This window comes from Heterodontus francisci, chromosome 29 (assembly GCF_036365525.1).
Source record: "Heterodontus francisci isolate sHetFra1 chromosome 29, sHetFra1.hap1, whole genome shotgun sequence".
Taxonomy (NCBI): domain Eukaryota; kingdom Metazoa; phylum Chordata; class Chondrichthyes; order Heterodontiformes; family Heterodontidae; genus Heterodontus; species Heterodontus francisci.
In genome coordinates, this window is record NC_090399.1 from 30,882,959 (window position 1) to 31,027,137 (window position 144,179).

General features: G+C 43.3%; 2 protein-coding genes across 10 annotated transcripts in view; one reads left to right on the plus strand and one right to left on the minus strand.

The window, feature by feature from the left end:
• Positions 1–6,430: 6,430 nt before the first annotated feature.
• On the minus strand, positions 6,431–89,687 carry LOC137346236 (complement C4-like). The gene is made up of 41 exons (XM_068009668.1): positions 89,553–89,687; positions 84,308–84,500; positions 79,019–79,199; positions 72,252–72,322; positions 71,783–71,868; positions 68,335–68,417; positions 65,954–66,041; positions 63,409–63,514; positions 62,467–62,596; positions 60,659–60,774; positions 58,267–58,410; positions 50,642–50,839; positions 46,158–46,352; positions 44,174–44,326; positions 42,743–42,869; positions 41,358–41,429; positions 40,105–40,296; positions 38,119–38,233; positions 37,308–37,378; positions 36,483–36,622; positions 34,714–34,923; positions 33,923–33,974; positions 33,710–33,793; positions 30,849–31,052; positions 30,215–30,290; positions 28,826–28,982; positions 28,194–28,304; positions 25,740–25,908; positions 23,729–23,943; positions 22,275–22,433; positions 21,009–21,068; positions 16,597–16,690; positions 15,176–15,332; positions 13,799–13,901; positions 11,730–11,804; positions 10,625–10,727; positions 10,201–10,290; positions 9,229–9,321; positions 8,301–8,384; positions 7,457–7,589; positions 6,431–6,756 (listed from the first exon to the last, which is right to left on the minus strand). Exons 1-41 carry the CDS (start codon positions 89,615–89,617, stop codon positions 6,615–6,617), a joined length of 5,097 nt encoding a protein of 1,698 aa, XP_067865769.1. The 5' UTR covers positions 89,618–89,687; the 3' UTR covers positions 6,431–6,614.
• Positions 89,688–125,234: 35,547 nt separating this feature from the next.
• LOC137345989 (natural cytotoxicity triggering receptor 3-like) overlaps positions 125,235–144,179 on the plus strand; it is a 23,258-nt gene continuing 4,313 nt past the window's right edge. The window contains exons 1-14 of one of the 9 annotated variants that reach the window (XM_068009260.1): positions 128,983–129,105; positions 130,267–130,608; positions 131,443–131,571; positions 131,733–131,754; positions 131,843–131,880; positions 132,300–132,324; positions 132,427–132,461; positions 132,689–132,710; positions 132,792–132,847; positions 133,388–133,409; positions 133,518–133,552; positions 135,766–135,787; positions 135,893–135,927; positions 136,607–136,656. In XM_068009260.1, the coding sequence (XP_067865361.1) occupies positions 129,063–129,105; positions 130,267–130,608; positions 131,443–131,571; positions 131,733–131,754; positions 131,843–131,880; positions 132,300–132,324; positions 132,427–132,461; positions 132,689–132,710; positions 132,792–132,847; positions 133,388–133,409; positions 133,518–133,552; positions 135,766–135,787; positions 135,893–135,927; positions 136,607–136,656 (876 nt within the window). In that variant the 5' untranslated portion in view covers positions 128,983–129,062. Of the gene's footprint in view, positions 125,349–128,982; positions 129,106–130,266; positions 130,609–131,442; positions 131,572–131,732; positions 131,755–131,842; positions 131,881–132,296; positions 132,325–132,426; positions 132,462–132,688; positions 132,711–132,791; positions 132,848–133,387; positions 133,410–133,517; positions 133,553–135,765; positions 135,788–135,892; positions 135,928–136,606; positions 136,657–144,179 lie in introns of those variants that run through there. The other 8 variants (XM_068009262.1, XM_068009259.1, XM_068009263.1 and 5 more) reach the window with 8 other exon arrangements.

Sequence of the window (144,179 nt, forward strand, 5' to 3'; positions counted from 1 at the left end):
GAACTTAGAACAATCATCATCACTAGGGAAAAATACTGAGCCAACTATTGGGGTTGAAGGCAGACAAGTCCCCAGGGCCTGATGGCCTACACCCTAGGGTCTTAAAGGAAGTATCAGTCGAGATAGTGGATCCATTGGTTATAATATTCCAAAATTTCCTGAATGCGGGAAAGGTTCCAGTGGATTGGAAAAAAAGCTAAGATAACACCCTTATTCAAAAAGGGAGGGAGGCAGAAAGTAGGAAACTATAGACCAGTTAGTTTAACATCTGTCATTGGGAAATTGTTCGAATCCATTATTAAGGAAGTAATAACAGGACATTTAGAAAGTCAAAACGCAATCCGTCAGAGTCAGCATGGTTTTATGAAGGGTAAATCGTTTAGCTAATTTGCTAGAGTTCTATGAAGCTGTAACAAGCAGAGTGGACAATGGGGATCCTGTAGACGTAGTATATCTGGACTTCCAGAGGCATTTGATAAGGTGCCGCACAAAAGATTAATACACAAAGTAAGATCACATGGGATTAGGGCAATTTATTAGCTTGGATAGAGGATTGGCGAACCAACAGAAAACAGAGAGTTGGGAAAAATGGGTCTTTTTCTGGTTGGCAAGATGCAACTAGTGGGGTGCCACAGGTTTTGGTCCTCGGGCCCCAACTATTTACAATCTATATTAATGACTTGGATGCAGGGATAGAAGGTACTATAGTCAAATTTGCAGATGACACGAAAATAGGTGGGATAGTAAGTTGCAATAAAGAAATAAGAAATTTACAAATGGATATGGATAGGTTAGGTGAATGAGCCAAAATTTGGCAGATGGAGTTAAATGTGAAGAAGCGTGAGGTTATCCATTTTGGTTGGAAGAATAGAAAGGCAGATTATTATCTAAATGGAGAGAAACCTCAGAGTGCTTTGGTGCAAAGGGATCTGGGAGTCCTCATTCATGAATTGCAGGAAACTAGTATGCAGGTACAGCAGGTAATAAGGAAGGCAAATTGAATTTTGGCATTTATTGCCAAAGGAATAGAGTATAAAAGTAGGGAAGTGTTGCTGTAACTGTACAAGTGAGACTGCACCTGGAATATTGCGTACAGTTTTGGTCTCCTTACTTGAGGAGGGATGTCGTTGCATTGGAGGCAGTTCAGAGGAGGTTCACTAGATTGATTCCAGAGATGGGGAGCTTGTCTTATGAAGAGAAATTGAGCAGTTTAGACCTTTACTCTCTAGGGTTTAGAAGAATGAGAGGATATCTAATTGAGGTATATAACATGATTAAGGGGACTGACAAAGTAGACATAGAGAGGATGTTTCCTCTGGTGGGGCAATCTAGAACGGGAGGTCATAGGATAAGGGGTAGCAGATTTAAAACAGAGATGAGGAGAAATTACTTCTCTCAAAGGGTCATGAATCTGTGGACTTCACTACCCCAGAGTGCGGTGGATGCCATGACATTGAGTAAATTTAAGGAGGAGGTAGACAGATTTTTAATTAGTAATGGGTTGAAGGGTTATGGAGACCAGGCAGGAAAGTGGAGTTGAGGCCGAGATGAGATCAGCCATGATCGTATTGAATGACGGAGCAGGCTTGAGGGGCTGAATTGCCTACTCCTGCTCCTAGTTCTTATGACAAGTTACGTGAGTGGGCTACAAGGTAGCAGATGGAGTATATGTGGGGAAGTGTGTAGTTATTCACATTGGCTTAAGAATATTTTTAAAAGGCGTGAAACTTGTAAATGTTGATGTACAGATAGCCTTGTACGTGCTCATACAAGGAACACATAAAATTAGCATGCAGGTACAGCAAGCAATTAGGAAGGCAAATGGCATGTTGGCCTTTATTGCAAAGGGATCAGACTACATGAATAAAGAAGTCTTGTTATAATTGTACAAGACTTTGGTGAGACCACACCCGGAGTACCCAGGATAAAGATCCCAATATTTAGGACAGAGATAAGTAGAAATTTATTCACTCAAAGTGCTGTGAATATTTGGAATTCTCTACCCCAGAGGGTAATAGACGCTCCATTGTTGAATATGGTTAACGCTGAGATAGACAGATTTTTGGTCTCTCAGGGAAGTAAGGCATATGGGGAGCGGGCAAGAAAGTGGAGTTGAAGCCCGAGATCAGCCATGGCCATCTGAATGGTGGAGTGGGCTCAATGGGCTATATGGTTTACTCCTGCTCCTATATCTTATGTTTATATGATAACTGTTCCATCCCGACAAAACTGCCAGATTTCTGGCATCCTTTAATTCTGACCTTTTGCCCCATGATGAGTGGAGTTGTCTTCAACTGTTGAGGCCCAACAATCTGTTTCAATTATTACTGCACTGGATCATACCTCTATTTATAAAACGCTAGACACTGCCTCAGTTATTACTGCACTAGACAATGACTAAGTTTGTTACACTCAGCCATGTCTCTGCTTATGCTGCACTTCACCTGGTCTCACTCAGTTTGTTCTTCCCAAGACCATTTCCCTGTTTATAATACAATAAGCCCTTTCTTTACTTGATATCTAACCCCATGCTGACCCTGCCCTGGGAGTGTTTGATGGGACATTGTAGAGGGAAATTTAAACTGTATCTAACCTCTGATTGTATTTGGCTTGGAAGAGTTTAATGAGATAGTGTAGATGGAGCTTTACTCTGTATCCCTGGAATTCAGAAGGTGAAGATGTGATCTGATAGAGAGAAACTATTCCCTCTGGTTGGCTGGGCAGCCTAGGAATTGGGGACATAGTGTAAAAACCTAAACATAGTCCAAACAATTTTCAGGAGTGTATTAAGAAACAGTTCAACACACCAGGCATGGTATTAGATTGAAAGTCACTTCCACAAATGGAAATTCATGCTCAGCCACTTGTTAATTTTAAAATCTGAGATTGATAGATTTTTGTGAGCCAAAGGTATTAAGAGATATGGGGCAAAGGTGGGTAAATGGAGTTTGATTACAGAGCAACCATCATCTCATTGAATGATTAACAGGGTTGAGGGGTCAAATGGCATCCTCCTTTTCCTATGTCCAATGAAAAATATCCATCTTTCACTCTCTGGATGTCGGTCACCCTCTTTGTCTGTGTCTCCCTCTTTGTCTCTCTTTCTGTCTGTCTGTCTGTCTCTCTCTTGCCTCCCTCAAAGCATATGTTGAAATTCACAAGCATCAGTCAGTCATTTAAGGCTTGTTTACGGTGGTCATTTTATGTTACCACAGCACTGGGGCATTTATTTCAGAGACTGACTCCTCACTAATGTATCGTTAGTGCTTTAAACATGACAAAAACACAGATGTGGAGACACTGAGACACATGGTACCAGACAGAAGTACATTATCGCCTTGTACCCATTGTGTACTGTACATGTACAAGAGCTGACACTGTATTAAATTCATTTACGGGAATTTAAATTTCCTCCCATGCTTCTGTGAACAGCCATGGATACATTTCATTCAGGCCTGGTGATTTATCACTTTCAAAGATACTAAACCCCTTAATATTTCCTCTCTCACTATATTTATCCCATCCAGTATTTCACACTCCTCCTCCCTAACTGCAATGTCTGTGCCATCGCTCTTGTGTATTCCTATTGTGTGAAGGCAGACGCAAAATATTCATTAACAAATCAACCCCACATCATCCACCTCCATTACTATGAAGAATGAGGAGAGGCAATATAAACTAAAGGATACAATTCTAAAGCAGGCAAAAAATTAGAGACGCTGCGCTGTTTTCCTTGGAGGAAAAGTTTGAGGAGATTTGATAAAGGTGTTTAAAATCATGAGGGGGTCGGGACAGAGTAGATAGGGAAACACCATTGCCATTGGCAGGAGGGCCGAGAACCAGAGGACACTGATTTAAGGAGATTGGCAAAAGAACCAGAGGCGACATGAGTGTTTCCAATCTGGAAAGCACTGCCTGGAAAGGTGGTGGACGTAGATTCAATCATGACTTTCAAAAGGGAATTGGAGAAGAACCTGAAGAGGAAAATTTTGTAGGGCGATGGGGAAAGGGTGGAGGAATGGGACTAGCTGAGATACTCTTACAGAGAGCCTGCGCAGTCAAGATGGGCCGAATGGCCTACTTCATGCTGTAACCATTCTGTGACTCTATGATTTAAACAAAAATTGTATTTCTTTTCTTCCTATACCCTCTCATTTCTCCACAGTATATTCCATCAGACACTTGTCTTCTCACTGTTGTCCATTCGCTCCCAGTTCAACAACACCGAGATTTTAAAAATCTCCATATTTGTGTTCAAGTCCCTCCCTGGCTTCACCCTTCCATATCCGTTTAAACTGTCCATCCCGCCAACACTGCCAGATTTATGACTTTAGGATTTCTGATATCCTGAACTGACGCATACCACAAACTGACCCATCACCCCAAACTGGCTCATCACCCCAAACTGACCCATCACCCCAAACTGACTCATCACTGCAAACTGACTCATCACCCCAAACTGACTCATCACCCCCAAAACCACGAGATGTTAAAGAGCAGAGATAGAGAGAAACTGAAACTGAGAGATGGAGAGCGAGAAAGTCTCATCCCACACTGTTAATGTTACTGGCATCAGATATACGTTGCTCTTCTTGTGACAAGTTACAAAAAAAACCATGGATACGATGCATCAGCGACAAGGTGAACACTGCAGGGAGATTCCCACCTCTGAACTCTTTGCAGCAATTTCAAATATGTTCTGAAGTAAACACGCGGATCATTTCGTTACAAACTCCACCGGATACCGTGGGGACAGGAGTCAAACATATGTATCAAATATGGCAATTTCCTGGACTTTCTCACCAATTCTAGTGGAAGGGAATCCCCCTTTTGCACATTATTTAGAGACACTGTATCCAGCTGGGAAGGAATTACAATAAATTACACTCTAATGACAGCGGCGATGGCGGCCCTGCCTTCCCACAAAGCAGCGCGGTGGAGAAAAGGCCCCATCGGTGGACAGCTGCATTCTGACCCCCAAACAGGAGCGGGAGGGGCCCAGATGAGCTGGTGGCATGGTGAGGTCACATCCAGGCATGGACAAGATGGCAGTGAGGCGGGGACAGGGCAACGGCAGCCATGTTGGATTTCAGTCTGCACAGTGAGATCACTTCTGGTGAGATGCATAGGCCCCGCCCAATCTACTTAAAACCTTTAATATCCTTTTTAATAATCATTTTAGACCCCATTTAAATCCTTTAAAACCAATTTTAATGCCTTTTGTACATCCTTAAGCTTCCTTTAAAACCACTCCAAACCACATATAATCCTGACTTGGAACTATATCGCCGTTCCTTCACTGTTGTTGGGTTAAAAACCTTGAACTTCCTTCCTAAAAGCATTGTTCGTGTTGCTACACCCAAGGACTGCAGTGGTTCAAGAAGTGGTTCACTACCACCTTCTCAAAGGCAATTAAGGATGGACAATAAATGTTGGCCTAGCCAGTAATGCCCATATCCCACGAACGAATATAAAAAGCATTCTTTGCAGTTTTTAAAGCCTTGACACCCGTTATCAACACCTCTTTTTAAACCTCTTTTGACCCCCTCACTCCTGTTTTGTTCTGTATGGGCCGTGTGCGTTTCAGTATCAGCTCCTGCACATGTAGAGTACCCAGCGGGTAAATGGGGATGATTCATTCCAAAATGTTAATAATAGAAGTGAGCAGATGGTGCCTACGTCTCACCGGAGGCTGAGGATCAGATTCAGAGCTGCTACAAGGCAGGGAAGTCCGAGACGTAGGTTGATGAAATGGAAGGGGGAGGAGTGCTGTGCAACTGGGAGAGCTGCATATGCTTCACCACTTATTCAGCGACCATCAGGGTCCCAGTAAGAAACCAGCGGCAGCACTGGAGAAACTAGTCGGAGTTTGCACGGCTGATGCTCCATTAAGTTTGCTGACATTTGCAGAAGCCCCAAAATAGATGCAGGGGCCTTCTTTCCATATTTAAATTGAGCATAGAATCTTACAGCACAAATAATGCAATTCAGCCCATCATGCTGCTGCCAGCTCTTTGAAAGTGCAATCCAATTAGCCCCACTCCTCAGTTTCGAGTTCAGGAAATAGCCTGTCGATCAGTCTGGGGAAGCTGTGACACCCAACACTCTGGCCCTGGAAAACCACCGTTTGTGGAAAGATTGTATTTTAAGGTGGTCATGGGCTGTACACTGGGGAAAGTTGACAGGCAGTGTGACGGAATGATTGTTGTAAGTCATGGCAGATTGCCTCAACGTAACAGAGAAAGAGGCTATTTATTAACTATTTCTAGTGTTTTTTTAAGCACGATTTTCATTATATAAAGTGAAAATTAAGACCGCTTCCTTGTAGATTTTACAGCATCTTTAGTTCAAACTCCTCAGAGACGTCCCCCTGCAACATGAGCAACAAATTTACTGACGCTACTAAAATAACACACGGGTTGCATTAGAGTTCAAGGTTTATGACAAGGGATGTATTGAGGCAATTGTATGCTGCAAATATCGATCAAACATTTCTTCTATATATGAGTTGTAATTGAATGTTATTTTTCATTTGAACAGGCTATTTACGCGGAACGTACACCTTACAGTGGTGAAGCAGCTTAGAAGATGAGCAACAAAATGTCCAAATGCCCTTATATTTGACATCCCTCTATTCCAAGGTCGGAAATAAACCGAACCAATTTCTCACAGCCGCTTCTGAATTTCGAGCCTTTGCATTTTTCTGCAGACGGCATCTCTTCAATCCAAGACTCGGAGTCAAGAATGTACTGCATTCTGTTGGGGGCAGAGTGGGGGTGGGGTGTGGGGGAAGACAGAGAAGGAGAGAACAATGAGAATAATTCGGGTGACGATTACCTTCTGATACTCATAATGTACATCAGGAATTATTCAAAGGAAAAAATAAAACTTGCTTTTAAGCAGTGTCTTTCATGACCTCGGGACATACCAAAGTAGTTTACTGTCAATGAGGTACTTTGAAGTGTATTCATACAGGAAACTCACAGCCAATTTGCGCTAAGAAAACTCCCACAAACAGCAGTGACCAGGTAATCTGTTTTTCTGATGTTGAGTGAGGGACAAATATTGGCCCCGGGGAGAGCTCCCCTGCTCATCTTCAAATTAGGGATCATTTAATGCCTCGACCAAAGGATAACATATCCAACAGTGCAGCACTCCCTTGGTACTGCAGTGGGAGTAGCCCACTGGATTCTGTGCTCATATTCCTGGAGTGGGAGACTTGATCCTTCACTCTTCTCACTCAGAGTTGAGAGTGTTTTATCCGCTGAGCCATGGCCGCCATTGGTGCTCGGTGATAATTCTCGGGTAATTGTAGCTCAAAAGAAGGGGAGTAGGGATGGGCATTGGAGTGGGGGGGGGGGGGGGGGGGATGTGGGGGGGAGCTGCTTTCCTGTAAAGATGCCTTAATGCTTCCCAGTATCTTACCACTTAGCAAGGACACAACAATCTGACTTACTTTCTGTTTGAATCCTGGGTCTTGCCATCCTTCCCCATTAAGAGGTATGATTTCTCAATCTGCAGTTCAATCGGGCAGGATTTCCGTTTCAGTAAATGCCGGATATCATTCGCCGTAATGTCTTCGTCTTTCGCTATTTTAAAGACAAGGAGAGAATGTGGGATGCTTGTTATCTTCATTTTATGGAGCCACCGAGCAAAACGTTGGCATTTATTGTTCCAGCGAAGCGCAGTTTATCCATTTCTCTGAGCAGGTGACTCCTCACCAACCTTCTCCTATCTGACTTCAACATTAGCAGCCAGAAATAATAATTGATTTTTTTTTTCATAAAAAAGAGCTATCGCTGAAAAAAAAACTAGTCTGAAACTTTCTTTGACGCCAGCGTTTCCGCTTCTCCAGCCTGTAATTTTCTGCTCTTTAAGGGGACAGACTAAGGGCCAGAATGTCGTCTCGGGCAGTGGTACAAATATCTGATTGTCCGCCTGTTCTACACAGCACCTGATATTCAGTTGCTTTGCAGTCAGTGGGATTAAATACCAAGCACTGCGTAGAGCGGGAAGCCGATGTGATAGCATTGTTTTAACTACCCACTGAGACGAATTCCTACCCCAAGATATCAGACTGGCGAGAGAGGGAGAGAGAAATACCACAAAACTCCAGGTTGTGATTCAATGCTAAGCAATAATTGGACGATTGTTGTGATTGTTCAGAACAATTGTTTGAGTAGACGATGAGATGGAAAGGCCATAGTTTAGGCTTGTTCAAAGTCTGATATGAATCAGTCACCCCATGGTCCGAATCGAGAAATCTATAGGGAGGAAATGTTTGTGTTAAATTTACTTACAACGTTTGATGGGTTTCATGATGGAGACTGTGTAGACCGCGAAGCTTCCTGTTGTATTTACACTGGATACCATGACTATATAGGCTGTAAAAAAATGTAACAAATCAATCATTCGCAAACTAGTTGTAAACGATTGACTTTTATAAAGGAGAGATTTAAATCACAGAATGGTAAAAAAAAAAATACTGCACAGAAGGAGTCCATTCAGCCCAACGTGTCGGTGCTGGCCGTAAAAGTTATTCAGCCTAACCCCACTATCCAGTTCTTGGTCCATAGCCCTGTAAGTTATAGAACTTCAAGTGCATATCCAAGAGATTTTATAAAGGCGATGAAGGTTTGTGCTTCTACCATCCTTTCACACAGTGAGTTCCAGACCCCCACCACCCTCTGGGTGAAAGAATTACTCCTCAACTTCTCTCTAATTCTCCCATCAATTACATTAAGTCTGTGATCCCCGGTTATTGACCTCCCTGCTAAGGGGAATAGGCCCCTCCTATCCACACTCTCTAGGTTCCACATAATTTTATCCACATTGTATATTATGTATAATATAATTAGTTTTTTCTTTGCTATCAGTTTAACAAATAATCGTTAATCACCAAGATCAGCAAGAAAATTAATTTCTTTGGGATGTGCTTTGTTTATATTTGGTCCAAAATGAATTGGGTGCCTGGGCTTTTAGTGAGAAGAGTCAGACTGTGATAGGTAGTAGAGCCTCTCTTTCACTGACATGAATCAGATTAATTAAACTCCCCCTCAGAGCCTATGTATTAGTTATTAATGGGTCTCCATACAATGCTATTGGCAAATCTAACATTTTATAGCAAAGTGCTGAGAATTAAGACACATACGCCAGTTCATAAGCTACTGCAGCATAATTTGTGTCTCATCTCAACGTTCCCAAATTGAGGAATTCTGCAGCATTTACCATATTCTACAATCGGACTGTAGCAGGCAAAATCCAGCCGTGCGTCTCCGGCAACATCTGGGGAAAAAGTTCTCTTGATGCGAGGGCAGCGGCCTGAGAGAGAGAGAGAGAGAGAGAAAAGAGATCCATGGATACAACCAAGGGCCGATTGTGCGATGGGAGAGATGTTTCAGCAAAGGTCATTCTAGTGCTTTCAAATGTACAGAGTGTGGCAAGAGATCTGAATAGAAATGAATAGGTCGATATTGCAAAATAGAGCACTCGTCAGCTGGACAGTTACTGGCCAGTACTATCCATGGTAAAATGTATCCCCTTTTTGAACAGATATCTAGGTTCCATCTCTGGATACCAGAGTGTGGTGACTGATGTTGCTGATGAAACAATCCCCAAGGTTGTAGCCATTAAAAGTTAACATCACCTCGAATAATTATTTATATCTAATGCTTATGTTTCCATAGACTCATAGAATGATAAAGCATAGAATGAGGCCTTTCAGCCCATCATGTCAGTACTGGCTCTTTGAAAGCGTTATCCAATTAGGCCTACTCCCCTGCTCTTTCCCCATAGCTCTGCAGTCTTCCCCTACCAGTATTTATCCAATTCCCTTTTGAAAGATATTATTAACTGTAATGCCACCGCATTCCAGATTGCAACAAATTGCTGCTTAAAAAGAATTCTCCTCATCTCGCCTCTGGTTCTGTTGCCAAACACCTTAAACCTGTGTCCTTCCTGCCACTGGAAATGGTTTGTCTTTATTTACTCTGTCAAAGCCATTCATAATTGTGAACACCTCTATGAAATGTCCTCTAACCTTCTTTGCTTTGTGGAGAATAACACCAGCTTCTCTGGTCTCATTTTCAGAACACCCCCCCAACAATGCTGAAACTATAAAAGCCTCTGACAGCACAGATCAGACTTAACACTGCAGATAGTTGGCTTTTTACTTTCTAATATACACTGATCGAAACGTACCTTCAGCGCATTCACAAACCTCATTTTGGCAGAGCTTTGATACCATGGTGCTCTGTTCTGGAGCATTATAAAACACGGTGCATTTAGTACCTGCGACCCAAGAAACAAACCATCAGAATAGTTTGACATGCACGACTGCTATTACTGTTAGGTACTGTGATTGGACATTCTGAATGCTAATATCTGTCAACAATCAATAAACAGACAAAGAATCAGGAAAGAATCTCATTGCGTTAAAATTATTCTCGATAGAATTTTTGGTATGTGGTCCTTGAGTGACTCAGTGTCAGCTCCTGTACACGTAGATCACACAGCGGGTAATAGTGAAAGATTCACTTCTTGAACCATCAACCTGGGGAAACGCCTGGTTCATTGCACATTCAAATCAGACCAGCAACTACATTGAGGCAGTGTCTCTACTCACTTGGGTTGTAATAGTCATAGAGTGTCGCACTTGCTGGCTGTATTAATCCAATGGGAATAATTTGCCTGGCACCAAATACCACACATTCTCTGTGTTCAGTAACCTACAGGGAAAACAATCAGCAAAGTAGCTTTAGAAACAGACACACATAAAATGCATCCTTCATGATTTCAGATATTCCTTCTAGAATCATAAGAACAGGAGGAGGTGCTGACTTCTTCAGCCTTCTCCCCATTCAATCAGACCATGGCTGATTGATATTTTAGCCCTAATTCTCCACCTTTGCTCCACACCCCTTGACATCCTTACCCAATGAAAACCTATACATTATCTTTAAATCTCCAGTTGTCCCCCAGTATCCACAGTTTTTAGGGCGAGATATTCAGTTAACTACCACACAGTGTGTGACAAAGTGCTTCCTGATTTCACACCGGAAAGCTTTAGCTCTAAACTCAATATAAGATGTTGCATTTTTCTTGACTTCCCGACTACAGAAAATGGTATCTCCCTTTCTGCTATTGCTGTAACATACAAAACATACAAATATGATTTATGTTGCAACAATAAGGAGTAATTCCTTCAACGTAATGCACTCTTCTGAGCGATCATCCTAACACTGCTGATATATTAACTGTTTGATAATTAACACAGCTTCCATAGTCTTCTGATTTCACTCATTTGAAATATGGCGGTGGGAGGATGCTCCAATTGGTTTCAGGGAGCGACTGAGGAGACACGGCTTGGGATGGGGGGCGGGGGGCAGGGTGGGGTGGGAGGAGGGGTGGGGCGAGGGAGTATTTTCTTTCAGGTGACTATCCAGTTAAACTTCCTGAGAAACGTGTGTGTGTGTGGGCATAGGGCGAAAGACCCATAAGCAATCCTGGGCTTGCCTCCAACTTCTCAAGTCAGATAATTTGACAAGACTCTGCTTAGGCTCATACCACCTGATTATCCAGCTACTCAGGGCTCGTGAAGCTGTACCAGAAAAGACGGGTGGGGGAGGGGGTGGGGGGGGGGGGGGTGGGCGGCGGTGGTGGGGGGTGTGGAAACAAGCATACACAAAGTGATTTGCAAAGTGAAACGCACATGCGAACAGTGGCATTACCGTCTCAAGATACAGCAGCACTCTCCCGTCTTTAAACTCGTACGAATCGATGTATCTATCGGCAAGATTTTTTAACTGGAAAATAAAATGTATTTCCAATTAGCATCATTATCATCACATCCACTCTTTATTGCTATAGACACATTTCCAGGGTATCTTACAGCATATGGACACTTAAAAGATCTCCATTATATGGGACCTCAGAATTCAAGAGCATTTAAACATTCTGATCACAATCTCACCTTCCTTATATCTGGAAATGTCCCTCACCCACAGGTTAACTAAAGTAGTATTGATTGAACACATTTTGAAACCAAATACACCAGAGACTTTTTGGGATGCATACCTTGAATTACAAGATAATCTATCTTCAGACACTACTATTTGCACCAATCCTATTCTTTTCATTGTTGAGGAAGTCTTTTTTAAAACTAAAGATCACTGCTCTCAGGTCCGAAACATTCCATTGCTAGTAATATCTTTTTCGGTAACTGAGTTCACTTCTGGGCACCAATAACCTGCTCACCAGTGCTTCATTTGGGTCCGACCTGAACCACTCAGCTCATACCTCAATACAGACTTGATCGAAACGTGAACAAAAGAGTTAAATTGAAGAGGTGAGACTGACTGCCCTGCAACATCAAGAAGACTTGTGAAATTGTAGTCAACGGGAATCAGGAGGAAACTCTCCACTGGCGTGTGTCATACCTAGCATAAAGCAAAATGGCTGTGGTTGCTGGAGCCAAACATCTCAGCCCCAGGACATCACTGCAGGAGTTCCTAAGGGCGATGTCCTTGGCCCAGCCATCTTCAGCTGCTTCATCAATTACCTTCTCGCCATCACAAGGTTAGAAGTGGGGATGTTTGCTGATCACTGCAGAGTATTCAGTACCATTTACAACTCGTCAGATACTGAAGCAGTCTGCGCCCGCATGTAACAAGACCTGGACAACAATCAGGCTTGGACTGATAAGTGGCAAGTAACATTTACACCACACAAGTGTCAGACAATGACCATCTCCAACGGGATAAAGTCTACCCAATTCCCCATGATATTCAATGGCATTACGGTTGCCGAATCTCCCACCATCAACATTACTAGGGGGTTTGGGTGAGGTAGGTCACCATTGACCAGAAACAACTGGACAAACTGCATAAATATTGTGGCTATCAAGAGCAGCTCAGAAGCTGGGTATTCTGCAGTATTCTGGGTATTCTACTCACCTCCTGACTTTCCAAAGCCTGTCCACCACCTAGAAGGTACAAGTCAGGAGTGTGATGGAGTATTCTCCAGTGGCCTGGATGAGCGCAGTTCCAAAAATATTCAAGAGGCTTGACACTATCTCGGGCAAAGCAGCTGCTCAATCAGCACCCATTCACCATCTTAAACATTCACTCCCTCCATCATCGGCGCACAGTGGCAGCAGTGTATATGATCTACAGGATGCACTGCAGCAACTCACCAAGGTTTCCTGAACTGCATTGCCCAAAACCGCAACCTCGATCAACTAGATGGACAAAGGCAACAGACGCTTAGGAACAGCACCATCTGCAAGTTGCCCTTCAAGTCACAAGTCACCTTGACTTGGAAATATATCACCTCTCCTTTGTCATTACAGGGTCAAAATCCTAGAACGTCCTCCTTAGCAGCACTATGGCTGTACCTACACCACATGGAGCATGGTGGTTCAAGAAGGCGGCTCACCACCATCTTCACAAGGGCAATCGGGGGGGTGGGGGAAGCAATAAATACCATCAGCCTTGCCAGTTAATTCCCGTGAAAAGATAAAAATAACTTTTTAGGTTATTCTTATTCCACCTATTACGGGTCCACTTTGGCATAAGAACTACCCTGGTCTCTATACAGAGCCATATCTTCAACGTATTTGTGAAGCTTTATTCTGTTTATTATTTCTAACATGTTCCTACATAAGACAAAAAACAGATACTTTTCAATGCACAGAAAACCTTCATCAGGAATGCACTTTTCATGAACAAGTTTATAATTCAGATGAGTCCCCAATAAAGACACTTGCGAACATTGCCCTCAGGAGGAAGGACAGTCTGACCTTATCCAAATCTGCATTGTCTGGCTCAAATCCACTGAGAAGAGAGACGTCCACAATGGCCATTCCAGAGACTCTCTGAATCTTGTCGCCATCAGGCTCATGCCTTTGTGAAATGGATAAATACATTTCAAATCAATTCATTACCAAAGTGTATCGGTTGGTGTGTATTGCAATCAGAGTGGGCTGGGTGTTGTGGGCACGAAGGAAAGCTAATTCCAAGTTCAAATTTAGACTGGGCAAAATGTGAGCATTCTTAATGGAGTGATAAGAAATTGTTTGATGAGCTATTTGAATGGAAATGCTCCTTTGTTCCTACAATAAGGGTAGCAAATCCTTAAAACTCGGGGCAGAAACAATTTCTTACCGAGGCTTCTGGATAATCATATCAATAATAATGTTTCAGTCTTTATGATATGGTTTCGGTGCCTACCCTAATCCAACTTCAGCGTTGAATCACATATATGGGAGGAAAGCAGGAAGGAAGAAAATATATCCAACTATTAATGTAATATTACAAAATAAGATCTGCAAAATGTGTAATCCTTTTACAGAAATGCACCATGGTTACAGTCAGGGCCAATTAGTATACATCGTGTCATTTTTCGCATAATGGACCGGATCTCGAGGTCAGCTGCGAAGCAGTAGCGTTCACCGCTCACCTGGATGAAATCTGCCCACAAAGATCTGGCGATCTCTGTGGCGTGGGCTTTCCCCTTTCCTAGTGACAGTTTAAAACCTGGCACTGAGCCAGGGGGATGTCTTGGTGTGCAGCAGCTGTGGTGCCAGTCATCAGGTAAGCAGCCAATCACATTGGAGGATTCTCACAAAGCCAACCGGGAAGTGAAAAGCACTTAATATCTTTCAATTTTAATTTAATTTTCAGATAATGAAATAAATGATTATGATTGGGTTTAGATAAAAGCGAAACTATCACTATAAACAAACTATTAGTTTAAAAATATGTGAATTATCTTTCATTATGATGGAACATTTGTCATTTGACAACTATAATGTTAGCTTTTCAGCACCAGTAAGATAGTTTCACATTAAGTATGAAGTTAGTATGCGGTTAAAAACCCAGTTAGACCTCATTCAACAAGGTGCAACTTTTTCAATGGTTTTTACAGCAAGTCTAACAGCTGAAGAGTGGAAGTTCTCATCACTCCCATTGCAGTCTTGGGATGCCTCAACAGCGCACCCTTTGGAGATGTGTAGAATCACTGACAGCAACTTCTTGGATTTCTGCATTATTCCGCGCATGTGTGGACTTCAGAAGTTGCTGTCAATTTCAGGGGAGTAAAGAGAGCAAAGGTTGGCAGTTTCTCCCTCATCACTGCTGCAAAAATGTTTTCTGTGGAAGAAGTTATTGACACTGACCACACACAGACTTCATAATAAATGGTTGTGTCTTTATCAGCACTTGGGACATCTCTCCTTCTCCGGGATCGAAGATCGAACCAATCAATCCCACCGACCGGTTGGTCTGCTGCTAAAGGTTGGTCGTAATCTCCATAGTTTAAGTAATCTAGACGTTCTGCAAGAATGCAACATCTCATTATCATTCAATTCCTTTAATGTGAATGCAGTAGTATCCGACTGTTCCTGTTCAATGGGCAATTTTCGAAGCAGAAATGACGCTTGCCATGTTATCAGTTGATCAATTCCACCCTCTTTGTTTCTGATTTGTAGCTTGTGCCAGGTTGGTGATTAATTTGGGATAATTCATTATTTCGTGAGTTGAAAACGGTATCTGAATAGTTGGACTAATTAAATAATGCTTTCTCTTAGACCGACATAGAAACATGGACACCCATCTGTCCCAGAAACAGTGTTTTAAATTATCAGTACAGTATGATATTGTTAGACAATTGATAAGCTTCAAATATGCATTTGAGACAAATGGGCGTCACCTCTTCTATACCTTAATCGAATTTATGGTATCATCCCAGAGTTTTAGTTTTGAATCTTGTCAACGTAAGACAGTGATGAGGATAGTTGTAGATTTCAGCATGATAGGGACAGGATGGTGAAATGGGCAAAAGAGTGGCAGATGGAGTGAGATGTGAAGTGGGGCACCTTCGGAGGGCTATTATGGAAAGACAGTAAACCATAAATACATGAATGCGGGAAGCGTTAGATGAGCAAAGGGGCCTTGGTGTCCATATGCACAAATCCTGATAGGCGGCAGGGACAGTTGATCAGGTGGTAAGTAAAAGCATATGGGTTACTTGGGTTTATAAATAGAGGAATAGAATGTAAAAGCAAAGAGATCAGGCTAGACCTTTATAAATCACTGGTTAGGTCTCAGCTGGAGTATGTGGATGATTCTGGGCACCACACTTCAGGAAGGATGTAAAGGTCTTAGACAGGGTACAGAGGAGGTTTACCAAGATGTTTCTGGAATGGGGGACAGCTAAGAAGTTAACTAATAGCTTTTCAAGATGATGAAAGGTTTTGATCGCGCAGAGACAGAAAAACCATTCCGTGGGGTGTGGGTCAATAACCAAATGATTTAAAATCATTGCCAAAAGATCTCGAGGGGAGATGAAGAGATATTTTTTCACTGAGAGATTGGTCGGGATCTGGAACACTTCCTGAAAAGGTAACGGAAGCTGATTCCATATATAATTTTCAAAGGGATTTGGATAGGCAGAAGACAGAAGATGGGAACTGCGAATAAACCTGACTGGCCTTTCGAAGAGCCAGTAGAGGGAGGATGGGCTGAATGACGACCTTCAGTCCTATGGGTTTCTATGATTCTATGATTCAATGACAATGTGGAAACTACCGATACTTACCCACATATTCCACCTTGCCTTTGACTGTAACTTCAAGTCGGTAATAATCACAGGTGTTCTTGGGTTCCGCCAGAATGTGGTACGTTTTCAGAACCTACAATTTTTACAAAACAATCCTGGTGAAAATGAAGAGCCACAAGATCGGAGTCTTGCAATGGACGTGTGCAATAGTGATGTTTGTAGGCATGTGTGTGCGAAATAAGGAGTGTTTTCCTCATGCACGAAGGAAGGAATCGCTCTGGTCGCAATGGGTTAAAAACCTTGCAAAACAGTAAGAAAATTGGCCCGATTGCTATTGCAGCAAAGTGGTCGGCATGTTCTTTTAGAACAAATGAACGGTTAGAACATAGAACAGAGAACAGTACAGCACAGTACAGGCCCTTCGGCCCACGATGTTGTGCCGAACCTTTAACCTACTCTAAGTTCAAACTAACTACTTACCCTTCATTCTACTATCATCCATGTACCTATCCAAGAGTCGCTTAAATGCCCCTAATGTATCTGCTTCTACTACAACCGCTGGCAGTGCATTCCACACACCCACCACTCTCTGTGGAAAGAATCTACCTCTGACATCTCCCCGAAACCTTCCTCCAATCACCTTAAAGTTATGCCCTCTGGTGATAGCCCTTTCCACCCTGGGAAAAAGTCTCTGACTATCCACTCTATCTATGCCTCTCATCATCCTGTACCCCTCTATCAAGTCACCTCTCATCCTTATTCGCTCCAATGAGAAAAGCCCTAGCTCCCTCAATCTTTCTTCGGAGGACATGCCCTCCAGTCCAGGCAGCATCCTGGTAAATCTCCTCTGCACCCTCTCTAAAGCTTCCACATCCTTCCTATAATGAGGCGACCAGAACTGAACACAATATTCCAAGTGTGGTCGAACCAGGGCCTTATTGAGCTGCAGCATAACCTCACGGCTCGTAAACTCAATCCCCCTGTTAATGAAAGCCAACACACCATACACCTTCTTAACAACCCTATCAACTTGGGTGGCAACTTTGAGCGAGCTATGGACGTGGACACCAAGATCCCTCTGTTCCTCCACACTACCAAGAATCCTGTCTTTAAGCCTGTATTCCGCATTCAAATTCGACCTTCCAAAATGAATTACTTCACACTTTTCCGGTTGAACTCCATCTGCCACTTCTCAGCCCAGCTCTGCATCCTGTCAATGTCCTGTTGCAACCTACAACAGCCTGCCACACTATCCACAACTCCAGCAACCTTCGTGCCATCGGCAAACTTGCTAACCCAGCCTTCCACTTCCTCATCCAAGTCATTTATAAAAATCACAAAGAGCAGAGGTCCCAGAACAGATCCTTGTGGAACACCACTGGTCACTGAGCTCCAGACTGAATACTTTCCATCTACTACCACCCTCTGACCTCTGTGGGCCAGCAAATTTTGTATCCAGACAGCCAACTTTCCCTGAATCCCATGCCTCCTTACTTTCTGAATGAGCCTACCATGGGGAACCTTATCAAACGCCTTGCTAAAATCCATATACACCACATCCACTGCTCTTCCTTCACCAATGTGTTTTGTCACATCTTCAAAGAATTCAATAAGGCTTGTGAGGCATGACCTGCCCCTTACAAAGCCATGCTCACTCTCTCTAATCAAACCATGCTTTTCCAAATAATCATAAATCCTGTCTCTCAGAATCCTCTCCAATAATTTGCCCACTACCGACGTAAGACTGACTGGTCTATAATTCCCAGGGTTATCCCTATTCCCTTTCTTGAACAAGGGAACAACATTTGCCACCCTCCAATCATCCAGCACTACTCCAGTGGATAGTGAAGACGCAAAGATCATCGCCAAAGGCACAGCAATCTCTTCCCTCGCTTCCCATAATATCCTTGGGTATATTCCGTCTGGCCCAGGGGACCTATCTGTCCTCATATCATTCAACATTTCCAGCACATCCTCCCTCTTAACCTCAACCTTTTCGAGCATATCAGCCTGTTCCACGCTGTCCTCACAAACGACCAGATCCCTCTCACTAGTGAATACTGAAGCAAAGTATTCATTTAGGACCTCCCCTACCTCCTCCGACTCCAGGCACAAGTTCCCTCCACTGTCCCTGATCGGCCCTACCCTCACTCTGGCCATCCTCTTGTTCCTCACATAAGTGTAGAACGCCTTGGGATTTTCCTTAATCCTACCCGCCAAGACTTTTTCATGTCCCCTTCTAGCTCTCCTAAGTCCATTCTTCAGTTCCTTCCTGGCTACCTTGTAACCCTCTAGAGCCCTGTCTGATCCTTGCATCCCCAACCTTAAGTAAGCTTCCTTCTTCCTCTTGACTAGCTGTTCCACATCTCTTGTCATCCAAGGTTCCTTCACCCAATCATCCCTTCCCTGCCTCATTGGGACAAACCTATCCAGCAGTCGCAGCAAGTGCTCCCTAAACAACCTCCACATTTCTGTCGTGCATTTCCCGGAGAACATCTGTTCCCAATTTATACTCCCCAGTTCCTGCCTAATAGCATTGTAATTCCCCCTCCCCCAATTAAATATTTTTCCATCCCGTCTGCTCCTGTCCCTCTCCATGACTATAGTAAAGGTCAGGGAGTTGTGATCACTATCACCGAAATGCTCTCCCACCGAGAGATCTGCCACCTGGCCTGGTTCGTTGCCAAGCACCAAGTCCAACATAGTCTCCTCTCTAGTCGGCCTATCTACATATTGAGTCAGGAAACCTTCCTGGACACACCTGACAAAAACTGCTCCATCCAAACTATTTGCACTAAGGAGGTTCCAATCAATATTAGGGAAGTTGAAGTCACCCATGACAACAACCCTGTTACTTCTGCACCTTTCCAAAATCTGCCTCCCAATCTGTTCCTCCATGTCTCTGTTGCTATTGGGGGTTCTATAGAAAACTCCCAACAAAGTGACTGCTCCTTTCCTGTTTCTGACTTCCACCCATAATGACTCAGTAGACAAAACCTCCTCGACGATCTCCCTTTCTGCAGCTGTGATACTATCCCTGATTAGCAATGCCACTCCCCCACCTCTTTTACCTCCCTCCCTATTCCTTTTGAAACATCTAAACCCCGGAACATCCAACATCCATTCCTGCCCCTGTGATAGCCACGTCTCCGTAATGGCCACAACATCGTCGCTCCAAGTACTGATCCATGCTCTAAGTTCATCACCTTTATTCCTGACACTTCTTGCGTTAAAATAGACACACTTCAACCCATCATATGGGCTGCAACTTTTCCCTGTCAACTGTCTAACCTTCCTCACAAACTCTCTGCACTCGGTATCTGCGTGTTCAACAGCTACCCCATCCACTGATCCATAGCTCCGGTTCCCATCCCCCTGCCAAACTAGTTTAAACCCTCCCGAAGAGCTCTAGCAAACCTCCCGCCCAGGATATTGGTGCCCCTCCAGTTCAGATGCAACCCGTCCTTCTTGTACAGATCCCACCTTCCCCAGAAGATATCCCAATGATCTACATATCTGAATCCCTCCCTCCTGCACCAGTTCTGTAGCCACGTGTTCAGCTGCATTCGCTCCCTATTTCTAGCCTCACTAGCACATGGCACCGGTAACAATCCTGAGAATACTACTCTGCTCGTCCTGCCTTTCAGCTTCCAACCTAACTCCCTATATTCGCTTTTCAGGTCCTCATCCCTTTTCCTAGCTATGTCATTGGTACCGATATGTACCACGACCTCTGGCTGCTCCCCTTCCCCCTTAAGAATCCTGTAGACTCGATCCGAGACATCCCTGACCCTGGCACCCGGAAGGCAACATACCATCCGGGAGTCTCGTTCGCGACCACAGAATCTCCTGTCTGTTCCTCTAACCACTGAATCTCCTATCACTATCGCTCTCCTATTCTCCCCCCTTCCCTTCTGAGCCACTGGGCCAGGCTCAGTGCCAGAGACCTGGCCAATGCGGCTTTCCCCTGGTAGGTCGTCCCCCTCAACCGTATCCAAAACGGTATACTTATTACTGTTGCTGAGAATGATATGAAGGTGGGGAGTTCCCGTGCAGTGTGCAGCTTGCCACCAATGCATTGTGATCAGATTCTTTAACCCGTTCCAAGACGAGCAAAGCACGTCTGATGGCAGTAACATTGACTGTAAAACTCAGGGAGGGCAGGGCAGGGCGGGGGGAGTGGGTGGGGGAAGGGACTGGTAATCGAAAGTCACAGGACAGTGGGGGAGGGCACGGTTGGGATGGGAGAGACTTGGGTCATAGAACTAGATAGGAAAATAGACTTGTCCTCGAAGAATTAAAATTGTGGCACCAATTAGCAGCAGGTATACATGCTCATAACGTGTTATTTCTTAATGACACTCAACATCAGGTTTTGATGTTTATTCACAGCGAGACAGCACTGGAAATAAGTTGCAGAAACAATCTACAGCTTGAAAGTATTTACTCACTGACAGCGTTCCATTCCCTTGGCCCGACAGATCGATGTTAATGTTTTCTCCCAGAGGGAACTAAGATGAGACAGAATGTGTTACAAGCTACATACCAGGGCACTGTATATAGCTCACAAATCAAATCTTTGAATATTGTTCTTTGTGCGGGCCCTGCCTTTGATTGTGTTTGTGCAGCAGCCTGGTTATTATCCTGTGGGATCCACTACCATCTACAATGTAGAAGATACAATTGCTTCAGCATTCCCGGGACCCGGCTTAGACCATTTAATTCAGCTGCACTGAATTACACTGTCATAAAACACTGTGGCTGTGAAATCGGAGATGGGAAGGGAGACAAAACTGGTGAAATTGCATCCGTTGTCCATATATGCCCTGCCCAATATTTAGTCCCGTTAACTTCAAAACACTGAATCATGGAATCATAGAAATTTGCAGCACAGAAGGAGGCCATTTGGCCCATCGTGTCGGTGTCAGCCGATAAGGAGCCATTCGGCTTAATCTAACTTGCCAGCTCTTGGTCTGTCGCCTTCCAGGTTACAGTACTTCAACTGCACATGCAAGTACTTTTTAAATCTCCTCTGTACCCTCTCCAGTATAATCACATCTTTCATGTAGTGTGGAGACCAGAACTGCAAACAGTACTCCAGCTATTGTCTAAATAGTGTTTGGCACAGTTCTAGCATAACCTCTCAGTTCTTATATTCTATGACTCAGCTAAAAAAAATGTAAGTATCTCATTCGCCTTCTTGCCCTGTTCAGCGATCTGCGGACATGCACTCCGAGGTCCCTCCGTTCTTCCACATGTCTCAGTATCCTACCATTCGTTGTGTATTCCCTTGCCCGGTTAGCCTTCCCCAAATGCATGATCTTACACTTCTCCAGATTGAACTCCACTTCCCACTGTTCTGCCCACCTGATCAGTCCGTTGATATCGTCCTGCAGTCTACAGCTTTCTTCCGTACTATCAACCACACGCCCGATTTTTGTATCTTCTGCAAACTTATTAATCACACGCCCTACATTCAAGGATATCAGGCCTGTCCTATAATGGTCAGCAAAAGGGATTCTCCATTGGTGACAAATAGGATAATGCCTTCAGAAATCTAATTCTGAAGCGTATCAATGTGCCTGCAAGTTGTAAACTCATTTTGGAATGCACATTTTATTAACTATTATCGATATATTCCCAGAGTGAAGGTGCTAATCTCTGAGAATGCATCGAAATCTCACAAACATAGAATTGTCTTTCGATTTCATTCCTACCTTTAATTCGGTCTGTATCAGAGCGTTGCTCTTCTGTATTTTAAGTATTTTCTTGCCACTTCGACCAGGGCTGCTGAATGCAAAACCAATATCCACTTCCTCTTGTTGAAAGGTCGCAATGCTGTACTCTGACAGAGCCTCCAGGGCTATCACTGTGTCCTTGTCAACAAAAAGAGAGGGAACAGATTAAAATGTACTCACTGGTAATTGATGGCTGGATTCTTGCTGACTAGATGATATGATTTTAGATTTAGATATACAGCACTGAAACAGGCCCTTCGGCCCACCGAGTCTGTGCCGACCATTAACCACCCATTTATACGAATCCTACACGAATCCCATATTCCTACCACATCCTCACCTGTCCCTATATTTCCCTACCACCTACCTATACTAGGGGCAATTTATAATGGCCAACTTACCTATCAACCTGCAAGTCTTTTGGCTGTGGGAGGAAACCGGAGCACCCGAAGGAAACCCACGCGGTCACGGGGAGAACTTGCAAACTCCACACAGGCAGTCCCCAGAATTGAACCCGGGTCGCTGGAGCTGTGAGGCTGCTAACCACTGTGCCGCCCTAGATTTGTGCCATGTGCAAAAAGCAGGTATACAAACACTTTTCGTCAACCCGTGGGTGGCCAAGTGACCTGGGGCTCCCTGGAAAAAGGACTTCCTTTCAGACAAGCCTCTGCCGAGAACACCTGTTCAATCAGATCAATTATGTCCAAGTTCTTTCTGTAATAATAATGGTCACAGAATGGTGGGCTGCTTGCAGGAAGCTCAAACTAAATGCTATTCAGCAGCAATTTTAACCCAATTCTCTGGCCGGGAATCCCATAGAATTGGATGCCCGTCGATGGAGAGTAAAGTCGGGATGGTTGTAAAACCAGCGTTAAAATAACAGATACGGAAGGATTTATTGGTAGCATGTTTGGTTAACATATTATAACGGAATCTCCTTCAGTTCGCAAACCGATCAATTTCGTTTCAAATGTTGATAACCTGCCGATTGCAAACAAAGGCTGAATGACTTGGAACTATATCGCCATTCTTTCACTATCACTGGGTCAAAATCCTGGAACTCCCTTCCTAACAGCACTGTGGGTGTACCTACACCGCAAGGACTGCAGCGGTTCAAAAAGGCAGCTCACCACCACATTCTCAAGGGCAATTAGGAATGGGCAATAAGTGCTGGCCTAGTCAGCGACGCCCACATCCTATGAACGAATAAAAAAAGAGACGAGAGCGCTACCCACTGAGGCACGGCTAACACCGAAATACTTCGCAAATATTTCCCAAAATTCAACCGATCAATTGCGATGTACTCGAACAATACCTGGAACAGGAAATTGCAAAGAGAAACTGCCCACTTCAACCATTCATGCATATCTTCACCTCTCATTGAATATAAACTAAATACAATCACCTCAATAATAGACGAACGCAAAATATACCTGGGTTGAGCGGAATCCTCCACCGTAGTTCCGTTGTTCCGTTAACCATTTTACCATAGCGCTTGCGTAGTACAGATCTCCCATGGCTAGAGCTTGAAGCAACGCGTATGAAGTGGCCTCTACTGTTACGGCTGATGCTTGAGGAACTCTCCCTGGTCTGCTTTCTCCAATGTGCAACGATTTTTCATCAGCTTTCCAATAACGGACGTCATTTTCTATTTTATGTTTTAAACACAAACAAATTATATAAAAAATATAACGCTTCAAAGTTGGAATGCGGGTTGTCTCCGGCTCCATAACAGCAACAAGGAGACACTCTAAAGTGTTTTGCAAATAGCAAAGGTTCAGTTCGTTATCATTAATGCGGTTCACCGGCATTCGGTTTACATGACAAATGGGATTTATAGAACACTATAATGCTGGCGTTCAACAAAGCTAGAAAGAAATGCTTGGGCAATGACGATGTTAAATTATGACCGATGGATTTAAGTTTTACAACATCTTGTTTCGACAGCACCTTTAACCTAGTGGAAGATCTCGAGTCGCCTCACAGGAGTGTTATCAGACAAAAATTGCCACTGCACCACAAGAGGAGTTATGAGGACAGGGGACTAAAATCTTGATAAAATAAGTAGATTATAAGGAGCATCTTCAAGGAGGCGAGTGAGGTAGAGCGACAGAAAGCATTCGCGAGGGAATTCCACATCTTTAGCCCCAGGTAGCTAAAGGCACGGCTACCAATGGTGAGGCAAAGGAAGTAGGAGATGCACAAAAGGGCAGAATTGGCTACAGGCGATGGTGTCACAGGAATGGAGGACTTGGAATGTTGTACAGTTGCTTATAAAAGGAGAAGAGTTGGTGGTGAGAAAATTATTTGAAAAAATCTGAAGCGCAGTATTCGTCATCAATTCGAAAGGCACGGATTAATCAAGGACAGTCAGCACGAATTTGTCAAGGGAAGGTCTTGTCTAACGAAGTTGATTGACTTTTTGTAGAAATAACAAGCAGGGTCGATGAGGGTAGCGTGTTTGGTGTAGTCTACAAGGATTTAACAAGGTCGCACATGGCATATTTGTCAGAAAAGTAAAAGTCTATGGGACCTGAGAGGGAAAGTGGCATGTTGGATGCAAACTTAATTCAGTAGCAGGAAGCAAAGGGTTATGATTAATGTGTGCATTTGTGATTGGAAGGTTGTTTCCAGAGCAGTTCCACAGGGACCCATCCTTTGCTTTTTGTGATGTATATATATATATATATATATATATCAGTGATTTAGATGTAACTATAAGGGACAGGATTAAGAAGTTTGCAGCTGATGCAGAATTTGCTTCTGTGGTTGATAGTGAAGAAAAATCTGTAAAGTGGCAAATGGATTCATGAAACTATTCGGAAGAAGTGTGACGTAATGCATTTGGGGAGGGCAAAAAAGGCAATGGAATGCAGATGGAGATCGAGAGAGGGGACACCAGCAGATGGAGATAGAGATAAAAGCAAAATACTGCGGATGCTGGAAATCTGAAATAAAAACAGGGTTGAAGAAGGGTCACTGACCTGAAACGTTAACTCTGCATCTCTCTCCACAGATGTTGCTAGACCTGCTGAGTATTTCCAACATTTCTTGTTATGATGGAGATAGCGAGCTGGGTTAACTGCATGCAGTGAGACAGGGGCACCAGCAGATGGAGATAGAGATAGGGGTTAACTGTGTACAGTGAGACGGGGACACCAGCAGATGGAGATAGAGAAGGGTAACTGAGTGCAGTGAGAAGGGACACCAGGAGATGGCGATAGAGAGGCACATTTATTTATAAATATATAGAAACCTATCTTATGATTGTTTTTCGTGACGTCATCATTTTTGACAGCATTACTTATAATAATGGATTCGCAAACAACTAAATCGCAACATCCAATGTTATTAAAACGTAACTTGTAGAACTGTTTCAATCCAATAATCCTTATTTAATATTCTCTGATAGCACTGCCACTGGGATAGTTATTGAAAGTTTACCTCTGTCATAAGTTGCCATTTTTTTCAGTCTGGCATCTGCCACATGCGCTTCTGAACTATCAGCGTCAACAAAGGCAAGGGCATATGCGGTGATCGCCAACACGTAGGGTCTCTTAATATTGGCCAGTTCATTAGAAAGATACTTAACTGCCCTTGAAATGCTTTCTTTCTGAAAGAACAAAACGTTGAGGTTGAAGAATGAAAGAGAAGTAGACGAAGATAATAATGCTCACCACGCGAAGACTTTCCGTAGGCAGAGACTTAACATTGACATATAATTCCCTGTAACATATGGTTGATGTGGATGCTTCCTTTGTCTCTCTGATTTTTAACCTGCAATTAGTCAGCGTTTTCCAATCTGCAAACGTCCCATGAGAGGGAAAATTCTGACTCAGTACAATAACGTATGCTTGAAAAGAATTAACAATTACAGTCTTAACTGAACACAGATCTACCTCACTGCAGTAATAGATTGCACTGGACCTGGTACATAATATTCCTGTGCTGAAGAAACTATGCATCATCTCAGTTGCATCAGGAGAATTGTGTAAAGCATTGGTCTTCTTATTCAAGGAAGGATGTAAATGCATTGGAAGCTGTTCAGGGAAGATTTACTAGACTAATACCTGGAATAGGTGGGTTGTCTTATGAGGGAAGGTTGGGCAGGCTAGGCTTGTATCTGCTGGAGTTTAAAAGGGTAAGAGGTGACTTGATTGAAACATATAAGATTCTGAGGGGTCTTGACAGGGTGGATGCAGAAACGATGTTTGCTCGTGGGAGAATCTAGAAGTGGGGTCACTGTTAAAAAATAATGGGTCGCCCACTTACGACCGAGATGAGGAGAAATGTTTTCTCTCTGAGGATCGTGAGTCTTTGGAACTCTCTTCCTCAAAAGACGGTGGAAGCAGAGTCTTTGAATATTTTTAAGGGCGGGGTTAGGGTTAGGGTTAGAGTTAGATGGATTTTTGATAAGCGGGTGGGACGGGGGTGGGGGGGGAGGTGGTGGTGGTGAAAGGTTATTGGGGGTAGGCGAGAATGTGGAGTCGAGGTTACAGGCAGATCAGCCAAGATCTTGTTGAATGGCGGAGCAGGCTCGAGGGGCCAAGTGGCCGACTCCTACTCTTAATTCATATGCTCATATGTACTTACAATCAGAGGTCTGATATTTTATTTAATTGTTGGAGAGCATCTGACACACTGTCCATGTCACACAACTGTTCCTAAATCAAGGGATAGTGGAGAGAACTGATTGCTGTGAGCCTAGAGAAGCCTCCTTGGACAATCATGGTTTTCACATTTACCTCAGGGCATATTCAGAGCTCCCTCTCTCACATGTTTCACAAGGAGTATTCTCAAAGGGACAGAAAGGTTAAAGAAATTAATATAGCTACAACACGCCGCTTCAAGATAGCGCCATAGGATCTTTTACATTCAACCAAGCAAGTAGATGGAGCCTCAGTTCAACATCTCATCTGAAAGCCAGAGCAGCACTCCCTCAGTACTGCACTGGAGTGTCAGCTTTGATTTTTGCTCCCAAGGCCTGGAGAGGAACTTGAGCCTAGACCCTTGTGAACTAGAGACAAGATTGCTACTAACTGAGCGACAGCTATCATCCAGGTTAGCACTGAAACACTGCAGATGTCCCACTGGACACAAGTGGCACCATTGGATTCAACCGTTTACATATAGACCACCCAGAACTGTTCATGAGTGACAAAGTGTGATTCAAAACTCATATCTTTGAGATACACAGATTATGCACATTTGATTGTAGTTATTGGGAAATGCACAGGCAATGTGATAATTTGGAGAATGTTATCCTAGGCATTTTCATGCCTAAATAGTTCACAGGAAGAAGTGACGTGCTACTTGATAAATAGGTTATGTTTCACAAACCTAAGCCATCTCATAACTTCGGTGAAGAGTTTTAATCTCATTTGTCATTTTGGAAATGCAGGCAGAAATGATAAAAAAAAACTGGGATCTGGAATTGTAGCCTGTTATCACAAATAATTGGCTGTTTACAATTCATGTAACTAATTATGGTGTTGGGTGATTATGTATGTAATTACAGATGAAAGCCTGTATATATCCAATAGCAAGGTGAATACTGAAATAGTGGTGGAATTCAGTTCCTGAGAACATTAGATGTAACGTGCAGTAAGTTTCTTAAATACCGAGTTAATTCACTGGAATCCCTTAAAGACCCGAATTTAATGCCCAGAAAGGAAAACTGGATGATCTTTATCACAAAAAGCAGAGCCGCTACTGCCTGTTCTGTGCCCCAGTCAGAGTTGAATTTCACTCCCTACCTCTGGAGGTCATTTTCGCTGGTGATAGTGAGTCTTCTTCTTTTATATTTCTCCCCATTTATATTTCCATGCACCTCATCCTCACCTCTGCAACAAAGACACAAATCAAACACTTGGAGAAATGAGGAGCATTGAGCCTTACCACTAGGAGCTGTTTTTCAGCATCTTGCTGAAAGGAAGGCAAGGAATGCACCAGTGCGATAGTAACAAAAGCAGTCGTGGAAATTTTGCTTTCTAGTCCACCAATTCCACCCTAAAATAAAAAAAAATAAGAGCTCAACAGACAGGTAATTCGTTTAGGTGCAAAATCATCCTCACCTTTGTGTGGAATAAATCAGCATTGCCAATGAGTGGTGGTGGCGGGCGGAGGGGGCGGGGGGGGGGGGGTGCGCGGAGGGTGGTGGGGGTGGCTGCTGGTTGCAGGGCATAGGGTGGGGAGATGCAGGGGGAGGTGATCTAGAAGCAACTTGCTCGACATGGTGGAGAAGTAAAGAAGTGTTGACCATCTGGATTGCAGAAACTTTCAAACACAACTGACAAATGTAACCCTAACGGCCACCACTTCCCCTAGGTTAATGACTTTGAAGTTTCATAGGACTTGAGGGAAATTTTAACCAAAACCATCCATTGGGAAACTGGCGGGATCGGGTGCAACGCTAGCTTTACACTCCACATGATTTTATTCCTCGCTGAAGTCAGTGGAAACTGATAACAAAGCCGGAAAGGCAGATAAAGAGGACGACAGATGGAGATGGATGCAAACGTTTACATAACCTGCATTTCTCTGTGTATCACTGGATGAGGATCATTAAAATATCCAATTGACCTCTGGTCTTGCAACAAATACAAGGCGGATTGTTGAATGTGCTCATCCCGAACATCAATCTGAGTCCGAACTATTGAGAGAATCTTAACAATAAACGCGGTCAACCTGAAATGCGAAACAGTAAAATACATTTTAAAGATCGATTGGTAATGAGTGTGTATGCTGCTTAGTTCAATTATTGTTACTTACATTATACCCAAACCCACAATTTTAAATACTCAACTCTACTACATTGATATAGGCCAACAAACGGGCTGATAATGAAGAAGAAAACTGTAGACTGCAGGAAGATATCAAGGGACTGGTCAGGAGGGCAAAAAATGGCAGAGTTCAATCCAGAGAAGTGTGAGGAAAGGAATTTGGGAAGAACAAGCTAGGCAACAGAATACACAATAAATGGGAGTTTATGCCACAATTGTATAAAACACTCATTAGTCTGCAGCGAGAATACTGCGTACAGTTCGGCTTACCGCATTACAGGAAGGATATGGTCACAATAGAGAGGGGACAGTGGGAATTTAGGAAGATATTGCCAGGAATGGAGAATTTTAGCCATGAAGAAACATTGGATAGGCTGAGGTTGTTTCCTTTGGATCAGAGGAGGCTGAGGGGAGATTTAATTGAGGTGCATAAAATTATGAGAGAAGCAGATAGAATGGAAAGAAAGGGCCTATCTCTCTTAGCAGAGAGGTCAATAATCAGTGAGCATAAATTAATGTAATTGGTGGAAGGATTGGAGGGGAGTTGAGAAGAAATGTCTTCACCGAGAGGGTGGTGGGAGGTCTGGAACTCACTTGAAAGGCTGGTAGAGGCATAAACCCTCATGGTATTTAAAAAACTGTTGTTTATGGACTTGAGATGCCGTCACCTACAGGGCTATGGACCAAGAGCTGGAAGTTGAGATTAGGCTGGCTAGCTCTTTATCGGTCGGCACGGACACGATGGGCTGAATGGCCTCTTCTGTGTCATAAATCTTTTTCTATTTCTAACCCTAGACCGCAAAAACATACTTTAAATACAATTAGTCCATGGACAAGTTTACTTAGAGGGCATTTATCAGAAACGATGTTCCTTAAAAGAGTCGAATGGCGATGTGAACTCATTTTAGCTGGAATGTACACAAGCCATCCTCAGTCAGTGATCGTACAATTTCCATTTCCAATGCATAACTTAAAAATTGTATTGGACATTCGTGCAAAACTAGCACCCATTATCTGACTGCACGTTACTCTGGGTTATTTAAAACTGCTGAATTGAATCTCAGGCAATGAGTATAAGGAGCGATTGATGAAATAATCCTCGTTTGGCAAAATGAATGGGAAACGCGTCAAACATACCATGTACTACTAGGGCGAACTAGCCATGCTCCATATGAACCATCATCCTTTTTAAACTCCAGGATCCTCTTGTACCCTGAAAAGAAAATAACACTTTGGATGCATGCACCAAGATAATTATCACATAAACATTAGTCAATATTACTTTGGCTATTCTGTCCAGCCATTTCCAACACATATATGCCCGGAACGTATGCACTAACAAGAATTTCTCACTCAGTTTGTTATTGTTGTTACATACTGGGGTAGGGTCGACACTCGCAGGAAGCTTGCGACCAGCGTGAGGTCGGTGAATTCCCCTCCTTTATGGTTGGAACACAGGAGCAGGAGGAGAGCATTCGGTCCATCGAGCCTTTTCCACCATCTAATTAGATCATGACTGTTGTGTGTCTCAACTCCTTCTCCGTGAATAGATTCCGTAGACCGTAATGCCCTCACGCAACAGAAATAAAAACTCTACATCACAATCTGGAAATTTTCAATAGCTTTTTGTGGGAATGATTTCCTGATTTCACTACCTTTTGTTTAAAGAAAGCTGCCCCCGCTAATTAAAATATCAGGATGTCTATTCCAATTACATAAAAAAACCTGTCCCCTCACAAGTTTAAGAGAATGATTAATGTGCACACTCCACCTGTTTCAATATGTCGGAGGGCTTCATCTTTCCTTTCAGCTTTTAGACTGAGCCATTGCTCGCTTTTGTCGAGATACTTCACAGCAAACACGGTCGGTGCCATGCGAATCGATGTTTGCTCGGCGCACCCCGTCGGCTTTTTAATGAGCAGGTCAATTCCTTCGGGCGTTAGGCAGTTTTCAACTGTGTCTCCCATCACTTCCCCTAAAAAAAGTCAGAAATAAAGAGTCAATGATTGAAATCGGGAATAAATCTTTTTACACGATTGAAATCTATAACATATGCATAAGCACCAGAAATCTTTCTAAGAATGACACCACCCAGGCAAAGCGGCCAGCTTGATTGGCACCCCATCCACAAACATTAAATATTCACTCCCTCCACCACTGGCACACAGTGGCAGCAGTGTAATCCATCGACAAGATGCACTGCAGCAACTCACCAAAGATCTTCAGACAGCACCTTCCAAATCTACGACTTCTACCACATAGAAAAGCAAGGGCAGTAGATGCATGGGAACACCACGACCTGTAAGAACCCCTGAAAACCACACACCATCTTGACTTGGAACTGTATCACCGTTCCTTCACTGTCGCTGGGTCAAAATCCTGGAACTCTTTTCCTAACAGCACTGTAGGTGTACCTACCCCACATGGACTGCAGCGGTTTAAGAAGGCGGCTCACCACCATCTTCTCAAGGGCAATTAATGATGAGAAATAAATACTGGCCTTGCCAGCGACATCACATTCCATGAACGAAAAACAATGAAAAAAAGAGATTGTTCCAAAATAGCCACAATTGTGAATTTGAAAAACTGCAACCGCAACATAGAAATGTTGGGGATGAAATTGGACATGGTTGAGGATATAAACCGGACGGAATCGCATTTTCCAACATTTTGCAACACGCCCGATGTTCAATTCTATTTACGTCAATCGGACTGAACATCAGGCGAGACGTACAAAAAGGCGATTGATGCAATATCACTTGTTCTGCATCTCCACCCGTGTCCAATTTCACTCCTGATGTTGCTTATTTTAAAAACAGAAAGAGACTGAAGAACGTCACAGCAGTCCCCTACTGTTTGCTTTTAACAGAGAAATGATATGATCGCCAATATATTTATTTGCGGCAGAGATTTCCTGGCGAAAACTGCATAATTTTCCTGTGAAATTACAATGGTGTTCTGAAAGATACTCATCTACATTCATGTCAGAGCAACAACATCACTGAGCTTTCCTTTTTTTTTGCGTTCGGGATGCATTCCCAGCACGGTGGAATTTTCTGCCCCAAGGATATACCAGTCGGATCTCTCCTCCAGTTATACAACCTTGGAATTGTACATCACGGAAGCAGGCCATTCCGCCCATCGACCCTGTGCCGGCTATCTGAAAGAGCTTCAAAGTAGTCTCACTCTCCTGCTTTTTCCGCGGAACCCTGCAAAGTTTTCCTGTTAACTAGAGATCTCATTCCTTTTTGAAAGCTAATATTGTATTTTGGTGCCATTAAGATATGTTCAGGAAGCTCCCCAACCTCGACCAAGGACTCCTCCCACTCCGAGTTGGGGATGTTTTTTTTTCTTTTAAGCTACTAGCAAACACTGAGGAATTAAAATGGTATAATAAAAGCAAAATACTGCGGATGCTGGAAATCTGAAACAAAAACAAGAAATGCTGGATTCACTCAGCAGGTCTGGCAGCATCTGTGGAAAGAGAAGCAGAGTTAACGTTTCGGGTCAGTGACCCTTCTTCGGATTAAAATGGTGTTGGCCCTCACTCCACCGATGGAAATGTGGAGGGAGTAAGGCCTGAGTCTAGGAGCATCCACCCCATTTCAAATTGCCTGAGCGGAGACAGTAGGGAGAGGGTGGAGTCATGCCTCTGAGGGCCCACCAGTGGCAGCCACCCTCAATGAGTGCTGGGATATTGAGAAGGCTCCATGTCACTCTGATACAGAAAGGAAGGGGCTCATGAAATAGCAGAGAATCCTCAAAGAGGCCATCTGGTAACTGCTGCGAAGTTATCCACCCCCTCTGGAATGGATCAATTTTCTCTAGTGTATCTCACTCGGACTAGTTTTCAGTTGGCCTATCTGACCGGGGAAGCGTGAAAACTCTCAGTAGGTATGTGGAAAATCTCTCTTCCGCCTGCACCAGAATCTCCCAAGGTCCTCTGTGAGCAGAATAGGCAAGTGTGATTCTGGTAGTATTTTGGATGAGGTTGTTCATGCAGGTGGCCAGTGGAAAGCCTTGATCAGCATCCAAGGGATGCAGAAAGAGTTTGATAATTGAGGTAGTAACTTTTCTTCCTCTACTGGCACTGATTCTTCATGCCCACTGAAATAAAATGGGTTGTGTTTCACTTTGAAATCCTTAGTCCAGGAGCCTATTTTAGCACACTAAAATTAATATCTACAGAAAAAGAAATCTACTGGATGGATTTGGAAATAGGAGATATTTCCTCTTTGCGTTGATGTATTAAAATCTGTTCAAAGTTCATTGTGAACGTTTTATCGTTCGGTTACACCAAGCACAGGGAAATTCTTTACCCCCCTTCCTCCATGGAACCTGTGTCTTTATTTAACCCTGGAGGCAGCGCTGTTGCTTATTCTGTTTAGAGATAAGAATAAAAAGGGGGGGGGGGGAAATCTCCAATCGCCAAGTTTTGAGTCAACAACTGATGATCCGATATTAGGTGCAGCATGATGTCAATTTATGATGGCATTTTTGGGAAAGTAAGAGCTACAAATAGAAACTAAAGTTTAAAGAAAACCGATCAAACTTTCATTCATTGTCACAGGGAAACGTCGGAAATGCTAACTGACCTCAGATTTCCTTCTTCAACAGAAAATTATTGCTTACCTCTTGCACGAATGTAAAGGAAGGATTCGGTGTCTGGAACCATGTTGGATGGTATTTCTTCGAAAATCTGGTAGGAGCTCTTCACTAATAATAATAGTAAAATAAAATACGTCAACATATCTCATTTTCAGCCCAGTGTGTCATTTACTAGAAAGATATATTTCTGTTAGACTGGGATGTGAAGTTGTTTTCTAAAAGCACCCTAATACTCACTACGTGGATTAATGGCAAAGCTTCTTTCTTCTGTCTTCATGACACCTTCTCCCTATATGAGCAAGGGAAGCGACATACAAATAAATGGAGCAGAAATGTTGACGCTACATAAAATGACATCAATTGCCCATTCTTCACAACAACTAGCAATGCAACCTTGGCAGAGACCTCTTAAAACGGCTCTTCACCCATCACCCCCTGTGCTCGATAACTTTTCTTAATTTTTTTTTACTTAGAGATATAGCACTGAAATAGGCCCTTCGACCCACCGAGTCTGTGCCGACCATCAACCACCCATATATACTAATCCTACACTAATTCCATAACCCTACCACATTTCCACCTGTCCCTATATTTCCCTACCACCTACGTATACTAGGGGCAATTTATAATGGCCAATTTTACCTATCAACCTGCAAGTCTTTGGCATGTTGGAGGAAACCGACGCACACACAGGGAGAACTTACAAACTCCACACAGGCAGTACCCAGAATTGGACCCGCGTCGCTGGAGCTTGAGGCTGCAGTGCTAACCACTGCGCCACTGTGCCGCCCTAAGCTTCCCATTGGCTCCTGGCCCGGCCATGCCTTCATTAAAAAAAAACTCATCCTACTTTTCAAATCCCTCCATGGGAAATGGTACAATTTACAATGGCAAATGAAGTCAGTAAAATGTGATCTAAACAGAGCGTGAAATACATAGACAGAAATTGTACTTCTTACAGATAATTCTTAATAATAAATAGATATAAGCCAGAGAAAAGAAGTGTACACTTAATAAAATTAACTCACCACCACTTTGAGGTTTTTTGTAATGGCATCATTTATTAGTTGAGCCTCGTTGTATGCAATGACAGCGATTGGAATATTGCCAATGGTTAGTGGGACAACAGAGAAGTATATGGGATAGGCTGAGTTTGCTCCAACAGTCACAGTTCTTGCATGTTTCTCGCCTGTGGCAGGACTGCAAAGGGCATCTACAGGCTTCATAAATATGTTCATCTGGTTGTAATGTAAAACGTGCATGATTAATATGGATGATAGGTGAAAGAAAATCAATTCATGCAGTATTTGCATCGTTACAGAGGGACTGAGAACCAATTGCTCCCCAGGCCCCCTGGGGTTGGACAGCCCTTACAGTCTGAGAATTCCAAGACCCATTAATGTTTCCTGGACTTCAATCCAAGTTAATACTGTTGACTTCACGTCTCATGCATACATGACAGTCAGTTTAATTTACCATCAGTGAAAACCATGAGCTGCTTTTTATGTTAACACTGTCAAGCGATTGTTGAAAAGTGTTTTCTTAAATGTGTGATTCTATCTGCTTTGTTGGCAAAAGTTTTAGTGCTGCCTTTGCCCCGGGTTACATTTTGGAATCCCCGGTGAAAAAGGGTGAATATACAATATTTTCCGGGCTTTGCATTACACACTGGTTAAATAAAAAGAAATGCATTTCTATAGCGCCTTTCATAGCCTCAGGGCGTTTCAAAGGCTTTTACCACCAATGAAGCACTTTCGAAGTGTAGTCACTGTTGTAATGTAGGGAACAGGGCAGCCAATTTGATTTTATGCAATGTGAGAAAGACCAAATTGTCTGCTTTCGTGATGTTGCTTAATATTGTCCAGGATACTGGGGAGAACTGCCCCTATTCTTCATTGAGTAGTGCCATGCCCAGTTGTGCTTCAAGCAAAACCTCCCATGTTCGACCCTCGATTTACTTGAAGTCATTCAAACTCTGCTGCCCTGTCCTTACTGACGCCAAATTCCCTTTACCCTTCATATGAGCGCTCATTGACTTACATTGGCTCTTGGTTAAGCAATGCCTCGACTTTAAAATTTCCATCCTTGTTTTCAAATCCCTTCATGCCCTCGCCCCTCCCTATCTCTGTAATCTCCTCCTGCCCCACAACCCTCTGATATCTGTGCTCCTCCAATTCTCGCCTCTTGAGCAGTCTCAATTTTAATGGCTTCACCATTAAAGGCTTTCAGCTGCCTGGACCTTAAGCTGTTGAATTCCCCGCTTTAAGAGGCTCCTTAAAACCAGCCTCTTTGACCCAGCTTTCTTTTGTCCAATTACCCTAATAATGTCTTCTGTGGCATAGTGTCAAATTTTGCTCTATAACACTTGTGTGAAGAGTCTTTGGAGATGTTAGTACTATAAAATAACTATACAAATGCAAATTGTTGTTGTTCATTGGGAATTGTACTTGATTTATACAATTATGCCATTAACAAAGGATTGAGTGGTAATTTATCAATAATCCTTTCATAATGGTAAGTGAAATTTTATTTCAATAAGTTCTTGGTTGCTCCTGCTATTGCTTTTAACAGTTAAATGCTTGATATTCAGCAGATCTTTAACCAGATATTTCTGTAGTGACAGACATTTCGAACAGCCATTCGATCACGTGTCAGATCTGCAAAATGCTCAGGGATGATGGAATATATCTTGGTTTCGCAAGCAAGATGGAACACAATTGTCTCCCCCATCCATTATGTCTTTATCTATGTGATTGTCGCATTGATGCTAATAATTGCTTTCTGTTTCACATCTTACCTCGATGTCCTCAGAGAAGTAATTGTACAATACTGCTCTCACTTCCAATTGTTCATTTCTTTTAACGGAATAAGGGAGCCTCAAAGATATAAAAATTGGTTTGAAGACTCTCATCTTCTTTGGTTCCGCAACACAAAAACCTTAAAATGAACATATACATCACCAAAAAATATATATAGAAATATATATACAACAATTAATGCCACGGGGAAATAAAAGTATCCATCAGGAATGGTATGGTGTTTACACAAGTATTTGATGGAATTAGTGCTTCAGAAATAACCTCTTAATGAAATCAATTAATATTTCCCTTTGCACCACCTCAGCTTTTGTCACTGAACTCTTTGTACACTATAACATACTCTGGGAAGAATTTGACAAATGATTCTTCCAAGATTTACCCTCTACAGTCTACAAATCTGGACACCTACCAACTGGAATTGACTTGAGTTCAAACTCAGACAAAAAATTAATCTCGGGAAGTGGCAGGAAATGAATGATAGGAAATTGGCAATCCGCTTTCTACTGTGCCCGATTCCACTGACTTCAATGGAAAAAATTGGCCAGAAAGCAAAGCGGGCCACTGATTCGCTGTTGCGCCTTTTGCCCTCTTGTTCAAGACCAATGACTACCCTTAAAATTATCATCCATCACACAAATATAAAATGCTCCCAATTAATAAATGGGGTGCGCAATGGAATTTAAGATGTTGCTGTAGACCACACAGAGATGAGTTGAGCAGAGTTCTATATTAAAATAGTAAACACAATAATTTAACACCACCATGATTTCACGAATATATGCCAGATAAGGAAAGTTCTTTACCTTTCTTCTCAAACATGCCAACTGCCTGAATTTCCCAAGTTGTTATGGAATCAGGGATGTGAACTGGAAGCCTAGAAACACGTAAATATAAATAGCCATTGATTATCGAAAATGACGGATATGGAATGGTAAAAGTGCTATACAAGTCTCAGTTGTTGCCGTTTGTTGTTGACATCCTTACACTAGATCGACATTTGTGCAGCGGTTCTGAGTGCTACTATTATACTTAACAAGTAGTGAGTAGAACTTACTAAACCTTTCTTTCGAATCCTTACTCAATCATGGTGGTTACTGGAGCGCATTTCCATTTGCTTTTTATTTCAAAAAAAGATGGCGAATCTCCCATCAGAAGGAAGGTAGAAAGGACTCAATGTTCGGCACCATGTGGTATTAATCGTTTCCTGAATTCACAGCTGGAGTGAGCATCAGCAACGTGGGCAGTCATACAATGCAGGGATGATGACCCTTTGCCAGCTGATGAAACCTCCCCACCTGACTACATCTTCCAGCACCTACCCCACCAAGACTGTTGCAGTGGTGGTGCGGTGCTTATCGCCAGGTCACAACCTGGCACGATCCCCTACTCCTCTGGCAGTTCCTGCTCCTTCGAACATCTCACCTTTCCCCATCCTTTTCATATCTCTTTCAAAATCACTGTTCTCCAGCACTCTCCCAAGCACAATACAAAATTGTCATTGAGAGAGGTGGGGCAGGTGAAGGCGCGCGGATAACTGAGTGCAGTGAGACAGGGACACCAGCAGATGGGGATGGTGAAAGAGTGGCTGTGATGGAAAAGGTTACTTGTTCTTACTTATTATCCCCTGCGGGTAAATTATGATATGTTCTCCATTGCCAGCTCTGTGGAAAGTTGCTGCGAACACGGACAGAAGTCTCATCGAAAAAGTAATCTTTATCATTATCCGCCGCTGAAAAAGAAAAGGTTTGGTGGCTTGATTTCAAATTCCTGAAAATAGCTCCAACTGGTGAATTTCATCCAGCTTCAAGTAAGAGGTATCCAATTTTACATATAAAAATAGTACCATAAATATGTCATTGGTAAAATGCAGGTGCCCAGGGAAACTAGCAGTTAACCATTAGGATTGTATTTTGGGGTTAACTTTGACCTTAGTGTGATAATGTAAAACATATGATATTGAAGTTGCAGCCCATTATACATCTATCCTGACTTTACTTCCATTGACTTCAAGGACAACAGTATCGCCAGGGCATGTGGGAGCAACGTTCCTCTCCATTGCGGGTAAGAACCTGGTCATCAGGTGTGAGGCGCTCACATTGTTACTATACGTGGTGTCGACACGGTCCAGACCCCATGTCCTGCGCCGTGGTGGTTACCCGAGCCATCTTCCACTTTACCTGGATATCAAAAATGGATCATGTACACACGGACACGATGTTCAAACCTCTGGATAAAGGGGGACAAATGTAAACAATGTCGCCCTCATCCTGATGGCAACGTTTATGTGTGGCTGCAGCAAGCTGTGCACAGACCCTCAGTACACAATAACCTAGTGTCACTACATGTTAAGGGTCTATCTGTCCCTGAAGTTACGAAGGTTGGGTCTGGCCACATTGCTGCGGAATGCTCCATTTAGTTGGACCGTGCTGTATGACCTGCCCTTTGTGGAAAAGGTTTTGCACAAATCCATTAGCTAGTCGTCTGCAAGGAATGTCCTCGAGTCCCTGTGGGAACAAAAAAATGGTGGATACTGTCGGATGGCTCCCCGTGCAGACTGTCAAAGTAATTTGATAGAACGCCTCATCACCAGAGCTTTCAAACAAGCACCAAGACGTAGCTTGGCTGGTCATGAGAAGGAACCTCCCCATCATATCCTTCCTGCATGCCCGGAGTCTCTCTGCCTCTGTACGCTGTCCTCGAGGTGGCTGTGATGGTGTAGAGACCAGTGTCCACCTCCTTCTGCAATGTGCCTTTGCAAAGCAGGTTTGGATTGAGAGGCAGTGGCTTCGTCGAAGTTCATCCTGACCAATTCTTTAACAAAGGACTCTGCACTCTATGGGCTGTTCCCGGGGCCACACACCGAGATAAACATCAACTGTTGCTGGAGGACCATCAACTCAGTGAAGGACGCTCTTTGGTCGGCCTGAAACTTTCTGGACTTCCTATGTAAAGAGTTGTCTACGACCAAGTGTTGCAAACTGGCACATTTCAAGGTCCAGGACTACATGATGAGGGATATACTAATCTTTGGGGCAGCTGCTGCAAAGGCTCATTTGGGAAAGGCCACTGTGTAAGGTCCTCCCGCTATTGTGAACCGAGGGGCTGGAAATGGTGTAAAACCCCTTGGGCTTTATGCACCACAAATGTGTTTGCTATGTAATGCAAATGTACTTTGTATATAAAAAGGAATGGCAAGAGTTGTGAGGCACCTAATGTTCTGTCTCGAAGGAATCTGATCTCTATTGTATTTTATTAAATGTGAAATTTGAACTGTTTTGAACTGTTCTGTAATTTTTTTTGCAAAGTTTTATCAATAAAGCATATTTTTGGAAATTAAGATATTTTCCCATTATCTTCATTATGACAAAAGCAATAGGAAACAAGCGAACCTAACGACCATTTAACAGGACAATAACTCAAAACGAAAAGGAAAATACTGCGGATGCTAGAAATCCGAGATAATAACTGGGCATACAAAGCCGGTCTGGCAGCATCTGTGCAGAGAGAAGCAGAGTTAACGTTCTGATGAAAGGTCACAGACCTACGTATGAGCTCGGTATGGGCGGGTCATGTACCTTGACCCTGTCAACAATCACTTACTTCTTCCCACTGCATCCCTCATTGACTGGTTATTTCTCAGTTCCTCAGAAAATTCACAGCAAGTGAGAAAAGCTTTTCTACATTCCACCTCTTTGACTTTCTTTGCCCGGTCTTCACAGGAACGTTTCATTGGAATTAGAGTTATTCCATCTACACAGCATTTTCTGAGACTGCTGTTAGTATAGTGACTTACTGAAATGCAAATAGAGGGAAATTAAATGGTAGCATTCAGCAATATATTCTGTTTCAGAGAATATTCGACGGAAATTAGACTGCAACCGTATCTTTAGACAAAGGCATTCCCTTGTGCATCAATTCTGACTCCTGACTACATGGAAGTCGAGCAGTGGACTTCTCCATTCTGTGCCGCCAAGACTGCTTTGGAGACTAGTTTGAGAATCTTGGGCCTTCTCTACCCCAGAGGCCTGCGGATGCCCAGTTGTTGAGTATATTTGAGGCTGAAATCGATAGATCTTTGGGCACTAAGGAGATCAAGGGATCTGGGGATCAGGTGGGAAATTGGAGTTGAGATTAAGGATTAACCATGATCTTATGAAATGGTAGAGCTGGCTTGACACGCCCTATGGCCAACTCCTGCTAACATTTATTATGTTCTTATGTTATGAACTATTTTACTGCAACATTAATTGAACAGCAGACGACATGATAATGGTTAACGTGTTACTAACCAAAGAGGTAATTTTAAATTTGAATAATGTTGTAAAATGGATGATATTGAATTGATCACCTTCTATACAACACAACTGATTTCCCCACCTATAGGTAAATTGAAGGCAATATTTTGTCTCGACGCATTACAGGCAGGCAATTTAATACTAATCGTTTTCCACTGTAGCTAATGGTTAAAATAATCGCCCAACAATGATTTTCCATTTAAACTTCGAAGCGATTAACACAATTGTAGCTTCTTTAGAGCATTAAATAACTAACAACATTAACTCTGTCCCAATGTACAATTGGAAAACTGACATGATAGAGAAATTGGGGAAAGTGATCAGGAGCTTTGCAGCCTTGAAATTAAGCTGTGTTAATGCCATGGCCATAAATTGCTTTGCTCATTGTTATAGGTGTGATGACAGCCCTTCTTACTTTAAAATTGATAACTGAAACCTTTAATTAGCAAAGACATTCCAAGCACCATAAGCGTGCAGCACAATTTCAAACAATTGTTCGCATTTCTAAACAAATTTTGCCTTTATATCAAATATACTGGCTGTGAGGTTCTTTCTTACATTTTCCCACATACTGCGCCTGAATGTCCAAAGACCTCTTCATCCTCCTGCCATCTGTTTTGCAGGAATATCCTGTAAGAAGGCAACATTATTTCATAAAAATAACTGAATTATTCATATTTCTAACAACTGACAAAATAACGTTGCGCTATTGACCTTATTGTGACAAAAGCATTTACTCATCATTGCTTATTTATTGGAATTTTGACTTAGAGTGAGAGTAAAATACTACTAGCTGTTCCTGAAACCTGCGGATATGTTATAGTACTAGTGCTATTTAGAACTCAGTAAAGGGCAGATTAATAGGCATTTTTCAGTGAGTGTTTGGTCGTGTGCTTGCTAGCATTATACCTAGATGAGACATGTCTATCACAGAGCCAAACCACTTCATTCAATTCAAACACTGTATGTGCTTAACATTCACGTCTTTTCTTTCAACGCTGTGTCTGGGTTAAAAACATGCAGTAGGTTTATAAGCGCGGCACAACCAATCCGGATAATTTTAACTTTGGGCGACGTTGTAAATCGGGTCATTATGGAGTTACCGGTCTTTCTACACCTTGCCCAATTTTTCCTTCTACGGACTTCATTGGAGAGGGTGAGCAACAATGGTTTATAATGGATGGTGAATTCAAGATCGCCCATTTTATACCAACCCCCTGAAATTGAAATTACCCCAATGATTCCATATGGTTCATTTAAGGCACAGGTCTCAATCCAATTTTAATCTTACATTAAATAAGATATAATCTTACATTTCATCTTAAGTTTCATCTTACCTTTGACCTTGCATCTGACTGCTTGCTCTCACAACAGCTTCCAGCGTGAAGCCTACAGTGAGGCTTGTTTAGTTGAACTGATCTATGGTAGCGATTTGCCATTTAAGAAACGAGTGAAATCTTAGGGATCAATGCTATGTTGCAGATATCAGCAAGGAAATTTGTTTTGACATTTCCAGCAGAATAGTAAAGCTTGTAAGTATTATAAATATATACTTTGTGACGAATACTGTGTATTTAATTGTTTAGTACAAAACACATTAGTCTGTTGGATAATAACTTAATGGAGCATACGTGCATATGCCTTGTGATTGATTCCAGTCAGCAAAAGTATGGAATCTCATTGCAGTGACAATGCCTCATCCAATGGAATACCGTCTTTATGTTTAACAATACACTTAAACTTTCTTCCCCTTCAATGGAGAGCATATAAATACTACTATAAAAACGAAGGGTTTCCTCAATCATGTATTTAACAATCTTACACAACTGATCGTATAAAGATTGCAGTAGATTTCTATAACTCTCACTAATTCTTTACTTGTATATGTTACTTCACTTTTACAGATGCCCAAATCTGTGCCTATTTTTACGTGATTGGCGTACCATTCCGAACTACTGAGGTGTCCACATTCGAAATAAAAGATAGTCCAGCATCCATGAAAACACCAGCACTATTAGCACCACCTCCAAATGTGCACCCAAGATCATAGGAATTCATCTCTTTAAAGACCTATTCACAAACAAGAATCAAATAGGAACAGTGCATATTTGCAATAAATGTAACAAAGAAGGATGTTCGTTTTTTTATTGTGAGACACAGATGCACAAAACTCTTTTAATTTTGAGAAACAACTCCAGCTTTCCAAGATAAATCCAAACGAATATGCTTAAAAGATCACATACTGGGGCACTCCTCAGGTTTCACCATCGGGTTGCTAAACTCTGCTATTTGAGCTCAATGGAAAACTTTCGGAATAAAGTCGCCATTTTCAGCTCCTGTGGCCTGGCGGTGGCGGAAATGACCGTCAAATTGTGGTTGCGAATGCTAACAGTTTCGCCGTCATTAATGGTAAAACTGACAGCACCTTCTGATGTCCACACATCCTCTGTTAACTTTGAAAATCTGGGTACTCTGTCAGTGATACCCTGCTCCTCCATAGGGTCCACTATTGCAGTCTTTGCGGTACAATCGTGATCAATCAGGTGTAACATGAGTTTTTAATCCTGCACTGTTCTTATTCCTGCTGAACAGCATCACTGACCATGAAAAACTCATTCCCTGAGTATAACATTTAAAAATTCCTTCATTTTTTGAAATAATAAACAATGTTTTTACAGTTTTTAAAAGCCTACTTAAGCTTTCCCCTTTATCCCATGTGTTTGCCCCAATCTTTATTTGGCTTCCAGTACAATCTTTAAAATATGGAGTTATGATTCCTGCTTTTATTTCCTTTTTGTTGTGCGGGAGATTCTTCAGTTTGATTGGCTGATCAGTGTGCCTGAGGCCTGCATCATGTTGTTGCCACAGATACCCTGCAGGTAACAACAAATTCAAAGCCACGCCAGAGTCGAGGAAATCCACGCTCTGGGTCCCTTTTCTCAAGGTTAGTAATGGGCAGCATCCCTTCACTGCTGACAGTGAAATATGGGCCATTCATTATTTTGCAGCAGTTCCACAGCCATGGTGGGTGTGGCAAATGTATGGATAACCCATGGAAGCTGAATCATATGTGATGCCTCCCAGTACCCACATTCTATGAGCTTGAAATCCCCAACGTTTTGGTTCATGTATTAAAGATATTCACTTTGACCCAATATCGCAACATTGCTCTCTTAGAGCAACTGTACCCCTGTATTATGTACCAGCTCTGAACAAGAAAGGGAACAGCTGGGAGGAAAGTGTCAAGTCCCGTTAGTCCATTATAGAATATTTTAAATTGATACAATCAACATTGAGGTTGCTATCCCTAAACTTCAGTGCTTTCTGAAACAAAACGTTGAATCCTGCCAAAGCATGGATTGTAAATCACTTACCTTGTTGGGTGTAAGCTTATTCCTGTTGTTCAGAATATAGATTGCCGTATCGACCACGGCCAAATAAAGATTTCCTCTGTCTTCAGTTTCAACAAACAGATTAGCTTTCCCTCCTGGGTGATAATATTCCTTGTGCATATCTTTTATTGTAATCTGGAGAAAACAAGAAGATTCGAGGAGAATATCGTTGTGAATTGTGCAATTTTCTGGAATAAGCGGCGACTGCTCATTGACTGGTAAAACCCAACTTTTCAACACTGCAGTTTTATTATGAAGAATATTCATACTTCCAAACTAAGAAAAAGCATATGATTAAAAAATAGGTTGGTTTTGGGATATAAATGGGTAGAAACTTCCCAGCAGCAGGAACACTGACGGGGCCTCTCATGGAATGGCTGGCTTGTCAAAAAATACCAAAGCATCACCTTGCTTTTCTCAAAACACAATCAATTTCACATCCTACTCGCATCAAGGTAACTCGGAAACATCTGCCCGTTTCGGTTTTGCCACCTGTGCCCTACCAACTGCTGATGTCACACTTGATCCACATCACTTTCTGAGACAGAGGGACTGAATTTTCTCAGATATTGAGAAGCTCTGCCGCCGGGACTGCAAAAGGGAGTCGAGTGAAGCCCGGAGTGCAGCGGGACCCAGGGGCGACTTTTACCGGTGGCAGCCAGTTAAGAGGCCATAGTCCTACTCCCATCCAATAGAGGACGGCGGCCCGCTTCCCAGACCTGCTGGTCCAATCAGAAGGCCGACAGCTCAGCAGACGCTAGCAGTGCGACGATCTTGGGTGACTGCTGCTGAGGCTGCAGCATAAGGAAAAGGGCATCTCAATGCCAAGGCGTTGTCGAAAACCAGGTAAGTACTGTTGAGCAAGCTTGAGCATGTCAGGCAGGCCCCAACAATCGGCGTGGGGGTGGGATCTGCATTTCACAACGGCAGCACCTGAGCCGTGGGAGAAGCCATTGCCGCGGCAGTGCCCTTCCGTTGGCCATGGATTGGCCATAAGGGAAGGTTCCCTCCCTCCACCAAGAAACGTGGCGGGAGGCCTCCAGGGTTTACATGGCAATCTCCCCAAATGGCGATGAGCCCTCCCGACGTGGGCAAAATGCAGCCGTTTGGGGGTCGGGGGCGAAGTGGCCCTGAATTGGGTACTTAAAGGAATCAATTAGCCAGCCAGTAGGCGGCCGCGCCGCTGAGGTTCCCGCCGCTGGTAATATGCCATGGCAATGGGAAGACATCAGGCTCCACTCCAGATGCCTTCCTCTGGCATATTATCAACCCACTCACCTCAAGGCTGATAAAATTCAGCCCAGAACGTTCAATTGAACAGCTAGCTGGAATTTTACCAGGCCTTTGGGGATGGGCTGAGTGGCAGGATGGGTGGTAAAATGGCGCTGAAAGGTGTGGAGAGGGACGTTTGACGTGCTCCCGCTGCGAGGAGATATTATGAAAGGGGTAGAAAAGGTAAAGGCTTGGACAACCACCAATCGAAGACGGGTAGCCGATTAATCGAATTGCTTAACCCGCTGATGGCCATTTTATGGCCCCACCAGGATTTTATGAGTTTCGGAATGACCTCCCGCCACATGGTGAGTCCGCCTGCTGCAATGAGGCAGCTTCCCCGGGGTGGGGCGAGGTGTTCATTTCCGGAAGGTCCATGGTCCTGGGAGGGGCCCCTCGGGCAGCAATGGCTGCCGCCGTAGCTCTGAAGCAGCCTCTGGAAGATTCACTCCTCTGATCACTAGGGCCTGCCTGTCTGGCCCTGACACATCCAGCAACCACTTAACGGCCTTTCGGTTTTGAGGTCGATTATCCTCAGAAGTCACTTTTGACTCACCTCATTTTTTTTTCTCAAAAGCTGTGATGTAGAATGCTCCCTGCCCAGAAGGTTGTTTCTATACTGTATAAACAAAAACTGTACAGGTCAAAACCCCAAAATGTATAATATTCTGATAACAAATACGAATATTCATACCTTTCCTTCACAAACATCCTTAACATCAATCCACGCTGAATTTGCCACCATTTCTGTATTGCCCCCGACAGCTATGAAATAATAGATGACAAGACGGAACGCTGGAACCATAGAGATGCTCAGTGGGAGAATAAGTTTTGTGAATTCCGTTTTCAAAATGCGATTCATTTCAAGCACTTTGCCTTTGCTTATTATCTGCCGGAACATGAACTCCAATGTCAGAATCTGAATAAGGAGCAGTCTCACAAAATATATGCAGACATATATATATACAAACGTGTGTATGGGTGTGTGTGAGAGCACATGTGTGTGTATGTGCATGCCCATGTGCATGTGTACATGTAACCGTGTGTGTGTGTGAATATGTGTCCAAGTGTATGCGTGTGAGCTTTTGTTTGTCTCCGTTTGTGTGTATGCATACATGTTCAGGTGCATGTTTGTGTGTGAGGGTCCATGTGTATGCTTTCGTGCAGATGTGTGTACATGTGGGAAATAGCAGATCAGACGCTAACCAGTCGATTCACCGGTATTACTTGGATGTGACACCGGAAAGGGGATCTAACCATGACCTATCGCATGGAGTGCAGGACAGGAGCGGTATTTTAACACGGATTAGATTTTCAATTTGATGCCCTGGTCCTGGTCTTGGCGGCACAGTGGCGCAGTGGTTAGCACCGCAGCCTCACAGCTGAAGCGATCTGGGTTCAATACTGGGTGCTGCCTGTGTGGAGTATGGCTGTGTCTGTGTGGGTTTCCTCCGGGTGTTCCGGTCTCCTCCCACAAGCCAAAAAAAGACTTGCAGGTTGATAGGTAAATTGGCCATTATAAATTGCACCTAGTATAGGTAGGTGGTAGGGGAATATAGGGACAGGTAAGGATGTGGTAGGAATATGGGATTAGTGTAGGATTAGTATAAATGGGTGGTTAATGGTCGGCACAGACTCGGTGGGCCGAAGGGCCTGTTTCAGTGCTGTATCTCTAAATATAAAAATAAATAAAATAGACTTGCGATGGGTGGGGGTGAATTTTAACTTTTGCTCACAAAGTAAAACGGACAATATTAGATCAGTTATCCATAAATATTTCTGCTTAACGTTTAGCTTTTGACTGCTAAGTAACATTTTGTCAGAAAAGTGCACGCCAGTTTCATCTCCAGTGAATTTTAAAGCAAGTTACATACAATTTCTGTATTAAGGATTAAGCAATACATCTTTAAAAAGGAATTTAAAGCACAACTTTGTTGGCATAGACCATTTGGACCAAAGGGTTTGTTTGTGCTGTAGACTTTGCACAACTTTAATTTGTACTGAACAAAATTGCTGTCCATTAGACTATTTTGGATAAAATCAACAGGCTATGTATGCTGATCTACGTTTATCTGGTAAGCCTTCAGCAGAAGCAAGAACAGCCTTTAGTTTTGTTAGGTGGCTGCATTGATTCCCGTAGATCTTGCAGCTGAGATAATTGCCAGATTAACAATGCCACTCTCTGGAGAGTTAAAATGGTTAATTCATCCCAGGGCATTGATAAGGAATATGGTTAAGGGATAGCTATGGTATTGAGCCTCTGCAATTGTCTCCAGTTGAATAATTGATTGACAGCTCAGTCAAGGTAAAGCTGTAATAAAGTGTGGGGAGCGATTTCTGTGAAAACTGGAGTAATGGCAGTTCATTAGATGAGGTAATGTAGACACATGCAGATTTTCACGTGACGGGATTGAAAGAAAGGTTTTAAAGGTGATAGTTGGAGCAGACACTTCAGAATCCGATGCGCCCTGATCAGCTGATAACCACCTCAGCTCCAAGTACAATACCATATCCTGCTGTATCGTATCACACTTTACCACACTACATGAATTATCAGTTAACACATATTTATCCTCAGTATGCTCTTAGCTATGTTTGTAATTATTCATAATAATTTTAATCATTATATCAGGTGGCGTATTAATCATCCAGAAAGAGTTTCCTTTCTGCTTCAGGTCAAGTTTATTGCATGTGCACAGTGACATATCTCTCCAAGAATTTCAAGCAAGTATGCATCTCTGGCGAATGTGGTTGTTTCGCAGTGACCAGCGCCAGGCGTGTTCCATTTCTTTATCCCAAATACCTGGGGATACATTTTCCTTTTCAGAGCCTGGATCATAATCCAGTTGAGTGGGTGATCTGCTCAATGTAGAATGATTCTGAAATGGGCTCCATTAGTTAGCGCCCAGGTGGTGAAGTTGGTAATGTATCCCTTGTAGTCAATGGGCAACATGAAATACTCTTCCAAGGGTGTTTCTCATTGGCAACCACTGTGGTTGGCATCAGGCCAGTCGGTCAAATCTGCATTAGTGCTCACTTTGAGCTATTCGTGGAAGGCATCAGGTGCCACACGATCCTTTGCAGGTCTGATCAACGTTGACATGAACGATTTCGCTTCAAATCTTTTTTTAAGCAATGTCACCCCCACATCCACAACGGCATACAAGGATCTCAAAGAAATTCCAAACGGTAAAGCTTGAGGTTGTGATATGAGAAGTTGAGAGGTCTGATTTTTGACACTGCAGGAGGAGTCTTGCCTGTACCCAGCATTTCATAGGAAATGCATCCTATTTCCATCAGTTATGCCAATGGAAGCAAAACCCTGGGCAATCTAGATAAGTGGTATGCTAGGCAAGGGCTTTTTTGACATTTAAAAATAGAGCTGTTTAAGGTAGTTATTCCGCTCTCCCGACAATGCTATGACTGAAGATAGCGGAAAACCAAAGCATTTATCCTGCATTGGCCATTATCGAGGCTTCGACTAACTCAGCTCAGATATGTGATTGAGGAGTGTGCTGTATGTAACTTCGGTTATCAGTCGTTGGAATAGATGAGTCAGTCGGGGTCATTCATTGGACTGACTCAAACAACCCATGGTGGGCTTGAATTAAGGGAGTAACTTAAAGTATTGAGACAATGACTATCTTCAAGAGAGACTGAACCATCTCAACGGCATTAAGACCGCTGAATCCCACACTATCAATACCTTGGAGGTTACCATTGACCAGAAACTGAGCTGGAGCAACCATATAAATACCGTGCTACAGCAGCAGGCCGGAGGAATCCTGCGGCGAGTAATACACTTCGTTACGCCCCAAATCCTGCCCACCATCTACAAAGCATAGGTCAGGAGTGTGATGGAATACTTTCCACTTGCCTGGATGAGTGCAGCACCAACAACACTCAAAAGTCTCGACACCATCTCGGACAAAGCAGTCAGCTTGATTGGCACCCCATGCATAAATATTCACTCCCTCCACCACCGACACAATGTGGCAGCAGTGTATCCCATCTATGAGATGCACGGCAACAATACGCCAAGGCTCCTTAGAAAGCACCTCCCAAACCCGTGACCCCATACCACCTTGAAGGACAAGGGCTGCAGATGCATGGGAACACCATAACCTGTAAGTTCCCCTCCAAACCACACATCATCCAGACTTGGAACTATATCGCCATTCCTTCACTGGGTCAATATCTTGGAACCTCCTTCCTGATAGCATTGTGGGTGTAACTATCCCACATGGATTACAGCATTTCAAGAAGGCGGCTCATCACCACCATCTCAGCAGCAAATAGGGATGGACAATAAATGTTGGCCTAGCCAGTGACGCCGACATCCACGAATGAATACTATATTGCATTTTCAAATGTAGATGGCGACCTGTGTGACTTGAGCACATAATCTACAATGACCCTTCAGTGCAGTCGTGACTGAGTGTTGTGTTCTGGGAGGTGCTGAGTTTGGGATGAGGGACGCTTTGTTAGTTCAGATGGATGCAAAAGATCCCATGGCAGATTTTGAAGACGAGAACGGGACTGGTGCTGATATCCTTGCCAATATCAATGCTACTATCAGAGCCAGAAACGGAAATGAGCAGGTCATTCATTTCATTGCCGCTTGGGCAATTGCCTACGTGAACAGAAGTGAATATTCTTCAAATGTAGTTAATAGAATGAGATTCACTTTGGAATGTCCGCAAAACAAGAAAAGCAAATAAAAATGCAAGTTCTTCCTGGATTCTCTCTATTACCATGCGTTCATATTTGTATGTAAATTGTGTTCCGGTGCAATTAAGAGTGCCATGAGGATTTATTTTAGTGCAGTAGTAACTAGGATCTGGAATGCACTGAGAAAGTGGCGTGGACGTAGATTCAATAGTGCCTTTCAAAAGGGAATTGGATAATTATTTGAAGAGAAATGATTTGCAGGAGTAGTTAAGATCTGGAATGCACTGAGAAAGTGGTGTGGAGGCAGATTCAATCGTGGCTTTCAGAAGGGAATTGGATAATTATCTGAAGAGAAATTATTTGCATGACCACGGGGAAAAGGCAAGGGAATGGGACCAGCTGAGATGCACTTGCAGAGAGCCAGCACGGACAAAATGGGCCAAATGGCCTCCTTCTGTGCTGTGACCATTCTATGATTTTATGATCACGATAAAGTAATGTACTAACCATATAGTAATAGTATTTGACATCCTCACTTCTAGCAGGAGTGACAGCAGTTAGGTCTGCAGACAACGAGCTATCTGGATCGACTACTTGGTGTGGTACATTAACATGGAGGTAGCTCTTGCTCTTGGAATGGTAGACACGCACAGTTTTCTTTGATTCACTGATTTCTCTTCCAGGAGTCCCATCGCCAGCCGTCACCTGGCAGAAAAAAAGGCTTGCACAGGTTAATTGATGTTTTATAAAAGCAAAATACTTCAGATACTAGAAATCTGAAATAAAAACAGATAATGCTAGAAATACTCAGCAGGTCAGGCAGCATCTGTGGAGAGAGAAGCAGAGTTAATGTTTCATGTCTGTGAGCTTTCATCAGAACTGGCAAGGTTAGAAAATAATTAGTTATTAAGCAAGCGAAGTGGGTGGGTGGGGTGTGGTGGTAATGGGAAATAGAACAAAATGGAAGGTGTCTTTTAGGGCAAAGGGCAGGAGAGATTAAATAACAAAGCTGTCATGGGACAAAGGCAAAGAGGGTGTTAATGCTTGTGGTGAAAGACAAAGCATTTGTCCAGAGAGAGTGTTAATAGCGAAATAATGAATAGCTCTGCCTACATGAAAAAGAGGCACATAGTGAAAAATAAAATTAAAATATAAAAATATCAAAAAAGGCCAGTCATGCTCTGAAGTTATCGAGAACAATCTTCAGTCCGCAAGGCTGTAGAGTGCAGAATCGAAACATAAGGTGCTGCTCCTCGAGCTTGCCTCGATGTTCACTGGAACACTGGAGCAGGCCAAAGACAGAAATGTTGGCATGAGAGCAGGGGGGTGGATGTTGAAACAGCAAGCGACCGGAAGCTCGGGGTCATGCTTTCGGACTGAGGGGAGGTGTTTCGCAAAGCAATCACCTATTATCAGGATTGCACATGAAAATCAGCGTAACGTTTGGGCAATCAGCCCAAATTGTCAAATTACAGGTCTCTGCTGCTTTACAGATTGGTTCGGCAGGGCCATTATCATACACTCCTCTGAGGCCCACTGAGTGCGCCATAACCTTACTTCTCGGCACATGTGAGCACGCCAGAAATTGCGGAGCGGTTCCGACCCTCAAAAGCGGCGAATGTCTCAGCGTTCGCTGCTAATCGGACCTCAAAATCCGGGCTAATACATACATTTCCCAGAAAGTTCATGGAACCACATGCGAATCTTTAAAAGTAAATCCTAGCCAGACTGAATCACGCCACAGACTACCGCGCCTGGAGTATGGTGTACAGTTTTGTTCTCCTCATCTAAGGAAGGATCTACTTGCCATCGGGGGAGTGCAACGGAACTTCACCAGACTGATTTCTGGGATAGCGGGTTTGTCTTATGAGGTGAGATTGACTCTCCTCATTGGCTCGAGTTTCCAAGAATGAGAGGTGATGTCATTGAAACTTGCAAAATCTTTACAGGGCTTGACAGGGTGGATGTGGATAGGATGCTTCCTCTGGCTAGTTAGTCTAGAACCAGGGCACATAGTCTCAGAATAAAGGATAAGCCATTTAAGACTGAGATGAGGAGGAATTTATTAACTCAGAGGGTGGTGAATCTTTGGAATTCTCTATTTCAGAGGGCTGTAGAAGCGCAATCTTTGAACCTGTTCAAGACAGAAATCAATAGATAACTAGATGCTAATGATATCAAGGGATATGGAGAAAACACAGGAAAGTGACACTGAGGTAGATGATCAGCCATGATCTAATTGAACGGCGGAGCAGACTCGATGGGCTGAATGGCCTACTCCTGCTTCGATGTTCCTCCATTCCTACCAGAAGCTTGCACAGCACAAGCCTATCTGCTCGACGTGGGCCCCAGAAGTCTTGCTTGAATGCAAAGAAGGAAATCAACTTACAAGCACGATATCTAAGTTACACTGCTTTAACCTCTGCCCAAAATTACGTTGCTGTATAAATTGGTTGCATAAGGCTAGCCTAGAATGTGCTAAATCAGCAGCACTAATAATCCAATTCTTATCCACAGCAGCTGCATAAGTTTCAAAATTCACTTGAAAAAGCCCTTCAAAACACTCCTGCAGGGGATGCAGAGACGAAGTGGGCCCACATCAGAGACATCATCTATGATTCAGCAATGACCACCTTTGGCAAACGTGACTAGCTGAATGCAGACTGGTTTCAATCTCACTTTGAAGAGCTGGAACCTGTCATAACCGCTAAGCGCACTGCACTGTTGAACTACAAGAGAACTGCTGCACTATTGAACGACAAGAACTGCAACCCCCAGCGAGTTAACATCCGTAGCACTTAAAGTAGCCAGAAGTGCTGCACAAAGAACAGCCAGGTCCGGTGCAAATGACTACTGGCAACTCCTATGCAGTCGTATTCAGCTGGCCTCTGACACCGGAAACATCAGTGGAATGTATGATGGCATTAAGAGAGCTTTTGGGCCAACCATTAAGAAGATTGCCCCACCTCAAGCCTAAATAAGGGGATACGAGCACTGACCAATACAAGCAAATGGACCGCTGGGGAGCACGACCTGGAACTGTACTCCAGGGAAAATGTTGTCACTGATACCACACTCAATGCAGCCCAATCTCCGCCAGTCATGGATGAGCTGGATGAACAGCCAACAAAGTCGGAACTCAGTGATGCCATTGATTCAGTGGTCAGTGGAAAAGCCCCTGGAAAGGAGAGCATTACCCCTGAATAATCAAGAGTGCCAAGCTTGCTATACTGTCAGCACTCCATGAACTGCTTTGCCTGTGCTGGGATGAGGGAGCAGTACCACAGAACATGCGTGATGTCAATCTCATCACCCTCTATAAGAACAAGGGTGACTGCGGTGACTGGAACAACTACGTGGAATCTCCCTGCTCAGCATCGTGGGGAAAGTCTTCGCTCAAGTCTTTTTAAACAGACTCCAGAAGGTGGCTGAGCATGTCTACCATGAGCAACAGTGTGGCTTTCGAGCAGAGAGATCCACCATTGACATGCTGTTCTCCCTTCACCAGCTACAGGGGAAATGCCACGAACAACAGATGCCCCTCTACGTTGCCTTCATAGATCTCACCAAAGCCTCTGACCTCCTCAGCAGACGTGGTCTCTTCAGACTACTAGCAAAGATCAGACGTCCATCAAAGCTACTAAGTATCATCACCTCATTCCATGACAATATGAAAGGCACAAGTCAGCATAGTGGTGCTTCATCAGACCCCTTTCCTATCCTGAGTGGCGTGAAACAGGGTTGAGTTCTCGCACCTACACTGGTTGGGATCTTCTTCTCACTTCTGCTCTCACATGCTTTCAAGTCTTCAGAAGAAGGGATTGTCCTCCACACAAGATTAGCTGGCAGGTTGTTCAACTTTGCCCGTCATAGAGCAAAGATCAAAGTACAGAAAGTCCTCATCAGGGATCTCCTCTTTGCCGACGATGCTACGTTAACATCCCACACAGAAGAGTGTCTGCAGGGACTCATTGACAGGATTGCGGTTGTCTGCAGCGAATTTGGTCTAACCATCAGCCTCAAGAAAACGAACATTATGGGACGTCAGAAATGCTGCATCCATCGATATTGGCGACCACGCTCTGGAAGTGGTTCAAGAGTTCACCTACCTAGGCTCAACTATCACCAGTAACCTGTCACTCGGTGCAGAAATCAACAAGTGCTTGGGAATGGTGCCCGCTTGCCCGCTGCTATGTCCAGACTGGTCAAGAGGGTGTGGGAAAATGGTGCACTGACACTGAACACAAACATCAGAGTGTTTTTAGCCTGTGTCCTCAGCACTTTGTTCTGCGGTAGCGAGGCCTGGACAGCATATGCCAGCCAGAGTGAAGTCCCAACACATTCCATCTTCACTGCCTCCGGAGAATCCTTGGCATCAGGTGGCAGGAGTGTATCTCCAATGCAGAAGTCTTCGAGGCGGCCAACATCCCCAGTGTATACACTCTACTGAGCCAGCAGCGCTTGAGATGGCTTGGCCATGAGAGCCGCATGGAAGGTGGCAGGATCCCCAAGGACATATTGTACAGCAAGCTCGTCACTGGTATCAGACCCACCGGCCGTCCATGTCTCCGCTTTAAAGATGACTGCAAACGTGACATGAAGTCCTGTGACATTGACCACAAGTCGTGGGAGTCAGTTGCCAGTGAACGCCAGAGCTGGCAGACATAAAGGCGGGGCTAAAGAGTGGCGAGTCGAAGTGACTTAGCAGTTGGCAGGAAAAAAGGCAGAAGTGCAAGGAGAGAGCCATCTGTGTAACAGCCCCGCCAACCAATTTTATCTGCAGCCCCTGTGGAAGTCTGTCACTCTAGAATTGGCCTTTATAGCCACTCCAGGCGCTGCTACACAAATCACTGACCACCTCCACGTGCTTACCCATCGTCTCTCGATAGAAGAAGGCCAAAGAAGTGAGTTGCTGCAGTGCATCCTGCAGATAGGACACACCACAGTCATGGTGCGCCTCTAAGGGAAGGAGTGGATGCTGATGGTGATAGGGTGCTGATCAAGCGGGCTGTTCTCTCTCAGATAATGATTGCTGATTGTTGTTGAACTTTATTCTAATGGTAAAATTGTTAATACAGCCTGATCGCATCCCATTGTACCCGCATTTTAACGGCACTATTGCCGTAAGGAATCTGTATAAAATCTTACCATTCGGTCGTGAGATGGTGTATACCAATGTTTAAAATATTGTCCTGAAACATTGAACTGTCCTATTTTAGGGGAAGGTTATTTGAGTGGAAAACTCTTCTAAATTGTGGGAGTTCCAGACAATTTCATTGCTCAGCTACTTTTTCACACCTTAATTTCAATTCTATCTCAATGTCATACGAAGGAGTTAAATCTTTGAGAATACTTCAACTTACCTCGGGTGAAGGTGCTAAATTGGGGGCAGGCTAATTATAACAATATTAGGCAGGAACTGAAGAATTTAGATTGGGGGCGGCTGTTTGAGGGTAAATCAACATCTGACATGTGGGAGTCTTTCAAATGTCAGTTGATTAGAATCCAGGACCAGCATGTTCCTGTGAGGAAGAAAGACAAGTTTGGCAAGTTTCGGGAAGCTTGGATAACACGGGATATTGTGAGCCGAGTCAAAAAGAAAAAGGAAGCATTTGTAAGGGCTGGAAGGCTAGGAACAGATGAAGCACTTGAGGAATATAAAGACACTAGGAAGGAACTTAAGCAAGGAGTTAGGAGGGCTAAAAGGGGTCATGAAAAGTCATTGGTAAACAGGATTAAGGAAAATCCCAAGGCTTTTTATACATACATAAAGAGCAAGAGGGTAACCAGGGAAAGGGTTGGCCCACTCAAGGACAGAGATGGGAATCTATGTGTGGAGCCAGAGGAAATGGGCGAGGTGCTAAATGAGTACTTTGTATCAGTATTCACCAAAGAGAAGGACTTGGTGGATGATGAGCCTAGGGAAGGGAGTGCAGATAGTCTCAGTCATATCATTATCAAAAAGGAGGAGGTGTTGGGTGTCTTACAAAGCATTAAGGTAGATAAGTCCCGAGGGCCTGATGGGATCTACCCTAGAATACTGAGGGAGGCAAGGGAAGAAATTGCTGGGGCCTTGACAGAAATCTTTGCATCCTCATTGGCTACGGGTGAGGTCCCAGAGGACTGGAGAATAGCCAATGTTGTTCCTTTGTTTAAGAAGGGTGGCAGGATAATCCAGGAAATTATAGGGCGGTGAGCCTGACGTTAGTGGTAGGGAAATTATTAGAGAGGATTATTCGGGACAGGATTTACTCCCATTTGGAAACAAACGAATTTATTAGCGAGAGACAGCATGGTTTTGTGAAGGGGAGGTCATGTCTTACTAATTTGATTGAGTTTTTTGAGGAAGTGACGAATATGATTGATGAAGGAAGGGCAGTGGATGTTATCTATATGGACTTTAGTAAAACCTTTGAAAAGGTCCCGCATGGCAGACTGGTACAAAAGGTGAAGTTACACGGGATCAGAGGTGAGCTGGCAAGATGGATACAGAACTGGCTCGGTCATAGAAGACAGAGGGTATCAGTGGATGGGTGTTTTTCCGAATGGAGGGATGTGACTGGTGGAGTTCCACAGGGATCAGTGCTGGGACCTTTGCTGTTTGTAGTATATATAAATGATTTGGAGGAAAATATAGCTGATCTGATTAGTAAGTTTGCAGATGACACAAAGGTTGGTGGAGTTGCGGGCAATGATGAGGATTGTCAGAGGATACAGCAGGATATAGATCGGTTGGAGACTTGGGCAGAGAAATGGCAGATGGAGTTTAATCCGGACAAATGTGAGGTAATGCATTTTGGAAGGTGTAATGCAGGTGGGAGGTATACAGTAAATCGCAGAACCCTTAGGAGTATTGACAGGCAGAGAGATCTGGGCGTACAGGTTCACAGGTCACTGAAAGTGGCAAGGCAGGTGGATAAGGTCGTCAAGAAGGCATATGGCATGCTTGCCTTCATCGGTCGGGGCATAGAGTATAAAAATTGGCAAGTCATGTTGTAGCTGTACAGAACCTTAGTTAGGCCACACTTAGAATATTGCTTGCAATTCTGGTCACCACACTACCAGAAGGACGTGGAGGCTATGGAGAGGGTACAGAAGAGGTTTACCAGGACGTTGCCTGGTCTGAGGGCATTAGCTATGAGGAGAGGTTCGAAAAACTCGGATTGTTTTCACTGGAACGACGGAGGTGGAGGGGCGACATGATAGAGGTTTACAAAGTTATGAGCGGCATGGACAGAGTGGATAGTCAGAAGCTTTTTCCCAGGGTGGAAGAGTCAGTTACTAGGGCTCATAGGTTTAACGTGCGAGGGGCAAAGTTTAGAGGGGATGTGCGAGGCAGGTTTTCTTACACAGAGGGTTTTGAGTGCCTGGAACATGCTGCCAGGGGAGGTGGTGGAAGCAGATGCGATAGCGACGTTTAAGAGACATCTTGACAAATACATGAATAGGAAGGGAATAGAGGGATATGGGCCCCGGAAGTGCAGAAGGTGTTAGTTTCGGCAGGCATCAAGATTGGCGCAGGCTTGGAGGGTCGAATGGCCTGTTCCTGTGCTGTACTGTTCTTTGTTCTTTGTTCTTACAATTTCAAGGTTACACTTTGAGAGTTGCAACAGAATCTGCAGGCATTTTGAATGGTGTGCATCCGTTAAACGCACTTTAGGGGAACAATAGCAGGGAAATAATTGGAGAAACAAGTTTTCGTATGCGACTGTTTAGCTTTGTAAAGAATGTGGTAATTAACGGTAGGCTGCATATGCTGTAGTTGTAGTTCTGATAGCGCAGACCGATTTCTCACCTTTTCATCAATTCTAAACTTTACTCGCCTTCAATATTTCTGATTTTACTTCTTCACGTGTTGTGTTGAAATATTACTTGATTCTTCAGCGATTTGCACTGTAGAACATCTCAACAAATCTCCATGGTTCGTTGTTTGCACGGACAAGCATTTGGCTGCTTAAAATTCACACTCTGCCTTAGTGAGCTAAGAACTGTGCCATTTATTTATTCAATGCTTTGAATTTTTTCATCATAAAGCTTAGTCCTGCAAAACTAATTTGTGTTTTCTGAAGTGCACAAGCATATTTTCAAGAAAACTTCGTATAAAATTAAAAAAATATTAGAACTGTTCTCACCTTAATTTCAAAAGCATCTTTATCCGCAGGGGATTGCATTGATAACACAATATGACCGTTTTCCTGTGTATATTGTGCTTGTCCTCCTTCTAACTTTACAGGAACATGTGAGGCGGGAGATCCATCAGGGTAAGTTACTTGGACCTACAAAGTGAAATAACAGCTATTCAGGAAAAAGGGATGTGCTGATTTAAGAAACTGTCTTCACCACATTAACAGAGCTAGTCCGAGTTCACTTCCATTGCAAGCCCATTCTGCTAACGTCACGTTCTGGAAGCAAACACGAGTCTAAAATCTCGGTTGTTTTCTACCAAGTGTTGTGTGGCATTTCTGAATGATATCACAACGATTTATTTTTCTGTAACCCCCCCCCCCCCCCACGTCTTGCCATGCTATCTACCTCAGGAAACATGTCGAAACTGTAATGGTCAATTAAGGGAATCCAGCTGGAAAGTGACGTTAATCTTATGTTTGGTATTGGACTGCAATGTCCCGTCAAATATTATATACTCATTCTTGGGTGTCTGATAGAGAAGATTATGGTATTAGATCATTTGATACTTTATTGCACCTCAAGCATGATACAACCACCAAACACATCTTCCCTATCCGCTTTCAGCATTCTCAAGGGATCACCTGTTCCCCTTTCCCCAGCACTTTTCCATGCAAGCAGATGAGATGAAACACTTTTACTTGCTGATCTGATTGTAACCTCGACTGCATATTTCCGTCTACCCCGATAACCTTTCACCACCATGCTTATCAAAAATCTATCTAGCTCTGCCTTAAAAATATTCAAAGACTTTTGCTTCCACCAACTTTTGTGGAACAGAGTTCCAAAGACTTACGACCCTCTGAGAGAAAATGTTTCTCCTCATTCCTGTCTTAAATGGGTGACCTCTTATTTTTAAACACTGACCCCTAGTTCTAGATTCTCCTGCAAGGGGAAATATCCTTTCCACATCTACCCTGTCAAGACGCCTCAGGATCTTATATGTTTCAGTCAAGTCGCCTCTTACTTTTCTAAATTCCAGCGGATACAAGCCTAGCCTGTACAACCTTTCCTCACAAGCCAACCCACCCAAGTTAGATCATAGTCTAGAAAACCTTCTCTGAGCTGCTTCCAAATGCATTTACATCCTTCCTTAATTAAGAAAACCAAGACTGTACACAATACTCCAGATGTGGGCTCACCAATGCCTTGTAGGTATAACCTCCCTACTTTTGTATTCGACCCCCATCACAATTTCATTAGCTTTCCTAATTATTTGCAGAACCTGCGTACTAACCTTTTGCAATTCATGCACTAGGATACTGGTGTTGCTTCTGTTGCTACCATTTCTGCCTCCTCTGGACTCACATTCTGTTACTATATTGTCGCAGTACCACCACATTCTGCCTTGCACCAACGTCCTTTCTGTCAACCAATACTGCTCTCCACCTTTTCTTTCCCTTCTGCTTTTTGCTCCCCCATTTTTCTGGCTCTATATTTGCGTATAAACTGTTGATTCTCCAACTCTTCCAGTTCTGATGAAAGTCATCGGCATGAAACGTTAACTGTGTTTCTCACTCCACCGATGCTGCCTGACCTGCTGAATATTTCCAGCATTTTCGATTTTTATTTGATATTTTAGATTAATTGGTCTCTTCCCGTGCACACGTTGTATTTCTTTTTATAATTTAATCTCTGTTAAATAACCGTAAACTGTGGACTTTGTCTATCGAAGTGCTACTTCCATTAACACCTGATGGTGCCCTTTATATATGAATGGAACGCTTGGCCTTTTTTGGTAATACTATATTAAAATATAATGCCCTTTACTGCTTAGTTTAGACTCATTACACAAACCTATGGAACTGTTCGACTGGAATATTTGTATATTCTGATCTCTTGTTGTATCCCTGGACTTAGTTAGACGGTTATCCAGGAGAAACGGTGTAAGTAGCACCCAGATCCCAGGGTTTTCCATAAAAGCTATGAACCCTTGTGGCAATGTCACCCCAGTCTTTCCTAATTTATAGTGGGCATCGCCCCAAAACACAAGACTGTTTCTAATTCAGCCTGAATTGACACCAACTGACTTTTATTCAGGGACTCTAAATGATCGGTAGGTGACAAATTGAAATGCCACTCTAAAACAGGTGGGAATCATCTTCTGACGTGAATTGTCTGTTTTTAAGGCAGTGCTGATAGGAATTCAATCTCCAGTGACCCATCCTTTACTTGCTCATGATAGTGTTCCACGTCGATAATAGTGGTTTTAAGTGGACAATGTTTAGTTTCTCTCTGTTAACATCCCTTCTCTTGCTGACCAAAACATGCACACGTTTACAAACAGTTGTACTTCATCGGATGCTGCATACTGTTCCAACATGCTGTGACCATACATACCGCTACATTAAAGGGAACTCGGGGTATGAAGTAGCCAATTGTCTTTGATAAATCGATCACATATGGTGAGGAAACAAACTTGATGCTTCTGAGCTCTATTTCCTCCATTTCGCCACCTATAGGAAAATGTAAGAATGCATTTATTTTATTATTGTATGTATTAATTTTGTTTTAATTCGATTTGTTGTTAATTATTTTTCTTTAATTTTCATTAAGTATGTTTAATTGCATTTATTTTATTTCTGTGAAAACAGTACATCTCGTAACATTTGATGCAAACTTTTGCTTGATGGACCAACGGTATTGATATAGTATCAAACAACATGTCACTTCTGCTGTTTGTAATGGGCAAGGTACAAGCCATACCCAACCAGTCCATGCTTGCAAAACTCAAAACACATTGTCTAACGTTAGATGCGATTCTGTGATTGGACAACATTTGCTAAATAATCCTCAGTGTGCTAAGAATTCCGCTGACAACCAATTTAACATTGTCAGTCGGGCTTGCAGTGTGGCACATTTGCGTGTACTGAAAGCTACATATATTAATACACAGAGCCATGTTCTTTGCAGACAGAAAGAACATGTACGCACATTGTGCCTGTTTCAGCTAAACAGGCACAGTGGCGCAGTGGTTAGCACCGCAGCCGCATAGCTCCAGGGACCCGGGTTCGATTCCGGGTACTACCTGTGTGGAGTTTGCAAGTTCTCCCGGTGTCTGCGTGGGTTTTCTCCGGGTGCTCCGGTTTCCTCCCACAAGCCAAAAAACTTGCAGGTTGATAGGTAAATTGGCCATTATAAATTGTCACTAGTATAGGTAGGTGGTAGGGAAATACAGGGGCAGGTGGGGATGTGGTAGGAATATTGGATTAGTGTAGGATTAGTATAAATGGGTGGTTGATGTTCGGCATAGACTCGGTGGGCCGAAGGGCCTGTTTCAGTGCTGTATCTCTAATCTAAAAAAAAAATGACAGCCATTGGCTGGTTCATTCCTCAGGGCCAGGCCTTTACCAATCAGAGTCAAGCTGCATGGTTTAAATTTTAAATAAAGCTTCACTGTAAGTCACCATAAACTGGTGCATTCTCCATGGCAACACCTCTGCCACTCTGAGTCCACTTGTCAACCAAGCATGCACTCTCCTTTTTTGTTTCCCTTACATTGCTATTCTTGCGAATTGTCCTGATAAGTGCAAGACGAAAAGCTTCGACAAATGTCTCTATTTTCAGCAATACTCAAGTTCTGTATGACCAAACAACTATATTGATGTAATTAATCTGACAACCTGATAAGACTATTTTTAACGTTTATATGCATATATATATAGCGACACGTCATTAGATAGCACACCAATGGAGGTAAGCACGATATATCAGAATCAACATGTCCTTAAGGACAGGGCCAAATTTTGCTTCAAAAATGCCCAAAAAAATAACCCAACGAAGAAAACAATTTAACCAACGTAATGCCATTGCGCCAACAATGTTACAAAGACGTCTAAGCCTCTGTAAGATTCCTAAAGTTTATTACATCATTGCACCGGACTCGGCAACTCGAGTTCTCCTTTAAGCCACGTCCCATCCTGGCTTGCCACGTACTTGGCTTTTTTGCCGTGTCTGGTAATTCCCTAAAACACACGGGGGCGGGACCGCGAACAGCACAAGGACAGAGGGACACCAACCACTCCCACCTCCCACCCGCACCGCCCTTCAGGGCAAGTTTGGGAGGGCAATATATGTGACCTTGGCTACTTCGCCCACCTCCTGAGAACACGTTTAAAATGGGAAAGATCCATCATTAGTTCACTTACTGGATGTCTCAAAAACAGTAACCGCCATAGACAGATGGTGTCCCACAAGATCATTCATATTTTGCAAAGGTTTGATTTTTTCCAAGAGCATTTCTGTTGTTAGGGAAGACATCACCACACCGTCTTTGATCTATAAGGGAGAATCAATGGGCATATTATTCGATTCTAATTCAGTCCCTTAATAATCGCTCAATTTTTCCTCCTTGCTCTGTTCCCAAGATTTACATTGCTTCCGAGTCTTTCCGCTCAAAATATCACGGATCTGATGATTCTGAATTTAACTGCGGACATCAGCCGAAACTCTGCTTCAGACAAATGCTTCAGGCCCTTGAAAAAATAGCTGATGGACTAATGCACGGTAAATTAGCCCAAAAGGGAATCGCAAACGAAAAAGATCATGAACAGCAGCGTAAAACGAGTGATAGCCAATCGGCCGCCAGGTTACACCCCCCGCCCGATTTTACTATCCATTGTCTTCAGTTAAAAATTAAATCAGGTGGGGTGGAAAACAAGCGGCCGCCTCGCTATTTGTGCCAGCACCAAGCACAATATTCACCCCCTTTGTGCTTGATAATACCATTTATGACTACCTTTTTACGCCAAAATTATGCTCTTGCACTCCAGATGTGCCCTTTATCTGAAATGACACACCGTGATTAAAATCAGCGGCCTGAAAGTTTAGCATCTGGGAGACCATAACTTTTGCAGCATTTGGGTTCCAGACACAAACGGAGATTTTTCTGCCTCGGATTCTGTCCGCCTCTTGATCATGTACGTGTTAGCATTATCACCTCTCCCCTTTTACTACAACCATAGTGCTTATTTTTTTAAAGTCATGATATCTGCAAATTACTGCAGCAGTGCATCTTGTGACACTGACCTTCTCAACTGAGTTTCCATTTCTCATGCGGCACTTCCTGCCTGTCAGCGCGAGTTTCTCACCTGCAGCTGTTGTTCCAGTCCCCGTAAGTAGGTATTATTCTTCATTTCGTCAATAATTCCGAATCTCACATATGCCATTCCTTCCACAGCCTTGCCGTATGTTTGGCTTTAACAAATAATCAACAGGTAGACACATTACTAAAAATAAACCGTTCATTCAAAAAAAAAATCCTAGCAGCTCAAAACAATCCAGAAGTTTACAGTTTAGGTCTCTCGCCTGTGCTGAGTTCTGGAATCTCTGATATAAAATAAGAACAGAAAATGCTGGAAATATTCAGCAGGTCTGGCTGTATCTGTTGAGAGTGTTAAAAAGTGTTTCCATTATTTTTAATATTTTTTAAGGAATTGTATTAAAACTGAAAAGACTCCATGGATGTGTTTTTTTTAACCAAGTTCGCTGACAGGACAAGATGTTGTTTGAAAGCCACCTGTGCTGGAGGCCACGTGTAGTTTGGGCTCAGAAAACAGCAGAATCCTTAGTGACTTGTGGGAAAATGGTTACAGAGAAGCCACATGTCAAGGTTTGTGGAGGTCAGGCGGTCAATTGTCTGTTAGGGGTTTGGGCATTGTTTTCAGTTAGTTGTGGTGTGAACTATTTGAAGACAATTGGTGTTTTCCTGCCAAGGAAAAAGAAATCATCCAGCTCACCTCCTTCTCTACCTTTTTGAAGAAATACTGCCAAGATTCAGTGCGGAAGATCAAAAAAAAAGAAAAAAATCCCTGGTGCTGTATACCTCCTAAGGAACTGAAAAAAATTTCCTGCGATTCAAATGTGTGCAAGCAGAAAAACCTTGAGGCCACCTTTCTCCTACAAAGTCTACCATAATAATTCTTGCCATTTCCAGAATGGACTGCTTCTGAAACGAACCCAGTGATCCGTCTGCGTGTACCCGGATGCCAGACCAAAAAGGGACAACTGACTTCCTTCCGTATCTTCTTTTATTCGTCAAGAATTAGCAAGTATTTGGCCAAAGTCGTCTTTTTTTGTCTTTCTTTCTCTGCACAGACCTCTACAGAGCGAATTTCTGTATTTTTTTCCTGTGTGTGTGTGTGAGTTTAATTGAGGAAGTTTTTAGAAGGGGCGTTTCATATTTTAATCAGTTTGTTAATGCTTTGCTTCATTACTGGTTAAGTTTTGTTTTATAATAACCTGATAATTTTGTTGTTTATTAAAGAAACCTATTTGGTGAATTTTATTCTGGGATAAAATAAGGAGTGTATATTTGGTTGTATCGGTAACTTGGTAAACATTTAATGGATGTTGTGACCTGTAGATAAGTGGAACTAGAAAAGACAGTGCACTCCTCCACCTTGGTCATAATAAAAGAGAAACTGTGACTTTTTATCAAATATCAGGTCACAAATCTGAAATGTTAACTGGCAGTTGCTGTCAGACCTTTGAATATCTTAGAAGGTGGCAGGACCTATTGAGAGAGTGGTTAGTAAAGTATATAGGATCTTGGCCTCCATAAATAGAGGCATTGTGTACAAAAGCAGGGAAGGTTTGCTGAACCTTTATAAAACTCTGGTTAGGCCCCAACTGAAGTATTACATCTAATTCTGGACCCCACACTTTAGGAAGGAAGTGAGGGCTCTTGAGAGGGTGCAGAGGAGATTTACCAGAATGGTTCCAGGGATGAGGGATTCTAGTTAAAAGGTAAGGTTGTGATATCTGGGTTTGTTCTCCTGAGAACAAAGGAGATTGAGGGGAGATTTAATTGAAGGTTACACGATTATGACAGGCGTAGATAAGTTAGACAAGAAAAAGCTGTTCCCAATAACAAGTGGTACAAGGACTGGGGGACACAAATTGAAAGATTTGGGCAAAAGATGCAGAGGGAATAGGCGGAAGCACTTTTTTTACCACACAGTGGGTGGTAATGACCTGGAATTCGCTGCCCACAAGTGCAGAGGAAGCGGCGACAATCAATGACTACAAGAGAAATTGGATTGCCACCTAAGAAAAATAGACTTGCAGGATGGGGATCGAGCGGGGAGTGGGACTCACTGCATAGCTCCGTGGACGGCTGGCATGGACTCGATGGGCCGAATGGCCTCCTTCTGTGCTGTAAATGGCTCTATGACTTTAGTATTACCAGTGTTTTCTGCGTTTATTTCATGTTTCCAACATCGGCATTATTTTGCCTTTGTACTCGTGACTCTCTAATCTCTTGGTGGGTCGGGCAAATTGTCTTGGTAAGCTATCCCCATACATACGTCCCATCCCTGAATTTCTCCATCAAACACGTTTGTGTGACGACCCTCAACAGAAGCGATGGGGTAGCACAGCAAGAAAGGTCATGTGCACCTTCTCAAGGCTGTTAGAGGCAGACACTAAATGCTGACTTATCATTATCGCATATCCTGAGAAATCTGACGTCAAAGAAAACAGGAGTGATTTTCAGCTAGCGCCTGTGCGTGAAACAAATGTTGAGGATTGGCCGTCTGTTATAGATCCCGCTATACTTCTCATTTCAGTCGCCAATGCGAATAGAACAAGCAGGCAGGCTACTAGTTTTGTATCAAATAATGATATCATACTTACACTGCCAAAATTTTGAATTTGAACTCGTCCCTTGTTATCAGATAAAACATTTCCTCTGACTGCACCTCGACCTTGAAACTAGGGAGAACTTTGAAACATGACTTAATCAAACATAATGGAGCATATTTAGAGTATTTATATTTAATGGAAAATACAATCCGTACATTGTATCAGATATTAGTACCATTCGAAAAAGTGCAAATGGTTTACATTCTCTAGTTGGAATATTGACCGCAAAATTGCAGGATGTAATTTTATCTTCTAAAACGGGCGATTTTGTATCCCTCAATTTTCCTTTGCGTTCTATTCAACGGAAAGCGAATGAGATATTGCATGCCTGATGATATCAACAAAAGCTGAAATTTCCCTCACAAAGTGTTAACGTATTCACAATATCTGATGATATTCTAAGAGCTTAATACGTTATTGTTGACTTTCTATGTTAATGAAGGCATGAAACCTTTTGAAATAACTTTGCCCCGGCGCTGTAACAGACAGTATATATATTTTTCACCCTGTGTAACTCCCGTAATATTGACCTTGCCGCGCTTTGCTGGATAATGCTTTCCATTGCAGACAATGGAACGGAAACTGGCCAGGTCGAGAATGAACTGCCGGTTCGATATCACGTTTAACAGCGTGGAAGAGACGGTCGCCCACCTCCTCCTGGAATGTGCCTTTGCAAAGCAGGTGTGGAAAGAGAGGCAGTGGTTTTTGTCAAGGTTCATCCCAAGCAGCTCTGTAACACAGGAGTCTGTGCTCTCCGGGCTGTTCCCAGGGACGCACACCGAGACAAACATCAACTGCTGCTGGAGGACTATCAATTCGGTGAAAGACGCCCTTTGGTCTGCCCGAAACTTGCTGGTCTTCCAGCGCAAAGAGTTCTCCACCACCGAATGTTGCAGACTGGCACATTCCAAGGTCCAGGACTACGTGCTGAGGGACGCACTAAAGCTTGGGGAAGCCGCAGCAAAGGCTCAATGGGGAAAGAGCACAGTGTAAGGTTCCCCCACCAAACTGGACTGAGGGGCTGGATCCATGGGAAACCCCTCGAACTGTATCGTTAATATTCTCAATTGCTGTAAATGTAAAACTGTAATTGACATGACAATTGTGAAACGGAAGGGTTGGGAAGAAACTCATGACAGTATTGAAGGAAACTGATCTCCCTTGCAATGTTTGTAATTTTGGTGCGGTTTGGAAACTGTTTGGCAATGTAATTTTTGCAGATTTTTATGAAGAAAGTCTATTTTGGAAATAAAAAAAAAGTTTAACAGCGTGACTCAAAGTAAAATAGCACTGCACCCCCCACCCCTCCTTCGTTGTTCTGTACTTCCCTCCAAGAAATAAATCGAAATATCGAATCCCAGTGTCTTTATCAAACCTTTCATGATGTGACACATTATTATTCACAGTTTAAGATTGAAGGAAATGTTAGGTGAAAGATAGATGGATGGAGAGATACATGCACGGAGAGATAGATGGATGGATGGAGAGATAGGCATATCGATGGAAGGAGAGATGGATACATGGATGGATAGACGGATGGATGGATGGCGAGATGCATAGATAGATAGATAGATAGGTAGAAGAATGGATGGCTAGATAAATGGATGGAGAGATACACAGAGAGATAGGTGAATGGATGGAGAGCTGGACGGATAGATAAATGGATAGATAGATAGAAGGATGGCAAGATGCACAGCGAGATAAATAGATAGGTAGATAGATAGGTAGATAGACAGATAAATTGGCAGAAAATAGATAGATCGACAGACAGGTAGATAGATAGCTACATATTTAGATAGATAGACCGAGGCCGGCAGGCAGATGGATGGTGCGGTAGATAGATAGATAAATAATGAATGGATCGATCGACCCCTATTAGGTTTTGGATCACTCTCCCGTTATGGAATCCATCCAATTTCAAGTTCCAAAGCTTTCAACAGAAGTGAAAATTGACCAGCAGGCAATGCCCTGTCTGGATTCATTTTCTGTTTTATGGCCAGTAAGAAAATGAATGGGAGGGAATTACAAGTCTGTTCACATACCGCCCGATCTTCATTTCCATTGAAGATGAAAATATGGGGGTGGGTGGGGAGAGGGGCTGGCATTTTCTGCTCGAAGGTACAAGTTCACTCTATGAACTTTACATGGATATAGGGAGAAGAACAACTGTTGGATTTGAAACATTCTCTCCCTTAGCTTTGTGGACTGTGGATATTAAACGACTTTTCAAAAACGTGTCTCAATCAAGAACCCGAGATAATACAAAGTGAGTTTTAAAAACCTGCCAAACGTAACTTGAATACTTGACAGGAATAACTGAAAATAATTCAGACATTTTTCTTTCTCAAAATATGAATCTTAGTGAGTGTTACCGAATTCCTTGACCTCAAACTGTGCGGATACCAGCGACATTGGTGATTCGTCAAACTGCACCTCAATTCGCCAATTGCCAGGCCTATTTAGGAAAGGTAAACAGAACCTTCTTCAGTGTTTATCTCGACTTTAGCTTACAATGGTTAAACCTTAATGGTAAAAATAGAGAATGAAGATAAACATATTGGTGCAGATATTCGGCTTGGCCAGTGACACTAAACCAACGTGTTGCATCGGCAAACCTTCTCCCACCGCACCCACCCTCCCCTCACCCACGTTAAACACTCCGTCTGATATTCAGTTCCATTGAATTTGGTGTAAGTTACATTTTCAGTGGCTATTTTCCTCCTCTTGCTATTTGAAGTAACCATCCGTCTGGCCTATCTCTATTTAAGGTTTCAGACAGACACGATCGGGTCAATTTTTTACTTACGAGCACAGGTAAAACCGAATGCTTGGACCGGCCAAAATAAACTGAAAAGTAGCCTCAAGAAAGTGAACAAATTGAAAAAAATGGCATGTTCTGCCAGTCAAACACATATTTGAATAAATCCCAGAAGATGCTTGTAGTTGAATTGAATGTTTTGTCCGTCTCTCCCCTGCATCTGTGTCACTCAATCTGGAACAGATTTTGAATTTTAAGTTCCATTGCAGAACTGGCCATTGTGGTTTGGATTTACCAATGGGCAGAAAGGTTTGGTTGTTCTGCAAGAATTGCCTTAACTGAAGCTTGTATGCTAATGCTGTAAGTGAAGCTGGGTTTTGTATCCATACAGCCGAATATTAAAGCTGATAGAAAGGAGCTCAGGGGTCTCTCCATCTCCTGATAAAATTGGAAGTGGAACCCCGAGAGAGGAAGGCATAGCGCCATTACAGAACAAAAGGATCCACCGAGACCATGCAGTACACATATACAGTAATTGCAACTTTTGTCAATAATGTAAAATGCTTGCTATAAAGCCCATTGCCGACTATACGTTCAGTGGCAAGCAAATTCAGAAAAGCGCTTAGCAGGCAGCTGATCCAATATTACTCATCCTGAACTATCGCCAGAAGTTAAAATTGTCCCCAAAACAGGTTATACCGGCGTTCACTTCATTTCTTTATGGTTTACGCTAGTCTCCTCCCGGAGTTAAGGCAGGTAACTGGGCATAGTCCTGCCCAGAATGTCAGGGCAGCTAAGTCTAAAACAAAGATGTTTTGCTTTGCCCACAATAGTTACTGAACCATTGAGTAGAATTAGTTGTTGGTTGAACTCTTGAGTATTGTGGGGGAGAAATTGGTCTTCGACAGTAGCACAAAATGATGATAGTGATGATCAGCCGGCTTGATTTTCTTTCCCATTGAGATAAAGGGAAGTGACCATCAGGCAAATTGTAAACTGAACTGCTAATTAAAGAAAGAATGCCATGGAGATCAGCACTGCGTGTCACCTGGCTATCTGGGTCCATGTATCTGGCAATGACGTGGTAACCATTTCCCCTGTTTGCTCCCAGCCTGGAAGCCAGTTGTAAAACGCAAGCTGCAGCAAGGCACCTGTGACTAGCTTGTAAAATTCGAGTGGCGCTGATAGTGGATGACCAGATTAATGTGCCCTGCACTGTTTGCATGTGTCTCATTTCCGACCACTGCGAAAGTATCAGCTTGCATGCTGCCCGCACTGGTTTCTCGACATGTGAATGATATGTTGGATATCATGACCCACAGTTTCAACTTCATTGTCGTGTGTTACGATGACACAGCTACCAAATGCAATTCCACTTTACATTCTTAAAGGTATAAATGTTGGCTACCATTTGCTCCAAATGTTTAACCTGAAGCCCCTTCCATATGTAACAAGGAGCATATTTGCGTCAGATTATTTGATTGTGTCAGCAGTGGATGAGCAGTAGCACTCTCACCTGTAAGTCACAAGGTTGAGAATGAGTGGCCAAGCTATTCAATTAAAGACACCTTGCAAGATTTGGAGGAGTACCACTCTCGAGATTAGAGCACATATCCTAGTCTGACACTCCCAGTGCAGTATTGAAAGAATGTTGCACTGATGGAGGTGCTGTCTTTTGGATGAGACATTAAACCAAGATACTGTCTGCCCCCGCAGGATGTAAAAGACCCCATGGCATTCTTTCTAAGTAGAACAGGAGAGTTCTCCCTGGCGTCCAGCCAACATTTATTCCTCAACCAACATCATTAAAACAGTACGTCATTGCGGTTTGTGGGGTCTTACTGTGTGCAAATTTCCTGCAACTTTTCCTACATTACTACAGTAATTACACTTCAAAAATAATTAATTGGTTGTAAAGCGCTTTGGGAAGTCCTGAGGTTGTAAAAGGAGCTATATAAATGCTAATCACCCTTTATTTGTTCTTTATTGTGAAGAGCTTGGAAAATCTGAGTGCTGCAAGGCTGTCAATTATCAGTCGCAGCTTGAATTTGTGTCCTGTAGAATTATGGTCAAATAACACTGTAAGTTCGTACGAGGACTTTATATGCATAGAAGCAAATGTGGAACAGGTTTCCCGGCAGCTTTACATGGCACTAAATCTTTATGGTGCTTATAATTAATGATTAGTCGTCTATTGCATTGCTTAAAGTGTATTGTCTTTCCACGGATCTGATGCAACGTCTTCGGTTATCGCCTTCTTCTCAGCTGTGTACCTCAGACAGGCACACACCCACTTGGAGAACTGTCAAATTGGTCCTGCTTGAATGTCAATACCATATCTGCCTTCCTTTGTTTTCTCTGTCACTCACTCCCCATAAAAATTCTGCAATCACCAACTAAAACTGAAAAAAAACTATTTTCAATTATTTTTCGAGGCTCCGAGAATGTTTGTTGGCTAGGTCTCCATCACGCACCCTGAAGTGACCCTCCATTAAATGAGGCTGGCACCAAGCAAACAAGTGCCACCCAACTGGTTTATGATTTACGGTTCCCCTGCTTGGGTCAGTGTAGAAAGGCAGCCTAGTAATATGATTTACATTATTTAGCTGAGGTTACTGCATCACCTTCTAGTCCGAGTACAGATTGTCACTAACACGGCGGCATAGTTGGCTATTCGGCTTCATGTCATTCAAAACCGTCTTTCGTGCCTGTGCCAGCTCGTCGAAAGAGCTATCCAACTAGTTTCCCCATAGCCTTGTAATTCTTCCTCGTATACTTCAAAATGCACATTGTTTCAATCATACAGATTTTGATTTGTAGTTTCAACAATATAATAATGGAAACGTCTAACTAATAATTGTAATTTAATCAGCTGATAAATGCTGCTTGGTAACATGATCAGCTTGTCGTCTAAGGGAAACACTTTCCTTCTGAGTAAAGTGGTCAACCAAAACCACGAAAGACAATAAACTGACTAGGTTCTAAAAAAGGAAATGTGTTATCAATATGTACATACATTTATAGGAGTAAAGGTTCATTGCCAAAATAATTTAATGACTTACTCTGCGATATCCGGGATCTTAAATGGCCGGGTGAATACTTTTCCGGAATTCATCAGCAAGCTGGGAAACTGCACATTTCTGGAATTCTAGTAGGAGAATTGAATGCATTCGAATTTTGAATTAGTGGGATTGCATTAATCGATTCTACGCATATTTGGCAACATCTATACACGATTTTATATTCGATTACATGTAAGTTACATATGAATTTCGGTAGAATTCTCCTGATACTTCACGGTAACTTTGGCGGAAGACCGGCTAAAGGGACAGAATTCAAAATTGCTTATCACTATAGATTTTGACTTCTGTTGCACATCACAGATTACCAATGAAATAGAAAGGCACAGCTGATATAGTTCCCCAAGTAGTACATTGGAAATTGAAGCCAATGGACTTGTGCCATGCTGTGGAAACGAAATTGATGGAAAGATGCATTTGATCACTGCCAGATAATTCCCGATGTACTCACGTATATGGTTATCCTAATGTTCTCGCTCACTGGTCTCATATAGTGATCCAGAGTAAAGATCCTGTAACGCACTACACAGTAACCGAAAACAAATGGACTCATCAGTGTATTTGAATCAGCCATAACATTTGTTACATTTGTAAGAAGCATGGTTTAATTAAATGAAATTAAGCTTTTTCAGTCACTATGAGCTTTATAAGTTGTCTGGCTGTGGGACGCCCTGACACTTCACAAATGCAGAAATACGTCTCCGGCGGGAACAGAAATCGGCGGTATTGAAGCCAATTTCCGCTGGATATTCAATTACATTGCCTTCAATAGAACTTAGCAGCAAGGAGGGCCAACCGTTTAAACGCCCCCTTTAGAGCCTAAGATGAATTTCTACCTCATTGGCGTGGTGTCTCTCAGGATTACCATCGCACCTTCGGAATGTTGCAGCCACATTTGCCAACGTGGGGATATAGCTGATGGTCCTGATTGTACATCAAAAGGTGGTAGATTGGGCATAGACAGCGCCATATTGATCAGCAACATCGTGATAAAGGATCCGGGATTGAGTTCCTTTCAGAGAAAGCTTCTCTGCAGTTATTTGAGATTATATATATATTTGATAGGGGTGTTATTTTGGAGAGATCAGTGCGTGTGTATACACTGTTCAACCTTCCTGTGTGTCACTGTAACACAGTCTGCAAGTTAAAATGATGTCTGTAAAAGTCAACAAAAACCTTCCAAAAATTCCATACCTGAAAGCAATGTTTCCGCTTTTTCATCATCGTTTTGTTTTACCTCTGTGGTCATTGCGATGTCTTTTGGGACTGGGGTGAAGTTTAGTATAAGATATGAGACAAAGACAGTGAGACAAAGCCAGCAGGCTGTTGAACCGAATAGTGTCTTCTTTATTCTATTTTAGTTTCACTTTCCCATTGCTGGCATGTGAGTTCTACAGCAGCCTCTGGAGCACATGATGCACAATGTAATTGCAATTTCAAAACACTACAACATTGCAGTTGGGTGTAAAATTGGACAAGGGCGGGGTTGCAAAACAAGCGCATTTGCTTTTGATGCCAGATATACCACACAGGCCATTTTCCATTCGAGCGAAGTCAACGTGACTGAATATTGGGAGGAGCATATAGGTCATAAATAAGACGCTGTCTAATTTGTGGCCGTGCCCATGTACAGTTTTCCTCATCGATTTCAGATTAATTGGGTTGCAACAAAAAATGAAAATGCTGGGTTTTGATGAAAGGTCACAGACCTGAAACATCAACTCTCTTCCTCTACCCACAGATGCTGCCAGAGCTGCTGAGCATTTCCAGCATTTTCTGTTGTTACTTCAGATTTCCAGCATCAGCAGTATTTTGCTTTTTAATTGGGGTGTAAATTCGTCTTGGGAAAGAACACAATTGCAGCGACATTGAATGGGCAGCCCATTTTACACTCAGCATGATATTACTTTCCACCGTCTCTGTGGCTCAGAAGGGAAGGGGGGAGAATAGGAAAGCGATAGTGATAGGAGATTCAATGGTGAGAGGAACAGACAGGAGATTCTGTGGTCGCGAACGAGACTCCCGGATGGTATGTTGCCTCCTGGCTGCCAGGGTCAGGGATGTCTCGGATCGAGTCGACAGGATTCTTAAAGGGGCGGGGGAGCAGCCAGAAGTCGTGGTACACATCGGTACCAATGACATAGCTAGGAAAAGGGATGAGGACCTGAAAAGCGAATATAGGGAGTTAGGTTGGAAGCTAAAAGGCAGGACGAGCAGAATAGTAATCTCAGGATTGATACTGTTGCCACGTGCTAGTGAGGCGAGAAAAAGGGAGCGAGTGCAGCTGAACACGAGTGGCTACAGAGCTTGTGTAGGAGGGAGGGCTTCAGATATGTGGATCACTGGGATTCCTTCTGGGGAAGGTGGGACCTGTACAAGAAGGACGGGTTGCATCTGAACTGGAGGGGCACCAATATCCTGGGCGGGAGGTTTGCTAGAGCTCTTCGGGAGGGTTTAAACTAGTTTGGCAGGGGGACGGGAACCGGAGCTACGGATCAGTGGATGGGGTAGCTGTCTAATGACAGTTGACAGGGCAAAGTTGCAGCCAGTATGATGGGTTGAAGTGTGTCTATTTTAACGCAAGACGTGTCAGGAATAAGGGTGATGAACTTAGAGCATGGATCAGTACTTGGAGCTACGATGTTATGGCCATTACAGAGACTTGGATATCACAGGGGCAGGAATGGATGGTGGATGTTCCGGGGTTTAGATCTTTCAAAAGGAATAGGGAGGGAGGTAAAAGAGGTGGGGAGTGGCATTGCTAATCACGGATAGTATCACAGCTGCAGAAAGGGAGGTCGTCGAGGAGGGTTTGTCTACTGAGTCATTATGGGTGGAAGTCAGAAACAGGAAAGGAGCAGTCACTTTATTGGGAGTTTTCTATAGACCCTCCAATAGCAACAGAGATACGGAGGAACAGATTAGGAGGCAGATTTTGGAAAGGTGCAGAAGTAACAGGGTTGTTGTCATGGGTGACTTCAACTTCCCTAATATTGATTGGAACCTCCTTAGTGCAAATAGTTTGGATGGAGCAGTTTTTGTCAGGTGTGTCCAGGAAGGTTTCCTGACTCAATATGTAGATAGGCCGACTAGAGGGGAGGCTATGTTGGACTTGGTGCTTGGCAACGAACCAGGCCAGGTGGCAGATCTCTTGGTGGGAGAGCATTTCAGCGATAGTGATCACAACTCCCTGACCTTTACTATAGTCATGGAGAAGGACAGGAGCAGACGGGATGGAAAAATATTTAATTGGGGGAGGGGGAATTACAATGCTATTAGGCAGGAACTGGGGAGCATAAATTGGGAACAGATGTTCTCAGGGAAATGCACGACAGAAATGTGGAGGTTGTTTAGGGAGCACCTGCTGCGACTGCTGGGTAGGTTTGTCCCGATGAGGCAAGGAAGGGATGGTAGGGTGAAGGAACCTTGGATGACAAGAGATGTGGAACAGCTAGTCAAGAGGAAGAAGGAAGCTCACTTAAGGTTGAGGAAGCAAGGATCAGACAGGGCTCTAGAGGGTTACAAGGTAGCCAGGAAGGAACTGAAGAATGGACTTAGGAGAGCTAGAAGGGGACATGAAAAAGTCTTGGCGGGTAGGATTAAGGAAAATCCCAAGGCGTTCTACACTTATGTGAGGAACACATAGATGGCCAGAGTGAGGGTATGGCCGATCAGGGATAGTGGAGGGAACTTGTGCCTGGAGTCGGAGGAGGTAGGGGAGGTCCTAAATGAATACTTTGCTTCAGTATTCACTAGTGAGAGGGACCTGGTCGTTTGTGAGGACAGCGTGAAACAGGCTGATATGCTCGAACAGGTTGATGTTAAGAGGGAGGATGTGCTGGAAATTTTGAAAGACATGAGGACAGATAAGTCCCCAGGGCCAGACGGGATATACCCAAGGATATTACGGGAAGCGAGGGAAGAGATTGCCGCGCCTTTGGCGATGATCTTAGCGTCCTCACTGTCCACTGGAGTAGTACCAGATGATTGGAGGGTGGCAAATGTTATTCCCTTGTTCAAGAAAGGGAATAGGGATAACCCTGGGAACTATAGACCAGTCAGTCTTACGTTGGTAGTGGGCTAATTATTGGAGAGGATTCTGAGAGATAGGATTTATGATTATTTGGAAAAGCACAGTTTGATTAGAGACAGTCAGCATGGCTTTGTGAGGGGCAGGTCATGTCTCACAAGCCTTATTGAATTCTTTGAAGATGTGACAAAACACATTGATGAAGGACGAACAGTGGATTTGGTGTATATGGATTTTTGCAAGGCGTTTGATAAGGTTCCCCATGGCAGGCTCATTCAGAAAGTAAGGAAGCATGGGATACAGGGAAAGTTGGCTGTCTGGATACAGAATTGGCTGTCCCATAGAAGACAGAGGGTGGTAGTAGATGGAAAGTATTCAGCATGGAGCTCAGTGACCAGTGGTGTTCCGCAGGGATCTGTTCTGGGACCTCTGCTCTTTGTGATGTATATAGATGACTTGGATGAGGAAGTGGAAGGCTGGGTTAGCAAGTTTGTCGATGACACGAAGATTGCTGGAGTTGTGGATAGTGTGGAAGGCTGTTGTAGGTTGCAACAGGACATTGACAGGATGCAGAGCTGGGCTGGGAAGTGGCAGATGGAGTTCAACCTGGAAAAGTGTGAAGTGATTCATTTTGGAAGGTCGAATTTGAATGCTGAATACAGGCTTAAAGACAGGATTCTTGGTAGTGTGGAGGAACAGAGGGATCTTGGGGTCCATGTCCATAGATCGCTCAAAGTTGCCACCCAAGTTGATAGGGTTGTTAAGAAGGCGTATGGTGTGTTGGCTTTCATTAACAGGGTGATTGAGTTTAAGAGCCGCGAGGTTATGCTGCAGCTCAATAAGGCCCTGGTTCGACCACACTTGGAATATTGTGTTCAGTTCTGGTCGCCTCATTATAGGAAGGATGTGGGAGCTTTAGAGAGGGTGCAGAGGAGATTTACCAGGATGCTGCCTGGACTTGAGGGCATGTCTAACGAAGAAAGGTTGAGAGAGATAGGGCTTTTCTCATTGGAGCGAAGAAGGATGAGAGGTGACTTGATAGAGGGGTACAAGATGATGAGAGGCATAGATAGAGTGGATAGCCAGAGACTTTTTCCGAGGGTGGAAAGGGATATCACCAAGGGGTATAATTTTAAGGTGATTGGAGTAAGGTTTCGGGGAGATGTCAGAGGTAGGTTCTTTACACAGAGAGTGGTGGGTGCGTGGAATGCACTGCCTGCCGTGGTAGTCGAAGCAGATACATTAGGGACATTATGCGACTCTTGGATAGGTACATGGATGATAGTAGAATGAAGGGTATGTAGGTAGTTTGATCTTAGAGTCGGTTAAAGGTTCGGCACAACATCGTGGGCCGAAGGGCCTGTACTGTGCTGTACTGTTCTATGTTATATATTCTATGTTCTTTAATTGGTTGCAGTGCACCATGGTTTGCTGATTGTTTATTGCTGATGCTGCTTCTGTCATGCTGTTCTGTACTTCTCATTGAGCCAAGGTTGTTTCCCTGGCTTGGTGGTAATGGTAGAGTGAGAGATATGCTGGGTCATGAGGTTACAGATTGTGGTTTAATACAATTCTGGTGCTGCTGATGGCCCACAGTGCCTCATTATTGATAGTTTTGAGCTTTTAGGTATGCTGGAAGTCTATCACGTTTGGCACGATGGTAATGCCACACGACATGCTGCATGGTATACTTAGGGTGAAGATGGTACTTTGTCGCCACAAGGACTTCGGTGGTCACTCTTGCCAATACTGCCATGGACAGATGCATCTGCGAGAGGTAGATTGGTGTGAGTGAGGTCCAGCCGGGTTTTTCATCTGGCAGATACGTTCTTCAGGACTCAGCCTTTACTACCGTTGTTGCTTCTTCCAAGTAGCATTCAACATGGAGGAATACTGATTCTGCAGCTGAAAGGGGGTGTCAGTAGGTGGTAATCAGCAGGAGGTTTCTGTGCCCATGTTTGACCTGATGCCATGACAATTCATAGTCAATGCCGAGGACTCCCTGGGTCACTCCCTTCAACTGTATACCACTCTGGTGTCACCTCTAGTGGGTCTGCTCTGCTGGTGGGACAGGACATACCCGGGGTTGGTGATGGAAGAGTCTGAGTCATTGGCTGTAAGATACGATTCGGTGACCATGATTATGTCAGGCTGTTGCATGATTAGTCTCTGGGGCAGCTCTCCCAAATTAACCCCAGTTGTGTCTTAGATAGCCGTGACTCCATGTGAGCTTTTTCACTTCAATATACCATAAGAGAATTGGCTGCACTGGGCATTTAATTATTCATGGGATGTGGCGTTGCTGGCAAGACCAGCATTTGTTGTCCAATCCCAATGCCCTTGAGAAGATGGTGTTGCGTCACTTCTTGATCTGCTGCAGTACATCTGGTGTAGGTACAGCTACAGTACTGTTAGGAAGGGAGTTCTGGACTTTTGATCCAGCGACAGTGAAGGAATAGTGATTTAGTTCCAAGTCAGGATGTTGTGTGGCTTGAAGGAGAACTTGCACGTGGTGGTGTTCGCATGCGTCTGCTGCCTTTTTCATGGGTTTGGAAGGTGCAGTCAAAGGAGCCTTGGCAAGTTGCCATAACACACCATAATAGTACCATGATAGATGTTATACAACCTTCGAGTAAATGGGTCAGATCGTGGCTGTGCCAAAGTGAAAAAGAGGCAGAAATGATTCGGAAAGTTGTTTTACATCTCTTCCAATTTTTTGTCCACCCAATCTTACCAAAAGAGCGCTTTGACCCTGTTTAAGTTCATTTGAAGTCCGACTCTGGAAATGTGTTTGCTGTGACAACAGGATTAGTTGTAATTAATTTAACGAAAGTAGATTTTTATGTTTTGTTGTAATTGCCACCTGTGTTCCCCAAGCAGATATTCTTGGCAAGAAGAGCCTGACATTGTTGACACAGACTTTTTCACGAGTTCCTTTGAAGGCAATAAGTTTGAATATCAGACAAGGTGCGGAACTGATGGCTACTACCATAATCGTCATTTAGCATTACCATCCAAGACATATTTAGACCAATGTCCTTTCTCTAGTCCAATCATTGCAAAGCTTTCATAATTGAACAGGCAGAATGTAGCCTGTGCCAACGCATTCATCATGAACACTTCACTCACTATTTTGCTCTTACATGTTATTGTAAATGTTGAAAAGTGTGCATACCAGCAGTACTCACCATCTTCATTTGGGGTGTATATCGGTTTGTCCGTCTGAATGAATATATAACCCTTTTTTGACGAGAGCAGGATGGGAACTAATTTCCTTTTCGGAAACAGCTGAGAGCATTCGGCAGCAAGAGAAATGTATTTATCTTTACGTAACCAAATATTAGCTTGCTTGATACTGTCAGCGAGAGCCTGTGGGTTTGATACCATGGAGATTAGCAGTGCTATAACTGGTTAATTAGCTGATATCTTACACTGAGTCACACGATGGTTTAGTTCTGATGTGAGATTGCCATGGATAATGGACAGCAAGAATAATGTTGGAGACTATCAACATATTGTTCATGTAACCAATAATTTGTTTTCTGCGTTTTTTTGGTGACATATGGTGGGTTCCATGTCACAATTTCACGGGCATATTTGACTGTAAACTGTATAACAAGAGGGTTTCCAATGCTTTTGAAACCCAAGCCTATGTTGCTTTGTTTCTTTTCACTGGCCCAGATTTCACCTCAGTTGTGAAGTGATGGTGCTTGTCGTTGATGTTGAAGAAATATGTCCCTCAAAAAAAACCCACCAATCTCTGTGGCAGGGATTTCTCCTTTCCCGATGTCAGTTTGAATCTGGCACCAAGTGAAGGGGATCTCCAGGCATCCAGCAACAGTAATGCCATTGGAATAAGGTGGGTGAGCTTGCAGCATGGGTTGGTACCTGGGATCTCGATGTAGTGGCCATTTCGGAGACATGGGTAGAGCAGGGGCAGGAATGGTTCCGGGATTTAGATGTTTCAGTAAGTACAGACAAGATGGTAAAAGAGTGGGGGGGGGGGGGAGTGGGGGGGTGGCATTGTTAATCAAGGAGAGTATTACAGCGACAGAAAGGACGTTTGAGGACTCGTCTGCTGAGGTAGTATGGGCCGAGGTTAGAAACAGGAGAGGTGAGGTCACCCTGTTGGGAGTCTCTTATATACCTCCAAATAGTTCCAGAGATGTAGAGGAAAGGATAGCGAAGATGATTCTCGACAGGGGCGAGAGTAACAGGGTAGTTGTTATGGGGGACTTTAACGTTCCAAATATCGACTGGAAATGCTATAGTTCGAGTACTTTAGATGGCTCAGTTTTTGCCCAGTGTGTGCAGGAGGGTTTGTGGACAGGCCAACCAGGGGCGATGCCACATTGGATTTGGTACTGGGTAATGAACCCGGCCAGGTGTTAGATTTAGATGTCGGTGAGCACTTTGGTGATAGTGATCACAATTCGGTTAGGTTTACCTTAGCGATGGCCAGGGACAGGTATATACCGCAGGGCAAGAATTATAGCTGGGGGAAAGGAAATTATGATGCGATTAGGCAAGATTTAGGATGCGTAGGATGGGGAAGGAAACTGCAGGGGATGGGAACAATCGAAATGTGGAGCTTATTCAAGGAGCAGCTACTGCGTGTCCTTGATAAGTATGTACCTGTGAGGCAGGGAGGAAGTTGTCGAGCGAGGGAGCCATGGTTTACCAAAGAAGTTGAAGCGCTTGTCAAGAGTAAGAAGAAGGCTTATGTTAGGATGAGACGTGAAGGCTCAGTTAGGGCGCTTGAGAGTTACAAGCCAGCTCTGAAGGATCTAAAGGGAGAGCTAAGAAGAGCAAGGAGAGGACACGAGAAGTCATTGGCGGATAGGATCAGGGAGAACCCTGAGGCTTTCTATAGGTATATCAGGAATAAAAGAATGACTAGAGTTAGATTAGGGCCAATCAAGGATAGTAGTGGGAAGTTGTGTGTGGAATCAGAGGAGATAGGGGAAGTGTTAAATGAATATTTTGCGTCAGTGTTTGCAGTAGAGAAAGAAAATGTTGTCGAGGAGAATATTGAGATTCAGGCTACTAGGCTAGATGGGATTGAGGTTCACAAGGAGGAGGTGTTATCAATTTTGGAAAGTGTGAAAATAGTTAAGTCCCCAGGGCCAGATGGGATATATCCTAGGATTCTCAGGGAAGCTAGGGAGGAGATTGCAGAGCCTTTGTCCTTGATCTTTATGTCGTCATTGTCGACAGGAATAGTGCCGGAAGCCTGGAGGATAGCAAATGTTGTCCCCTTGTTCAAGAAGGAGAGTAGAGACAGCCCTGGTAATTATAGACCTGTGAGCCTTACTTCGGTTGTGGGTAAAATGTTGGAAAAGGTTATAAGAGACAGGATTTATAATCATCTTGAAAAGAATAAGTTCATTAGCGATAGTCAGCACGGTTTTGTGACGGGTAAGTCGTGCCTCACAAACCTTATTGAGTTTTTCGAGAAGGTGACCAAACAGGTGGATGAGGGTAAAGCAGTGGATGTGGTGTATATGGATTTCAGTAAGGCATTTGGTAAGGTTCCCCATGGTAGGCTATTGCAGAAAATACAGAAGTATGGGGTTGAAGGTGATTTAGAGCTTTGGATCAGAAATTGGTTAGCTGAAATAAGACAGAGGGTGCTGGTTGATGGCAAATGTTCATCCTGGAGTTTAGTTACTAGTGGTGTACCGCAAGGATCTGTTTTGGGGCCACTGCTGTTTGTCATTTTTATAAATGACCTGGAAGAGGGAGTAGAAGGGTGGGTTAGTAAATTTGCGGATGACACGAAGGTCGGTGGAGTTGTGGATAGTGCCGAAGGATGTCGTAGGGTACAGAGGGACATAGATAGGCTGCAGAGCTGGGCTGAGAGATGGCAAATGGAGTTTAATGCGGAAAAGTGCGAGGTGATTCACTTTGGAAGGAGTAACAGGAATGCAGAGTACTGGGCTAATGGGAAGATTCTTGGTAGTGTAGATGAACAGAGAGATCTTGGTGTCCAGGTGCATAAATCCCTGAAGGTTGCTACCCAGGTTAATAGGGCTGTTAAGAAGGCATATGGTATTTTAGCTTTTATTAGTAGGGGGATCGGGTTTCGGAGCCACGAGGTCATGCTGCAGCTGTACAAAACTCTGGTGAGACCACACCTGGAGTATTGCGTGCAGTTCTGGTCACCGCATTATAGGAAGGATGGTGGAAGCTATGGAAAGGGTGCAGAGGAGATTTACTAGGATGTTGCCTGGTATGGAGGGAAGGTCTTACGAGGAAAGGCTGAGGTACTTGAGGTTGTTTTCGTTGGAGAGAAGGAGGAGGAGAGGTGACTTAATAGAGACATATAAGATAATCAGAGGGTTAGATAGGGTGGATAGTGAGAGTCTTTTTCCTCGGATGGTGATGGCAAACACGAGGGGACATAGCTATAAGTTGAGGGGTGATAGATATAGGACAGATGTCAGAGGTAGTTTCTTTACTCAGGGAGTAGTAGGGGCGTGGAACGCCCTGCCTGCAGCAGTAGTAGACTCACCAACTTTAAGGGCATTTAAGTGGTCATTGGATAGACATATGGATGAAAATAGAATAGTGTAGGTCAGATGGTTTCACAGGTCGGCGCAACATCGAGGGCCGAAGGGCCTGTACTGCGCTGTAATGTTCTAATTCTAATGCCAGCAGGGTATGTAATCAATCATCTTGAGGGATTCGCATAGACAGCAAAGCAGGAAGTAAAACTACTGTTTTTTCACTTTGAAATGAAAGTTTCCACAGAGTAAATAAGTGATTGGAACATACACATGGAGGTAAGGTAGAAGTTGAAATATCATAATAAATTTTTAAAAATAAAACTAAAAATGGTGATTTTTGTTATCATAATGGAGAAATTTGACATTCCATAAATATAAAATTACATTTTTCAGGGGCACAGAAGCTGCTCAGCAGTAGTTATGAACTAAGTACACCGTTAAAATTCCAGTGACATCTCGGACAAGAAGGTATAACTTTTTCATTTTTGTCGCAAGAGGTATTGAGTACAAACGCAGTGAAGATTTGCTGACCTTTATAAAGCTCTGGGTAGGCCCCAACTGGAATATTGCGTCTAGTTCTGGTCACCACAGTTTAGGATGTACATGAGGGTCCTTAAGAGGTGCAGAGGACATTTGCCAGAATATTTCCAGGGATGGGAGTATCTTAGTTACATGGTTATGTTGGAAAAGCTGTGTTTGTTTTCCTTTGAACAAAGGAGATTGAGGGGAGATTTAATGCAAGTGTGCAAGATTATGACCGGCTTCGATAAGTTAAATAAGGAAAAACTGTTCTCGTTAACTAATTGTATAAGAACTAGGGGGCACGGTTTGAAGGGTTTCCGCAAAAGATGCAGGGGGAATATGAGGAAGAACATTTTTTATGCAGTGGATGCGAATTACCTGGAACTCGCTGCCCCCAAAGGAGAGGTTGGATGGCCATTTGAGGGGAATAGACTTGAAGGACTATGGGGATCGAGCCGGGGAGTGGGACTGACTGGATAGCTCTGAGGAGAGTCGGCATGGATTCGATGGGGCAAAAGACCTCCTTCTGCGCCGTAAATGACTCTGGAACTATGACTAGTAGTCTAAAAGGGCATGATTTTGTCAGCTCGCTGATTTCTATTTGATTGCAGTATTTCTGGGGACTTCATTAGCACACCCTGTGGTGAAGCATTGAATCACTGACAGAAAATTCTGGATTTTTGTGTTCAACATGTTTGAACTCCAGCAGTTGTCAGTTTCACCGCACAATCAGGGCCGTTAACAGCATCCAATACTAACACTAACTTCCAACTGGGGATAGTCACTGTAATATATTCGTCAGGCAATAATTATAAAAATGACCAAGCATTTATTTAATGGGCCAAAACCATTTCTTTGAATTGCGAAAGTAATTTGGAATTCGCCCCCACTGCATGTACAATACGCGCCTATGCTTTTCAGTATTTGTAACGGTAACTTTAGGCATCTCATCCATAACCGGCATCACTTAACTTGTTTTTATCATGGCTGCAAGTTATTTTTTGCATCGAGGACGGTACAGATATAAAGAATAATATTCCAAATCAATTAGAATATAACCGATGATGCTGACCAATGCAACTACAGAAACAACTTTCATTTATATAGCTTCTTTAATATAGTAATATCTCGAGGTTGTTCATACCATACACCGATGTATATTTTTCCTCCGTCAAGAATCCTTTAGACTGATTTTCAACACAAATATGAAAGGGGTTCTCTAAGTCATCAAGACTTCCAACAAAATTAACCGATTTCCACTGATTGTTTTCGCACTCGTGTACTAGCTGTTTAAATATAACCTTCAGTAAAATTGACTTAGTAACAAACTCGGACATTGCAATGCAGGTAAACTGTGCACTTCCATAAAAAGTGGCACCTCAATATCTAAATGGCAGATTTCTTTACACTTCAGCGTAAGGCACGAATCACGGTGGCAGTACTTACAATTATATCTTTAATTTGATGGTAATTATTCTCTGCCGTTAGTTCAAAAACAATGTCTTTTGAATACTTTTTGAATGTTGTCACATCGAATAAATAAACGATGACAGTGACCGGATGTTCTACTCCGTCCAGCTGAATGGCGACGCTCTCCTTCACCCCAACATGAATTATGTTGGGGGCAGTAATTAAGTAGCTAAGGAAAACAAAACGTGAAGGCGTATATTAATCAATGGAAGTCTTCCTTGAAAGAACTCTCAGATATACAGATAATTATGGCTGGAGAATGGCCCGGATGTTGTGGCTGTAATGACAGGGCCACAGTCAGCACTCGGCATTACTGTGTAAAACAAGCGGCAACGTATGGCGTCCGCACATGTGCAGTTACACACCCAAATGAGGAAGTCGCGATGACTGAAACCCTATTCCTCCATAAGCTATGCTGTTGGAGTCTTCGCAGATGCAATCAACATAAAATCACTGATCTGATGTCAGCTTGAACATTTTGCTCTCTATTCTCACTGCGGAAATCAATTAAAATGTTTGTTAAGTATTGGGTGAGTTTCCCTGCTTCCAAAAGTGTTTTTCTAAAGTTATATTTCAATGAGTCCGAATCAAAACTGCTTTACAATTATTCCATATTGTAAATGTACCGATTGAAGATTTTATGCTATCCCCTTTTACCATTGCCTTCTTATTTGACTTCCACTAAATCTGCTTTGATAGTAATGTCCTAAATATCGCGGTAAGATTGCCCGTGCATACTAAGTCTACGGGAAGCCACCAAAGTGGTCTAAGATACTGTATTTGGAAGCATAGGAACGTCAGAACATAGGAAGATAGGAGCAAGAGTAGGCCTTTCAGACCATTGAGCCTGCTCCACCATTCAGCCCGATATGCCTGATCATCAACTTCAATGCCTTTTTTCCATACTATCCCTAAATCCTTTTATGTCATGGGTATTTAGAAATTTGTCAATATCCGGTTTAACCATACTCAATGACTGAGCTTCCACAGCCCTCTGGGGTAGAGAATTCCAAAGATTCACAACCCTCTGAGTAAAGAAATTTCGCTTCATCTCGTTCCTATGTGAATTCCACCTTATTTTGAAATTACGTCCCCTGGTTCGATACTCCCCAACCAGGGGAAACATCTTACCTGCATCTACGCTGTCTATCCCTTCAAGTATTTTGTAGTTTTCAATGAGATCTCTTATCCTTCTTCAAAACTCTAAGAATATAGGCCCAGGTTCCCCAATCTCTCTTCATAGAACAGTCCTGTCATCTCAGGAGCAAATGTGGTGAGCCTTCTTTGCACTCCCTCTATGGCAATAATATCCTTCCTAATGTAAGGGGACCAAACTGCACACAGTACTCCAGGTGCGGTGTAACCAATTGAAGCAAGACTTCGTTACTCCTGTACTCAAATCCTCTTCTGATATTGGATAACATACTATTAGTCTTCTAAATTGCTTGCTGAAACTTTGTTTTTTATTCATTCATGGGATGTGGGCATTGCTGGCTAGGCCAGCATTTATCGCTCATCCCTAATTGCCCTTGAAAAGGTAGTGACAAGCCTTCTTGAACCGCTGCAGTCCATGTGGTGCAGATTCACCCACAGAGCTGTCAGGAAATGGGTTCCAGGAGTTTGACACAGCGACAGTGAAGGAACAGCAATATCGTTCCAAGTCAGGATGGGGGTGTGTGGTTGGAGGGTAACTTGCAGGTGGTAGTGTTCCCATGGTCCTGTGTGGTAGAGGCTGTGGGTTTGGAAGATGCTGTCGAAAGAGTTTTGGTGCATGGCTGCAGTGCATCTTGTAGATGGTACACAGTGCTGCCACTCTGTGTTGGAGGTGGAGGGAGTGAATGTTTTGTGAATGGGGTGCCAATTAAGCGAGCTGCTTTGTCCTGGATGTTGTCGAGCTTCTTGACCGTTGATGGAGCTGCACCCATCCAGGCAAGTGGAGAATATTCCATCACACTCCTGATTTGTGCCTTGTAGATGGTGGACAGGCTTTGGAGAGTCAGTTGGTGAGTTACTCGGCACAAGATTCCTAGCCTCTGACATACTCTTGTAGCCACGTTATTTATATGGCTACTCCAGTTCAGTTTCTGGTCAATGGTAACCCCCAGGATGTTGATAGTGGGGGATCCAGTGATCGTAATGCCGTTGGATATCAAGGGGAGATAGTCTGATTCTCTCTTGTTGCAGATGGGCATTGCTTGGCACTTGTGTGGCGCCAATATTATTAACTTCTTCTTCGTTGGCATCCTTATCTCGAGAGACAATGGATAAGCGCCTGGAGGTGGTCAGTGGTTTGTGAAGCAGCGCCTGTAGTGGCTATAAAGGCCAATTCCAGAGTGACAGACTCTTCCACAGGTGCTGCAGAGAAATCTGTTTGTCGGGGCTGTTATACAGTTGGCTCTCTCCTTGCGCCTCTGTCTTTTTTCCTGCCAACTACTAAGTCTCTTTGACTCACCACACTTTAGCCCCGTCTTTATGGCTACCCGCCAGCTCTGGCGAACGCTGGCAACTGACTCCCACGACTTGTGATCAATGTCACAGGATTTCATGTCGCGTTTGCAGACGTCTTTAAAGCGGAGACATGGACGGCCGGTGGATCTGATACCAGTGGCGAGCTCATTGTACAATGTGTCTTTGGGGATCCTGCCATCTTCCATGCGGCTCACATGGCCAAGCCATCTCAAGCGCTGCTGACTCAGTAGTGTGTATAAGCTGGGGATGTTGGCCGCATCGAGGACTTCTGTGTTGGAGATACGGTCCTGCCACCTGATGCCAAGTATTCTCCGGAGGCCGCGAAGATGGAATGAATTGAGACGTCGCTCTTGGCTGACATACGTTGTCCAGGCCTCGCTGCCATAGAGCAAGGTACTGAGGACACAGGCCTGATACACTCGGACTTTTGTGTTCCGTGTCAGCCCAAGCCTATATATTTCATGTTAGCTTTCAGTGACTTATTGACGAGGCTCCCAGGTCCCTTTGTACATTTACACTTTCTAATATCTTACCATATAAGAAATACTCTCCACATCTGTTCCTCCTACCAAAGTGGATAACCTTACATTTTTCCACATTATATTCCATCTGCTATGTTCTTGCTCACTCACTATGTCTGTCCAAATCCCCTTGAAGCTGCTTTCCATCGTCCTCACAACACAAATACCCACCTAGTTTTGTGTCATCCGTGAACTTGGAAATATAACATTTGATCCCCACATCCAAATCATTGATATATATTGTGTACAGCTGGGTCCCAAGTACTGATCCTTGTGGTACCCACTAGTCACAGCCTGCCAACGTGAGAATGACCCGTTTATTCCTACTCTCTGTTTTCTGCCTGTTAACCACTCCTTAATCCGTGCCAGTATATTACCTCCTATCCCATGTGCTTTAATTTTGTTAACCAACCTCCTGTGGGGGACTTTATCAAAATCCTTCTGAAAATCCAAGTATACGACGTCCACCGATTCCCTTTTATCAACTCTGTTCGCAACGTCCTCAAAAAAGCGCGGAGAACCTTCTGGTAGTAGAAAATGCTGGAAATACTCAGCATGTCAGGCAGCATCCGTGGAGAGAAAATAGAATTAACGTTTCAGGTCGATGACCTTTCATCAGATCTTCTTGTACTATCTCTGGGCTTAAATACTAGGTCGCGCCCAAAAATGATTGTGCAGGGGGTGGGCAGGCACTTTCGGCTTGAAATGAATCCGTGCTTCCGGCTCACCATATTCAATGCTTATAGGCCACTTTCACCGCCCAAGAAACAATCTGGACAAGTTTGAATTTCCACATTATAGTGACTCTGCCAAATATGGACCAGGGGCGGTGCTCCCTCATCTTAATTTTATGCAACAATTATATGCTATCGATACATCAGTTGCATTGCCAGTTCCAAAATTCAGGAGCAGGTTATAAATTAACATTAGCAAACTTTTCAAACTGCTTGTCAAAGCTAATCGTAAACAATGGCAACCATGTTGACCATAATATATTTCAGCACTTCTTGCTTGCATCGGATCAACTTGCTGTCATAAACTCAAGTGCGCCGATTGTGCAATTCCATCAGGTTTCCATGTACATCTGAAGGCCGTGACTCAACACAAGTGGAATCCTGCCGGTGGCTCGTTTATCTTGTCCAATTTACACTCAGGAATTTCACTGGGAGACTATTCTGCTCTCACCTGAAGCACAAGGAAGCACAAACATACGTACACATTCATATACACTCACAGACGTAAATGCACGCTCACATACTCACATGTAAACAGACTCACACAGACACTCATACTCACTACAGACACAGTACACACTCATACTCACATACACACAAGCATACACACACATACATGTTCACACATATACTCACATTCACATACACACATAAATCAGACTCACACAGACACTTACAGTCACTAACACACATATATATGTGCATATTCACACACACTCACAAACATATAAACTCAGTCACATACACACATAAATCAGACTCACACAGACAAACATGCACACGCAGTCACACTGACATATACGTACACATTCAAATACACACACACATTCTCACACATAAACTTACATGACTCACAAGCAATTAGACACACATAGACACTCACAGTCACTTACGTATACACTTTCACACAAAATGCACTTTCATCCAGAAAAGTGATATTACCTGATCTTTATGAAAAAGCTTTTAGAAAGAATGGCATGCTCAAATTCTCTTACAGCTGCCATAAACTAGATAGAAGGCAAGACTTGCAGCATCTTCCATAACCTCAGAATGTCCGAGACATTTTGCAGCCAATTAATTTCTTTGGAAGTGCAGTCACTGTTGTGTAACAAAGGTCGCAGCCAATTTTCAGACAGCCGTAACCCCCAAACATCAAAGGGATAAATGGCCAGATCATCTGCTTTTTCAGTGATTGTAGCTGAGGGATTAATACATGCCAGGACACTGGAGAGAACGCCACTGCTCTTCAAAAAGTGGCTGTGGGACTTTTAAAAACCATCTGAGAGGGCAGAGGGAGACTCAGTTTAATGTCTTACCGGAGACTCTACCGATTAACACAGTGGAACAATCACTCTCCATTATTTGTTCGGGAAGACATACACTGGAGTTCGGCACCCTTATGTTTTGTAAGGGTGAAAACAATCCATGTTAAAGTTATTCTTTATACTGAGCGCTTGGAAGCAGCTGTAAAGCACTCATGTTACATAGCATACTTACGATGGTGCCTGTTCAGCAGCTGGTATAACCACACAGAACCACAGGAAAAACAGCAACGGTCCCATTGTTGAAAAGAAGGGCCCACTCTCTGCGGGCAGGACCAAGCTAATTGACAACGTGGCTGTGCTGTGGAACAATCTCTGCAGCTTTTTGTAGATGGATTAGGCAATAATATTGATTTAAAGTTACTTATTTACATTGCTGGAAATTTCAGTAGAAGTACGTGCACAGTGTCAATTGTACATTTTTCCCAGTCCTTCCGTATCCTTAATGTACAGTTTTGTCACGGATCTTACGGAGGTGGCATACTCCTGGGCTAAGAAGAGCCTAAATGGGGCAGAGGTGCAAAGGGATATAGGTGTACAGGTACACACATGGTTAAGGGTAGACATGCAAGAATTAAAAAAATAGCCTTAAAAAACAAACAAAACACTGGGATTCATTTCCAGAGGGATAGAATTGAAAAGCAGGCAAGGCATCGAAAAGTTGTATCGAACTTTGGTTTGATCACACTTGAACTATGTGCACTGTTCTGGGTCTCCACATTATAATATATATATATATATATGTGTAAAGAGAGAGGCACTGGAGGAGGTGCAAAGAAGAATCACAAGGACGATACCAGAACTGAGAGGTTCTAGGTATCAGGAAAGATTGGGACAAACTGGAGCTCTTTTCTCTAAAAACGATAAGACGGAGGGGTGATCTGATAGAGGTCTTTGAATAAATGAAAGGGGTTGAGAGGGTAGAGGTGGAGAAAAAATTTGAACTTCCGGGGAAAGAAAAACTAGGAGTCTTAAATATAAGATAGTCACTAACAAATCCGATAGCCAATTCTGGAGAAACTTCTTTACCCAGAGAGTGGTGAGAATGTGGAACTCGCGTCCAAACCGTGGAGTTGAGGCGAATAATTTAAATGCATTTATGGGGACGTTAGACAAGGAATGCGGGAGAAATGAATAGAAGGAGGTGCTGATGAAGTTGGATGAAGAGGGATGAGAGGAGGTTCGTGTGGAGCATAAACACCACCATAGACTAGTTCGGCTGAATGGCCTGTTCCTGCGCTGTACCCTCAATGTCACATGATGTAAAGGTGCGTTCGATTGTCGAGAGAACCCACTGCAGAAGCTGACACGACCTCAGCCTGTTTAAGTTTGTTCCGCCGCACTCTTCGGATTAATTATTAATTCCTCAATAAACAGCATCAAATAAGATTATCTGGTCCTTGACCTAAGTGTTGTGTCTGGAATATTGTTCTGCGAAAATTTCCCTGTATTAAAACAGTGACGGCATTTCAGATATACTTAATCGACTGAAAAGTGCTTTGGGATGCACCGAAGTCGCGAATTAGTTATATGAACGCAAGTTCCTTTTCTCTCTTCCTTTAGTGCTCCTTAAACCAACCCAAATGTTTAAAATGTCTCATTCCCATAACCCAGCGCAGCGAGTCTTTCATTTCTGACATATTTGAGCAGCAAATGATATTTTGATGATACGTTTATACTTTAAATCTGATAGTTCAACTCGGGAGTAATGGTTCGTATAAGAATGCAGCACAGCAATTCTAAATTTGTTCTGGTTAGCCTGTGTTTCAGTTTAATATGAAAATGTACTGACAAGCGCAGTGAACTTGCACACGAAGGTAATTACAGGGAGAAGCTATTTCAGCAGCGTACGAAGCAAGCGACCGGTTGCTCATGAGTTCGAGGTTGAGTGGCGTTAATATGTAACTTTTTACTTACAGAAAAAAACATGAATTGCTGCCAGTGCGTGACAAATAAGGAGCAGACGACCGTCTCGTAAACCTTACATCTAATATCAATGGAGAATTAGACACCAATTAGATGGTGAAATGTACGTGATCCATAATTGTTGCACAAATATTCCCAAATATAAAAGGATATGTCACAACGTATTTATTTTCCCCGTCACAAAAAATCTCGTTGTAACTTCGTGTCACCTAACTTGTCTATTGTGGTGCCAGAAAGGATTGAAGAAATGCATGAGCTGAAGTAAAAACAAAAAATGCTGTATAGCAAAACTTTAATTCCAAAGCCATTACAGTCGGAGTCTACCCATGGTGGAAGTTATGGAATAGTTCACTGAACGCAATCGCTCTCTATTGCAGAGACAGAGGGCCGGATTTCTCCCCGGAGGGCGGGATACATAAGTTGGGACTGTTTCCAGAACTTGAGCCTGCCCCGGATTGGGGGATGACCCTGGGAGGCACAGACACTCATTTCACGAGGCGCCCCCTTCATTGGCATGGAGACAGGTTCTACATCCAATTAAGGGTGGCGGACGGGTTCACGAGCCTGGAGAGCCAATCAGAGGCCTTCCAGCGTGAGAGGAACAGCAGGCTGCAAAGGAAGGTAAGTAAGGGAGAGGACGCTTCAACATAGAGGTGCCCTTTCTCCAACTTTTTCAAAGCTTTAATTCAAAACTTCATTCAGCAACCAAGCCACCACTGTGGAATAGGTCGGGGGGTGGGGGCTGGGTGGATGGCGGGCGCGTGCGGGAACCCCTCCACAGGGAGGCATATGTCTGCTCCTGCACACGGCAGGCAGAGAGGGCCTGTACGCCTGTCTGGAGAGCTGCACTCCAGCCCCCATCCCTTCCCACACCTGCTCTACTACTGTTGGCTTTTGAACATGCGAATTGAAAGCAGGAGTAGGCCACTTGGCCCCTCAAGCCTGCTGAACCATTCAAAAGGATCATGGCTGATCTGATTGTAACCTCCACTCCATATTCCCGCCTACCCTCAGAATCTTTCACTCCTTTGCTTATCAAGAATCTATTTACATCTGTCTTAAAAATATGTAAAGACTCTGCTTCCACCACATTTTGAGGAAAAGAGTTCCGAAGATTCACGACCCTCTGAGAGAAAAAAACTCTCCTCATACCTGGCTTAAATTGGGAGACCCCTTATTTTTAAACAGTGACCCCTAATTCTAGATTTCTCCACAAACGGAAACATCCTTTCCACATCCACCCGGTCAAGACTCCTCAGGATATATATGTTTCAATCAAGTCGCCTCTTACTCTTCCAAACTCCACTAGATACAAGCCTAGCCTTTCCAACCTTTCCTCATAAGACAATCCATCCATTCCAGATATTAGTCGAGTTAACCTTCTCTGAACTGCTTCCAATGCATTTACACCCTTCCTTAAATAAGGAGACCAATACTGTACACAATACTCCACATGCGGTCTCACCAATGCCTTATATAAATGAAGCATAACCTCCCTACTTTTGTTTTCAATTTCCCTTGCAATAAACGACAACATTCTATTGCTTTCCTAATTACTTGCTGAACCTGCATACTACCCTTTTGCGATTCATGCTCTAGAAGACCCTGATCCAACTGCATCTCAGAGCTCTGCAATCTCTCAACATTTAGATAACATGCCTTTTATTTTCTTCCTGCAAAATGGACAATTTCACATTTTCCGACATTATACTTCATCTGTCAGATCTTTGCCCACTCAGTTAACCTATCTATATCCCTTTGTAGCCTCCTTATGTCCTCTTCAGAACTTGCTTTCCTCCCTATCTTTGTGTCATCAGCAAATATAGCAACCATACCTTCAGTCCCTTCATCCAAGTTATTTATATAAATTGTAAAAAGTTGAGACCCCAGCACCGATCCCTGCAGTACACAACTCATTACATCTCGTGCCAACCAGAAAATGACCCATTTATGCCCACTCTCTGTTTGCTGTTAGCTCGCCAATCTTCTATCCATGCCAATATATTATCCCCTGTACTATGAGCTTTTATTTTCCGCAAAAACCTTTCATGTGACACCTTATTCAATGCCTTCTGGAAATCTAAGTAAAGTACATCCACTGGTTCCCCTTTATCCACATCACATGTTACTTCTTCAAAGAACTCCAATAAATCGGTTGCACATGAATTCCCTTTCAGAAAACCTTGTTGACTCTGACTGATTACGTTGATTTTTTCTAAGTGCCCTGCTATAACGTCTTTTAAATAGCTTCTACCATTTTCTCTAAGACAGATGTTAAGCTAACTACCCTGTAGTTTCCTGCTTTCTGTCTCCCTCCCTTTTTGAATAAAGGAGTTATATTTACTATTTCCAATCTAATGGAACCTTCCCCGAATCTAGGGATTTTTGGAAAATTAAAACCAATGCATCATCTATCTCAGTAACCATTTGTTTAGGGCCCTCCGATAAAGTCTCCCAGGACCCGGGGACTTGTCAGCCCATAGCTCCAACAATTTGTTCAGTACCATTTCCCCCGGTGATTATAATTTTCTTGAGTTCTTCCCTCCCTTCCATTTTCTGATTTGCAGATATTTATGGGATGTTATTTGTATCCTCTATAGTGAATACTGATGCAAAATACCTGTTCAATTCATCTGTCTTCTCCTTATTGTCCCTTATTATATCCCCAGACGCACTTTCTATGGAACTATCGCTCACTTTATTAACTCTTTTCTTTTTAAAATATCGATCGAAACTCTTACTATCTCGTTTTATATTTATAGCTAGGTTTCTCTTGTCCTCTAATATTTTGCATCCTTATGAATCCTTGAGACAATCTTTGCTGTTTTTTATATTCTGTCCATTCCTCTGACCTGCCACTCATCTTTGCGCAATTATAGGCTTTTTTTTGTAAGTTTGTCTTTAACTTTTTTAGTTAACCACCGATAGTGGGTCCTCCCTTTGGACGTTTTACTTCTCGTTGGAATGTATCTATTTTGTGTATTCTGAAATATCACCTTAAATGTCTGTCACTGCACTCTGTTGACCTATCCCTTAAACTAATTTGCCAGTTCACTTTAGCTAGCTCTGCTTTCATGCCCTCATAATTGCCTGTATTTACATTGAAAATACTAGTCCTGGATCCAATTCTTCTCTCCCTCAAACTGAATGCAAAATTTAATCATATTTTGATCGCTGCTCCCTCAGGGTGTCTTCACTGTGAGGTATAATTAATTAGTCCTATCTCCTTGCACAATACCAGGTTCAGTGTAGCCTGCACCCTGGTTGGCTCCAGAGTGTGCTGTTCTAAGAAACTATCTCGAAAACATTCTATGAATTCCTCACCTCGTCTACCATTGCCGATCTGATTTTTCCTTTATATGTAGATTAAAATGCCTCGTGATTATCGCCATACCTTTATGACAAGCTCCCATTATTTTTTCCCATTATACTTTGTCCAACCAGGTGGTTACAGTTCACTATTCGGGGGCTTGTACACCACTCCCACGAGTGACTTCTTGCTTTTATCACTTCTCATCTCTACACAAACTGCTTCTATATCCTGGTTCCCTGAACCTAGGTCATCCCTCTCTAATGTGCTCATACCATAATTAATTAACAGAGCCACCCCTCCATTGTCCTAGCTTCCTGTTTTTCCGAAATGTCAGGTACCCTTCAATATTCAGGACCCAATCGATGTCATCTTGCAGCCACTTCTCTGTAGTGGCTATCAGAACATACTCATTTATTTCTAGTTATGCTGTCAGTTTGTCTGTTTTGTTTCGAATGCTACATGCATTCAGATACAGACCCTTTAGTTTTATCATTTTATTATTCTTGGAATGTCTATTCTTAACTGCTGATTCACTCTCAGATTTTTACTCGGTCCCTTCCTGTCACGGTCTTTTTATCATTCCCCATATTAATACCTTTCTCTCTTGCCAGGTCTCTACTCTTTGATTTGCGACATCTTCCCAAATTTGACCCCTTGCCCCCAGTATTTTGTTTAAAGCACTTTCTACTGCCCTAGTTATGTGGCTCACTAAAACACGAGTCCCAGCATGGTTCAACTGAAGTTCGTCGCAATGGTACAGCCCCCACTTTCCCCGTTACTGGGTGTCAGTGCCCCATGAACTGGAACCCACTGCTACCACGCCAGTCTTTGTTGCAAGCATTCATTTCCCTGATCTTATTTGCCCCATGCCAATTTGCACAGGGCTTTGAGGTTCTGCTCCTTAATTGGTGCCTCGCGCCTCTTGCGGACTCTGCAGAATGTTTTATCACTGGGCGCCCACCTCCAGGCATCATTTAATTGGTCTCAATTAGGCTCTTAACAAGCCCGGTCATCTCCCCGGCGGGGCCCAATCCTGCCTCGATAAAAATGGCCTGGAGGCAGTTCAATCGACAGCACCAAAAACGGTTTATTTGGTTATTATCACATTGCTGTTTGTGGGAGCTTGCTGTGCGCTTTATCTACGAAAGTACCTAATTGACTCTGAAGCTCTTTGGGACGTCCTGAGGTTTTGAAAGGCATTATATAAATGCAACTCTTTCATTTTTCATGGAAGAATGCAGATTACATTCTTATGGGAGAGGTTTCCTAACATCTAATTAACTCTGGGAATTAAAGGGTATATTTTTCGCTTTTGAGGATTGTACACGCCTACCCAGTACTTTCCCGTCTACGAACATGAGTTACTGGAAAATGAGACTGAACAGTTGCACAATATTTGTTGCTGACTCATGACGAAGTTCAGAGCAGAACATTTATCATCGACAAATAATTGCTATGATGGATGACGGATATAATTTCATGGTCTGTGAGAAGAGCTGGCGAATTAGCCAACTTGGTATCACCTGCCAGTCAGCAGCCACTCAGAGCAAAGCTTCGGTATGTAAATTATTGATAGGGTTGTCCTTCGGATATGGAGGTTATGATGACTGCAGTTTACACAAGGGGTCCATGTTTACTCGAACTGTTGCATTTGAGATTCCAGACATATTCAGTCTCTTTAAGAACAAGAACAGAAGAAATAGGAGCTGGAGTAGGTCATTTGACTCTTAGAGCCGGCTTCCCTAATCAACACATTATGGCTGATTGTCTAAATCAACTCCACCTCCAGCTACGTCAACTCCAGCTTCCCGCACTATCCTCATATCCCCCAATTCCCTTACTTCCCCGAAATCTATCTACCTCTACCTTGATTATATTCAACGACTGCACTCCCACTGCACTTTGGGTAGAGAATTCCAAAGATTCACAATCCTTTGAGTGAGGAAAATTGTCCTCACCTTGTACTAAATGGTCCATCCCAAAATCATTTTTGGAATGTCTAAATTTCCTAAAGTCCCCTTTTGCTTCAGGGCACTATACACAGAGATGCCTGAAACAGGTGGGTAACAGAAAGAAACCTGCAAAACGTGATTCATTTAATAAATCCTGAACACTTACTCCTTCAAATAAATGTAACTTCTAATTAATAATCTGGTTTAATCTAATTATCTATCAGTTATAACCTGACATTCTATAGGTAAGTGGAGGACATTGTTTTTTTTAATTTTTATTTATTTTAGAGATGCAGCACTGAAACAGGCCCTTCGGGCCACCGAGTCTATGCCGACCAACAACCACCCATTTATCCTAACCCTACAGTCATCCCATATTCCCTAACACCTACCTACACTAGGGGCAATTTACAACGGCCAATTTACCTACCAGCTGCAAGTCTTTGGCTATGGGAGGAAACCGGAGCACCCGGTCATAGGGTCACACGTGGTCACAGGGAAAACCTGCAAACTCCACACAGGCAGTACTCAGAATCGAGTCCATGGAGCTGTGAGACTGCTTTGCTAACCACTGCGCCACTGTGCCACCCAATGCCAACTGGCAAAAAGCTAGTGGAGAGATGTGGAGTTTGTTTTTTACTTAACGAGCTGTTGTGATCGGGAATGCATTGCCTGACAGGCTGATAGAAGCGGAATTAGTAGTAACTGTCAAAATGAAGTTGGTTATGTACTTATAAATGGACAATTTGCAGGCTACGGTGGAAGATCAGGGGATTGGGTCTAATTTGTAGCTCTTTCACAGAATCAGCACGGGCAAGTTGGGCCTCCTTCTGTTTTGTACGATTCCAAAATTCAATAGTGCTTGCTTTCAGAAGTCATCAAGTGAGTTAGATTAGACATCTTAGTCACAACGTTAACTTGAAGTCTTAAGGCTTATGCATAATAAAATGTTTCAAAAGATGTTTTCTTACTACACGCTGATTTTTGTGAGAAGTTATGGCATGATATTGTAATGTACGTTTCAATTTTAAATGATATATTGTATACCATATTGTAGTAGATTAGTAATCACTCTTTCCTCGTACGAGTGATTGGCAGGCTCATAGCAAATTGCTTTGTCCACTCGTTTAAAGATTTAAAATAGTCGACATGGAATTTGATGTGAATTCTGTACCTATATATTGCACGCAGTTTTATTGCACTGTAAAGTGTTATATCTTGCTCCATACTAATTGTATCATTTTATTGATGTGTAATACGTTATATCCTACTATATATTTCATTGTATCGTGTTCTGCCAGTTTTCTACCATCTAATGTTTTATGCTGTGAGGTCTCGCATACTTTAATCAAGTAGATTTAATTATACGTAGTCAGTTTCCCCCTATGTTTTATAGGGACAGATTATGACAGGTCTGAGTGCAGAAGCACAAATCGGGTATGTAGCGCTGTTTATGTTATTCCTCAACCTAGTGACCTGTGGTTTAATTGTCCAGCTAGTTTATAATTTAAAAAAGTGTTATCTCAGTTGTCTTTAACGTTCTAAAAAAGAAACGAGTTAGACAGCCTCAAATATTCTTGTTGAAAATATACTGTAATTTTAAAATTTGTCATACATGGAGATGGTGGCGTAGTCGTAATGTCTGTGGACTAGTAACACAGAGGCCCAGGCTAATGCCCTGGGGACAAGTGTTCAAATCCCACAAGGGCAGCGAGTGGAATTAAAATTGAATTAATTCATAAAAATCTGGAATTGTAAGCTGGCCTCAGTGATGGTGACATGAAACTATCATCGATTGTCATTAAAAGCCCATCTGGTTCACGAACGTCCTTTACCTTGTCTGTCCTATCTGTGACTTCAATGTGGTTGGCTCGTCACTGGCAGTTTTACGTGCAGGGGCGGCAAATTGAAAATCAAGAGGAAACCGGGCCTAAATGTTAGTTAGAATTCAACTGACAGCCATCCTGTCAATGCATGATTCGAAAGCTTACAGTCTACACACACCTGCCCACACAGAACTGCACACTCAGACACAAATAAGTAGCGGCATGCACAAACACGAGATACACTCGAAGCCTAATTTAGACGCCTAATTTAAAGCTCCTCAGTCATTCGCACAAACCTATGCACATATACAAATCAACACATATAATTTGATAAGTGGAGATAATGAGATATGTGGCAAAAGCTGGATTTACAAAGTAGGTCAATTCAAAGGAACAACAATATTTAGAACAATGTTTTCTGTTCTATTTCACTGTGCAATATTTGATGGGTGGACTTATATACTATTTATTGAGAATGTTTGAACGGTTAAATTATAATTCTTTGAAACTGTACAACATGTCGTTGCTGGGTGTTAATCATTCCACTGTGTTTGATGCCCAAGTTATATTCAATTTATAATACTTTATTTAACACTGAAATATTTTAATCTCAATCGAGGGAGGAAGGTGACAAGATGCAATACGCCACGCTGAATCTGCGGGAGAACAATCGAACAGAGCGCCCCCTGAACCAAGAAGAGTTTCTGCATACGAGGGTGAAGTAAGCGGAGCTGATGCAATTCATCCCAATGTTGAGACGCCAGCGGCTGACAAGGGGTATAATTTCTGCCGTAATTTCGACGGAAACTCTGGCTTCTTTGGGGCTCCTGCTGATCTTCAATGGGTGCTGATCGGGGGTACTCTCAACAGAAATTCCAGAGGAATGTTTGGATCTCCACCTTACTGAGTGACATCGATCCACCTATGTACAAGTTATGAAGGTTTAGAATCTCTAATTCTTTAATATAAGGCTCTTTGGTATTAGATGAGAATATCACGTTTGCATAAAATGCATGTGTCCCCATTTTAAAGGAGTGTTATCCCATGTAAATATACAGGGTCGTGCATCTGTTAAAATTGATGTCAACGTGTTCAGTGTTAACACTCGTTACTGTTCGATCAACCCAGTTTCAGCATCTAACTCCGTAAATGGTATGATAATCCGACATAGTATTTCATTTTTTCAGTATTACAGTTCTTCTCAGTAGACTCAACCGGTTGATTTTTTTTGTAGCTTTTATTAAAATATTTTCTGTACGTTAAGTTTCATGGGGGATCAACTCTGACGGTGGTCTCCCGATCCGCTCTTCCGCCAGCGGAACTCAGGAGAAAGATGCAAATGCTGAAGTGGAGTTCCACTGAACTTCCAGCGAAGTCACGCAGGAGATCGGGGGAACACTGCCCTAAGAAATGTTACCCATTGGAATGCGATGACTCTGCAGGACGTCACAAAGCTCCTCACTGCTGAACATTTTAGGGCAGATGCAGGTAGACTTTTGTTTACACTGTTCAGGCGTTAAGCACCGTCGGGGCAGAGCGTGGAGGAAAGTCTGATGGGAAGTTCCAACACCTCGAACTGAATTCACCGGAATTTCCTTCCATTAATTTTGATGAGAGGAAAATCCAGTGCTTTATGTCACTCGGTGCAAAATTCTAAGCTAAACATTCCTTTCTGTTTCTCCCAGAATTAACGGCCAGGCAGTAAACACCAAGATTTGCCCGATAGTCGCTGTTACCCTACAGGGAAATATGACAACAAACCTTCACCAAACATGGGTTTTCAAGCACCAATTTTGTTAAATGAGCAATTCATTTTTGTGGGGAGGATTGGATTGTCTGAGAGAGACATGAGAAAGTTTTCTGCTCTGCTTCCAATAGTGCCACGGTATCTTCGACATCCTCCTTATCTGGGTCCACAGTGCTTCATCCAAGAGATGGTGCCGCCATCAATACCGTGCTCGCTCACTATCACACTGGCCCATTTGCCTACGTTCCGTGCTCCAGTTCCTGGAGTGGGACTTGATCCCCAGACTTCTGCCGTGGAGGTCAGCCTTTTACCGGTTTGGTAAGATTTCCACTTCTGAGACAATCAATGGGAGTCTCTGTGCCGTGGAACCACATTCAGTGAAAACTGGGAATAGCTTGTTTCAGTATTTGTAAGGGAACCCTCACAGGTGGTAGAAAGAAGTGACTTTCATCTGGCATTGAATTTATCCCTGGGCGAGGAAATGAAAGAGGATTTCAACTTTTCCTATCAAAGTCCAGATTTGCTGTCATGGCATCTACTTGATGAGTCCTGCACAATACCTGTCGCCCTGAGTTGGACACAGGGACATCAGCGCCTCTATCATTCTATTAGTTCCTCCTATAGAATGATACAGCACGGGTGGAGGTCATTCAGCCCATTGTGCCGTGTCTATCTAAATATATCAATAACACAATAAAATGGATACCTTTAACTAAACAGAATATAGTTACAGATGTAAGTGCCCGTCACAAATCAGAAGCAAAGACATCAGATATGTTACAGTCACACAGGCCTGGAAATTGCTGTTGGTGGTAGTCATGTTCATTAGAAATCCTGTCGCATTCCCGTGTCGGGCAGTTTCATCCGGCCCGGAAACATCATCTCGGGGAGGAAATGTTCCCGAGCGCTTTCCCCACTCCACCCCAAACCTTGACTGATGAATTTGGAGCCACTCTAACTTTCTAAAGCTGGACTTTCCGAGTGCTCAGGGTCCTTTTCCGGGCACCACCCGCTTTCTGTCACGTGCCGTCGAGTTCCATACAATCCTCCAATCACAGCCTCACTTTTCCCCGCTCTCTTTCCAACGCTCCCACTTTCCCGTGTGGGCTTTGATGCTCCGCTTGAGTCCGTCCTTCAGTCGCCTTCACTCTCTCTGCAGCGGGGCGTCGCGCGCCTCCGCTCTGCAGTTAAATACCATTTTAATTGTGACATATCTGCTATCGGAAAGTGGAGCAGAAAACCGAAGAGGGAATTCCATGGCAAAAAGTTCCACTTCGCCCTCTCCCGCTCCACCACCAACACCCTGCCACTGATACCACCCCCAAGACGCCACCAATAGAAGTAAAACACAAAGGCTGAAGAAAGAAAGCTGAGAAAAAGATATCAATTTGGTTGAGTGAAGCAAGTTGGGGTGTGGAACTGATGACAGTGAGATTCCTTCCTGAGATCAAAACCAGTGACCATTTTATCGGAGAAACAAAATCCAGGGACCATTTACACTGAAAGGCCATATTCAGGGGCCACTGACAACGAGAGACCAAATCCAGGGACAATTGATACTGAGAGACCAAATCAAGGAGCTATTCACACTGCACACCAAATCCAGGGACCACTTATACCAGGAGATGGAATCCAGGGACAACTTACACCGGGAGACTGAATCCAGGGACCACTGTTACCGAGAGCCGGAATCCAGGGACGACTGACACCAAAAGATCAAATCTAGAAACAACTCACACTGCGAGACCATTTGAGGAACAAATCCAGTGACCAATTACATCAGGAGACCAAATCAAGAAGCCACTTACACGAGAGACCAAATCCAAGAACCATTCACATTGAGAGGGGGCACTTCTAATTGTGAATGGCTTTGCAAATAATGGTTTCAAACCCTGATCCTAACTGCTAAGGCCTATAGATAACAACGTAACCCCATCCCTAACACTCTGATGCCAATCCTAATCCTAACCATTGATCCTAATCTTTAACACGAGACCTTCACCCAGTACCTTAAGCATTAGCTTCAGCCACACACTCCAATTCTTCCCAATAATCACTAACCCTAAATTGTCAAGTTTCAATAGTCGTTGCGATATCAGGGATGATGCAGGGTGTCCAAAGTCATCGTAACAGCCACTCTAAAAAGCGGGAAAAAGTCATTCAAATAAACTTTGGAAAAAGCCTGAAGGAAGCTTCCTTATTGGAACAGTTGCGCTTGCAGTGTAAAGCCCACAGACTGACATTTGCGTGAAAGAATTTCCATTTTCCCTCTTTGTTCAGTTTTCCTTCCCATGGTGGAGGAACAGAAATAATCCTTATCATGTTTGTGGAGCAGTGAGTGTTAAGTGCTTGTGGAATGGGGTAGATAGAAGCGGGGTGTTTCCAGCGTTTAATGGTCAAGATGACGAACCATAAGGCATTTAGAGCAGTTCTTAAGTGAAATACATTTGCACAGAGAGATGTCAGGCTGTGGAATCTACCTCCAGTATATAGCTGTTGGAGCACAAAACTCTACAGTGACAATGGCCCTCATGTTTTTATCCAAGAAAGGCGTCAGCCCAGTCATTTTCTCCAAATGTTGGTGCAATTTTTAAGCTAAGAGGTATCGGGGAGCAACATTAGCAGAATTTGAAATCTAAATATATTATATTCATCTATTCCTATTGTCGTAACTTTTTCTGAATCTTGCGAATGCCAAGTGCCCGAGATCGGATCAGGCCCACCAGAGAAAATTAGTTTGACCACCTTTGCTGCAGCAGAACAGAAGATGACCAGTAAACGGTGCTTTTCTGTGATCACCTACATCTGATAAACACACCCAAATCTTTTCACACTCAAATGGATACCGTTTACGTGATGCTGTTGAGCAGATCTAACTGTTGTTCCGGGGTTTGTTATGAAGATAGAAGGATGATGAAAACTGGTCAAAGAGTACGTTGCCCATGGGAAACATAAACCTGAATCTTCAAACTTTCCGTGTACAGCAAGTGACCAAATTATTGACTTTTTGGTACCAAATATTTCGAAGGTAGTTGTACAGTTAAAGAAAAAATAAAGCCTATTGGAGCTTCGGTAATTACTGTACAAAATAAATGTAACTAATATCACCAAAGGAAGAAAGAGACCTTTTCGATTATTTTAATCACAGGTGGTGTGTTAATGCTTCTCGTTATTTCCCTTTTGGATCTTCAGGGAGCTTTTTTTATTATTCAGCGAATATCAGGCCCTGAACCTCCTTTATTCCATCAGGAATGGGCGGCACAGTGGCGCAGTGGTTAGCACCGCAGCCTCACAGCTCCAGTGACCCGGGTTCAATTCTGGGTACTGCCTGTGTGGAGTTTGCAAGTTCTCCCTGTGTCTGCGTGGGCTTCCTCCGGGTGCTCCGGTTTCCTCCCACATGCCAAAGACTTGCAGGTTGATAGATAAATTGGCCATTATAAATTGCCCCTAGTATAGGTAGGTGGTAGGGAAATATAGGGACAGGTGGGGATGTGGTAGGAATATGGAATTAGTGTAGGATTAGTATAAATGGGTGGTTGATGGTCGGCACACAGGTGGGCCGAAGGGCCTGTTTCAGTGCTGTATCTCTAAATAAAAAAATAAATAGAAAATAATTCGAGGTTGCTGAGTTCACAGTCATTATTTCGCGCGAAATATTTGCAGTATCCGCTCGTTATCAAGGGAGGATGAGAACAGAAAGCAAAATTTCGCTACGTACAAGGCGCATTGGGGTGGAGGAAAGTTATTGTCGACAAGATGATAGGATTCCTTCTAATCTCAGTATCTAATGAACAATTTGGATTAAACACGAGAAGATAAACGTGACTGCATTCCAAAAATAGGGACCAAAAATTCCAGAGCCCTTCCAGACATGGTGTACATAGGTTACTATATTAAAACGTCTCACATAAAAGAATCAATAGTAAACACACCAATCTCTCTGTCAGATTCTGTATATTTTGAATAGATTGTACAGTTAAAGACATCTCAAACAAGCATCGAGGTTAGTCCCTTGGCGGGCCCTATGCGCAATATTGCAGTAAAGACATCAACACATTTCAGAATACCTAACAAAATGAACAAAAACAGTCCCAGAAGAAAAGTATACTAAAATAAAAAAATCGCGTTGAATTAATTCCAAAAGTGGTACATCATAAGAGTTTTCGCTTTTTAAAAAAAAAGTGAGTTGCGTTCTACCACAGGAGCAGCCAAGGACTTGTACACAAGAGTTTAGCAACGCAAGAGTATCGACCACGACCATATCTGAAAAGAAGTTCTGATAAAATTTGCATCCACTTTAAAAAATCATTTTTCTAACAGCATTTGCAGGTGTAACTTTACAAAGGACAGTCATAGTGCGGCACAGTGGCGCAGTAGTTAGCATCACAGCTCCAGCGACCCGGGTTTGATTCTGGGTACTGCCTGTGCGGAGTTTGCACGTTCTCCCTGTGACCGCGTGGGTTTCCGCCGGGTGCTCCAGCTTCCTCCCACAACCAAAGACTTGCAGGTTGATAGGTAAATTGGCCATTGCAAATTGCTCCTAGTGTAGGTAGGTGGTAGGGGAATTGAGGGGATGTGGTAGGGAATATGGGATTAATGTAGGATTAGTATAATTGGGTGGTTGTTCGTCGGCACAGACCCGGTGGGCCGAAGGGCCTGTTTCAGTGCTGTATCTCTAAACAAATCAAATAAAATATTCCTACGTGGGGCACAAACAGGTTGTTAGGCCTGTGATTATGAGAATGGCCAGCAACACCGCTTTTACAATTTGTAATCCGACGCTGAGTGTGGGGAAATGGGAGATTACAACTGGATCGCCTGCCAGAAGCAAAACCAATAATACTGTGGACTTTCGTTAAAGTATAAGGAAATGCAAGAAAATAATGGGGTACAATTAGATATGGCGGCGGATATCGCATTTGCCGAGCGTTATAGGACACGCCCAATATTCCGTTTATTTTGTACTGCAGCTGCTTACAGGTACTCCTACCAGGAGATCTGCTGTCATGGTATGTCGCGCGCGTCCAACTTGCGCCATCCTCACACATCCACTATCGGTCGGCCTCAACCGCTCTGTGAGGTCCATCATCCAACTATGCCTAGGTCGACCCCTCCTTCTGCTGCCCTCCATTTTGCCCTCCAGAAGAGATCTTTTTAGCTTTTCAGCTCTGATTTTAGAAAATGGGATGAAATATTGGGCGGAGTGTCGAATAAGCAAGCAATGTGATATCGCACACATCCAATTTTACTCCTGATCAATGCAAAACAGACGTAGAATAATCAAGATCGCGAGTTTTCGGTTTAATAATTAAATTTAGATTGCATTGTTCCAAGTTATGAACTTAGTATTCTCTGCGTTAAAGCGAAATCATTTCTGATTTTAATATGAAATCTGGGCTACTGTATCCTTGTGAAAACGGAATAAAAGTAATTATTTGTTGCAATGCTACTGTATACATTCAGTAAGTAGACATGTAATGTTGAGATATGTAAGCTTGCTGAAACTGCCACCCTATCGGCAGGAAGCACTGTTAATACGCTTACTCCAAGGGACAGGTAGAAACAAATGTTCCCATCATGGCTTTGGGTTACAGAGTTATCTGGAGTTGATTAGGAAGAATTCTAAGTCGCATTGACAGGCATCGTGTCCAGACTCCATTACTGACCCAGGCTCGCTGGTCAGTTGTAAAAAGTTGCCTGGAGTAACGTAACCGGCGGGATCGTATGTTGGATTGTCACCTCAATCTCAGAGGATAGTTACCGTTAGTTATTAGAACATTGAATTTTATAAATTATTTGTCCTTTCCAACTCCAAGAATTCGGGATAGAATTGTAAGATAATTAGTTCCACCCTCACAAACTGGGTGGAGTGAACAACTCATACAGATTCCACATCGATTACAAACCTCCATCTCTTCATGATTCAATTGCACAATATGAATGTAAGATGTCAGAGGATGTTTCTCACTCTCCATTATAACTTTCAGAAGATGTATTTGTAAGGAGTAGTGATGGAGAGTTAACTATTAACTAAAATAATAGGCGATAGCTGCTCATAATATACTCTGAGAAACTTGCTACTCTGATTGAGTTGCTATGTGCAGCGACATCTAAGTGTGTTGGTGAAGGTTTACTCTGGTCCAAGTTTCCATTCAAATCATAATTAAAGGTCGTTAACGCCGTTTCCCCCCATGTTTTAGTCAATCATGCTCAGGAATGTTAGGCGGTCGATCGGGAGAATCTCCATTGAATTCCAGGCGATGTGTTCATGATTTCACTCAGTATTCCAATGGACAGATTGCCAATACTCCGACAATTTCAGACCCAAGGAATTCTTGCCATTCCGCTCTTTCTGAACTTATTTGCCCTACTAGAAGCAACGTTGACCTGAGAATGTGCTCCTTATGATGTCGCTAAGCAGCGATCAAAGCCATTCTTTCCCAAATTAATTTGCTGTCACCCGTGGCATCATTATCGGCGAATCTTTCCAGAATCTGAATAAAACGCAAACTCTTAGGGGGCAGAATAACCCAACCCGCCGGCTTGGTAACTGATGGGATCTGGTGCATCCCTGGTTTTGCACCTCGACCGACTAGACTCTTCATTTTCGAATTTTATTACTTTTATTAACGTATTTTCCGACGATTTGGACCAAAACGACCAATTTTGCGGATTATTACAACAATAACCTGCGTTTATATTGTATAATATAAAAACAAAATACTGCGGATGCCGGAAATCTGAAATAAAAACAGAAAGTGTTGGAGAAACTCAGCAGGTCTGGCAGCATCTGTGGCGACAGAAACGTTAACTCTGCTTCTGTCTCGACATCTGCTGGCAGACCTGCTGAGTTTTTCCAGCACTTTCTGCGTTTATATAGCATCTTTAAACATCGAAAAACGTCCCAAGACGCTTGAATGGAGCGATTATCAAACTAAATCTGACAGTTAGCCACATAAGGAGATATTAAGACAGGTGACCAACAGTTTAGTGATTTTTAAAAATTCATTCATGGGATGTGGGCGTCGCTGGCCAGGCCAGCATTTATTGCCCATCCCTAATTGCCCTTGAGAAGGCAGTGGTGAGCTGCCTTCTTGAACCGCTGCAGTCCATTTGGGGTAGGTGTACCCACAGTGCTGTTAGGAAGGGAGTTATAGGATTTTGATCCAGGGACAGTGAAGGAACGGCGATATAGTTCCAAGTCAGGATGGTGTGTGAGGAGGTTTTATCATTACATTGCGATTGATAACAAGATGCTTTAATGAAGTGGAGGTAAAGCCTCCTACACAGCAATGGCGACTCCTGGGGATTTCTGATGCTCTGCCACGAACGTTCGGTGGAGACTAGCTCACATTTTCCTACCCATTCAGTTCTCTACCAGTACCCCCAAAATATTTTTGCAACATTTTTTTTTACCGAAACCAATGGTCTGTGGATTCATCCGTATAATCAAAGTTATCAGAATAGATTTAACAAGAGCAATATCAGGAATTCATTTTGACAGGTTTCACAACCTCCGTTTCCCTCCATTTTCTCCTTTGCTATCCAAGGAGCAAACCACACCACATGGCTCCAACTGCTCAATTGCCCGTTTAACCAGTGAAGAAACAGCAGGTCTCTTTCAGGGGCGGAGATAGGGAACTCAGTGGGGCAATGGTGAGGACGGAGTCTCCACTCGGCGGCCAGTGCCGCGCTTGAATACCCGGATTCAGGTTCGACCTGTGCACTTTCAGAAAATGAATTAGTGACCAAGTGTAGTCAATGCGTTGCAAAGTAATATTCGCACATGAACACAATTCAAAACACCGAAATGAAAACACAGAGAATAGCACATGTACAGCAGTACAAATGTTAAATATTGGGAAATCTTTAAAATGAACTGTGGTCTGTTCTACTCACTGTCAGTTATAATAAGCTGTGTTCCTGCCCCGTTTCCTTTCCCAATCCCTGGAATTTCCACCTCGCAGTAGTAAAAATCCGAGTCAGTTTTTATTAAATTGAGAATTTTAACGAAAGCCAAATTTTGGGCAAATGACTTCCACCCTGATTTGAGTATCCGGCTCTGATTAAAGGGATTCAGCTCCGAAACCTCCATGTTATGTGTGAGGCCCGTCTCCAAAAAACTTGTCCGACAGTAGCGTTCGCTTCAATTGTGCAGTTTAGCTGCACCGACCCGCCTTCTGTTACATTATTGGAGTTCGGGGACTGGGAGACTTTGATTTCACTGGTAAACCCATTGTATGGCATATAAATGGAACAATTTAATCTGTCAATAATTACCTATAGATTGACTGATCAGTATTTAGATCTGACTGGAAGGGTAAAGACCAAACTTGAACATATTTCCATATCATCAACAGATTTTATTGGGTGTTACTAGAGATGGCCGTGGGAGTAGGCAGTACAAGTAGATTCAATAGACAATATTTGTGTTTCTTAAGAAAGGAGCATAGATCTGTAAATAAAGAAAATTTTGGGTGTATAATGATGACTTATTCCCTATAATTTCCGTGCCATCAAGAAGCATTTAAAATACTAATGCATGAAGAGCATTGAACCATAAGGCAGTATTCAACTCACATTTATGAGCATTGGTGTCAGTGCATTAGGTCTGTTCCCAGTTTCGATGATTGTAGCGCAAAATCAGACGGATCTGACTGAGCCACTATTTACATGCTGTAGCTTTAAGTTGCATGAAATTAGAGCAAACACTGTATAAGGGTGGATCTGCAGTATTTGCACGGAGCTGATTATCTTTGTAAAACTGTATTAACAAGAGCTAATCATTACTTCCAGATGCACTTCGAGAGCTCTCTCGTACTGGGGGAAAATTTCAATTCTGTCAACTTTAATCATTTAACAGGGAAATTTGCGCTGGCTATTTTGTATATATATATATATATATATATATATATGTATATATGTATAAGTTCGCCGTAAGATAAAATGCTTATTTCATAGAATTGGTGGGTTCAATGCAATTTAACACCGGATTGTAAAATAAGTTTTTGCTTTACACAGTTGATTCATTATACATTGCCTCTGCATAAGGAAACAGTCTGTCCTACCAAATATAGAAGTCAAAGACTTAATGCAAAAAAATTAAAACATGGAAATGTAAAGACATTGACTCACCAATTTGTACGAGCATCGTCATTAAATTCAGGAAAGTGCGTGTGTAAGTAGATTTCATTTTGATTCGTGCTCTACAGGACAACACGAGCTCACAGCTGACCTGCAGCTACCCAAAGTGATATTAAACGCAGCAAATATCCTACCTCAGGCTCTGACCCCTATGAAAAAAAAACACTGGTGGGTTAACAAGACACTACTCGAATTCGGTTGACCAAGCACATTTTTAAATTTTATTCCGAAACATTATTTTATTAATCTATAGCAATAGACACTCCTTTAATATTATTCAAGACCCACCCAGTACATTGAAACAAAATAATAACACAGAACACTGTAAGAACATACATACGGAGAACACCAGAAAATAAAAAAGCCGGGATAAAGCGCAGCTTCCTTTGAGACCTAAAATGGACGGATCAGCAGCGCCAAATACGGTAAACTCAGTTTTCCTTTCCATATCAATGCCGATACGTTACCGTCCGTTCCTCACCCGGGAAGTTGATTTATCGAGCTTTATGAACTGAACTGAGGTACACTATTCTAAAGTAGAATAATGTGAATAAGTAGAAGACTTCTAGGAAGAATAACAAGTCAAGAGTGTACTGGAACTCTCTGCACTTGCTCTGGTGGATGCAGCTGCAGTAAAACTCAGGAAGCTCCACAACGCCAAGGACAAAGCAGTTTGTTTGATTAACACTTTATCCACTTGCCTTAGACATTCACCCCCTCCACCATCCGCGTGCAGGGCAGACGGTAGGATCTCCTGAACGCATTGCATTTTTCAAGACTTCTTTGATAGGACTTCTCAAACCCAGCACTTTCATCACCTCGGCGTACAAGGGCAGCAATATTCCCAATTTCCCTTCCAACTCATGCACCACCTTAGGTATAAATGATACTGAGTAGTTTTAACCAAACACAGCCAACAGAAAACTAACGGGAACGGGTGCAATGTTGGTTTTCCACTCAACCCACTTTACTCCATTGAGACCAATTTTAGCCAGTGTATAAAATCGGCATTCCACACTATCCCCTGGAATTTCCACCTAAAAGTTTTGTTAAAATCCCACGCCCTACCCAATTGCTGTTCCTTCATGGTCACTGTTAAAATTCTGGAACTCTAACTATGGGAGCACCTTCAACACATGGACTGCTGTGGTTCAAAACGAAGGCCCATCACCACCTTACCAAAGACAACAAGCGATGGATAACAAATGGCGGCTGTACCAGAGATGTCCAAATCCTGAACGTTTAAACAATGCCAAAGAAACAGCAATGGAAGCAAAAAGATGCACCACTGTGCTTGCCTCTGCTTAACCAAGGATGCTCTCAGCTGAGTTTGCTACTTTCTCGAAGATGACTTGAAGCCTCTATTCACATGCTGCAGAGTCCTCACAGTGGGCTTAAAGGCGACTAAGCCCTTTAACGTTTCCAGGCATCCCCGGGGAACCTTTGTCACTGCAGTCAAGGGGTAGTGAGGTTTAGCAGTTGACAGGTGACTAGAAACCTCTGTTCTGTGAGGCTGGGACAGTCCGTTACATTTGCAATATCAGCAGTGGAGCATCGACAGAAGACATGAGGCTTCTACAGAAATTTTGGCCTCCCTGAGTGCACAGGCCAAGTGATGTTGCACTGAAGACTTCATAAGCTAAAAAGCTTCAACTCAATGTGCAGCCAGTCTCATGTTGCATGTGACTGCGGAGCATGTGGGTGCCTACGATAATGCTTTCATTGTGTACCATTCTGGAAACGAACGCAAGCTCAGTGATGGTGTGGGAGTGGGTGGCGGCTGTGGAAGGATGAACAATAGGCGACAAGTCTTCTTTGCTGCTGATATGCCCGATGAAACCCTATCAAGTCCCGCAGACCAAAGGGCAGGAGAGACACAACCAAGTGCAGGTTTACACCAGTCAGGTCATCAACAGAATGATCGGAGGGCTGGAGAGCCGTTTTAGGTGCTAGGTTAGACTGGGGACAAAGTTATATGCTAGCAACGTAGCTTGTCATAGTATGCCGCGCCCTGCACAACGTGCTAATGACTTAAGGTCTGAACCCTCTCATCCCAGGAGAGGAACCAAGACAGGCAGAAGATCCTGCACTGTGGGAGCAGGAGCAAAATAATCAAATATTTTTCTAAAGGGAAGAGCTGGCAGGGTGCGGCTTGTGACACAGGACTTTTACCCAATGGGCACCCACCACAAAAATCACAACCAATATACACATTTAAATTTGTGCGCAAAGCTTTGCCAACTGCTTAAAAATATAAATAAGCTGTTTCAAAAACGTCACTTCTAATTGCGAGGAGCATCACAAACCAAAGACAACAAGCGGCATATGATTGAGGCAATAAAGAATTCACAGCCTGGCAGCTATCCCTTTTGACGAGAAAGTTGGAGAAACCGGAGATAGCAGAGACAGCTAGATAACCTCATTAGTCAACTGCCCCAATTCGCTGCTAGGCTGAAAAGTTAGAGTGCCATGATAAGATGCCTGTCTGATGGCTTTCGGCCTTTGGTTCTTCAATACCAGTATTCATCTGCTCCTGAATCAGCGCTGCTTTTGACTGCATCCCAGGATGGATATCCCGAGCTGTTTGTGCAGCCTGCCATGTGCAGCGGGAACATGCCTGCTGTTTTAAGACCACAACCCAAGACATCACCCCAATGGGGTTTTCATCTGTGGTCCCACACATTGATGGGTGGAATGATGTCAGTCGTGATATACTGCAAAGCTTCAGCAACAACCTGAAAACCCTGACTAACCATGTCTTGAACCTGTCACCAAAAGGCTGAAAGGATGAAGCCTGCTCCTCCATCAAGGTGTGAGCCCCGTCTGCTCCCTCATGGTTCCCTGATGAAACCTGCCAGATATCCAAATGCAGCAGTGAGCTGTTGGATTAACTCTTTTAGATGCAGCACTGCCTGTGCATTACTCTTACTGCGTAATACTGCAGACTCAAAGACCAGGTCCTTATGGTTCTCCATATTGCTGTTGTTAGAACACAGAGTCCTCATGCCCATTTGATGCTGGCGTCGCTTCAAGCCTGCAAGCGATAGGTCTCATTCCAACTGACTCACCAGTTCATGGTCGATCTTGTTAGCGAGGTAGTTACATCCTTAGTGTACTCTGAGAGGCCCCGACAGCCGCGGGTCGCTCCCTCCCCCACTGCTCGCCATCCCAAAGCTGGATATAGGCACCTACGCATATAAAAACCAATCGAAATTATTAAGTGTATTCTCTGGGCTGTAGCAAACCGCAATGACTTGTTCTGTACCTACAGGTGTTATACAATATTGCACATTAGTTCAAATCATTCCTCTTCAGTTGAGGCCCATATACCTTTCTTTACCTTGGCCTTTTTCTGTATCTATTCTTATTTTCTGAGAAGAACAGTAAGAACAGAGAAGAGGGTAAAAGAGGGGGGGGGGGGGTGGCATTGTTAATCAAGGAAAGTATTACAGCGGCAGAAAGGACGTTTGAGGACTCGTCTACTGAGGTAGTATGGGCCGAGGTTAGAAACAGGAGAGGAGAGGTCACCCTGTTGGGAGTTTTCTATAGACCTCCGAATAGTTCCAGAGATGTAGAGGAAAGGATAGCGAAGATGATTCTCGACAGGAGCGAGAGTAACAGGGTAGTGGTTATGGGGGACTTTAACTTTCCAAATATTGACTGGAAATACTATAGTTCGAGTACTTTAGATGGGTCTGTTTTTGTCCAGTGTGTGCAGGAGGGTTTTCTGACACAGTATGTGGACAGGCCAACCAGGGGCGATGCCACATTGGATTTGGTACTGGGTAATGAACCCGGCCAGGCGTTCGATTTAGTTGTAGGTGAGCACTTTGGCGATAGTGATCACAATTCGGTTAGGTTTACCTTCGCGATGGGCAGGGACAGGTATATACCGCAGGGCAAGAATTATAGCTGGGGGAAAGGAAATTATGACACGATTAGGCAAGAATTAGGATGTGTAGGATGGGGAAGGAAACTGCAGGGGATGGGCACAAACGAAATGTGGAGCTTATTCAAGGATCAGCTAATGCGTGTCCTTGATAAGTATGTACCTGTCAGGCAGGGAGGAAGTTGTCGAGCGAGGGAGCCGTGGTTTACTCAAGAAGTTGAAGCGCTTGTCAAGAGGAAGAGGGCGGCTTATGTTAGGATGAGACGTGAAGGCTCAGTTAGGGCGCTTGAGTGTTACAAGCTAGCCAGTAAGGATCTAAAGGGAGGGCTAAGAAGAGCAAGGAGAGGACACGAGAAGTCATTGGCGGATAGGATCAAAGAAAACCCTAAGGCTTTCTATAGGTATATCAGGAATAAAAGAATGATAAGAGTTAGAACAGGGCCAATCAAGGATAGTAGTGGGAAGTTGTGTGCGGAATCAGAGGAGATAGGGGAAGCGTTAAATGAATATTTTTCGTCAGTATTTACAGTAGAGAAAGAAAATGTTGCCGAGGAGATTACTGAGATACAGCCTACTAGGCTAGATGGGATTGAGATTCACAAGGAGGAGGTGTTAGCAGTTTTGGAAAGAGTAAAAATAGATAAGTCCCCTGGGCCAGATGGGATTTATCCTAGGATTCTCTGGGAAGCCAGGGAGGAGATTGCAGACCGTTGTTGTTGATCTTTATGTCGTCATTGTCGACAGGAGTAGTGCCGGAGGACTGGAGGATAGCAAATGTTGTCCCCTTGTTCAAGAAGGGGAGTAGAGACAGCCCTGGTAATTATAGACCTGTGAGCCTTACTTCGGTTGTGGGTAAAATGTTGGAAAGGGTTATAAGAGACAGGATTTATAATCATCTTGAAAAGAATACGTTCATTTGTGATAGTCAGCACGGTTTTGTGAAAGGTAGGTCGTGCCTCACAAACCTTATTGAGTTTTTCGAGAAGGTGACCAAACAGGTGGATGAGGGTAAAGCCGTGGATGTGGTGTGTATGGATTTCAGTAAGGCGTTTGATAAGGTTCCCCACGGTAGGCTATTGCAGAAAATACAGAAGTATGGGGTTGAAGGTGATTTAGAGCTTTGGATCAGAAATTGGCTAGCTGAAAGAAGACAGAGGGTGGTGGTTGATGGCAAATGTTCATCCTGGAGTTTAGTTACTAGTGGTGTACCGCAAGGTTCTGTTTTGGGGCCACTGCTGTTTGTCATTTTTATAAATGACCTGGATGAGGGTGTAGAAGGGTGGGTTAGTAAATTTGCGGATGACACGAAGGTCGGTGGAGTTGTGGATAGTGTCGAAGGGTGTTGTAGGGTACAGAGGGACATAGATAGGCTGCAGAGCTGGGCTTAGAGATGGCAAATGGAGTTTAATGCGGAGAAGTGTGAGGTGATTCACTTTGGAAGGAGTAACAGCAATGCAGAGTACTGGGCTAATGGGAAGATTCTTGGTAGTGTAGATGAACAGAGAGATCTTGGTGTCCAGGTGCCTTAATCCCTGAGAGTTGCTACCCAGGTTAATAGGGCTGTTAAGAAGGCATATGGTGTGCTAGCTTTTATTAGTAGGGGGATCGAGTTTCGGAGCCACGAGGTCATGATGCAGCTGTACAAAACTCTGGTGAGGCCGCACCTTGAGTATTGCGTGCAGTTCTGGTCACCGCATTATAGGAAGGATGTGGAAGCTTTGGAAAGGGTGCAGAGGAGATTTACTAGGATGTTGCCTGGTATGGAAGGAAGGTCTTACGAGGAAAGGCTGAGGGACTTGGGGTTGTTTTCGTTAGAGAGAAGGAGGAGGAGAGGTGACTTAATAGAGACATACAAGATAATCAGAGGGTTAGATAGGGTGGATAGGGAGAGTCTTTTTCCTCGGATGATGATGGCAAACACGAGGGGACATAGCTTTAAGTTGAGGGGTGAAAGATATAGGACAGATGTCAGAGGTAGTTTCTTTACGCAGAGAGTAGTAGGGGCGTGGAACGCCCTGCCTGCAACAGTAGTAGACTCGCCAACTTTAAGGGCATTTAAGTGGTCATTGGATAGACATATGGATGAAAATGGAATAGTGTAGGTCAGATGATCGGCGCAACATCGAGGGCCGAAGGGCCTGTACTGCGCTGTAATGTTCTAAAAAAAAAGTATGATTCCTTTCCAGGGTTGATTTTAGACTGAGGGACATTGATGGGATTAGGCGTCCAAATTTAGCTAAGACTGCCAATGTTTCTATTTGATTTCAAGTCCCTTCATGGCCTCGCCTCCCCCTGTGTCCATAACTTCCTCCAGGCCTAGAACGCTTCAAGATCTTTGTGTTCCCCCACTTCTGGGCTCCCTGATTTTAATTGCTGCAATATTGGCAGCTGCGCTTTCGCCTGCCTAGCCCCAATTCTGGAATTCTTCTGTTAAACCTCTTTATTGCTCACTGCTCCTTCAAGACGCTCCTTAAAACCTATAACTTTCACCAAACATCTGGTCACCTGTCTTAACATTTCCTCATGCCGTTTGGTGTGAAAATGTGTTTCACAACATTTCTGTGAAGTGCCTTGCGACTTTTTACTATGCTAAAGGCGCTATAAAAATGCAAGTTATTATTGGTGAACTGTCATCTTCACTGAAATATCTGCCGAGCTATGGGCCTCAATTGACACCAAAATCTTATCTCCAAGTGTTTTTGTTTCAGTTGGTGTAAAACATTACAATGTGTTTAGAAAAGCGACAGTTGACGATCCCATGTATAAACGATGTCTCACAGTATTCTTCTCTTTCCAGTTAGGCAGCAATGGTTCTTCAAGGGCGTTAAGTCACTTCTTCAAAGTGAAGCCACACACTGACAACGGGCTTTGCAGCAGATTGTAGCGGCAAAGCCAGGCACCCCTTTCCCTGGAACAACAGGATGTAGCCGGGGTTCTCCAGTCTGTTTAATGCTTCTAACCAATCTCCTTGGGTAGTTCACCTATTCTTTCAAAGGATATTCCTCTGGTTTGCGAAGTGTTAGCCAATCCAGATGAATTAACAGCATAAAATACCACAAGCATATTGAAAATGAGCTGATGTGTTCACTAATGTCTCCAATAACAGATAGCATGCTCTAAACCTATCAACTTCGAGAGTAGTAAAAGCACATATATTTATATAGCAACCTCCAGCGAAGAGGGTGTCCCAAAACGCTCTTCAGCCAATTAAGTACATTTGAAGAGTATGTCTTTCCCTTCGTAGTCGAAGAATACGATGACATCAACTAGAGTTCATTGAGTTAACTTCAGTTGTGATGTGCATGAAGATGATTAATCAGTCCAATTTGAGCATGAAACTTACTGTTACATGTTGGACATACAAGTATTGTTGGTGTAGAAGAGGTGCTTGCAGATCTGTACTTGCAAAGCTCCTGTCTCCTGTTGTTCAGTTGGTCAGTGCAACTCTGCTTTGTTTATTGGAGGTGATGCCTTTGCTGATGAGACTTCACCATATAGAGTGATCCTGTGCAATTTTCTCCAATGTCTCGGGATTTGGTGAAACTTTTTAATGAGACTTTTAGGTGGTGTTCTTGAAGCGCCTTTTCTGGCCTTCATGTAAATGTTTCCCCTCAATTAGCTCGACATAGAAGAGCATTTTTGGCAAGAGCTCATCAGGGGTTCTGGCAACCTGTCCTGCCATCATATCTGAGTTCTCTTCAGCAGAATATGGATGCTTGGCATGTTGGCCAGGGAGAGAATCTTAATGTTAGGAACATTGTCTTGTCATCTGATCGTACATAGTCTCCTTAAGCTGGTCGTATGGAAGTGATATAGCATTTTTGTGTGCCTGGAGCAAACTATCCACAGCTCACAAGCATACAAAAGAATGGGAAGGACAACTGCTTTGTATACCTTTATTTTCGTCGAGAGACTGATTCCTTGTCCCCCCCCAGACCATTTTTCTTAGCTTGCCAAAGGTAAAACTGGCCTTAGCTATTCGGGTATTGACTTCAGCATCCATGTGAACTGCACTGGAGAGGGTGTTGCCAAGGTAAATTTGTTGACTGCTTCAAGACTTTGACTATTGACTGTAATAGTTGTTTTCACAAGCTTTGTGGGACAGGTTGTTCCCTAACTTCAGTGCTGATGGTAAGATCGATGTTCTCACATGCATGTGAGAAGTTGTACATGCCATGTTGCATTTCTTGTTCTGAACAGGCATTTAGGGAATAGTCATCAGTGAAAAGAAAGCCACAAATCACAGCTTTATGCATTTTGGGTTTGGCTCTTCAATTTGAAGACTTTGCCGTCTTTGCCATGTATAATATGGATGCCACTTTCGCGAACACAGAATGCTTCAGAAAGCATGACAGAGACCAACATGTTGAACAGGGTAGGAACCAACATACAGCCCTACTTCACTCCATTTGTAACTGGGAAGGCGTCAGCAGACTCTCCATCGACCAGGACACGAGCAAATGTGCTATCGCGGAATTTCCGTGTCACAGTGGTTTTTTTTTTCTGCACAGCCAAATTTTGCCATAATTTTCCCTAGGCCCACGCGACTAACTGTACCTTAGGCTTTAGTCAGATCAACACATGTTCAGCACACGCTGCTCTTGGCTTTTTACCTGCAGCTGACGTGAAGAAAACATAATGTCAACTGTACCACGACCTTTTCTGAAGCCACCATGATTACTCGCTGGTTACCGCAAGCTCAACAATTTCACTTCCTTTTGAAAAGAGTAGTCAATGTGACAATGTAGCAAATACAAAAATCTATTTAAACACAGTAAACTTCCATGAACAACAATACGACAATGACGAGGTAATCTAATTTTACTGGCGTTGGTTGAGGGATGCATGTTGGCAGGACACTAGGGACTTTGCTCGTCATCGAAATAGTGCCGTGGGATTTTGTATTTGCATTACCCGAAAGGGAAGACGGAGGCCTTCGGTTTGAAGTCACATTCGACGTTCAGCATTCCCTCCGTCTCCGGCCTAAGCGTCTTACGTTACTCCACCAGTAGATGGCAATGTTTCAGCAAATCCACTTTTGCACGCTGAAATGTAGACTTTCAGCAGATGATAAGGCAATTTTGTATAGTTAGAAACACCACACCGTAAATCAACTCAGGAGTATCTATAATTCTTCCACAGACCCTTTTGATGCTTTTTAAATTGCATTAAACTGATGCCTCCTGCTTACTTAGCACGACCCTGTGGAATCCGAACCACGTGTTAGCGTCTAACACACAGAACTCAAAGATTTTAATATAAAGATATTAATACTGATTTATATACTGCTAAGTTATTTTCATGTTATAAGTGCACTACTCTTCAACAAGCAACTGTTTTCTCACTTTATCGCCCAACCTTTCACATGCAAACATTTCATCTTTATTCAGTCAATAATACCATGATGGTGGTTCCTCTGAAGCTCGCCCCATTCTTCCAAAGTTGTATCAACTCTTCCTCCCGCTCCCATTACAAATGATAGAAAAGGCCATAAACAGCACAGGCCAATTATCCAGGCCTTAAATTGATCTTTCGTCTTCGGTACGGCAGGAGACGAGGATCATCGCGCAGAAATTTCCTTTCGGCTCTCCCGATTTCCGTTTGGCAGATCAGTTTAAAAAAAAAATTACTTAAGCACAATTCAACCGTTCAAACCCTTAAAAAGTTCAAAATGTCAACAATATGACAACAAAGTACAACTAGTTCCGGTCCTTCTTTATGACGCTGTAGGTTTTCGTATTCAGATTCACACTGATTTAAACACGAAATAGGTAGGTAACTGTGAGCTGTTAGGAAGCTGGAAGTGGACACGCTCATCCCTGAGCGAGTGAATGTTGCTGAAGTGTTCGGAAGGACAATGTGTGCAGTGAAGGTATAACGGTAGATAAATATTATTCAGTTTTTACATGGGGAATAACAATTGTTTATGCTGGACTCTGTCTCGCTCAAGAGATTAAATGTGTGTGTTTTTTTTATTCGTTATGGGATGTGGGTGTCACTGGCTAGGCCAGCATTTATGGCCCATCCCTAATTGCCCTGGAGATGGTGATGGTGAGCTGCCTTCTTGAATCGCTGCAATCTCTGTGGGGTAGGTACACCCATGGTGCTGTTAGGGAGCGAGTTCCAGCATTTTAACCCAGCCACAGTAAAAGAACGGCAATACAGTTCCAAGTCAGGATGGTGTGCGGCTTGGAGGGGAAATTGCATGTGGTGGTGTTCCCATGCAGCTGTGCCTTTGTTCATCCGGGAAGCAGAGGTCGCAGGTTTGGAAAGTGCTATCTAAGACAACAGTGGCAATAGCATAGGGCCTGGAACCAGCGGGGTTGGACACAGCATATGGTCTTAGAGTAATTGATATTATTTGACATTAAGATCTTCCAAAAGGTTAATTTAAAGGGTTATGTCATGGCCGGAGAACTCAAAGCTGTGGTGTGCTCCTCATGCTCCATGTCGGAAGCTGGGAATAATTCCAGTGCCCAGAACCGGCATGTGTGCAGGAAGTGTCTCCAGCTGCAGCTCCTCGGAGCCCGGGTTTCGGAGCTGGAGCGGCAGCTGGGGACACTGTGGAGCATCCAGGAGGTGGAGAGTATCGTGGATAGCACGTATAGAGAGGTGGGCACACCGCAGGCTCAGATTCCACAGGCAGGAAGAGAATGGGTGACCACCAGGCAGAACAAGAGGACCAGGCAGGCAGTTCAAGAATCTCCTGTGGCTATTCCCCTGCAAAACAGATATACTGCTTTGGATACTGTTGGAGGGAATGGCCTCTCAGGGGAAAGCAGCAACAGCCCAATTCGTTGCACCACGGTCGGCTCTGCTGCAGAGGGGAGGAGTAAAAAGTGTGGGAATGCAATAGTTATAGGGGATTCAGTTGTAAGGGGAACAGATAGGCATTTCTGTGGCCCCAAAAGAGACTCCAGGATGACATGTTGTCTCTCTGGTGCTAGGTTCAAGGATGTCTCAGAGCAGTTACAGGCCATTCTGAAGGGGGAGGGTGAACAGTCAATGGTCGTGGTACACATTGGTAGAAATGACATAGGTAAACAAAGGGATGACGTCCGAAAAGCAGAACATAGGGAGCGAAGAAGTAAGTTGAAAAGTAAGACCTCAAAGGTAGTGATCTCAGGATTATTACCAGTGCCACGTGCTAGTCAGAGTCGGAATAGCGGGATATATCGGATGAATACATGGCTGAAGAGATGGTGTGAAGGGAAGGGTTTTAGATTCCTGGGACATTGGGACCAGTTCTGGGGTAGGTGGGACCAGTACAAACTGGATGGGACCTGGGCAGGACCAGGACTGATGTCCTAGGGGAAGTATTTGCTAGCGTGGTTGGGGAGCGTTTAAACTAAAATGGCTGGGGAATGGGAACCTTTGCAAGGAGTTGGAGGAGGGGGGATCAAAGACAAGAACAAAATACAGTAAGGAAAATGAGAAAAGTGATAGGCAGAGAAATCAAGGGCCTGAATCAAACAGGGCCACAGTGAAAAATAATGGGAAGGGGACAACTAATGTTAAAAAGAAACGCCTTAAAGCTTTGTGCCTTATGCGAGGAGCATTCACAATTAAGGGGATGAATTAATTGCGCAAATAGATGTCAGTGGGCATGATGTAGTCAGGTTTAGGGTGACATGGCTGCAAGGTGACCAGGGATGGGAAATGAACATCCAGACACATTCAGTATTTAGGAAGGACAGACAAAATCCAAAAGGCAAGTGGAGTTGCATTGCTAGTTAAAGGGGAAATTGACGCAATAATGAGGAAAGATATTAGTTCTGACGATGTGGAAGCTGTTTGGTAGAGCTGAGAAACACTGATGGGCAAATAACGTTCGTGAGAGTTGTATATAGACCCCCAAACTGTAGTTGTGATGTTGGGAATGGCATTAAACAGGAAATTAGAGATGCGTGCGATAAAGGAACATTTGTAATTAAGGGTGATTTTAATCTGCATGTTGATTTGGCAAATCAAATTAGTTACAATACCGTAGACGAGGAATTCTTGGAGTGTATTCTTGGAAAGTTTTCTGGACCAATACGTTGAGGAACCAACAAGAGAACAGGCCATCCGAGACGGGGTATTGTGTAATGAGAGAGGAATAATTGACAATCTCGTGGTGTGAGACCCCTTGGGGACGAACGATGATAATATGATAGAATTCTTCATCAAGATGGAGAGTGATGTAGTTGATTCTGAGACGAGGGTTCTGAATCTTAGTAAAAGAAACGACGAAGGTATGAGGCCCGAGTTGGCTATGACGGATTGGGAAACGTTACGTAAAGGGATGACGATGGATAGGCAATGACAAACATTTAAAGAGTGCATGGATGAACTGCAACATTTGTTTATACCAGTCTGGTGCAAAAGTAAAACGGAAAAGGTAGTCAAACCATGGCTTACAAGGAAAATTAGAGATAGCATTAGATCCAAGGAAGAGGCATATAAATTCGCCAGAAAAAAAAACAACAGACCTGAGGATTGGGAGCAGTTTAAAATACAGCAAAGGAGGACCAAGGGATTGATTAACAAGGGGAAGATAGAATATGAGAGCAAGCTTGTGCGGAACATAAAAACTGACTGTAAAAGTTTCTATTGGTATGTGAAGAGAAAAAGATTGGTGAAGACAAATGTAGGTCCCTTACAGTCAGAAACAGGGAAATTTATTATGGGGAACAAAGAAATGGCTGACCAATTCAATGTACACTTTGTTTCTGTCTTCACAAAGGAGGACGCAAATAACAAACCAGAAATGTTGGGGAACATTTGGCTTAGTGACAGATAGGAACTGAAGGCATCATATTAGTAGAGAAATAGTGTTGGGAACATTGATGGGATTGAAGGCCGATAAATCCACTGGGACTGATGGTATGCACCCCAGAGTACTTAAGGAAGTAGCTCTAGAAATAGTGGATGCATTGGTGGTCATCTTCCCAGATTCTATGGACGCTGGAGCAGTCCCTAAAGATTGGAGGGGAGCTAATGTAACCCCACTATTTAAAAAAGGAGGTAGAGAGAAAACAGGGAATTATAAACCAGTCAGCCTGACGTCAGTAGTGGGGAAACTTCTAGAATCCATTATCAAAGATATTATAGCAGAGCACTTGGAGAACAGTGGTAGAATCTGGCAGAGTGAGCATAGATTTACGAAAGGGAAATCATGCTTGACAAATCTACTAGAATTCTTCGAGGATGGAACTAGTAGAGTTGATGAGGGGGAGCCAGTGGATGTGGTTTATTTGGACTTTCAGAAGGCTTTTGAAAAAGTCCCACATAAGAGATTAACGTGTAAAATTAAAGCACAGGGGATTGGGGGTAGTGTATTGCGATGGATAGAAAATTGGTTGGCATGCAGGAAACAAAGAATAGGGATAAAAGCAAAATACTGCGCATGCTGGAAATCTGAAATAAAAACAAGAAATGCTGGAACCACTCAGCAGGTCTGGCAGCATCTGTGGAAAGAGAAGCAGAGTTAACGTTTTGGGTCAGTGACCCTTCTTCGGAACTGACAAATATTAGAAAAGTCACAGGTTATAAGCAAGTGAGGTGGGGGTGGGGCAAGAGATAACAAAGGAGGTCTAGATTGGACCAGGCTACATAGCTGACCAAAAGGTCACGGAGCAAAGGCAAACAATATGTTAATGGTGTGTTGAAAGACAAAGCATTAGTACAGATTAGGTGTAAATATTGAACCGCACCAACTGCAAACCTGAAAAAAACCAATGGGTAAGCAAACTGAACAAACTAAGATGAAATGAAATAAATGCAAAAAATGGATAGTAAAAAATGTAAAAAAAGAATGTAAAAAAAAAAGGAAGAAAAAATAACTAAAAATGAAAGTAAAATGGGGGGCTGTCATGCTCTAAAATGATTGAACTCAATGTTCAGTCCAGCAGGCTGCAGTGTGCCGAATCGGTAAATGAGATGCTGTTCCTCGAGCTTGCGTTGATGTTCACTGGAACACTGCTGCAATCCCAGGACAGAGATGTGAGCATGAGAGCAGGGGGGAGTGTTGAAATGGCAAGCAACCGGAAGCTCAGGGTCCTGCTTGCGGACTGAGTGGAGATGTTCCGCAAAGCGGTCTCGCAATCTGCACTTGGTCTCCCCAATGTAGAGGAGACCACACTGTGAGCAGCGAATACAGTATACTACATTGAAAGAAGTACAAGTACATCGCTGCTTCACCTGAAAGGAGTGTTTGGGGCCTGGGATAGTGAGGTGAGAGGAGGTAAATGGGCAGGTATTACACCTCCTGCGATTGCAGGGGAAGGTGCCCTGGGATGGGGACGAGGTAGTGGGAGTAATGGAGGAGTGGACCAGGGTGTCATGGAGGGAACGATCCCTTTGGAATGCTGACTGGGGAAGGGAGGGGTAGATGCGACTGGTAGTGGCATCACGCTGGAGGTGGCAGAAATGGTGGAGGATGATTCTTTGGATATGGAGGCTCGTGGGGTGAAAAGTGAGGACAATGGGATCCCTGTCACGGTTCTGGGAGGGAGGGGAAGTGGCTGTCAAGTGGCCCTGTCAACCACAGTGGGGGGAAATCCTCGGTTGAGGAAAAAGGAGGTCATATCAGAAGCACCGTCATGGAAGGTAGCATCATCAGAGCAGATGCGTCGGAGATGGAGAAACTGGGAGAATGGAATGGAGTCCTTACAGGAGGTAGGGTGTGAAGAAGTGTAGTCGAGGTAGCTGTGGGAGTCGGTGGGCTTATAATGGATATTAGTAGACAACCTATCCCCAGAGATGGAGACAGAGAAGTCGAGGAAGGGAAGGGAACTGTCATAGATGGACCATGTAAAGGTGAGAAAAGGGTGGAAATTGGAAGCAAAGTTGATAAAGTTTTCCAGTTCAGGGCGGGAGCAGGAAACGGCACCGATACAGTCATCAATGTACCGGAAAAAGAGTTGGGGGTGGGGGCCTGAGTAGGACTGGAACAAAGAATGCTCGAAATATCCCACAAAAAGACAGGCATAACTAGGACCCATGCGGGTACCCATAGCAACACCTTTTACTTGAAGGAAGTGCGTGGAGTTGAAGGAGAAGTTGTTCAATGTGAGAACACGTTCAGCCAGGCGGAGGACGGTGGTGGTGGATGGGGACTGGTTGGTCCTCTGTTCCAGGAAGAAGCGGAGAGCCCTCAAACCATCCTGGTGGGGGATGGAGGTGTAGAGCGATTGGACATCCATAGTGAAGAGGAGGCGGTTGGGACCGGGAAACTGGAAATTGTCAAAATGACGTAGGGCGTCAGAACAGTCATGGATGTAGATGGGAAGAGACTGGACCAGTGGAGAAAAGGTAGAGTCTAGGTAGGAAGAAATAAGTTCAGTGGGGCAGGAGCAGGCTGACACAATGGATCTGCCGGGACAGTCCCGTTTGTGGATTTTGGGAAGGAGGTAGAAGCGGGCTGTCCAGGGTTGTGGGACTATGAGGTTGGAAGCTGTAGAGGGAAGATCTCCAGAGGAGATGAGGTCAGCGACAGTCCTTTGGATGGTGGCTTGATGTTCGGTGGTGGGGAGGTAGGAAGAAGTGTCCATGAGTTGGCGTTGAGCTTCTGCAAGGTAGAGTTCAGTACGCCATACGACAACAGCACCACCCTTGTCTGCAGGTTTGATGACATTGTCGGGGTTAGACCTGAGAGAACGGAGTGCCTCAAGTTCAGAGGGGGACAGGTTAGAGTGAGTGAGGGGGGTCAGAGAAATTGAGACGACAATTTTCAATGAAGAGATCAAGAGCGGGTAAGAGGCCAGGGGGAGGGGTCCAGTTAGAGGGAGAATGCTGGAGGCGGATGAATGGGTCTGATGGTCGGGGGGAGGACTCCTGGTCAAAGAAGTGAGCCCGGAGGCGGAGGCGATGGAAGAAGAGCTCAACGTCATGCCGAGCACGAAATTCATTGAGGTGGGGATAAAACTGAGACCTTTGCTGAGTACAGAACGCTCAGCATCAGAGAGGGGGAGGTCAGAGGGTATAGTGAATACACGGCAAGGGATCAGATCAGAAGGGGTGGGGTCAAAGGGAAGTGAAGCGGAGGGAGGATCTGGAGGGGCATGAGTCCCCATCAGCTGCTGGAGCTTGCGTTCCTTAACACCTGAAAGGAAGAAAAAAAGTTTTTTGTTAATGCGTCGGATGAGACGTAAGATGAAATGAAACTGTGGAGAAGAACAGCTTTGAGATAAGGTGAGGCGGTGCTGCTGGAGAGAGAGGTCCAGTGTGTGCATGTGGCGGCGCATAGCACAGAGTGTGGATCTCAGGATGCGGCGAGAGTAGCAGTCCGAAGAACGTTGTATTTCTCGGAGATACCTGTGATCCTGGATGGTTTCAAAGCATGATGGGTGAAACTGCAGTTGGATAAATGGGATAAATGGGTCTTTTTCCGAATGGCAGGCAGTGACTAGTGGGGTAATGCAGGGTTTGATGCTAGGACCCCAGCTATTCACTATATATATTGATCTAGATGAGGGAACTAAATTTAATATCTCCAAATTTGCAGATGACACAAAACTGGGTGGGAGGGTGAGTTGTGAGGAGGATGCAGAGAGGCCTCATGGTGATTTGGACAAGTTGAGTGAGTGGGCTAATGCATGGCAGATGCAGTATTATGTGGATAAATGTGAGGTTATCCATTTTGGGAGAAAAAACAGGAAGGCAGATTATTATCTGAATGGCTATAAACTGAGAGAGGGGAATATGCAGTGAGACCTGGGTGTTCTCGTAAACCAGTCGCTGAAGGTAAGCATGCTGGTGCAACAGGCGGTAGAAAAGGCAAATGGTATGTTGGCCTTCATAGTGAGAGGATTCGAGTACAGGAGCAGGGATGTCTTGCTGCAATTATACTGGGCCTTGGTGAGGCCACACCTGGAATATTGTGTGCAATTTTGGTTTCCTTATCTGAGGAAGGAAGTTCTTGCTATAGAGGGTGTGAAGCAACGGTTTACTTGACTGATTGCTGGGATCGTGGGACCGACGTATGAGGAGAGATTGAGTCGGTTAGGATTATGTTCGCTGGAGTTCAGAAGAGTGAGGGGGGATCTCATAGAAACCTATAAACTTCTAACAGGACTTGACAGGATAGACGCAGGAAGGATGTTCCCGATGGTGGAGGAGTGCAGAACCAGGGGTCATCGTCTAAGTATACGGGGTAAACCTTTCAGGTCTGAGATGAGGAGAAATTCCTTCACCCAGAGAGCGGTGAGCCTATGGAATTCGTTACCACAGAAAGCAATTGAGGCCAAAACATTGTATGTTTTCAAGAATGAGTTAAATATAGCTCTTGGGTCTAAGGGGATCAAAGGATATGGGGCAACAGCGGGCACAGGTTACTGAGTTGAATGATCAGCCATGATCATAATGACTGGCGGAGCAGGCTCGAATGGCCGAATGGCCTACTCTTGCTCCTATTTTCTATATTTCTATATCTTTCCCAATTTAATATTTTCCGAATTTCTCTCTCCTCCGTAAAATTTGAGACTGACCTCAGTATTCTTTCCATTCAGTTCGACTTTTGCACGCATGGTTTACTAATTGTTTCTTCATTACGTTTCCGTTAGTTGTATTTTCAGTATAAAATACCACAGTAACCATGGAGCAGAAAGCGTGTGCTATTTTGCACGTATCTCCGATGTTTATTTGAGCTGCCTCGGATTTCTCAGAAAGGTAGAGAATAGTAGCGTCGTTGATTATTTTGAAACCAGCACCCGAGATCCTTTAAATACTCTGCAAAGAATTCGAACTGTCAATTGGTTAAAACAACATTTGCGGTCGAAACTGATCTACGGTATGTTGCAGCTGCATAAGTCCTGCTGCCAAAAATAACAATGATCAGCGCAAGTTTGCAGTTAGCCACACAGGGTGCAAACAAGACTTATTCCACAGCACGGTGTTTCTCGATCTTCCGTCCAGCATCAAGACCGCCAGAACCACAAGGGAATGGGGGATAGTACAGTTCCTTTGCCACAAGCGATTGAACCATAGAAAAGTTACGGCAGAAAGGAGGCCATTCAGCCCATCGTAGCTGCGCCCGGCTCAAAAAAACTAGCCACCCAATCTAATCCCACCTTCCAGCAACTGGTCCATAACCTTGCAGGTTATAGCACTTCAGGTGTATGTCCAGATACCTTTTAAATGAGTTGAGTGTTTCTGCCTCCACCACCGATCTGGGCAGTGAATTCTAGACACGCACCACCCTCTGGTTTTTCCTCATGTCTCCTCCAATCCTTCTACCAGTCACTTAAAATCTGTGCCCCCTGGTAACTGACCTCTCCACTAGAGGAAATAGGTCCTTCCTGTCTACTCTATCTAGGCTCCTCATAATTTTGTACACCTCAATTCAGTCACCCTCAGCCTCCTCTGTTCTAAGGAAACCAACCCTAGCCGCTCCAATCTTTCCTCATAGCTGCAACTTTCAAGCCCTGGCAACATTCTTGTAAATCTCCTCTGTACTCTCTCCAAAGCAATTATGGCCTTCCTGTAATGTGGTGACCAGAACTGTACGCAATATTCCAGCTGTGGCCTAACCAGAGTTTTATATAGATCCAGAATTACATCCCTGCTTTTGTATTCTATACTTGGGCCAATAAAGGAAAACATTTCATGTGCTTTCTTCACCACTCTACCTGTCCTGCCACCTTCGGAGACCTGTGGACATGTACTCAAAGGTCTGCAACTTCTTCTATCCCTCTCAATAGCCTCCGTTTGTTATGTATTCTCTTGCTTTGTTTGCTCTCCCCAAATGCATTACCTCACACTTCTCCAGATTGAATTCCATTTACCACTTTTCCGCCCACTCAACTAAACCATTGATTTTAACTGGAGTCTACAGCTAACCACTTCATCAAATACACGGCCAATCGTTGTGCCATCAGCAAATTTCCCAATCATGCTTCCCACATTTAAGTCCAAATCATTAATATATACACCACAAACAGCAAGGGACCCAACACTGAACCCCGTGGAACACCACTGGAAACTGCTTTCCGTTCGCAAAAACACTACCATTTGTTTCATGTCACTGAGCCCATTTTGGATCCAACTTGCCACATTCCCCTGTATCCCACGGCCTTTTATTTTTCTGACCAGTCTGCCATGTGGGACCTTGTCAAGTGCCTTACTAAAATACATGTAGACTACATCCACTGCACTACCCTCAAGACGCCTCCTTGCTACTTCATCAAAAAATTCAATCAAGTTAGTAAGACATGACCTTCCCTGAACTAATCCAGCTCCAAATTGAATGTTATCACAATTTTTGTACGGTAATATAACTAATGTTTTAGTTACACAGAAAGGGTTACATCCTCCTATCCAAGGCTTAGCAGCCAGTTGCACTCACTGTGGCCCAGAACGCAGAGACATCTTTATCCCTGGGTTTCAGCTAAGTTACGGCTAATGTGCACACTTCCAAAATGCACACAAATTGCAATAGGATTGGATTCAAATATCAGTCAGGTCACTGATGAAATATCAGTGAGGCTCAGCTTATTTAAACAGCGCCTACAATGCAACCTCCAGTGTCATAATAGGAAGCACTCTCAATGGCAACAACAGAACATGAACTGACCCAGCTTCTGTTTCAAATTTCCGTCTGAACGTTTTCAGACTATTACAAACATTTTATTCCTAAATTTCAGAATTCCGGAGCTGCGGAATTATTAATAATATGTAAATCTAGGAGAGAAAATATCGCGACTGATGAAATGTGCAAACGCATATGCTCATGAAGGAGAGAGTGAAGAGCGGAAACACATTTCTTCTCTCACTCGCTTTTCCGGGACGTCACATTCACACCTATGGAACGACGTAGATTTTTCAACTCACCGCCAATTTCCCGACCGCTTGTTGCTACCGTTTATCTTTAATATTTCTAATTTCATTGTTAGTGCGGTGAAAGATCAGATGGATTCCAGGTGCATAGTTTGGGTCCTGATCCTTTTCTCTGGTAAGTACTGATTGCACAACAATTCAGTCAGAGAATGGAACGTCTTAAATAGTGCCTCAGAACGATATCACAGCGCTTCGCATGTACAGAGGCAGTGGTGGCGCTTAGATAGGAAATCAGGATGGTAAAAGCGGACAGTGATAAAGTGAATTATCTAGTTCTTCTTGAGTGAATTGGGAATGAATGTTGGCCAGGACACCAGAGATATCTTCCGTCTTCATAGAATAGCGGCAAGGTATTGGTAACTTCCATTTGAACCAACTGAAATGCAGAGGGGCATCAACTCTCTGACTTCCGGATAGATCCGTAACTCGACCGCACAGCACTCCAATAGCGCTGCACTGGACAATGGACCTAAATGATATGACAGAATGATGGAGTGAGATTCCAATCCATAACATTGACACAAAGGCGAAGATGTTAATATCTGGGTCATAAATCTGTGATAGCTATAAAAATGGCTACTTTGTTAAGTTATCTCATTGCGATGCTAAGGACAGATCAATTATGCTTGCTGAATTAAGTTAATAAACCATAACAGTATAATTATTCGCCTTTAGCGCCTGGCCGTTAAACATCGCCTGAACAGAACGCAGAAATAACTCTCGAGTGAAGAATCCAAGTGACAGAACTTCCATTCAAACTAATGGAAGGAAATCCGGTGGGTTCAATCAGGGCCATGGGAATCTCCCCCTAGATTTTCCTTTCTCATTCTGTCTACAGGACTTTTAACGCCTAGACGGTAATGATGAAAACAAACCCCGATGGGATGAATCCCCGAGGCTCCGCATTACCACTCCTGCAGTGGAGGGTTTCTGGGGAAATCCTGGGCTCATCTATTGCGATTTCTGTCGATCAAAGCGAGCTGCTTGGAAATGGTTGTCTCTGCGTCGGAGATTTTCCTGTAAGCCCTCCGCAAGTCTGAGGCCCCAGCTGGGTCGCGGAGTCTCTGATAAATGCACCCAACAGGGTCAAATGTCCTATTTCTAGAAACTCTCTCTGGCTTTCTGGATAAGCGCAGTCTCTGTGGACTCTTCACTAGAGTTTTCCAGGATCTTGAGCGTTTGGTTATTTGTTTTTACGTATCCAACCGTTCATTTTCATTATATGAAATAAGGAGTGTCTTGTTATTCAGAAATTATCCAATTCATATATTGGCAGGAATTCCTGCAGACTACACCATCAGAGTTATTCAAACCCCATCCTTCATTAATGCCACTGAGGGGCAGTCGGTGATCCTGAACTGCACGTATGAAGGCCCTTCAGGAGTCGGTGTGTTCAAATGGTTCAAAAACACGGAAGACGGAGCTGAAGTCACCGACCAAGCTGCGGAGTACAGTGGGCGAATAACTCGGGCAAGTGCAGACGATTTCAAAGGAAAAAGGGATGCTTCCATTAATATAAAAGATCTGAGACATTACGATTCAGGGAAATATTACTGCAAAGTGGAACTAATGGGATTTCAGGAACAATATGGTCAAGGAACAACACTTAATGTAATGCGTGAGTTGCCTGTTCATTATAATCACTAGGTCGGCCAGTCGCTTACCCGATAAGGGCGGAGGTACCAAAGTTCTAACATGTAACGAAAATATATTAACATAGTGAAAATGAAGATAACATTCTTTCTCCAGATCAAGGTGCACGTATACATCAGTCAGCCGACTATCGATATTTCCCATGTTCCCGTGCTTTTTTATTGTTACCGTCGCGTCACAAACCGTTTATGAAGCAGTTATGATAGTTTGCACATACACAAATGCATTGATCAACTGCATTGCAAAATAGAGGTAGATTTTACGAAGTTAATATATTTCTCAGAAAACAAGAAAACAAACAATTCTGATAGCCCTCCGTCTATGACGTCTATCCTGACAAACATGCAAACACAGACTCATACACAACCAACATCTGTGTCGGAGAATACAGAAAAACATCTGTTTATCACGAGTTCTGATGAAGGGTCATCGAACTGAAACGTTAACAGTTTCCCTCTCCACGGATGCTGCCAGACCTGCAGAGTATTTCCAGCATTTTCTGTTTTTTTAAACATAATCATTAAGTGTTTGTCACAATAGCAACTGAATCTGAAAACATTAACAATGTGTTGCTCTTAACTTCATTATCACTAAGATCACAAACCCAATTAACATATATAAGGGAGATTAGAAAATCAGCACGACTGCAGTTATAGTTCTCTTCATCCATTGAAATGGAACCTCACTACATATTATGGAGCTGTTGGTGTTGAGGCACACTGGATATTCATCTTCAGTGGAAAGAGAGAGATAGAAAGTGATGCCTTGGGGCAACAACCTCTTGTTTTCTTCTGGCTAGGCAAGCTCCTGGTAGAACCGTCCACAGAGAAATCCAGCGAATCACTGCTTCACTTCACACTCATGTATATCAGTGCCGGAGCTTTGGGCACTTTGATTCTGTTCTCCGGATGTTACAGTCTGACAAAAGGTAACTCTTATAAAGAACAGTATTCCGCCTGCGGATATATCCGTAAAATAGATGCAATTATACAAATGCAAACTAATGCAGTGACATTTGGTTCGCACTGAAGCCTTCGATATGGACATATACAAATTGTTACTTTTCTCTTTCAATTTTTCTTTCTACAGGTCGTGGCCTACAATGTCAAAGGTTGGTAAATCTCCTCCACTAAAAAAGCTTTCTTTTTATAATTATCTTTGGATTGATCGATAATGCGCTATTTCTGTTTGTGATTCAGAAGCAATGATTGGATTTATGACGATATTCCTTTAGCTCGTAAGTGACTTGTTCAAATTGGTTTGTTTTACTACTATGGACATGTTTGGGTGATAGAATATGAAGTAGCCCAACTTGCTTATTGTTAAAATAGAATTCGAATAGTTCTTTCTCTAGTGATATGACAAGAGTTCCTCCCACTATCTCATGAGCAGGAATTTTTAGGCTATTATTTGTACATTCGTGAATTACAGTAAGCTGCTTATAGTTTACATACTGGGAATTACATTTATACTGGGCGTTTGCGGATGAACAGGGATTGAGTAAGTTGAATATATAAACGGTACTGGTAACTTGCAATTAAAACATTCGCGGGTCACGGCCGGATTGTGGTTGAAAAACTGTAACTTCTAAATAAGAAGATTGTGATATACGTAGAAAAGTTGCATCACTTTCTCCGTCATCTTTGATTTCAGCAGCCCCCGAGCCAGTAGGGTTACAAAGGTCAGTGCATATCGAAGTGAAGACTGCTATTTTATTTAATTGATATGTATTTAGATATTCAATCCAGTGACAAAGATTTCCTTTTTTCGATTGGTTCCAAAGCAATATTGCGCCTTGCAGTAACTTTCAGTTTAATGGTGAGTATTAGTTATATATATTCAACTGGTCAATATGTTTAAATTGTTCTTTACGCATTTTTGAATAATATTCATTATTAGAAAAGTACTTCAATCGTTTTAATGGTTATTATTGCTGGAAGGAAATAAGAGGTATATATAATTTTAAACTCATTGCACGGTATCAAATGCGTTTGTCTTGTTTGCACCAAAGGATAAACCTTTATTCTCAGTTTTTATTTCCACAGACGAAGCTCCACAAAGGCAAAGGTTAGTTTGTGGTAATGTCAGTAAAATACTTTTTTTTAATTATCTGGGTTTTTGGTTCATTACTATATGATTTTACTTCAGCTTTTCCAGTTCCTGTATGGACATGTTCTCGAACTATGATGAAATTAACCCAGCTGGTGAGTAACGTACAATCATCATTAGTGAACCTACTTCTCAATGGAGAGTTGGCTTAGAGAGTAGATGTACTGTCTGGTATACTACTGTGTCTCATTCAACAGAGTGATCCCATTGTTAATCCATGACGCTGAACTAGCCGATTTTACTCGGGCTGGTGATTGTGTGATACAATAGTCTGTATATTACCTAATCTAGGCTCGGAAGGTGGAAAGGTCAGACTGGATTCCAGCCTCCAATTATTATCCAATTACCACTGCCGACAAAATGTGGGTGTGTGAGGAATATTGGACTAATTTTAATCTAACTAGCTGGGCGATAATCTGCTTCCACCATTCTTTCATGTAGTGCAATCCATATCACAACAACTCACTCCATTCAAACATCTCCTCTGCTTCCCTATAGTAATTTGACAAATATTTTACACCTGTATCCATTGGTTACTGACCCACTCGCCAGTGGAAACAGTCTTTTTTAGTCAAAGTATCTAGAGATAAATTGTATCAAAGTTACAAATGGCTCTTTTTTCTTGACTTTTACAGATGTTCCTCCACCATTGGAAAGGTTCGTGAATCCCAGAGTTAAACCTTCCTGCCTCTTTTATTCTAATTGTCCTATAGTTTGACTAAATATGCAGTGACACTGACCTCTTCTTTGTTTCCTATCACCCAGGAATGAGACGATCTATCACGACATTAACCAGGATGGTGAGCATCACCGATTGAAGAATCATTTAATTTTTCCAAACGACAATCTTCAATGAGACTTCAGTATTTTAGAGGAATAAATTTCTCAGGGACCGCCTCAGTATTTTGCTGTTTGCTAATGTTATATTCTTTCCCTTGTGTTCATGGACTGAGGGCAATTTTAATCTAACTCGCCCGACCTGTAACTGGCGAGATCAGAAGCAATGCTAGCTTTTCGCTCAAAAAAGGGAGGGAGGCAGAAAGTAGGAAACTACAGGCCAGTTAGGTTAACATCTGTCGTTGGGAAATTGTTAGAATCCATTATTAAGGAAGTAATAACAGGACATTTAGAAAGTCAAAACGCAATCCATCAGAGTCAGCATGGTTTTATGAAGGGTAAATCATTTTTGACTAATTTACTTGAGTTCTTCGAAGCTGTAACAAGCAAAGTGGATAATGGGGATCCTGTAGATGTAGCTTATCTGGACTTGCAGAAGGTATTTGATAAGGTGCCACACCAAAGGTTAATACACAAGTTAAGTTCACATGGGCTTTGGGGCGATTTATTAGCTTGGATAGCGGATTGGCTAACCAACAGAAAACAGTGAGTCGGGATAAAAGGTTATTTCTTTCTGGTTTGCAAGATAAAAATAGTGGGGTGCCACAGGGTTTGGTCCTTGGGCCCCAACTATTTACAATCTATATAAATGACTTGGATACAGGAATAGAAGGTACTGTAACCAAATTTGCAGATGACACTAAAATAGGTGGGACAGTAAGTTGCAATAAAGAAATAAGAAATCCACAAATGGATATGGATAGATTAGATAAGCGGGTCAAAATTTGGCAGATGGATTTTAACGTGAATAAGTGTGAGGTTATCCACTTTGGTCGGAAGAATAGAAAGGCAAATCGTTATCTAAATGGAGAGAAACTCCAGAGTGCTTCAATGCAGAGGGATCTGGGTGTCTTCGTGCATGAATCGCCAAAAAAAAAAACTAGTTTGCAAGTACAGCAGGTAATAAGTAAGGCAAATTGAATTTTGGCATTTATTGCTAAAGGAATAGAGTATAAAAGTAGGGAAGTGTTGCTACAACTGTACAAGGCATTAGTGAGACCGCACCTGGAGTATTGCGTACAGTTTTGGTCCCATTACTTGCGAAAGGATGTAGTTGCATTGGAGGCAGTTCAGAGGAGGTTCACTAGATTGATTTCAGAGATGGAGGGCTTGTCTTATGAAGAGAGATTGAGCAGTTTAGGCCTTTACTCCCTGGAGCTGAGAAGAATGAGAGGAGATCTAATTGAGGTAGAAAAGATGATTAAGGGGATTGACAAAGTAGACATAGAGAGGATGTTTCCCTTTGTGGGGCAATCTAGAATGAGCAGTCATAGTTGTAGGATAAGGGGTAGCAGATTTAAAGCAGGGATGAGGAGAAATTACTTCTTTCAAATGGTGGTGAATCTGTGGAATTCATTACCCCAGAGTGCGGTGGATTCTTGGACATTGGGTAAATTTAAGGAGGAGACAGACAGATTTGTAATTAGAAATAGGTTGAAGGGTTATGGAGAACGGGCAGGAAAGTGGATTTGAGACCGAGATGAGACCAGCCATGATCGTATTGTATGGCAGAGCAGGCTGGAGGGGCTGACTTGCCTACTCCTGCTCTTAGTTCTTATGTTCTTATGTTCCACAGACGTCAACGGAGGGTAATATTGGGCGGATAGTAATCGGCGATCCGCCCGATCCCGTGGGTTTCCCACCGGCAAATTATGGTAATATTGTCCACAGTATCAGCAACAAGCACAGTTCTAGTTCGACTGAGTTAGAGCACTAGTTTTCAGGAGAATCCAATTACCTTTACTGTGTATTAACGCTGTACTTTTACCACAATCTCTGATTCATTAGATTAATAACCCAACTTTTTAAACTACACGTGGTCGGTTTAATACTTAATTATATTCATTTATGGATAATGGATTGAAACTACATTTTAGTATTGCCTTTCTAGATATGGATACAAGATAACCTCATCCGCCAGTTTGAATTGGAATGAGACTAGGTCCCATAATGAAAGGACAGTATGTGAACCGACTGCTGTATCCTTGTCCCATCCCCACTACCCATAGATAAATATATATTAATTAATATAGACAAATTATGAAAATGAGACATGGTTAAACGCAGTCATTCTATGTAATTATGTTTTATTTGTTTGCTTTTTGTGTTTCCACAGACTTCCCTCCACCTTTTCAATGGTGCGTAAATAATGAGTCATTCTACTTTGAATCTTTCTTTTATCTGATGTATTCCCGTGTTTGCAAACATGTAATGATTTTCTTTTTGCTTCCTTTGCGATTCAGTGATGAAGAAGTCCATTCTGACATTCCCCCGAATGGTAAGGACTGTTAAAGTTTGTTAGTTACGAGTTACTATTGTCTATATTAGCTTTTCAACGTAGAACACATTCGGTCGACTTTCATTAGTCCAGTTCATGCTTTTTGCTATTCATTTACGGAATGTGGGCGTCGCTGGCATGGCCAGCACATATTGCCCATCCTGATTTGCTCTTGAGGCAACAGAGTGTCTTGCGAGGTCATTTCAGAGGTCAGCCACATTATGAGCGTCTGGAGTCACCTATGGGCCAGACCAGGTAAGGACGGCAGATTTCCTTCTCGAATGGACAGCAGCGAAACAGATAGATTTTACGACAATCCACTAATCCACAATAAAGGCAACTCCGTTAATATAGTTGAGAAAAAAAAGCTCGTTCATGTTAGAATGCATTTATATTATTATACCATCGCTCTTCGTTCGAACGTCGAAATACTTTTCCGTCTGCCCTCATTTAACGATCGGAAAGATTGTGCAAACGGACTACATGCTTGTATAGGCGAATTTTTGTGACACAGCGAATTTTTCACACGGTCATTTCAATTTTATGCAACAATTTTAGTCCTCATCCCGAAGTCATACTTCCCAGTTCCTCAAGTATTCTTTCCTAGAACCGGTATTTTAAATGTGTAACAAATTCCCACAGTCAATTGTTCCGATCACCATGTTGTCATTGTTTCCAGATATTACAGATATGGTTGGTTCAGGAGATGGGGCTGATTTTGACGATGCGGTATGTACACTTACAGTTACTGAAATCAAGGCATAGAATACATATTCTGTTAATGAAATATCATTTGACACAAACCCCCAGATCACGTAAAAGAAAATGCGTGTCAGAGTGAAAACCACCACGTTTGAAATCAAAATAAATCCATAAACCTTTTTGGAAAAGTGGATGCCTATTAGAAAAACTAAGCCTGTTGTGAGATTGATCAAGCCCAACAATAACAGCAACAAAAAGTTTGCATTTATATATGCCTTCAAAATAATAAAACGTCTCAAGGCGCTTCATAGCTACTTTAGATGGGTCAGAGTACTTTAGACGGGTCAGTTTTTGTCCAGTGTGTGCAGGAGGGTTTTCTGACACAGTATGTAGACAGGCCAACCAGGGGCGATGCCACATTGGATTTGGTACTGGGTAATGAACCCAGCCAGGTGTTAGATTTAGATGTAGGTGAGCACTTTGGTGATAGTGATCACAATTCGGTTAGGTTTACCTTAGCGATGGGCAGGGAAAGGACTATACCGCAGGGCAAAAATTATAGCTGGGGGAAAGGAAATTATGATACGATTAGGCAAGATTTAGGATGCGTAGGATGGGGAAAGAAACTGCAGGGGATGGGAACAATCGAAATGTGGAGCTTATTCAAGGAGCAGCTACTATGTGTCCTTGATAAGTATGTACCTGTGAGGCAGGGAGGAAGTTGTCGAGCGAGGGAGCTGTGGTTTACTAAGGAAGTTGAAGCACTTGTCAAGAGGAAGAAGAAGGCTTATGTTAGGATGAGACGTGAAGGCTCAGTTAGGGCGCTTGAGACTTACAAGCTAGCCAGGAAGGATCTAAAGGGAGAGCTAAGAAGAGCAAGGAGAGGACACGAGAAGTCATTGGCGGATAGGATCAGGGAAAACCCTAAGGCTTTCGATAGGTATATCAGGAATAAAAGAATGACCAGAGTTAGATTAGGGCCAATCAAGGATAGTAGTGGGAAGTTGTGTGTGGAATCAGAGGAGATAGAGGAAGTGTTAAATGAATATTTTGCGTCAGTATTTACAGTAGAGAAAGAAAATGTTGTCGAGGAGAATACTGAGATTCAGGCTACTAGGCTAGATGGGATTGAGGTTCACAAGGAGGAGGTGTTATCAATTTTGGAAAGTGTGAAAATAGATAAGTCCCCTGGGCCAGATGGGATTTATCCTAGGATTCTCTGGGAAGCTAGAGAGGAGATTGCAGAGCCTTTGTCCTTGATCTTTATGTTGTCATTGTCGACAGGAATAGTGCCGGAAGACTGGAGGATAGTAAATGTTGTCCCCTTGTTCAAGAAGGGGAGTAGAGACAGCCCTGGTAATTATAAACCTGTGAGCCTTACTTCGGTTGTGGGTAAAATGTTGGAAAAGGTTATAAGAGACAGGATTTATAATCATCTTGAAAAGAATAAGTTCATTAGCGATAGTCAGCATGGTTTTGTGAAGGGTAGGTCGTGCCTCACAAACCTTATTAAGTTTTTCGAGAAGGTGACCAAACAGGTGAATGAGGGTAAAGCAGTGGATGTGGTGTATATGGATTTCAGTAAGGCGTTTGATAAGGATCCCCACGGTAGGCTATTGTAGAAAATACGGAAGTATGTGGTTGAAGGGAATGTAGAGCTTTGGATCAGAAATTGGCTAGCTGAAAGAAGATAGAGGGTGGTGGTTGATGGCAAATGTTCATCCTGGAGTTTATTTACTAGTGGTGTACCGCAAGGATCTGTTTTGGGGCCACTGCTGTTTGTCATTTTTATAAATGACCTGGAAGAGGGTGTAGAAGGGTGGGTTAGTAAATTTGCGGATGACACTAAGGTCGGTGGAGTTGTGGATAGAGCCGAAGGATGTCGTAGGGTACAGAGGGACATAGATAGGCTGCAGAGCTGGGCTGAGAGATGGAAAATGGAGTTTAATGCGGAAAAGTGCGAGGTGATTCACTTTGGAAGGAGTAACAGGAATGCAGAGTACTGGGCTAATGGGAAGATTCTTGGTAGTGTAGATGAACAGAGAGATCTTGGTGTCCAGGTGCATAAATCCCTGAAGGTTGCTACCCAGGTTAATAGGGCTGTTAAGAAGGCATATGGTGTGTTAGCTTTTATTAGTAGGGGGATCGGGTTTCGGAGCCACGAGGTCATGCTGCAGCTGTACAAAACTCTGGTGAGACCGCACCTGGAGTATTGCGTGCAGTTCTGGTCACCGCATTATAGGAAGGATGTGGAAGCTATGGAAAGGGTGCAGAGGAGATTTACTAGGATGTTGCCTGGTATGGAGGGAAGGTCTTACGAGGAAAGGCTGAGGGACTTGAGGTTGTTTTCGTTGGAGAGAAGGAGGAGGAGAGGTGACTTAATAGAGACATATAAGATAATCAGAGGGTTAGATATGGTGGATAGTGAGAGTCTTTTTCCTTGGATGGTGATGGCAAACACGAGGGGACATAGCTTTAAGTTGTGGGGTGATAGATATAGGATAGATGTCAGAGGTAGTTTCTTTACTCAGGGAGTAGTAGGGGCGTGGAACGCCCTGCCTGCAGCAGTAGTAAACTCACCAACTTTAAGGGCATTTAAGTGGTCATTGGATAGACATATGGATGAAAATGGAATAGTGTAGGTCAGATGGTTTCACAGGTCGGCTCAACATCGAGGGCCGAAGGGCCTGTAAGGCGCTGTAATGTTCTAATTCTAATTCTAATTCTAATAGCAGAGATTATCGAAGAACATTAAGCCACATAAGGTGATATGCGGGCAGATGACCAAACACTTGGTCAGAGAAGTAGGGTTTAAGTCACATATTAAAGGAGGTGGACGAGGTAGAGAGACACAGATGCATAGGGAGGTATTTCCAGAGTTTATCTCTCCCACAGCCGTCTCATCCAATACCTTAATCCACTCTCTGGAAGCGCATTTAACAGTAATTTAGTCTCATCTATGCAAAATAGTTTTAGGTACTCTTGGATGTGATAGTAGCAGTGGAGCATGGAGACCAAGGCCTCATTCAGCGTACAAGTGTACTGAGGCAACGTGGTATGATATCACCTCCAGTAACGGGACAAACATGGCCAATCCGATACACAACCTTGGAAACGTGGACACCATTCTCTTGAAGTCTCATCTCCCCTGAAGCTAAACACAGCCAACTCTATCGTGTTCCCTGCTAACATATTCATAAATCTGTTCATCAGTTACTTCCCTTTGCTTGAAGATGCTCCGTGAGTGATGGTCGCCCTCTTGTGACTCGGTCAAGTGACCATTGCATACATGTGAACAGCAACAATGAATTTAACCATTTTGTCATGGAAGGAAACCTATCTGAGTCGATCCTGTATTTAGCGGAGTCGCAGGCACATGCCATTTATTTTGCATGGTCGATGAAGAGCCAAATGAAGTACAAAACTAACACAAGCTCACCCCCCAACTCAGTGGCTTTGAGTTACAGCCAGAAGTGCTGAGTTGATGATCCACCGCGGCCTCCTCCTGAAGTCCCCAGCATCACAGATGACAAACTTCAGCTGATTCGATTCACTCCAAGTGATATCAAGAAACGACTGAAGGCACTGGATGCTGCAAAGGTTATGAGCCCTGACAAAATTCCGGAAATAATAATGAAGACCTGTGCTCCAGAACGTGCCGCGCCCTGAGACAAGCTGTTCCAGTACAGCTACAACACTGGCATCTACCTGGCAATGTGGAAAATTGCCCAGGTATGTCCTGTGCCCAAAAAGCAGGACAAGTCAAACCCGATCAATTACCGCCCGATCAGTCTACTCTCAATCATCAGTAAAGTGATGGAAGGTCTCATCGATAGTGCCATCAAGTGGCACTTGCTCAGCAATAACCTGCTCAGCGACGCTCAGTTTGTGTTCCACCAGGGCCACTCAGCTCCTGGCCTCATTACAGCCTTGGTTCAAACATGGACAAAAGAGCTGAACTCAAGTGGTGAGATGAGAGTGACTGCCCTTGACATCAAGGCAGTATTTGATCAAGGAGCCCTAGCAAAACTGAAGTAATTGGGATTCAGGGCAAAAACTCTCCATTGGTTGGAGACATACTGAACACAAGGAAAAATGGTTGTGGTTTTTGGAGGTCAATCATCTGAGTTCCAGGACATCACTGCAGGAGTTTCTCAGGGTAGCGTCCGAGGCCCAACCATCTTCATCTGCTTCATCAATTACCTTCCTTCAGTCATAAGGTCATAAGTGGGGATGTTCACTGACGATTGCACAACGTTCAGCACCATTTTCAACTCCTCAAATACTGAAGCAGTCCATGTAAAAATGCAGCAAGACCTGGGCAATATCCAGGCTTGGGCTGATAAGTGGCAAGTAACATTTGTGCCACACAAGTGCCAGGCAATGAGAGAATTCCCTCCAACAAGACAGAATCTAATTATCTCCCCTTGACATTCAGTGGCATTACTTTGTCTGAATCCCCCACAATCAACATCCTAGGGTCTACCATTGACCAGAAACTTAATGAGAGTTGCCATATAAATACTGTGGCTATAACAGCAGGTTATGGGCTCGGAATCCTGTGCCGAGTAGTTCACGTCCTGACTCCCCAAAGCCTGCCGACCATCTACAAGGTTCAATTCAGGAGTGTGATGGAATACTCTCCGCTTGCCTGGATGGGTGTAGCTCCAACAACACTCAAGGAGCTCGACACCATCCAAGACAAAGCAGCTCACTTGATTGGCACCCCATCCACACACATTCAGGGATAGTGGAGGGAACTTGTGCCTGGAGTCGGAGGAGGTAGGCGAGGTCCTAAATGAATACTTTGCTTCAGTATTCACTAGTGAGAGGGACCTGGTCGTTTGTGAGGACAGCGTGGAACAGGTTGACATGCTCGAACAGGTTGAGATTAAGAGGGACGATGTGCTGGAAATTCTGAATGATTTAAGGACAGATAAGTCCCCAGGGCCAGACGGGATATACCCAAGGATATTATGGGAAGCGAGGGAAGAGATTGCTGCGCCTTTGGCGATGATCTTTGCGTCTTCACTGTCCACTGGAGTAGTACCGGATGATTGGAGGATGGCTAATGTTGTTCCCTTGTTCAAGAAAGGGAATAGGGATAACCCTGGGAATTATAGACCAGTCAGTCTTACGTCAGTTGTGGGCAAATTATTGGAGAGGATTCTGAGAGACAGGATTTATGATTATTTGGAAAAGCATGGTTTGATTAGAGACAGTCAGCATGGCTTTGTGAGGGGCAGGTCATGCCTCACAAGCCTTATTGAATTCTTTGAAGATGTGACAAAAAACATTGATGAAGGAAGAGCAGTGGATGTGGTGTATATGGATTTTAGCAAGGCGTTTGATAAGGTTCCCCATGGTAGGCTCATTCAGAAAGTAAGGAGGCATGGGATTCAGGGAAAGCTGGTTGTCTGGATACAAAATTCGCTGGCCCATAGAAGTCAGAGGGTGGTAGTATATGGAAAGTATTCAGCATGGAGCTCTGTGACCAGTGGTGTTCCACAAGGATCTGTTCAGGGACCTCTGCTCTTTGTGATTTTTATAAATTATTTGGATGAGGATGTGGAAGGCTGGGTTAGCAAGTTTGCCGATGACATGAAGGTTGCTGGAGTTGTGGATAGTGTGGAAGGCTGCAATGGGACATTGACAGGATGCAGAGCTGGGCTGAGAAGTGGCAGATGGAGTTCAACCTGGAAAAGTGTGAAGTGATTCATTTTGGAAGGTCGAATTTGAATGTGGAATACAGGCTTAAAGACAGGATTCTTGGTAGTGTGGAGGAACAGAGGCATCTTGGGGTCCATGTCCATAGATCGCTCAAAGTTGCCACCCAAGTTGATAGGGTTGTTAAGAAGGCAGATGGTGTGTTGGCTTTCATTAACAGGGGAATTGAGTTGAAGAGCCGCAAGGTTATGCTGCAGCTCTATAAAGCCCTGGTTAGACCACACTTGGAATATTGTGTTCAGTTCTGGTCGCCTCATTATAGGAAGGATGTGGAAGCTTTAGAGAGGGTGCAGAGGAGATTTGCCAGGATGCTGCCTGGACTGGAGAGCATGTCCTACGAAGAAAGATTGAGGGAGCTAGGGCTTTTCTCATTGGAGTGTAGAAGGATGAGAGGTGATTTGATAGAGGGGTACAAGATGATGAGAGGCATAGATAGAGTGGATAGTCAGAGACTTTTTCCCAAGGTAGAAAGGGCTATCACCAGGGGCCATAATTTTAAAGTGATTGGAGGAAGGTTTCGGGGAGATGTCAGAGGTAGATTCTTTACAGAGAGTGTGGTTTGTGCGTGGAATGCGCTGCCAGCGGTGGTAGTAGAAGCAGATACATTAGGGGCATTTAAGCGACTCTTGGATAGGTACATGGATGATAGTTTAATGAAGGGTAGGTAGTTAGTTTGATATTAGAGTAGGTTAAATGTTCGGCACAACATCGTGGGCCGAAGGGCCTGTACTGTGCTGTACTGTTCTATGTTCTATGTTCTATGTTCATTCACTCCCTCCACCACCGATGCACATTGGCAGCACTGTGTACCATCTACAACGTGCACTGCAGCAATGCACCAAGGCTCCTTAGACAGCACCTTCCAAACCCGCGACCTCTACAACTAGAAGGAAAAGGGCAGAGAATGCATGGCAACACCATCACCTAGAAGTTCCCCTCCAAGGCACATACACCCCTGACTTGGAACTATATCACTGTTCCTTCACTGTGTCTCGTCAAAATCCTGGAACTCCCGTCCTAACAACACTGTGGGGGTACCTACCTCACGTGGACTGCAGCGCTTCCAGAAGGCAGCTCACCACAACCTTCTCAAGGGCAATTCGGAATGGGCAATAAATGCTGGCTTGGCCCGCGATGCCCACGTCCCGTGAATGAATTAAAAAAAATCTACCTGACACCAGCACAACCCTGCTAAGGTGACTATTCTGTGCAGCTCTTTTCCTCAATAGATCAATGACTTTGAGGCATGGTCGAGATTTTATTCTGAAAAAAACTAAATTATGGAATCATAGAATGATACAGCACAGCCGGAGGCCATTCGACCTATCGTGCCTGTCTCAGCTCTTTGGTAGAGCAATCCAACTATTTCCATTCCTCGGCTATTTCCCTTGACACCTGCAAACATTTATTCAATTCCAGTTTGAATGTTGTTACTTAATATTATTTCACTACTCTTTCAGGCGGTAATTCCCAAACCACAACCTCCGGCTTTGTCAGAAAATATTTCCTCATGTTGCTGCTGGTTATTTTCCAATCAACTCACATTTCTGTCCGCTGGTTCCCATTGCTGCTGTGTTTCAGCCTCAGCTTAGTTACTAGCACTTTTGCCTCTGAGCCAGAGTTTTCTTGGGTTCAAGTCCTGCTCAGGGGATTTGATCACAAAAATCAAGACTGACAATCCAGTGCAGTACTGAGTAGTGTTGCACTTTCATGGATGCCATCTTTTGGATGAACTTTACATGGAGACCCCGTCTGCCTTCAGGTGCACGTAAAATATTCCATGGCAATATTTGGAAGAACAGCAGGGGAGTTAGTCCGAGTGT

Bases quoted from the DNA above. Each gene is read 5' to 3' on its own strand.
- LOC137346236 (XM_068009668.1), bottom strand. From the start codon at position 89,617: ATGGGACCGTTGCTGTTTTTCCTGTGGTTCTGTGTGGTTATACCAGCT. The intron at 66,042-68,334 runs GTAACACTCACT...CATGTTTCAAAG, and splicing joins GTTTGAGGTCAAGGAATTCG to TTCTCCCTAGTTTCAAGGTC. The intron at 28,305-28,825 runs GTTATGTAAACG...TTTTTATTTTAG, and splicing joins TGATACACAGAGAAATGCAG to GGTGGAATTGGTGGACTAGA.